Genomic DNA, 121,896 nt, shown 5'->3' with positions numbered 1-121,896 from the left:
ACGGTCTTGCTCCCTGGGCTATGCCACTGGCCTGGGCTTGGCTGGACACAGACCCTGCTCTCAGGAACATGGGGACAGTCAGCTTGCCCCCAAAATCAACTCCTAGTAAGAGATGCAATGGGGCTTTTTCTTTTTTTAGAACAGATTTTCAAATAGGAAGGTAGGCATAGAGAGAGCTAAGTAGCCTTTTAGGGGCCAAATACTTGGAGGAGGGCCAGTGGCAGCCCTTTCCTTATCAGCAGGTGTCAAGTGGGCAGATGGCATGGTGTACATGAAGACCCTGGGGGAGCCTCGGAGTGCTGGCTGACAGGCACCGAGCATGGCAATAGGGGTCCGAGTGGGTGTGACCCCAGCTCGTCCCAAGCTGCATCAGCAGAGTCCATCTTGCACACCCCTCTCCACCTGGGCGTGGCTTCCCTGTAAGCTGGGTGGCTTTTTCTGTGGGCAAGGCTGGTAACGGCTAAGAGTGACCCATGTCCCGTCTGCTGGCAACAGAAAGGCCGCACCTGGCAGCACCACCGGAAACCACAGAGGCTGAGGGGCTCGTGCAAGGCTAGGCTCTGTGAGGCTGGAGCCCTCCTTGCCCCTGGGCTTGGCACGGCTGGTGTCCCCTCTGCCGTTCGTCCCAAACCAGACGGCCCCATGCTCAGCGGGGCGACTGCCTGTGGGCAAGTGGGCGCCCTGGGCCTGGCCTGTCCCCAGCAGTGCCCACTACCCTCAGGGAGGCCTCCTGGACACCCACCTCTCCACTCCACCTGCTTCTTCTTCCAGCTCCAAAGCCCATCCTCAGCCCCAACCCAGTGGCTCCGGGGATGCTCCCAGAGGCTCTGATCACGGTGTTTCTTTCTACTGCAGCCATCACCACTGATACAAGTCGTCTCGGGGAACTTTAATGAAAGTGGCAGCTGTCCTTTCCCCTGTGGTGGTACAGACATGGCCGAGCTCAAACTCAGACATGTGGCTGCGGAGAGACTGCCTGCCACCTGCAGCCCGAGGCTGGGCTGCCCTCTGCTCAGGCTCCAGACCCAGACCTAGGGCCCAGACAGCGAGGCGTCACTTCTCGCTGCCAAGTCCAGCGGCTGAGCCTTGTGGAAGGTCACGTCTGGCCTCCAGGTAATCACCTGCCCACCGGCTTTGCCGACCCTCAGGCCTGAGTGTCAGATGGACGACAGGGGCGCCCAGCGACCCAAAGCGACCACCACCACTGAGGCTCGGCAAAGGAGTGCTTTGACAGCTGAACAAGAAAGAGTGGTCATTCCATCACTAAATGCCACGCATCCTACATAAATAAAAAGCAAATAGAGGAAGGAGATGGGGGGAAGGAACGAAAATTGGCACAGACACTGAGAGATTGCTTTCCAGTTTCAATGCGACAGACGCAAATCATGAGACTCCAGGGAAAAAGAAACTGGGGCCAGGTCTAGCTTTTCTAAGTAAAGTGTGTTCCCCCTGCAGGGCCAGACGGGGATGGGAAGCCAGGCCAGAAGAGGCCAGGGACTGGAGGCCCGGGAAACCTATGGATCCCAGAGACACGCAAAGCACAGAGGACCCTGCTCCTCGCCCTCATCCCCCAGGAGAGCAGCACTGCTTTAAAACGGTGGGTCTGCTCTCCTCACGAGAAAAAAGTACAACTAAATAAATACAGTATGCAGACTTAAGACCTTCGAGTGACTTCTTTTTCCGTCCCTGCCTCCGCAGGTCCACGAGCAGAGGGTAGAGTTGGGGGGGCACGTGGCCCCCTGTGTGCCTTGACCTCGGGCAGGAGCTGCCCGCTGACACACCAGCTGAGCCTTCCCACCCAGCCAGGGACACGGGAAGGGTCCCGGACAGTGCCACCTGTTACTAGTCTAATCGCGTGACAAGCAAACGCCTTTTCCTGAGTCATGCCACCGCATCCCTCCTCCGGTTCAGCTACATCCTCTCTTCCTGCAAGTCCAGCATGGAAGTTTCTTCTCTCCTTGCCCCCATCCCTTTTTTGAAAAAAGTGATGCAATTCTTCACAGACTTGTTTCTTCAAAATACTTAGTGGTTTCCCCAGTTCTCTGTCCTCTAAGTCAGATGGTCAGGAGGGTTACCAGGCGCATCCTGGCTTCCGCACAGGTGTGTGGAGCGTGGGGGGCTCTGTCCCTCCACCTGCTTCGGGATGGGAGCCCCTATCCTCGGCCCAGCCTGTTCCTAATCCCCCCCACCCCAATTCCAGATGCTCAGGAGACTTCAGAAGTGGTTCCTGATGGAAACAGAGCTGGCGCTCAGGGGAAGACGAGATGCCGCTGGGACATAGATTGTCCACAGAGTACATTCTAACATCTTATTAGGAATCTGAATCTGTCAGGAAAAAAATTAGAAACTATGTATAAAACTTAAAAATATTCAAGTATCAAAAGGCTATTCAGATCAAAGTTTAAAACAAGCTGTCGGTAAGCTGCCGCCGCCCAGAGGAAAACTTTACAAAAGTTTGCTGAGTGTGTGTAGCAAAGAGCTAGGAATGAAGTGATCTGGGGCGGGGGGGGACATGATTAGGGGAAGGGAGATTTGGGGGTAGATGGGCCACAGGCCGGAGGAGGCCAGAGATCAAGGCCTTTCTGAGCTGACGAGGAGAGTGCGTGCTTGGTGGGGCAGTCGGGATGGTGAACAGGATCACTCTCCCTAGACAACCAGCCATAAAGTGCGCAGCCTGGGCCTCCCTCCCCTGGTGTCCAGTCCTGGAAGTTACGCAGCTCCGCAGGGAGCTGCCTTCCGAGGGGCACGTGATCAGCAAAAACAAAGCAACAGGATAGAACAGGAAGAAGACCCATTTCTGCGCAAATCCTTCTAGAAAGAAAGAAGAAAGGAACAGTGTAGATTTAGCTTTTCAAACCCTGTTACAAACAGGAGTTGAATTTCTAAGTCTGGGAAATCGAAACGCCCCCACCCACGCTGGACAGGGCCTGGCCCCTGGGCACGAAGCAGCAGCAGTATTTATTCAAGACACGATACCAAGGGAATCTGCTCCTGTTCCCTTCTCCCTGGAGAGGATGCATCTCCACAAGTGATCCAGTAGAAATCTTTAAACTCTCATAAGTTAAATTCGTAAAAACCACTCCCTTTGCCTGGTCCCGCCCAGGCCCGTGACCGGAGACACGAGGGCTGGCTTGGGGCGCCCTCTGGTGGCGGCGTAGAAAACCACAGTCTGAGGCCAGCCCAGAGTTCTCAGGCCCCACCGGAGGTGGCCCTGGAACTGCCCAGGCCACTTGGCCTTTTGCCTTGGGTAGTTGTCTCTTGGCAGCAGCCTGGCCCTGGGGGGTGGCCTAATGACTCCTCTAGAAGGTTCGGTTCCTGCTCTGTGGATAGCCCATTTCCCTAGGGGTTCCCAGGCCGTTCTGCCGCCATCTTGGAGGTGGAGTTGGGCCTTTAGACTTCGGTGGAGAAGAGGATGCTCTGTCTCTTGCTGTCTGGGGCAGGAATGGCCTCCAGTTGCAGGAAGTACAGCAGCACCTGGACCTGCCGGGCAGAGCAGGAGGGGACAGCGGCTCAGAGAAGAGGCCTTTCCAGCAGAGCCACGAGGGCCCTGCTGGTGACACAAGCCCCTCACAGCAAGAGATCTGCTTGCCCCTAAAGGATGGCCAGGTGGGGCGGGCCCTGAGAAACCCCACAAAGGTGCAGAGGAAAAAGCGGTGGCCTGGGTCCTCCCCACTCCTCCCTGCCTTGTGGCCCTGGACAAGTCCCTCTCCAAACCTTGGACACCCACCCTGCACAACTCGGTGGGAACCACCGGCAGGACGCAGGGAGGGGCAGACAGAGGGCACCTGTGTCAGGCCGGGTGGCAAGGGCCATCGTACCTGGGACATGACCTCCAGGGACCAGCTGTCGGTCATGGAGATGGGTTGGCTGGGGTTGGCAGGGAGCTTGCTCTCCTTGTCTGAGGGCCGGAGCAGCGTGGGGCCGAACACGGTGGCGAGGTTGTGCAGGGACATCTTGTTCACTGTCTCCTTTTCTGCCACCCTGCGGAGGGCCGAGGCAGAAGAGCGGGTGCTGCTGTGACACCACCTTGAGGATGGAGGTGGGCGGGGACCCAGGCCACCCAGGGAGGAAGGGCTCAGCCCCAGCTGTGCAGAAAGCAGACCCCACCCTGGCTCTTCTGGGTCAGAGGGGCCCGGGATGAAGAGTGCTCAAGGCCACCAGGTGGAGGGGCCGGTTCTGGGATGGATGGGGGGCGGTGGTGGTGGTGATCCGAGCACACCACTTGCTGTGGCAGAGAGGGATGGGGGTGGCAGTGGCTCTGGTACCCAGAGGGGATAACCACAGACCGGGGCAGGTGCAGAGAGAAGGCCCTGGGTGCCGGGGAGTCTGACACTGGGGAGACAGCGGAGCATGGAGGACCCCCCTCATTGCTGCCCTTGGGGGTCCCGGAGCCCTGAGCCTCCACATAGGAGCTGGGGTTACCTTTTCAGGTGGTCCAGAAGGAAGAGGAACGTCAGCAGGTTGGCCTCCGGGAGTGACAGCAGCAGGTTAAGCATGCAGCTCTCCTTTGCCACGGGGTCTGAGAGCGCTACGGGGGGCGGGGGGGCGGTTACTTCTCAGGGTCACAAGCATGGGCTGGAGGCCTCTCCCAGGGCCCGTGTCGGAGGGCACAGGACAGCCCAGGGCCGTCACCGTCCTGCCTCACAGCACTGGCCCCCACTGAGGACGCTGTGGTGGGAGCTGGGGTGGGGAGCCAGCCACCCTGGACGCCTTTTCTGAATCTCAAAGGGGTCAACGGCACCAAAGGGACCAGCGGCAGGAGGCGCCGGGCACAGCTGCCCTCCTGGCACACTCGGCTGTTCCCGCCCCCTGTCCGGAAGAGCCCAAGGCAGGGGAAGCCGGGCTTGGAATAAAGCAGGAAGAGTGACAAGCAGGAGGGCCACGAGGCCCCAAGGCCCCCTCATCACATCACCCTGTGCACCCAGGGGGCCAGGTCCTCTGCTGAACAGCCCTGGAGGGAGGTGCGGAGGCCGCAGCTGCCCCATGCGCCAGTGCTCCCCACCCTCCAGGTGGACTGGGGGTCAGGTCGGGCTTGAAGCCCTGCTTGACGGGGCCAGGACCTGGGGTAGGTGAGGAGGACAGTGGCCTCCGGGACCCTGCACCCAGGCGTGTCCACAGCAGTGCCAGCTGCTGCTGCCTCTTGGGCGACTTGGAGGGACCGGGACAGCGGGCAGTCCGCTGAGGATGGGCAGAGGCCTCTCAGGACCGGCTTGGTTCTCGGTCCCCCGCCACACGCAGGGTTTGGGCTGAAACTCGGGTTCCCTCACCTCGCCCCTGACCCCCCTCACTCACCGATGCCCTCGGCGAAGTTGGGGTAGAACTCGTCGGTAAAGAGGGGCTCAGGCAGCTCTCGGAAGTAGAGCTTCAGCGTCCCGGCAATGGCGTTTACGTCCATCTCGCTCATCATCACCGATACGTCCTTGTTGTCTGGAGAGAGCGCAGACGTAGAACAAGGCCCACAATGGACCCCGAGTCGCTTCTACCCTCTGAGCCACAGGCCGGGCCCATGCTGGCCACCCAAAGGGAGCTGTAACTGGGGCTGGGCCCACACGTCCAGGGCTCCAGGCCAGGCCGAAGTCCCGGCTCTGTCCCCTTCCACTGCCAGGACCCTCTGAGGTCTCGTGTCCTTATCTGGCAATTGGGGCAGTTCCACCGGCTTCTCTGCAGCCAGACACACTGACCCCTGGGCTTTGGTTGGCACCTCTTTTCCACTCCCGGCTGGGGTCAAGCAGGCGGAGCCCCGGTGCGAGATGGGGCCGCCCCCAGGGAAGCCCCTGGTCCAACTCCGCAAGAGCCACGCCCGTGTGGTCAGGACGGGTTAAGAACTGGCTTGTGCAGAACCTCCTCCCACAGCACCATTTCCTTCTCATTGTAACATAAACGGGCACGCCGGCATCTCAGCTTGGGCACTGTGCCCACACCACCATCCCGCACTGCCCAGCCCGACACTCACTGACGTCAAAAGCCGCCTTCAGTGCTTGGATGTCGGTGGCCACTCCAGACACGCGGTAGATGCCCACTTCCTCCATGCCCCGGCGTTCGATCTCCTCCACGCACTGGCGCACAATGTAGGGCACCTTGGAACGCTCCCTCCTGCAGGGGAGGGGACGCCCTCAGTGCCTGGCAGCCCTGGCTTGGGCTGCAGTGGGGCTGATCCCCGCACCTCTCTGCACACCTGAAGCACCCAGGTTTGGGCACACCCAGAGCCTTCTGTGTGTTCTCCCTCTGTTCTGAGATTTCACGATTATCACTGCTTATATCTTATCGGGGCCTTTCCAACAGCTCCAGATGGCTGGACACCCTACAAGTCACACACAACCTTTGAGGGACAGTCAGGAGGCTTTTCTAAGTGAGGTCAGCCACTGGAAGTCAGTTAAAAGATCCCAGGCCCTGGGTTAACAGGTGACTGCAAGGGTCCTGGAAAGCGGTCTGGTCTCTGAGTCAGGTCAGGGGACATGGTCTCAGCCCTGCCCCCTACCTGCTGTGCGAGAGGAAAATCCTGACCCCTTCAGGCCTGGGGCAGAGGTGAGCCCTAAGCCTAGTAGGCAGCCCGGCCAGCGGACCAGCTCCATGGGGCCGCCTCATGCCAGTGCTCAGACTTCTGTGATCCTACACTTTTCTCTTCCACGTCCTAACAACGGACAATTCCAGTAGCTCCAGGCAGGACGCCGGGGTAAGAGCACTTCACACACAGGAGACTTGCTGTCTGAAGCGTCAGCTTCAGTCTAGTTTAGTGACTGCATTCGGGAGCCCAGCTAAGCTCTGTCCCTAGACACTCTCACAAGCAGCGCTTCTCTGGGGTGCCTGCTGACAGTGCTCTCTGCTCCCACCCTGAGCCACCCGGAGGTGCTGGGGGGACGGCTGGGGTGCAGCAGGGAGCAGTGTTTGGACACAAAAGATGTCCAGGGAGCGTCTGACGCAGGTCCCTGCCTGACGACCAGCGAGGTCAGGGCCCGGCCAGATTCCAAATCGGGGAAGCGAATGGATTCTGGCAGGATGCGGCCTGTGTCCCTGAGAACTGCCCTCAAACCTACACACAAGCTTCTCCTGGCAACTGACCTGTGACAAAGGGGCAGCGTTTCCATCATTGAACAGGAGGCCTGATCGTGACAAATTCCGAGTGAGGGAAGAAAACCCTGCCAAGCACAGCTCCACGGGCAGCACAGGAAGGGGGTGGGACACCCCTGAGCTTATGGGGACACCTTTCATGGTAAACATGGGAGGCAGCTGAGCACAGTGCTCCAAGGGCCTGGGAGGTGTCCCTGTGCAGTGACTGTGCACAGAGCAGGAGACCCACACCTGCTCTTTCCTCCAGAAACACCTGGCGAGGGGGTGTCCTTGGTCCTTAGGGACAAGGGACGCATGAGCCCCAACCCCTCACCACTCACTTGGTGACCACGGCGATCTTGACTCCGAAGACGCCCGTCTGTTTTCGGGAAGGCATCCTCTTCAAGCTGAACTCTCTGCTGGTGAACTTGACTGACAGCTTCACTTCAATCTGCAGGTGGAGGGGGCATGACCCTCTCACCCTCCTGGTCCTCACAGTCTGTGTTCCCAGGGGCCCTGGGATCTCAGCAATTCTATCCACCACCACCCCGCCCCGGGCGAGCAGGGTAAGGTCCAGGTGGGGGGTGGCCCCTAGTCCAACTCAGCAAAAGCCAGGAATGGTCAGGGTGATCTAAGGACCAGCTTCTGCAGAACCTCCCCCAACGACCCCATTGCTTCTCTTTCTTATATAATTCTAATAACAACAACAAAACACTAGAGAAAAAGTATAGAGAATAATATAACAAAAAGATGAATTATCAAATGGTAACATTTTGTCCTACATGCCCAGATCTTTTTTGGCGTGTGGTAGTAGTTTTTCTTTTTAACGTCTAAATCCTTCTGGGGCAGAGTGGCATGGACATACATACACTACCAAAAGTAAAATAGATAGCTAATGGGAAGCAGCCGCATAGCACAGGGAGATCAGCTGGGTGCTTTTTGACCACCTAGAGGGGTGGGATAGGGAGGGTGGGAGGGAGGGAGATGCAAGAGGGAAGAGGTATGGGGACATATGTATATGTATAACTGATTCACTTTGTTATATAGCAGAAACTAACACACCATTGTAAAGCAATTATACTCCAATAAAGATGTAAAAAAAAGAAAATCCTTCTGGGGCATTGAAGGCTAATCAGGGGTCTTAGTTTCTACGGGCAGACCCCAGGGTCAAGGCCCTGTCTGTCCCCATGATGCCACTGGATTGCCATTTGAGGAGGGATGCTCAGTGCCTGGCGGGTGACTGCACTCCAGCCACCAGGCGGACTCCTGCCTGCACACAGCGATTCTGCCCTACGGTGCCTCTGCCTCCTCCAGCCACATTCCCCCTCAGACACCGGCTCAGGCTCAGCCTCCTTCCGACTGTTTTGGTAGAGACCGGGACCAGCCCAGCCTTCGGCGGGAAGCGGGTGCCAACACAGCCCCATGGGTACATACCCCATTCATGGCGATGATGGTCCGCTGCCAGTCTCTGTCCTGCAGGGCCTGGGGGTCCAGCTGAAAGCAAGGGGCCATGATTATCAGATGCCCTGGGGTCTGTGCAGAAGCCTGGCTGGGCAGCAGCCCAAGCCTGCTACTTCTCCATGTCTAAGTCGAATCGGGGCCAGACCTTGGCCAGCACCTCTATCTAGAGACCAAGAGGGGTCCTGAGAGAGGAGAGGACCTGCTAGAAGCCCCTGGCACCTCAGAGCCCTCCTGCTCCCAGACCTTTGCTGCCTGTAGCCCAGGCTTGCCCCGGGGATGAGTCAGCGACAGCTCGGGGACTGTACCTTGCTCCTCCGGTCCCTTCCCAATGGGAGCTAACATCAGTGCTGGCAGCCCTGCCGTCCTGCTCCCTGCCCCCACCCCCGGCATCAGAGGTGCTTCATGCAGCTTGGAGGAGGCTGAACAGTCGATTTAGACAGACTCTGGGAAGCCCGATTTCAAAAGCATCTCCCTGGGGGTGTGTCATCCAAGAGCTGGGGACACTGCCCCGAGCTCTGGCTGTGGGAGCCCGTGCAGGCGGGGTCTCCAGTCCAGGCCCATGGCTCAGAGTCAGGCCCAGAAGGACCCGGAGCCCAGCTCCAAATCACACCACTGGCGCGGGGGCTGGACAAAGGCTCCCTGCAGCCCCTCTCGCTTCTATCCCATAGAGCACTGTCCGAGCGCCGGTCCTCGGGACCCTGCTGTTTAGTGTCACCTGACCGTGCTGCTGTAAGATGCCCTGACCTTCCTGGTCAGGCTGCGTGTCCCCTGTCCACAAGGGCTCCATTTCCCCTGTTCTGGGGAGCACATGTTCTATACCAGCGGGTTGGGCTGGACGAATAAGCACCTGGGAGCTCTTGTTAAAGAAATACCTCCCTAGTCTCTGCAGAATTGACGGCAGCACAACCAAAAACCGCCCAGGTGATTCTGGTATGAAGCGAGGTCAGGGAGCCACCAGCCGACACCACATAGCCTGGCACTCCTTGCACGGTGCCCCGGGATTTCATCGCTTGCTTTGGATGATGGTTCATTTCTGCTACTAGAAAGCTGCTTAAGAGCAGGACCACACTTCATGATTGCTACACACGCGTGCACCCCACCCCAACATATGGCGGTACTGCGCACAGTGTGCTCAGGACAGCCATCACCTGTTTATCCACTGCAAGGGACCCGAGAGGAGACAGCCACCTGGGCCGTGTGCAGGGGAGGCAGCTGGAAAGTGAGGCCCTGAAGCCCTACCTCTCAGGTGTGTGCACCCAGGCCCTCCCCCTGCCCCCACTCGGCACAGAGGTCATCGCAGGTACTCCTGGGGGTGAGCCTTCCTCCCCTCCCCTCTAGATCCTACTGGGTACCATTCGCAAGGCTCTGAAATGCATGGACAGACTGACACAGACAAACAGAGGGAGGCAGAGCATCTCCCTCCTGGGCCGTGTGGTGACAGGTTCTCCTTCTCTTCCAGGAGGGTCTCGGGGGCCACACTCCTGGGCTGTGGGGACCCCACCCTGAGGGGCAGGTCTGTGAGCAGAGAGCAGTCACAGAACACTCCCACATGGTGCTTCCTGACACCCAGCTGGTGTCACACCTCCTCTGGGGGAGGGTGCATGCAGGGGGGTGACACCAGGGCCCTCACAGCTCTGGGGCCAGTGGAGCTCCCAGCTCTCCACCAGACCAGGTGTGGCGGGAGGGAAGGACGCGCACTGCTGGTCCCTCACCCCCAACTCCCGTGTCCCGGCCGCCCAGGAAGGAAGGGGGCAGGCACGGTTCTTCCTGCTCCCAAGGAAAGGGACAGTTTTCCTCCACCTCTGGCAGTTGTAAACAGGGAGACATGGCAGCAGAAAGATACCTTTCCTTTCCCTCCAAAGAACGGTAATCACTAAGCCCCTCTCCCCTCCCCTCTTCCCAGGACAGAGACTGGCACACACAGCCCAGCCCCAGCCGACCAGCAGAGGGACAGGGAGGGAAACAGAGCCCGACACTGGGCGGCAGGGACCCTGCCTGGCACCACCCACCCAGGAATCCCCGGCCCACCCGCAGGCCCACCTTGCTCCTGCACACGAGGTTTCGGATGTGTGTCCACAGGGCGGTGCCGCGAGCACAAAGGTGCTTTTCGACAGAGGCCACCCGTCTCCGGCCTGCCCGGCTGGGGTGGAGGTACCGCAGGAAGCCCTGCAGGGCGGCTGCACATGGCGTCTCTCGCATCCTCAGCCCTGCTGCTCGAGGGGTTGGCAGCAGGGCAGGGGTGTGATGGACAGAAGTGCAATGGACAGGAGCGTGGCAGGGCAGGAGCGCGACGGGCAGCAGTGCGGCGAGCTCCCGGCCTCCTCCGCCTTTTGACCAGGCTTCTTGAGAAGCCCCGCCCCTGCAGTCTAGCCAAGGGAAAAGTTTCCCATCACCCGTGAGTTCTACTTTTTGTTTGTATGGGAAAAACACCCCCACCAGCAGCCTATTGGTTTTGGGAATTCCGATGCGTCACTATTTTCTCCAAAGCCCAGAAAAGCCAAGCTTCCTTCTCAAGTGGCTGGTTTCCTGTCGGTGACTTTGGAGGCGCTGAGTAACCCGTGTCTGCCCGGCCAGTCTGCCTCAGGGCAGACGTGCTCAGGGGACACCCCCCCCCACCTCCCCGCAGCCAGTGACCCCATCACGGTAGGCACTGCCGGGGTTGGACTCGGGTGGGAGAACATCCCACAGCCCCCAGAGCACAGCCAGTTGGCCCAGTAACAAGGGGTTTTGGTGCCACCATCCATCCCCAGCACCGACGTCCAGCCCCACCTCCACCGGGCCCCAGAGGCCGGGGCACGCACTAGCCCCCAGAGTGCAGACCTGGGCCACAGCGCTGCCCGGGTGGCTCCAGTGGGAAGACGGTCCCCAGGCTGGCTCAGCTCCAACAAACAGAGCGTGCTGAGCGGAAGCAGCATGAGAATAACACAACGGTGAGGCCACGGATCGGTTCCGTCCAGCCCCAAACAACACTCAAGGCTGGCACGCTCTCTCCTGGGCTATTGAAAGCACAGGGAAGTAAACAAGTGGGGACCATGGAGGGGAGAGGACTGGAAAATGGCAGTCGAGGGAAAACCCAGGGCCGCTGTCGGGATCTCGGCACGGAATGCGCCAACTGCTCAGAGACAGGGCCTGGGTGGGCACAGGGCCTGCTCACAACTGTCTTCCCAGGAGGAAGGTCCAGGTCCCCGTTTATCTCTCCTAGGGCTGGGCAAGGGGGGCCTCCGAGGAACAAATGTGGGCGCTAAGCCCGGTGGATGGTTGCCCCAAGGTCTGTCTGGAAGATGGTCCTGTGCGACTGGCCAGGGAGGCGGTGAGGATGGGGCAGGCGCTGAGGACCAGGCACTGCCTTGCCTGCTCTGTAGCAGACACGGCCAAACGGGTCACTGACGGACAACCCCGGGGCATCTTCTCACCCACCCCAGCTTGGGCGGTGGCAGGACCGAACTGTCCAAAAAGGAAATGCTGTTCCCTCCTCACTAGCCTCATTGGAGACTGTAGTTTGCTCTGGAAAACTGTCAATATCCAGGACGGTCCAGGGGGGCCTCCCCAGCCCTCCCGACTGAGCCCCACGTGTCTGCACTGTAACCCACTTCCTGGAGTGGTCCCTAAGAGGGGACCAGAGACTCCCCCCAGGAGGGGAATCTGCTCTCCTGCTTCTCCTCTCACTAGTCTATTCTCGGGAACTCTATCCTCTACATCTTTAACTCCTTCCTGCCCTTCCCTGACCCCAACCAGGCCACAGCATCACCCAAAAAGACAAAGGACAGCGCCAATCAAAAAGACAGATGGTAACAAGGGTCAGGGAGGATGTGGAGAAACAGGAGCCCTCGGACACCACCATGGGGACGTGAGCTGCTGTGGCCTTTCTGGAAAAGCAGGGCAGCGCCTCACAAAGTTAACCTTGGCTGCCTGACCTGGCGATTCCCCTCATGGGTCTCCACACAGGAAGGAGGAAAACATCTGTTAACACACAGACCATGCACACATTCATGGAGCATTAACCATCACAAGCCCAAGCTGGAAACAACCCAAGTATCCATCAACTGGTGAACAGATGGATAAACAAAACGTGGTGTGTGGATACACGGATGAGATGTGGTCCAGCCAAAAAAGGAATAAAGTAAATGCTCTATGACGCGGGTGACCCTCAAAAACATTTTGCTAAGTGGAGGAAGCCAGTCACAAAGGCCACGTCATGGAGTATGGTTCTGTTTATAGGAAACATGCAGAATGAGCAAATCTATAGACAAAAAGCGGGTCAGCCCGGGCCTGGGGGTGGGAACAGGGAAAGGGTTTGGGGTGGATGGAAACATTCTCAAACAGGATTGTTGGTGATGGTTGTACAGTGCTGTAAGTTACTGAAGATCATTGTCTTACCTACTTTAAAGGGACGCATTGCATGGTATGTCAGTTAATGAAGAAAAGATACTGGGTCCCAAACTGGACCACAATAGAGCCAAGGGGGGACTGGGTCCCAGCACCACTCTCCCCACGGTGGCAGAGAGATGCTTCTTCAGGACAAATTCCAGGGAATCCGTACAAGGATGTGCTCTTGTGGTTTTACATGTTCACAACTTTTACAGCTGAACATCTAAAATCTTCCTCAAATGTTTGTGAAAAACGATCACCACCCATTTTACAAGTCTCACCCCATTCATCTCTGACCCCCCACCGCACCTCCATCCCCAGGTGCACAAGTGGCCCTGGCATGGTGAACGGCCATGTGGACGGAACGTGGATGGTCCTGAGATGATCCTGATGGCAGGTGACTTGGGGACCTTGTGACAGGATCAGCTGCCCCCTCCCCATCTCCTTCCTGCCCGACGGGTCTCCAGGGCTCTTATCCACACTTTGGCTGGTGTGTATCTCTCCTGCTAGAATGCAAGCACCCCGAGGACAGGGCCTTCTCTGTTTCATTCATTGTGGTATCTCTGTGCCCAGACATACATGCATATAATACGTAATGTAAACATGTACATACACAGTGTTGTGCAACCATCCCCACTGTCCATCTCCAGAACCTGCTCATCTTCCCAAACAGAAACTGCCTCATTAAGCAATAACTCTCTGTCCACCCCCACCCCCACAGTGGCCTCTATTCTACTTTCTGCCTCCATGAACTTGACTACCCTGGGTACCTCATTCAAGAGGAATCAGACAGTATTTGTCCTTTTGTGACTGGCTTATTTCACTGAGCAGAAGGTCCTCAAGGTTCATCCACGTTGTAGTGTGTCAGAACATCCTTCCCTTTTTATGGCTGCATACTATTCCACAGTATGGTCACGCCACATTTTGTTTATCTACTCACCAGCAGCTGGTGGATGCTTGGGTTCTTTCCAGTTTGAGGCTGTCATGGTCTGTGCTGCTGAGAACATGTGTGTACAAGTCTTGGTGGCACTTCCACATCTGGTGATGTTGCCAGGCACTCCCTTGGGCTCCTGGGGCACAATGGCCCAGAACTGGTGGTCGAATGGGGAGACTGACTGAGAGTGGGTATACCTCATAGCTTGGTGATGGCTGGAGTGTGGGTGTCAGGACGCCCCAAAAGGGGCACAGTTGGACCCCCTTGCCCATACCCAGTTTGGGTACAAGCTTCCCGGCTGAAGGAGAAGTCTGGGAAACCGTGTCCCACCCCGAGCCGGCCCCGAGCTGTAGTCTCAAATAAAGCGAGGGTCAAACCAGACACCCGAGGCCCCAGTCTCACCCGTGACGCTCACATAAGACATAAAACATTAAAAAAAAAAATCACTTCTGATGCTCCCATCAGAACCTGAGTTGTGAGCCGAGCAAGACACACACAAGAGCAAGGGAAATGGGAGAAGACAAAATTCTAGGATGTGATATAAAGTTATCCTCTGAGCAGAAGAGACAGGACATTGCACAGGGAAGCGAGAGAAGGAAAACTGAAGGAAGAAATTCACGATAGTGTGAGGCTCCACTTTCCCTGGGCTTTGCTGACCCTGGTGATGCCCACCGCTCCCTACCCAGGACATGCTGGCGCACTGGGGCCCCTGTCCTGGCCCAGCGACTCCTCAGACCACGGCACCCCCTACATCCCCATGAATCTGGCTGCTCCTGGAGCTTAGGATGTGCTCATCTCCACTCAGGGAACCAGCTTCTGAAGCCCCAGACGCAATGACCCTCAGTGAAGGCATCTGTCCTGACTCCTCCCTCCTCTGACATAACTGCACCATCAAGGCCACTGGCTGCCCCAGGCAGGGCCTGCTCCGGCTCGAGGCCAGTCTGCAGCATCCTCCTTTCTGAGCTCTGGACCGTGAAGGCTGGGGGCAGCTGTCTTCTTGTCCTCGGGCTCCCCGGGGCCTGGCGCACAGAGGCCATCGATCACTAGGGTGGCACAGCGGGCTCCTGGGGTCTGAGGACAGACAGCTCGCTGAGCCTCAGATCTGGCTTGAAGAGGGAGCTCACTGGGACCTCTACACCTGCCCTCAACGACCCCGGGGCCACGTCCCCACTGGACAGCCTGTCCCTCTTCCTTCCTGGTCCCTGGCTGGTGCTCTGAGCTAACCAGCTCACCCACCCTGGGTTCTGGAGGGAGAGTCCCCCACCCTCCTCTCGCGGGGGCTCCATCTCTCGGGGAGGGAAGCGGGACCTGGCAACTCACCCAGGACGGTCACCTGAAGAGCAGGGGCCGAAACCTGAGAATCCAGCCAGCGGTTCCTGAACCCGCCACTCACCGACACCAACAGGGGGGTAAAAACACATGGATCCAGAACCCTAACCTGGGGGACTGGGACCTAGCTCCCCAGATGATACTGACACCTCTGGCCCAGGCAGGTGTGTCCGATTTCCATCCCTGGCCCCTTGGGGCCCACTGACCCCTGGCTGGCTCCCACTTCTCCATGGCCCCCGTCGGACACTCTGGGGTGCTGCACCTCCCCCCGCCATGGGAAGGGCTCTCCACTCAGCTTCCGAGTTAAGGTGTGTACACGGGGCAGGGAGCACCTGGGGGATGTAGGCATGCGCCGCCCCCCCCCAACCCCACAGCAGGACATGCAGGGCCACACACCTCTCGTACGTGGGCTGGCTTGGAAGGCACCTGGATTTACTGGGAAAAGCCCCAACTCAGGAAAGCTGGGCCCCGGGAGTCATGGACGCCCTCCCCAAGGTGGACCCTCCACAGAAAACAGGCATCCGTGGGGGAGGGGGAGGGAGAAGGAGGCCTGGCTGGGGCCCCAGGGTGTCGCTGGCATGACCACTCTCCCCTGACTTCCTTCCTTCTTCCTCTTGAGGATCCTGATTCATAAACAAGGTCCCCCCGGCTGCCTACAGCCTGAGTCACAAACGTCCCTCCTGCTCCTTTGGGATCCTCCCCGGGGTGATGATGGCTCAAGGGTGGGGTTTCCCACTGTGTCTCCCAGGGAAGCAGAGATGAGGGGGCGGAGCCAAAACCAGCCTTTTCCACTAACAATAGTGACGACAAATAATAATAATAATAGCAGCAGCTGACACTGAAGGCCCCCACGCACAGCTCCATGACCCCCACCCCTTTACAGGTGAGGAAAGGAGTTTGGGCAGACACAGCTATGACTCACCCCAGGTCCCAGGAGGTGCAGTGGGGGTGGGCGACTTGACAGTCTCTCCTTGACTCAAATCTACAGGCTTCTCAGAGCTGCTTTCCAACTACAAGCATCCCTCATTTTTCTGTGCTCTGCAGATACTGCGTTTTTACAAACTGAAGGTTTGTGGCAACCTGCATTGTTAGATGCTGCTTGGCATATTTCAGCAATAAAGTATTTTTTAATTAAGGTACTTACATTGTTTTTTCAGACATAATGCTATTGCACACTTAGACTTCAGTACAGTGTAAGCATAACCTTTATACACACTGGGAAACCAGAAAATTCACATGACTTGCTATACTGCAGTATATCTGAGCTATGCCTGTAGGTCTTGTCCCTGGGGCATGTCCTCAAGAGGTCAATTTTAGCAAGAATCCTGCTAAGTCAGTTTAGCAAGAATCCCCCATCCTCGCTCGATATCTAACCAACCTCGACATCTGACCAAGCTACTCATTCCCCACCATCCCCTGGTGATGTCTGATCACCTGGGCCTGCCTTTAGCAAGAATCCCATTAGGTCGGCTTAGCCAGAACCCCCCTTGGCCCTGGTGTTATTTTACTACTACCTTTATTGATGTTCTCAGTCATTTTCCATCTGCTCCCTGTCCCCCGGGCAGTAAATTCCCACCTTTCCTTGTTGTTTTCAGAGCTGAGCCCCATCTCTCTCTATTTCGACAGCCCCCTGGAATGAAGTCCACATTGCTGGTTTAACAAGGCCATGAATGTATTTTTTAACAGAGTCCCCCCCCTCCCATCTCATGTCTGGGTCCTACTGGAAGGAGGACTGTCTGAGGAGCTCAAAGCACCGTGGACGGGGAAGCGCAGGCTGCGATCAGACATTGGGAGCAGCAGGGACTCGGGGAGACGCCCCCCACCAGCCCCCTAACCTCACCGCTCACGTCTTCCCCGGATGGGGCAGGCACTCACCTGGTACCCCCTGACTGTCGGAGAACACAAGTGTGAACACAAGGAAATGTTTTGTTTACATCAAGATGTATCAAGGCAGAGGGTTTCCAAAGACGGCTTGACTCAGTAAAGGAGGAAAACGAGTGTCAGTTCTTTCCTCTTTTCCTTTCTGAGACCCTCGGTTACCAGCGGCAGTGCTTCGAGGCCCCAGTTCAAAGTCCACCACCCCTGGGACCCCAGCCGTGGAGGGTGCAGGTGACTGGCGTCAAAGGTTGGAGGAACCGGAGCCAAGAAAAGGAGCCGGGCACCAGCCTGTCAGCTCATCGTAGGCTCTGCAAGATAGGCTCTGCAAGATGCGTGTGGGTGAGGGACGCCGGGGCTGGGGGCAGGTGCAGACACGGAGGGGAGGGGGAGGGAGCAAAGGGAGCCAGCCATCCTCGAGCAGCAGAGGCGACGACTAAGGACCAGAGCGATGACAGGTGCCTAAACACGGCGGCACTCAAAGGCATCCAGCTCAGGACACTCACGGAACAGCACAGTTTGGGGACTGCCCTAGCATCCATCAAGAACAAAACGGCCCAGCAGTGAGGTTGGAATCCATGGGATTCCACATAAAGCCAGGAGGGTGGACAATATCTATGTGGAAACACAAGGCTGGGTCTCAAGATCACTGCGGGGAGTCAATGCACATGAGCCGCAAGGCAGGAAATACCAGGCAGCACCCACAGGAGCCACCCACGCAGCACCCTGTCTGCCAAGCTCACGCAGCGTGTCCCTGGTGGAGGGAGGGACCTGGCTGGCCACAGGTCCCTGGTTGGGACGCCAGAGGTGGGACGACTGATAAATCCTGGCCTGCCTTTCTGCTTTTCCACCCAGAAGCCCAGCTCTAAACCAAGACCCTAAAACTGGCCCAACTGAACCCTGGGCTGACGGGGAGCAAGGAGGGACCATCCCCCTCTCACCCAGGATCGAAGCCACAGGCAGGTCTCAGGTCCAGGACAGCCGCCAAGCGACCCTGGACCAGGAGCCGGCCTTCGTGGACCATCCCCACCCAAGAGGGGCCATGAGTCCTGCCTTCCCTGGGCAGGGCAAGGCTGCCGCCCTGCTCCCCAACACGCACCCCAACCTCAGCGGGCTCACTAGAGTGTCGTCCCGGACTGGTGTCCCCTCCTACCCTGGGCCGTCTCCACCTTAGGAGAGCCCAGCCCCAGGTGTCATTGGCTTCCTCTCCCTGTGTCTTTGTCTTGCCCTGTGGCGCCAGCTGGTGGGTGGGTGAGGGGAGCAGAACAGGGTGATCAGAGGGGCGTTTTTGCTTTCAGACCTGCTCTCAATGTACAGGGGTCCCTGGAGACCCTGAGCCATCAAATTCCCTAATAAGCTTCCAAGGTGGGGAAGCCAGCCAGCTGGAGTGGTGACTCCCAGGCTTGCCAACAGAGATGATGAACTACCCAGGGATGAGTCACCCTTTCTCCTGTCATTCCTGCTGTGAGGATCTTCACTTCCTGCCCCAGGGAAGGGAGGCGGGGCTTCCTGGAGAGCCCTGTCCTCTGACTGGCACCTGGAATGTCCAACCACTCCCCCGCCAGGAGGCCTCATCCAGGGGTCTCGGGGCACCAGGGGGAGTGAGGAACAGTCAGGGCCCACCTCCAGGGCAGAGCAGGGAGGAACCCACTTAGCTGGGTCCAGTAAGATGCCCCGTAAGGAAAGAGGGTACCAGGGCTTTCTCCACGGCGGGCAGAACCGTGCAGGTGAGGCTGCAAGAAGCGCAAGGCAGGTGATGCAGCTCCTGCCTGCCAAGCAGTGCGAGAGCTGGGGGGTGGGGGTGGGGTGCTTCCAGGGCCTGGGTAAACTGAAAGGACTGAGGGCCCAAATGGCTTGGACCTGGGACCCCTCTCTGGTCCTGTACAGACACTCCTGGCCCACCAGGGGCTCCTATGACAACTCCCTGTGGCCCAGGAGGGATGCAGCTGCACCCCCTGGAATCTGAGTCTAGAAGCCAGAGAGGCGAGGTCAGGCAGGTAGACTCAGACTCTCATGCTTTTCCAAGAAGAGGAAGCTCCTAATTGCCAATTGCCAATTGCAACCCAGGGCACCAACTCAGCGGCCTGCCTTGGGGGTCTTCTGGAGGCCATGGAGGCATGGCAGCCCCACTGGAAAAACAGGTGGATCTGAAATTCCTTTGGGGACAAGACGGGGCATGACAGACAGACAGAGGGGAAGAAAAGGACCCACGAAGGTGCCAGCCCAGGTCTCCCACGGCGGATGATTCAGAGCCAGGCCTGCCTCACCCCCGTCTCAGTGTCCCTGAGTGTCAAGTGGGGAAGAACACAGAGCATCTGGAGCTGGGGTGAGTGCGTCCGGGGCTGGGGGACGACTACATGGCGGTGGTGGGGGCAGACAGGACCCTGCAGGGAGCAGACGGCGGCAGCCTCACCTGCACCTGGCCCTTCCCCATGATCCTGTCTGCACTCTCGCCGTCCTCCTTGGTGATCTTGCTTTTGTTGTAACACTTCTCGTAGCACAGTATCCTCAAGGTCTGTGAGCCTTCCAGCTCGATCTCAAACTCCTGTGGCCCCGAGAGAGAAGGAAAGCCCCGAGTTAATTGGGGGGGCCCTGGTGAGTGGGGGTCAGTGCTGCCGGCTGAAGGGGCCTCTGAACTGCGGCTCCTGCACAGATAGCTCCCGAGCTGCCCCGGGAGGCCCCGCGTCGAGACTCTCCTCACTTTCGTCCCACGATGCAGACCCTCGGAAGCCACTTCCCTGTGAGCATCACACCGTGGCCCAGTCTGGATGCTTCTGGAAGCTCTGAGCGCCTCTCAAACCTAATCCAAGCTCCTTAAGCCAGCATCTCACAGCGTGGTCCCCGCACCACATGCACCAGAAGCTCTGGGGTGCTGGTTACAAATGCAGACACTCTGTGGGCTTTGGGGCATGTGTCCTCAGAGGTTCACCAATTACGACAAATGTCCCACTCTGCTGCGTCAATGGTGGGGAGGGGGAACAGGGACAGGGGGACACGGAAAATCTCTGTCCTTTCTACTCACTTTTGCTGTGGACTTAAAGCTGCTCTACAAATAAAGTCTATTCGAAAGGGGAAAAAAAAAGTCGATCCAGGGAGGTGACCTAGGCGAGAGAGCGACCTGGGAGGAAAGAATTCTCCCGTAGGTTTTCAAGGTGTCTACTTTCTCCTCCATCACCCCTATGAAACCTTCAGTAAATGCTGCGTTTCACACCAGTGCTTTTGCAGGCATGGGTTCCTGCTGGGGAAGCAGCGGGGAGGGGAGAGCAAATATTTCTGAGCCTGAATGGGGGTAGGGAGGGTGTGTATGCCCAGAATCTATGAGGCCCTGGATAATCCATACACACACAGCCAGGGTGGCCGCCGGGTGGCCTGATGCTCTGAAGCTCCCCCAACCCCATGCTCAGTCCCTCAAGCCTCCAGGGCTGCCTCACACCAGAACCCTCTGCATAGTATCCAGAGCCCTGCCCTTGTCGCCTCTGCTGGGTCACGGCCCTCTCGCTCTCCTCAAAGCCTTCTTCGATGGATCCACCTGGCTGTGATCCCCCCCTTGTCACAGCAGACACCAGCCCTTTCCGTACGGGCACCCAGAGCTATAGAGCTATAAGGACCAGGTAGTCCGTTGGCTCCCCGTGCCCCAGTCCTATGGAGGCGGCACAACTAATAATCACAGGAGTGATGCTGAGAAAAGAGACTGGGGTTTCTTCCAGCCCAGCAAGGCCCCACACACAGGCAGTGCCCCAGCTTCCAGAAATTGAGAGGGTCACAGAGCTGAACGCTCATTCCAGTTTCTGAGGAAAAACGCCATGGAAACCTCCCAAGGAAACACTGAGCAATAACAAAGGCCTTAGTAACAAGAAGCCCTTCTAAGTTCCTTTTCCAGATGCTTTGCCAGCAAAACAAGTTTCTTTGTAACTGGGGGGACGGGAGTGGAGAATTCTCAGGAACGTGGAGATAAAATCTCTATCTCTTGGCATGCCCGGTCCTCCAGGAGATTCCGGGAATGCTGGCACCGTTGCCTGCGGGGAAGCCCTTGGGGTCACATTCTCTCCCTGGAAGATGTTCCTCCTGATCACCCAGAAGTCGGGCCTCACCTCATTCCAGTTGGGCTCAGCCGTGTCCCTGTAGACACGTGTCTTGGCTTTATTTACAAAGTAGCCAAAGGAATCCACCTCCAGGGTGCAGTACAGACCTGCAGGAGAGGGACACAGAGAGGGTGACCATGCTGTCCCTTATTACCAATGTTCTTTATAAAAGCAGGTGTTATTTTCTAAATCATAAAAAACAGTCTTGGTTTTATTTTTGTCTTGTTTTTTTTTTGGCCGCACAGCGTGGCATGCGGGATCTTAGTTCCCTGACCAGGGATTGAACCTGTGCCCCCTGCAGTGGAAGTGTGGAGTCTCACCCACTGGACTGCCAGGGAAGTCCTTGGTTTTCTTTTTAAAACAAGACACCAAACCAGTGGCCGGCAAGGTTAGCAGCACCTCACAACAGTGCGCAGGGAACCGGCACCTCTCAGAACATTCGCTCCCCTGCTCACTGACAGCAGCTCGGTGCTGGGAGAAAAGTGGGTGCAGGGGCATGGCGTCCATCAGTGTACTAATAAACTTAGTACAGGGTAAAATGAAAAAGTATTTGTATTCAGACTTATTCACCTCTAGTTAGTGAGACAACTTATTCAATAGATATTGTGTTCCATTCTTTTTTATTAAAAAATGTCTTTACTGAGGTATGAATTGTATACCTTAAAGTTTACCCACTTTAAGTGACCAATTCAATGCTTTTTGGTAAGTTTACAGAGTGGTGTAATCACTACCACTATCCAATTGTAGCACATTTCCATCACCCTTAAAAGATCTCTTATGCCCATTTCTCCCATTCAACCACAGATCTGTAAATTTGTTTATGTCTATCTGAATCTCTTGCTCATTTTTTAAAAACTGGGTTGTCTCAAGCATTGCGTTGTAAGAGTTCTCTATATATTCTGGATACAAGGCCCTGATCATATATACACAGTTTGTAAATATCTTCTATCCTGTGGCTCGTCAGGGATTTCTTGTTTGGTTTTGTAGCAACAGTGGGAAGGTCAGCAGAACGGTACCTGCCCTGTGTCCTCCTCCGAGGGACCCTGAGAACTTGGTGTCAGGCTGACAGGTGAGCGTCTGCTGTACCTGGGCTGAAATGCGACCAGCCCTCACCACTCTGACAGCTCAAGTGGCTGGGAGAGGTGCCCCCAGGGGGAAGTATTAAAAGGGTATCCCTCTGGCTCATCAGAGCGGCAGAGTCTCCTTTGCTGACCAGGGTCAGGGTGCCAGCCCTCAGCCTCCTGGCTTCCTGGCAACCTAGGCAGCGTTCTCTGTCTATAGCAAACCCCAGCCCCTGCGATTGCAGGACTCGCTTGCAGGGGGCAGCTTCCCAGCTTGCAGGGTCTGAGCCAGGCGCTGGCAACGGCAGGGTCCACCCCAGAGAAAGCAACCCCACACCCAGTGGGCGTCAGCCAGCACCGCACCTCCCGGCGGTCAGCTGCTTCTCTGGTCCCCACACCCTTCGGCTCAGTGTCCGGCCGCCTTCCTCCCCAACCCAGCCGCTTACTAGAACTCTGCTTAAAGCCAGTGGCAGAGTGGATGATGACATTCAGGAACCCGTAGAGCCCGGGAGATTCATCATCTGTGCGAGAGACCAGAGAGGTGAGCATCCGTCCTCCTGGGAGAAGCAGGCAGGTGACAGGTTCTGCTTCAAGGTGACCCTCATGGGGGCCCCGTGTGACCGTCACTTGCTTAGCAGGGGACAAGGCAATGTCAGGAGCAGAAACACACCCATCGTGGCCTCTGTCTCGGGGACCTTAGGATCTAGTTGGGTTCACAACATGGGCAAACCAGGGACCGAGAAAAGATGTGACAGGTTCTCGGGACAGGAGAGGATCGGGGAGCGTGCCACGTGGATGGGGTGTGTGTGCCTGAGTGTGCAAAGCATACCCCTGTGTGTGGCTGCATGTGCACGAGTGTGTGTAACAGTGAACGCAAGATGCAGCACAACCACAGGTGGGGGCGGGTGGCACCAGGCTGAGGGGTGGGCGGGGGGACGGGGAGCGGGGCCCAGAGCACAGAGGGTCTGAGGAGCGGCTCGGGACTTGGGGCCAAGTCATCGGTCTTCTCAACCACCCGGTGGCCGCCGCCTGGGAGCGACCACCCCTAACCCGTCCCGTCCACACCCCGGAGAGGCCGACAGGCCTTCAGCAGCACATCCAGCCTTGAAATGGACATCTCTGGTCCAGGATGGCAATAACAACAGAAAGGGACGGTGGCCTGGGGGGCACAGCCCACCTTCTTTGTTGATGGTCAGTGGGATGCTGTGGACGGTCTGAAGCTTGACGCATGAGTTGGTCAGCATCTGCAGCTCCACGGATGTCAGGGAGAAACTCTTGAAACCTGAGATGGGGGCACAGGCACACCAACTGGTGAGTCTGCCCAGCTCTCGGACTCCCCAGGACGCCCATGGGGTGTTCTCAGATGTACCCCCACTGGGTCCTCAGCACACCCTGGTTAGGAGGGCAACAGGGGCCACCTGTTCCCAGGGAGGAGCCGGTAAGGGGCAGGTGAGGCATGGCCCCGGGGGGCCCAGGCTGGGCTCAGAGGGTGGGAGGAATCTTTGCACAACGCTCACAAACACAGGGCCACCCACCACCTTGGCATGGCCTCAAGGCGGTTGCGAGGGGGTGATCTGGGGCACCTTCCTGTGGGGCTCTGTCCCCTGCTCCTCCTTCTCTCCACCAGGTGGGGAAAGGAGATTATTTCTGAGCAGACAACACATGCTGTAAAGGGTCTGGGCCCCTGGTTACAACAGGACACCTGGGATAGAAACTCTGGCAGGGCCCCAGGCACTGGCCGTCAGAGTCACCAGGAGTGCCCATCCTGCCGCCGGAGGCAGTGGCACTGGGGTCTCAGCACAGGCACGAATGACAACCCTGGGGGGACAGGCGCTCAGGACAGGGCAGAGGTGTGCGGAGCCCCCAACCTACCTTGGGGGGCACACAGGGCACACGCGGAAACCTTTTAGCAAGGATGGCTCGGGAATCCCAAACCGTATGGCTGGGGGCGGAGGAGGGAACCAGGCAGCTGCAGCCCCAGGACCTGGGGCAGGGTCTGCCGTCCCACCCTGAAGGCTGCCAGGCAGGACGGGGCAGCTCTGAGCAGAAGGAAAGAACTGCTAACGGAGGGAAGCGCCCGAAGAAGGGGCCGTCCAGAGGGGAGTGGGCGCCCTGTCCTGACAGCGGTCAAGCACAGGGGAGCAGGGCCAGCACCGTGTGGCTGCCCAGGTGGGCCCAGTCGAGGGCCGTATGGCATCAGCATCTGCTGGGGTGTGTGGCAGGCCTGAGGGGAGGCAAGGGGGGTGGGCCACGTGCGTGGCAGCCTCGGAAAGGCAGCAGGGGTGCAGGGGGGCCCCCGGGGGCAGGCAGGGAATTCAGAGTAGGGAGGTCCAGAATGCAGGTGGGAATTCAGAGAGGCCAGAGGAGGGGAAGGGGGTTCATGGGAGAAGTCAGAGGGCAGGCAGGGGGGCACAGAGGGCAGGGGGCTCTATCAGGACAGCCCCTCCCCCATTATTTCCTGTATTAGGGCCCCATGGCACACCTCACTTGGGTAAGAGTTCCACTGTCCCTTGGGGAAAACAAGGTTTGAGACCATGGGAGGTGACCCTCCAGCCGTGACGCTCCCGAGCCCACAGCCTGGGCGCGCAGGCCACTCACATTTCTTCTGCTGCTCCCGGATGTTCTCCCTCCACTCGGCCCGCTCGTAGTCGGATGAGATCAGGAACGTGTAACTCTGGGGGGAGGAGAGCACACCCGTTATCTCCACCCCGGCTGAGCGGGCGCCCAGTGGATCCAGGGCTCCGTCCTGGTCACCGCGTGGAGCCTGCAGTACGCCCACAGGAGGCACGAGCATCTCCACGCTGCAGGCTGGCGGAGCTGGGGCGGCTGTGCTCACAGCACTGCTCGTCCCTCCCTGCACCCTCTGCCCCTCCTGCTGCGCCTGGGTCAGGGCGTGACGAATCAGAGTGTAGGGCCACCGGGGTCACCAGGTGGGACCTGCAGAGGGGAGGGCTGATGCCCACAAGCCGGGCCCATGACGCAGAGGCAAGGCTCCCGCAAAGCCCACTGGCTGCCCCCTGACAAGTGCGTGATGCCCATGGAGGGAAAGGCCCCGGCTACAGAGGCAGCAGAAGCCACTCAGGAGAGAAGCTGTCTCTCTGGCCCAAGAGGTCCCAGACAGCATTTCTGCACCAAGGGCTGGGTCTGCACAAACCTGCAAGCCCTCCGCCCTATTGAGACTCCCTGGAGACCCCACCACCTCCCAGCCATGGGGGTTCCGGCCCAAAGCCCCAGAGAGCGGCCTGTGTGCCACGTTGGGCGCCCACCTTGCCGTTGCGGCTGTGCACGCGGAAGGCCATGCTGGGGGACATGAGCAAGAGCAGCGACTCCTGCTCCGAGAGCTTCTTCCTCAGCCTCTCGATGGCCTTGCTGCCCTTGTTCGCTCTCTGTGGGGAGAGGGCACGGTCACGTTTCCAGCTCTGGCCCAGCGCGGCCCGCTTCCACTCTGCCTGCCCCACCACCCCTGATGCTCGGTCCGTGGAGGACGGGAGACCGTCTGGCGGCCCAGCATGGACAGGGTCTCGGCCACAGCGTCCAGGCCTGGCACAGACTGCCGGATGTGCTCAGCCCATCCTTCTTAAGGGATTAAGTTCTTCCTCTCACAAACCTCCCTTTTTTCACTTGCTCCAAACTTAGACAATGTGAAGGGGTCTGTCGTGACCCCAAAGGCCCCTCCCTGCTCCCAGATCTGCCACATTTCAGCATCAGGTCCCCCGGGAGTGACTGCGAGGGTCCTGATGGAGGGTGACATGCACCCCCAGGACCTGGCTGGGAAAACCCTCCCTGCCGCGTGTCGTGTTCCTCCCTCCTGAAGCCCTCTGTCCCCGGGGGAGGCTGTGCCGCCTGCCACTAGGCAGAGGGCATGGCTCGGATGGGTGAGTGGTGGCAGAGAGCTTGACAGCCCCGTGGATGCAGCCCTGGCTCCCCTCTGCCTCAGGACACTGCCATGGGGACCACGGGTCCGTCGGGACGAATAAACAACCCAGAGTTCATGCCGGTCCTGGGGCTCCTGTGCTTTCCTCATCCTGCGGGGTTTGCAGTACAGAAGGTTGGGTAGGGTGAGGGCTGAGAAGGACCCCTGTCCTGCTGCACCCACCTCAGCAGGGTGTCCCTGGACATCAACCTTCTGGGGACCCACCTTGACTTTGGCCACTGTGAGGCACCAGCTCTGGCCTGGGCTGACCCTACAGGCGAGGGGTTCATCCTCACTGTTCCTCTCCGGAAACAACCAGGGGCCTGCTGGGTGCAGTCCAGACCCCCTGGAGGGGCCGTGTTTCCCCCCCAGCCTGGGATTCACTCCGGATCAGGGCAGTTATAAGAGGGACAGAGGGGCACCTCCCCCCACCCCATCCTGCACGGCTCCATGCCTAACGGGAGGCCTGGCGCTGCGAGGGCTCACAGGGGTCCCAGCAGGTCCCAGAGACCAGCAGTGGGGTCAGATGCCCTGCAGAACTCGCCCGCCTGCCAGCGTGAGAGTATACTGCCCACTCGAGCTGCAGAGCCCGGCCTGGCAACCCCCCCCCAGCCCCACCTTCTCTCTCTGGATGTCACTCTTGATCTGGGAGATCTTGATCTTCATGGCATCCAGCTCCTCATCCAGCACCAGGGGGATGTTGGGTGCGGCCTCCGAGTCGTCTACTGTCTGGAAGCTGAGATCCGTGAGCGGGATGTACCATTTGCAGTCGTATTGCTGGGTTTTGCTGGGTGGGGGGAGGGGCAGGTTAACAGGCTGACCACCTTCCTTTGCTTAAGTCACTGCTTTCGACTCTGGGGAACCCTAAGTTCATGGCCACGAAGTTTACCTGACTTTCAAACTCTGCTCATGGTCCCTGAGACAGGCTGGGATAAGGCCACAAGCAGACACTGGCAACCCAGCCTCGGTGACCCCTGGGGAGGGGCATTTTGCACGTGTGACCCAGGCCCCACGGGTCTGACAAGCCCTCATCCACCCTACTCTGTGCTGATGGTGGTGGCTCATAGGCTCCCTGACGCAGGAGACCACCTAGGCCGCCAATGACAGTCAGGAGAGGGCTGCAGACACGTCCAGAGCTGTAGAGTTTGAGGGGCTACAAATCTACCCGGTGTAATCCCCCCCCTCGACAGATGGGGAAACCAAGGCTCTCTTCTGATTAAATCCACTCAGCGTGGCGATGGCAGAATGGGGTGAAGAGCCCAGTTCTGGTTCTTCCCAACGTGACCTTCTTTCCTCCATTCCAGCTACTGCTTCCCCACTCCCACAGCCCCCCACTGCTGCAACCTGTGTGGTCTGATTCCTGGGGGTTTGGGTGGGGTCTGCAGGCCAATGCTGAGAATCACTTAGAAGCCACCATGATCTCAGGAAGACAAAATGTAGGGATCACCTAGTGATGCCCTCCGAGGACAGGAGAGGGGCAGCCAGTGTCCATCCCCCACCTGCACCAGACCCTGCAGCCCCCTGACCTGTCTGGGTCACGACATGACAGCCCCCCACTAGCACCTGAAGTCATAGTCAACAGCCTGGTCACCCACCCAGACCCTGAATGTCTCCAGATTCCTAATGATGAACTTTGACCTTGAGCCTGGCATCACGTCCAGTTGGAAACAGAATGTAGCTTAACGAGAGCAGCCTGGCAACAGGTTACGACCTCTCGAGGCTCACTGGAAAGAACACCAGGTCTCCTACTATAGAAACCACCCCGTACCCCGGGGACCCTCCTCTCGGCCTGGGCCGCATGGTCACTCACCCTCCGCTCTGCTTCTTGAGCTTGGTGCACAGGAGCAGGTCAGTGAAGAGGAAGACGTGCCGCAGCTTGCGGGCCCCCTCCACCAGCTCCACCATGAAGCTGTCCTTCAGCAGCTGCCGGTGCTGCGGGGGTGGGGGGGGGCTGGTCAGGGCAGGGGCAGCCTGGGCCTCCACTCCCCCCACCTCCAACACTTACACCCACTTTCCAGCGCTCCTTCCACCTCATCCGCCCGCAAACACACACGCCAAACGCCTTGCTCTTTGTTCATCAAAGTTCCCAAGCCCCAGACAGAGTCACAGCCACTGGCCTGGAGGCCGGAGGAGACACTGCAGCCAAGGCGACGGGAGAGCCCCTCTGAGCAGGGCGGCCCATACATCCTCAGGACAGGCTTGGAGACCCAGGCAAGACGCTGGTCACGTGGAGAGGGGACGTTCTCGTACGGGGACCGTCAAGGCTCAGGTAACAAGAGCTTGGTGCTCGGCCTAGAGGGGACTGCCTGGTAAGGGGGGAGGAGACAGGCCGGGAGAACTCCGAGAGGGGGCAGTCACGCTAAGGGCTAGGCCTGGATCTGAGGGCATCAGGAGGCCGGGCAGGGGCCCCCCAGCTGGGATCCCACATTCTAGTCCTTCTGAGGTCAGTGACCACTGATGGGCAGGGGCCCACATAGGGGTTTTACACCTCTGATGCCCACCCCTGACCCTGAGGCATCCTCGAAGGAGCAGGGAGACTAGAAGCACCAGTCCCCAGCAAGCCCTGTGCCTCTCTGCCCCTGGGAGCTTCATCTGAAAGACAAGGGATGGTCCCATGGCTCACAAGTTTCCAGGGCACATGGAGGTAAGTCAGTAATTCAGCTGACAAACAGTGCCCGCCACCTCATCCGGGCTGGCGCTGTGCTGTGCCAAGGACACAGAGACAGGATGAGAGGCTGCCCCACGCACGCCCCGGGTGTGCTGTGCCAGCACGTGGCCTGTCATTGGATGTGACCCTCCTGTTGTGGGTGAGCCCTCATGCCCACTTCGAAGATGAGAAGCCTGAGCCTCAGGGAGCTCCACCATCCACCCCAGGCAGCACAGGGAGAGAGCGGGGACACCCAGGGGTCTGTGCCCAGGAGAAGAGACCAGGTGCTCACTGGGGACCCTGCCCTCCTGGCCTCAGGGAAGGCCCCCCAGAAAGGGCGACTCCCCACCCCTCTCTGTGATGGCCTGGGAAGGGTCCGGAGGGTCAGGCACACACACCACAGGGGGCAAAGACCCATAGCGTCTCCCTACCCCTGTCACCCACCCCCCCAACAGGTCTGGGCACCTGGCTCCACTGCCACCTGTCACCTGAGGTTCTTCTCAGGGAACCTGTGCCTCCCTGAACTCCCCCCACACTCTCAGCAGGAGCCCCCCAGAAGCAAATTCAGCTTGGGCCAGGCCCCCCAACACTCCCACATCACCATCATGCGCAGCTCACTCACAGCAGCCGGCCAGGCCCTGGCACGGAGACTGGATGATTTACATGGGAACTGCCAGTGCCAACCAGACCATAAGTGGGAGGGCAGGAGGGCTGCCCACGTGCCCAGGCCGTGACCCATCGTCACTGCCCTCCCCCGCCTGCTGTGGGCATAGGCAAGCCCCACGTCCGCACCCATGGGAAGCACAGAAGCATGTGCACCTGGAAACACGGCCATGCAGCACTGGGGACCTGGGCAGCCTGACTGCGGGGTCTGTGCCGGGGGGCAGGTCCTGGGACACTGAGGTCCTCGAGGAATACCCCCTCGGCAGGGACACGGCAGATGGTCTTCCAGCCCAGGAGGCAGGACCAAGGGACCTTCTGTGAGGGGGGGACTGCAGTCCTTTCTCCACACAAAGGAGCTGAGCTTCTGGCCATTGCCAGCAGAGGGCCCCCGACGTCCAGCTCAGAGGTGGATTCGTCCCCTCTGTCAGCAGGTCAGAATCGTCCAGGGTCCCAGCCCTGATGGAGCCCCCTGCAGGCCCTCCCCTCCTCCCCGCTGGGTCCTGCCGCTCACAGGTTCATCCGAAGTCCCACCCCAGCCACCAACTTCATCCTCCAGAGGCCACCAGCGTCACCCTGGCATTTGTGGCAGCCCGTACAGCCACCCATCCGTGTTAGCAGACACGGGCTCAGAAGGCAGCCCTGGGGGGCTCTGATGGGTGGACTCAGTTGCCAGGCCCCTCCCCATGCACCCCTGTCTGTGCACATCCTTGTCTTTCCAGGAGAAGCCCCCCACCCCATGACGTTCTGATCTAAGCCTTGCTCTGTGCTGCACCCCGTCTCCGAGGGCCACACGAGGTGCACAGCGTGGGGAGTGGACGGTATGGCTGACCTCTGAGCACAGTAGGACTTTCTCACCACGAGCTTCCCCATCGTGGCAGATGTCCTCCCTCCCAAGGAGGTCCCAGGCCTCACTTCTGAACCCCAGCCCACCCTGGGGTCCTGCAGTGGCTCAAACAGAAAATGCGCAGCAGATGGGCAGGAAGGGTCTCCCAGCTCCAGGAAAGCAGGGCCCCCAACCACGATACTGGCAAATCCACGAAGGGAGCCCGGACCCTGGCCCAGGGATCAGGCCTCATTCTGTCTCTATCTGTAGACCCCAGCCCCCAGCTCTCGAGGACGTCCCAGGCAGGGGTGTGGGTGTGGATCTGCCTGTATCCTGGTCTAGCCGCCATCTATCTCCCTTACTGTGCTGCTGACGGAGAACCCTGAATAAAGGCGCGTACGACTCAGACTCCCGACCTTTCAGGGTCACCGGCCTTTCTCCCCCATTCGTGGCTGAGGCACCCAAGTGATTCCCCTCAAGGAGCAGACACCACAGGTCAGCAGGACCAGATGCTGGTGGGGATGGGGTGGGCGCAGGTAGAAGCCCTGCCCCCATGAAGCACCGGCCCCTACACACTTCCCACTCAGGCGCCCCGGGACCCCGACCATGGGTCCACGGGGAAGGAGGCCTGGGATACAGATGCGGGCTCAAGAGCCTGGCTGACAACTGCCAGGCGACATCTGATTTTCCTCAATTCCTGAAGGCAGCTGCTTCCAATGATCCAAAGAGCAAGGAGGCACTTCTCCCCGGGGAACCTAAGTGCAGCGGAGACACAGGCGCAGACTCAGCACCCACAGAAGGACTCGCACAGCTGCTTCCCAGGAGGGCAGTGCTCTTATAAAGGAACTGCCTGCGAGAGAGCATGGTGTCCCAGGAGGGGAGACCAAGCAGCACAAACCCAACAGGGACAGGAGTCTTGGCGGAAGCAGATCCTGAGTCTTGTGAGACCGTGTGAACTGCTGACAAGGGAGGCCGAACACTCAGGTACCACTTCCCACACAGGTGTGGAAGCACAGGGCTGAGAGCAGCCTGCCCGCCAGCCCCGAGTCCTGGCGGGTCAGCCTCGGCGCCGCCGGGCACCTGGCACACTAACGGGAAGAGGAGTGGCTCCGAGCAGCAGCTACAGTAAGGTTTGCTGCCAGCCCACGTGTTGCTGGGCCATACGGCTCCTGTCCCTGCACGAGACCCCAGAGGCCGCAGGTCCGCACCCCCGCCCCGCCCCGCAGTGCCGCTTCCAACGAAAGATGCTCACACTAGATGCCGCCCCTGACTGGCACACCTCTGCCATCTCGCTGCAAGCTGCCTGGCACGGGGCTGGGCCCCCCCGGGAAGGAGCGGAGGTGGCAGGGGTGGCGTCTGAGCCCCTCTGTTCCACACCCTGTCATCTACGACGTGCAGAGAGATGGAGACTGGGAGGAGTTGTCAGGGAGGGAGGGAGAAGGGGAAGGAGAGCCCTCCTGGCCGAAGAGGTCAACCACGTTCGTTCTCCAGCTGCAAACACAAACCACACCCCGCTCCCCTTCATCCCCTTTTAAGTCCTTAAACCCACTGTTAACTGTATGTTAATGAAAGAACACTCAAGAGGAACCGAGTGGTCCCCAGGCTCACAAATGCCATCCTCCTTCTCACCGGTCTCCTTAGCTGGGGACCCTGATCCGGCAGGGTGTGCGGTGCCCGGGACATAACCCCCCAAGTGAGGCCTGCACCCCTGAAACCACACCCCGATGCCCTGCACACCGGCCTGGGTTCACCCTGCCAGGGTCAAGGGCCCCCAAGTCCAGGCGTTTCTGTGTTGGGCTGAGCTGTGCGGATACAGTGGGCCCCATGCCCACCTCTGCTCGGCTGCCATGCTCACCTCTCCCTTTTTCACGGTCATGGACTGCCGGCGGGGCGTGATCTCCTCGTTAATGCTGGACAGGAAGTTCTGCGAGATGCGGAGGGCATCTTGCAGCAGCAGGTGGTCGGGGTGGCCAGAGGGGGTGTGTTTCAGCAAGTCCTGCATCGGACAAAGGATGGAGTCAGAGCAGCCCCGGCATCTCTGCTGTGAGAGCCGCAGGCATGCTGGGTGTGACCTGGGGCCACCTCTCACCATGGCCTGGGCCACGCAGCAGCACTCGTGCGAGCACTGTGCCGGGAGCAGTCCCCTAACGGCATCCCCCAAGCCTATGCTGTTTGCACGTTGCAGAGAGGGGCTCCACGCTACAGGTCTGGGGCAGGTTTCTCTACCCGGGCCCTGGCGACATGCAGGGCTGGTTTTGGTGGGGGCTGTCTGGGCACTGGAGGATGCTGGCACCATCCCTGGCCTCTGCCCACTCAATGGCAGTGGTGCCCCCTTATGTGTGGCTGTGACAAGCAAATATGCCCCTGGACATTGTCACAGGTCCCCTGGGGCAGAACCCATCCTGGTCCGCCGTCCCGTGTGAGGTCAGGAGAAAGCCCCTGACCTTCCCGTCTCCTCCTCTTTTAGATCAGAGCCTGAGAATCCTTCTCTACTGCGAATGCACGTAATTTGTGCTCAAAGTCTACCGCTTCCTGGTTCAGAGAAACAAAACCCTCTTAGCTCCCAAATCCTACAGCAAAGAGAACCTGGGGAGATGAAATAAGCTCAGGGGAGGCTCTGGTGTTGGGGATCCCAGCCCCCCCCGCACCGTTCCTGGTGGCTCTGGTTTCCCCGTGCCAGGCCTGGGCTCATCGTGGTGAGGGGACCAAATAAAGGGTCTCCAGGACTCTAATGGGCCACCGGCCAGAGCCTCCCAAACCGCAAATCTCAGCTTATCTCCCTCCATCCAGGGACTCTTAGTCGGAGGATGGTAAGAAGTTATGAAACGTGCACTGGATGGAAAACCCCGCAGCTTAAAAATGAACGAGGCAGAGCTGTTTGGGCCGAAGTGGGACAACTGCCACAATATGACATGAAGGGGTCAAAAGCCACATGCGAAATGGTATGCACAGCACAACACCGTCTGAGTGATTTAGAAAGATGCCACGTGCGTCAAAATAAAGATCCTTGTGGTGGTGGCTCCTTTGTGGGGAGGAAGCAAGACAGGAAATGGACACTTCAAACACTTCTGTGACTTGGTTGTACATTTTTAAAAAAATGCGCGTGTCGGGCTTCCCTGGTGGCACAGTGGTTAAGAATCCACCTGCCAATGCAGGGGACCCAGCTTCGAGCTATAGTCTGGGAAGATCCCACATGTCGCGGAGCAACTAAGCTCGTGTGCCACAACTACTGAGCCTGCACTCTAGAGCCCACAAGCCACAACTACTGAGCCTGCACTCTAGAGTCCGCAAGCCACAACTACTGAACCCAACTACTGAAGCCCACGCGCCTAGAGCCCGTGCTCCGCAAAAAGAGAAGCCACCGCAATGAGAAGCCAGTGCACCTCAACAAAGAGTAGCCCCCGCTCACCGCAACTAGAGAAAGCCCGCGCAACAACGAAGTCCCAACATAGCCAAAATAAATAAATTTATTTTAAAAAAATGCGCATATAAGACTTGCTCTAAATACAGATGAATAGGGTCACCTGGAAGTAGGATTGGGGCCTTTTTTTCCCTGCTTTTGTTTCTCAGTATTAAGACGACCACTTAATAACGTGCAAGTGACTCCCCACTGCCTTTAGGAGCGGCCCCGCCAGGTGGGACTCCCTGCACACCCTCTCCGCACACGTTCTCCCGGCTGGAGAATGTGGTCTGACCACAGCCCCGGGATGCACCTGCCATTGGTGCCCCAACCTGTGCTATGTGTCCCCGCCGCCTCCCCCGGGAAGCTTCTCCAGCCGCAAGCCTCTGTCCATGTGGGACGGGATGCTCCCTACCTGCACCCGCTCTGATGAGGCATCTGGAACACGTGGAGAGCCTGCTGCGTTTCCCCCTCCCACCCCCAGGAGCCCAGGGATGGCAGAGGTGCCTCACTTCTGCATCCTCAGTACAGGTGTGTGGCAGAAAAGGGGGCAGGCGGGCAAAATTGACAGACATCAGCGTCAGCCCCAGGACAGAAGCCAAGAACCCCAGGGCGAGGAGGCCCCAGGCCCGAGGGACTCACATGCAGGACCAGTGTGCTCCTCGTGACCCGGTCCACAGGCTTGTAGAGCAGGGCTGCGGAGAGACGAAGGGTGAGAGAAGGCGGACCGCCCACCTGCCCACCCACCCTCACTGCAAGGGTGGAGGTGGGGGCAGCCCCAGTCTCCACATTCCCTGGGAACCCCACCTCCCCTCCGCTCAGTGACAAGGTTGAACCCGATGCATTGGAAGGTCGGGAACATGGCTGTGAGCCTTCAGTCTGTGACATCAGTGCCAGGTCCAGGGCTGATCAGAACCCGAGCCTGTGTGGCTGACTCAGCAGCAAGCATTCAAAGGCCTCCGTGTCGACGGCCCTCCGGCGTGGGGTCAGGGAGCTGGCCAGCACTCTGGGGAGGAAGCGCCAGCGCAGATCCCAGGCCGGGAGGTGCGGACCAGCACGCTAGGCTCCATGTGTATCCAAGCCTGATGCTGAGATGCGGCTCTTGGTTTTATAAGCGTTTTTGGACCCCTGGACGCCAGCAGCATGGAGCCCTAACCGGCCAGGGCCATCCCCGCTTCTCCATGGTGGGCACAGCCCATCACGGGCACAGGCGCTTCATGTGTTCTCACATGTAGGGTGCAGCTCCGCCCGTAACGCCCACGACTAGTGCAGGGCACGCACTGTTATCCCCATTTTATAGAAATGGGGGATACCGGCTCAGAGGGTGGTGTAGCTGTGGCCCCGGCCCACGTCTGCTATTCTCTGTGAGCGTAACTCCTCCCAAGACCCTAACAGCCAGAAACGAGAAGTACCTTGTTGTTCCAGAGCTCACTCTGCCCAGAGGGATGAGGGCAAACACAGGCCCGGGAGCCCGACTACTTGGCCCTGACCCCTGCCCAGCCACTCTGAATCTGCGTTCTACACAGTCCTTTCCGCTCTAAACCTGTTTTATCATCTGAAACAAGGGAAGACAAGAGCCTCCTGCAGGGCCGTTGGGACAACAAGATGACATTGTAAATGCCCAGCAGTGCCTGCTTTGTGGGCTTCTGATAACTCCCACCTCTTCCTGGATCCCTGCGCCACCCCCCAACCCCCATTGGTGGCAACAGGTCCTGACCAGTCCCTCCGCACCCACCACGGCCAGCGCTGCTCCCTCCCCATCCCCCCACCCCCCACTACTGGAAATCTGGAGCAGCAGAGGGGCCAGAGTGTGACCCAGCTGGGCGTCCTGGCTGCTCCTGTCTGCTGGCAGCGGCCGCCACCACAGGGGCATGTAGGGGCCTCGGCACGGAGAACTCACTTTCCAGAGAGTTCTTGGTCGTTTGGTCCTTGGCATCCTTGTTGCTTCTGGCTCTCAGGTTCTGCAAAGAGAAAAGCACGTTTTCCACAGGGCAGATTAAGCAGCTCTGATGTGTCAGCGAGTTCACGGTCAGGAACCTTCAGCAGAACTCTCACCCTCCTCTCACCGCTGAGAAGCCCAGATGTGGCAAACCTCAGGGCTGTGTCTGGGCCATAGCCTGCAGAACGGGGCCAACTGAGCACATGCTCGCCCTGGATGACGCTGCTGACGTTAGGATCAGAAATTCTCTATTTTAAGGGGCTGTCCTATGCACCCTGGGATGTTGAATAGCATCCTATGGGTGCAGCAGCACCCTCTCCTCCTGCGGTGACAATCTAAAACATCCCACGGCATTGCTAAGTGTCTCCAGGGGACAAAATCAGCGCTGGTTGAGAACCTCTGACACAGAGGATCCTGCAAACCAAGGCAACTGGCAACGCCCTTCCTGGGTGCACGGATCAGCTTTCTTGGAGCAGTTAAACAACGTGCAGGGGCTGGTGGGTCAGAAAGAAGAGCACTCGGCTTCGGGGAGGCCAGGGCGGGCCGCTGGCATGCATTCTGCCTCCACCCCAGCCTCCCCTCCCCTGACTCTGCAAACGTCCTTGCCCAGGAAGTAAGCAGAGCTTTTTAGTGGGTGGGTCATTTTTCAACACAACTGTGTCAAAGGCACCGCTGATTTGGTCCAAGGTACCAAGAGAAATGTGGATAAAAGGTCCCTGTGTGCCTGATATAGTCTCTGGAAAGAAGCTGTGGTTAATCCCAGTACGAGACTTCTGAGCGAACAGAAAACACAGCACAGGAATGGGAAGGGGCCTGGAGATGACCTTCCCAACCTCTCAGGCTGTGGGAAACCTCTTGGGACTAGAAAACATAGTGTATTTTAAGCTCACGGGGGCCAAACTCACAATGCACCTTGGTGCCTCTCCTGAGAATTTAGCTCCCCTCAATGACTCCACCATCCGTCTGCCTCAGCAGCTCCCAGAGGGTGGGAGGGGGGGGTGAGGGGGCGTGAGAGCTCAAATCTGCAAAAATTAGGTGCCGCTCACATGAGCCAGGGCAGCAGCCCACGTGCCAAGGGCCCCTGGAAGGTGCGATGAACGTGGGCACCTTGAGCATCTTGGGGCTCTCTGCCTTGAGAAAACTTACAAGTTTGGTTTAACCCCACATTTCCCAAACTGACTAGACTCCGGAAGCCCTTTTCACATGATTCCTGTTACCTACTTATTATCTGGGGAGCTCGAGCTCACAGAACCCATCTCAGGCAACTCCAGTCTGACTGGACACTGCAGCACACCCATTTCTCAGGCCAGTCCTGGGAGACATGAAGGACCACTGCTCCACCCTGTCTGTCCTTGGAGATGGACATCCAGTCCCCATGGCCGAGCTCTGACCCCCCCCAGAATGCAACTCCTCACACCTCTAAGCGGCCTGCTTCTTCTGTGTCCTTTTGGTTCATTTCACTGTCTCTGTGGCTCTAATTTCTCTGGGTCTTTTTTGAAACATGGATGGAAAACCAAAGTGGATACCACCTGATGGTAAAAGTTTCACAGAACCGGCATTTGGCCGCCCCGAACACCGTCCTGCTGCCTGTGCCTGGGCCTTGGCTCAGATTCCCACCTGTGCCTGGTTGGTGGGACCACGTGACTCCCGGGTGGTGACCACCATCGCTTCCTCCCTCCTCTGTAGACACCTGTCCTGGTGGACGTGAACTTGGCTCCATTTAACCATAGCCTGCTCTTAAAAGATTATGACTCTAATTTGTCAAAGTCACCTGGGACTTGGCGCCAGCATTCCAGCTGTTAGGTGTATGCGGGCTGCTAGTTTAATGAGCTAAAGAGAGGAACAGACCCAATGCTGCAGGCAAACCAGGGCAGCTTCAGAGGGAAGTGTGGAGCCAGCCTGCAGCCCTGGGTGCATGTAGCCTGTTACCAGCGGCACCAGGTGGGGAGCAGGGCACCCACAGGCTCTGGGGAACGGTGTGGCACGTTATCACCATGGGAGACGCTGGTGCTGGGACCCACACGGCCCAGCCCCCGTGATAAATTATAAAACAGCACAAATCCCCTGGAACAAAGCCCAGGTGTGACAGTCGGGGTACGATCGTATCCCAGCAAGAGACCCTCCCCTGCCGATTTCTAGTTTCCGTTTCTCTTCCTAAAGCTGGGGTTTCACTTGGAGGTCTTCCCACCCAGAATCCTTGTTTGGCGGGGAAGGCAGGTCAGGGCTCTGAGGACTACAGGCCTGGGAAGAAGAAAGTATCACCCAACTGCCATGGGCAGAAGCAGGATGGAGCGGGGCAGGGAGGACCTGGCATGGCCACCAGCCCCCGATGGCTGCCCGTCTTCTGCATCCGGGGGGCTCTTCCGAGGCCCCTCATGCTAACACTCCAGGGCTTGAGGTTTCAGAGCCCCCGGGCCGGTGCGGTGCCCAGCCTGCAGCTTCCTCCCACGTGGGTCGACAGAACGCACACCAGCCCCATCCCCCGGGCCGGCTGCAGACCCCAGAGAGGCAGAGCATGACACCTCCCCACCTGCTCTCCATCCGCAAGGTGCAAAGTCGGCCTCAGGACCCAAGTGTCGAAACCTCTGTTAATGGGGCAGAACTACGGACAGCCCGAACTGCACACAGACAGTGCAAGTCTGTCCGGGGTACCCCAGAGCTGGGCCCTGGCTGCTGGAGAGGCAGGGTGCTCCTCGGGCTGCTCCGTCTGTCTGCTCATGACAACCCACAGGCGTCTGGAAACAGAGCTGAGGTTCACAACCAGACCTTAGTTTGCTGTGCCTTGTTCTCCCGGGTCACGGTGTGCCAACGACCAGCCCACAGCCCACCCTCGGGAGATGGAGGGGCGCACCTGTCTGAACAGCGTCACACCTACCTCAGAGATTTCTGCAAACTGAGCGTTGGCCTGACAGCACTTCTCAGCCGTTTCCATGGCAACTCCGTAGTTGTCCACAAAGGCCCGGTACACCCCCAGCTGGCTGGCCTGCAGGGAGGAAGGAAGAGAGTGGGGGACAGGTGTAGGGCAGGCGTGGGACAGGTGCGGGACAGGCGGTCTCCATCCCTCTGGGTAACGGGCTTCTGTGCACAGCTCTGGAGGAAGCCCAGGTGCAGCAGACAGTGCAGGGCTGCAGGAAACTCAGCTCCTCCACGCTGTCACTGCCTCCCACCTGCTTCCCCTCCCCACGCGCTAAGCACGCTTCCTTCTTCCAAAGCGACACGTTGAGAAGTGACTCACAGCCCTGGGCGGGGAGCAGTTCTCTTCATCCTCCCACCCCACTCAGTTAAATGGGGCCACCAGCAGCAGCTGAAGTTCCAGGTTATCAGTGAACGTGGATGAGCGTCTCCAGCAGGTGAGATGGAGCGGCCCCTTCTCAGCCTGGCAGCGGGAGACCTCAGTGGACCCAGCCCTGGCCTGAGGGGCCACTGCTCTGCTCCTATCCGATCTCTTCAGACACGCAGGAAACACTCAGTTGAGCTGCCCTTGGAGAATAGGGGCTCGCGCTGCCCAGACATGAGCCCAGCCCAGACCTGGTGACGGGGCCCAGGTGTCACGCTACACACCTGGCAGGTGGGAGACCTCTGCTGCCGGGTGCAAGGCGAGAGGTGTTTGCTTGTCCTGTTCTCAACCAAAGGCATTAATAGAGTGTCTCCTCACTCGGCCTCCTGCTCCAACACTCAGTTGAGTAAAGACTTCCATGGTTGGGGGGAGGTGTCCTGTGTGCAGCCACCACCATCACTGGGCCCCAGGTCACCTCCAGAGGCAGCAGGGAAACCCCGGCCTGGGGTGTAAGGGCAGATGCCGTGACCTGCTGGCCGGGCCTCCCACTGCAGCCGACCAGGAGCGGGAGGCCTGAGGCTTTTGATGATCCTGGTGTTTGGTCTGCATCGAACCTAAATTTTATTTCTACACGCATTTGCATTTATATTGAATTTTGTGTTTCTTCAGATGGCAATCCCAGATGCCCTTGGCACTGTCTGGTCTTCTGGACTCGCTCCTTGAGGGGGGCTGCCTGTGGGCCTGGGGGCGCGAGAGAAAAAGCAGCAGCTGGAGGAGGCCCTTCCCGGCCCCGCTGATTACCTGGACGAGTTGCTGCATTCCAGACGCCAGGTTCCCTGCCATCTGGTCGGACCCAGAGCCCTGCCTTCTCCCCCCTCACCCCCACTCACTGAGCGTCTCCCACAAAAACAAAGGCCCTGCTTGAGGCACTGTCACCTCGAATCATTCAGACACAGCGCAGCCGGCTAGCAGGAGACACACGATGAATAAGTAAAGCAACAAGTAATATGGCAGATGGCTGAAGGCAGAGCAGGTGAGAACAGCGGGGCTGCTTTAGATACTGTGGTCAGGGCGGTCTCTCTAAAGAGGCAACGTGAATAGAGCTGCAATGAACATTTTGGTACATGTCTCTTTTTGAATTATGGTTTTCTCAGGGTATATGCCCAGTAGTGGGATTGCTGGGTCGTATGGTAGTTCTATTTTTAGTTTTTTAAGGAACCTCCATACTGTTCTCCATAGTGGCTGTACCAATTCACATTCCCACCAGCAGTGCAAGAGTGTTCCCTTTTCTCCACACCCTCTCCAGCATTTATTGTTTCTAGATTTCTTGATGATGGCCATTCTGACTGGTGTGAGATGATATCTCATTGTAGTTTTGATTTGCATTTCTCTAATGATTAATGTCCATCATCGGATGAATGGATAAAGAAGATGTGGCACATATATACAATGGAATATTACTCAGCCATAAAAAGAAACGAAACTGAGCTATTTGTAATGAGGTGGATAGACCTAGAGTCTGTCATACAGAGGGAAGTAAGTCAGAAAGAGAAAGACAAATACCGTATGCTAACACATATATATGGAATTAAAAAAAAAATGTCATGAAGAACCTAGGGGTAAAACGGGAATAAAGACACAGACCTACTTGTGAATGGACTTGAGGATATGGGGAGGGGGAAGGGTAAGCTGTGACAAAGCGAAAGAGAGGCACGGACATATATACACTACCAAACGTAAGGTAGATAGATAGTGGGAAGCAGCCGCAGAGCACAGGGAGATCAGCTCGGTGCTTTGTGACCGCCTGGAGGGGTGGGATGGGGAGGGTGGGAGGGAGGGAGATGCATGAGGGAAGGGATGTGGGAACAGATGTATATATATGACTGATTCACTTTGTTATAAAGCAGAAACTAATAAAAAAATAAAATTAAAAAAAAAAATAAAGAGGCAACGTCTTAGCCGAGTCCTGAGGGGATATCACTGTTGAACTGTGTCCCCTCAAAATGCATATGTTGAAGCCCTAACCCTGAGCACCTCAGAATGTGACTGTATTTGGAGATGGACCTAAAGAGGTGATTGGGCAAAACTGAAGCCATTCAAATGGGCCCTGATCGAATCTGACTAGGGGCTTTATGAGAAGAAAAGATTAGGACACAGACACAGAGGGACGACCACGTGAGGACACAGAGATGACGGCCTCTACACGCCGAGGAGAGAGGTCTCGGGAGAAGCCAGCCCTGCTCACACCTGGATCTCAGACTTCCAGCCTCCAGAAATGGGAGGAGATAGATCTCTGTTGTTTGAGCCACCCGGACTGTAGCAGCCTTAGTAAACTAACACAGGGTCTTTGGGAGGAGAACCCCTTTCATTACCTCTCCTGCCCCCTCTTCCAGGAGCTCACATCTTCCACGTGGTTTTTGAGAAGTTCCAAGCAATTCATGCACTAATCAGAACCCGAGCTGCACCGATAAACCAATGGAGATCACGTGCCCCCCGATGTGAGGCACCGACAGGACACAGCGTCACTGCAGTGCTTTTTTTTTTTTTTCCTGCCAGAAGCGCAGAACCTGAATCTATTCCTGAAGAAACATCAGACCCAAACTAGAATGCACCCTTTAGAAAAATGTCAAGGTTGTGGAAGACCAGCAGAGGTTGAGAAACTGGTACAGATGGAAAGAAACCAAGGAGACCTGACAACCACGTACATCTTGTGACCTGGACTGCATCCGGACTCAGAAGGAAAATGGCTACAAAGAACATGATGGCTAACTTGGGAGAGATCTGTAGAAGCATCGCATATTAAATAATAGTATCACTCAACTGTGAACCATCCTCCGATGGAGGACCGTCCTGTGGGTTGCAGAAGAGCATGTCCTTAGCAAATACACGATGAAGTATTTAGGGGTAAAAGGGCAGAGGGATCTGCATTTTATTCTCAAACTATTCAGCATGTATGCGTGTGTGTGTGGGGGTGTATACAAAGGAGAGAGAAAGAGATAAAGATTAAAGATTAAGCAAATGTGGCAAAGTGTTACAATCAGTGCAAAATGTTACAATTGGTATATCCGGCGCACACCCAGTTCTTTGTGCTATTCTTGCAACAATTCAGGAAGTTTGAAATGATTAGAAACAAAAAAACTGAGCTGATAAAAATTCAGCCAGAAACGAAGCCCCCAGATGGGCAATAACCCACAGCCCCACAGGAAGGGGAGTCAAGGCGCCGTCAGGACAGGGCTTCCTAGCTACCAGGTGTGGCTCATGAGTTCCCAGGTGGCAGAGGTACCAGGGCTGGGGCATCACAGGCTCCTCGGGTCCTAAGACTCTCCTAGCTGGGGAGCCTAACCCTGTGGTGCTGATCTGAAAGGGACGGGGACGGTGTCTGTCTGTTCTTGGGGAGACGCAGCGCCCGGCCCTGGCGGCACACACGTGAACATGCAGCACGTGGTTCCTAGGGCTCCACTTCCCACGTCGGCCCCACCTCTCTCCCCATGTCTTTGCGCTGCAACATCTGATACGTGAAGGTAGTTCAAGGACACCAGGGAAACCAGAGGAAACTTTCCAAATTCTGGTCTTCATCAGACTATTAAATTTTTTTTTTTCAGTTTCCGAGTGACTTCAGAGTGTTATTTGGGGAAGAGCGTGGTTGCAGTTTCTGCCCACAACACAATTCTTCAAAGATGTGGGCTTCAACGATGGGGAGCACCTGCGTCAAAACACAGCCTTCCGCTCTCTGGCCACGGGAAAGCGGTCCCGGGCGGGAGAGTCTGCAGCCTGGGGCGGTGGCCAACAGGAAAGCCACACCCGGGCGGAACGCCGGGGCCCAGCATGAGCCAAGACAGGCCGGTGGTGGGCCAGCTGGGCGTCTGGGAGGCCCAGGAGGGCTGGGGGCTGGCGTTCTTTTACCGCGTGCTCTGGGCACTTAGAGAGGGCCCGGTGACCTTGGCCACCCCACCCCCAGAGGACCGGCTTCCCTCAGGAGGGAGTACACTCCAGGGAAAGAGCACAGGAGGCCCAGGCAACCCTTTAATCAGGATTAGCGGTCCTCAGAGGTGGAATCCCAGTCACCCAGGCCTACCCAGCACCCACCTTCGAGGGCATCCCAGGATGGGGGCTCACGGTGCAGGGAGGTGGCGTCTTTGCTGCCCCTTATATAGAGACATGCCCCACCAGCCTCCACCTAAAGAGACTGGCTCCCCCTTTAGACCCACAGAGGTGGGGGCCTCCTCACACATGAACCTCACACCTTGGAAGACAAACATCGATCCGGCAGCTCCATCTGAGAGTATTCTCCATCATCCTCAGGTCCCTCAACCACCCCTTCTGTTGGGACAAGTTCTACGTTACCCACGTCTCAGTTCAGTGTTCACCCGAGCCTGGTCCCTTCCGGGGGTGGCCTGGCCAGTGCCAAGGGGTCCACCAACCCGCTTCATCTGATTACTAGATTTTCCCAGTCCCGTTGACTTTTTAAAAGCCGACTCCTTGGCTCCTCGTGGGCCCCGAGGTCAGCAAATGGCCGAGAAGGTCCCTGACCTGCCCCGACGGCCGCCTCTCCCTCCCTGTAACCAGGGACCCAGAGCTACGTCTGCCGAATGGACTCCCAGCCAGTTTGGGCCCACTGAGCCCTTGCAGAAACCCTGTTCTGTCATCCAGCACCACCCGCCCTCCAGTATTATGACCCTGAAGGCAGGGGCAAAGCACTCTTCCTGGAGGCAGACAGACCAGGGGTACCGTCTGGGCAGGTGACCTCCTGCCCCTCGGCCTCCTCACTTGCACGGGGTGGAGACGGGACCTGCCTGGTGGGGCTGCCTCAGCCCAGCTGAGACAGGGCACCCGCAGGCCCCCTTGAACCCCCTGATCAGAGCTGAACCCACCACCCGGGGACCAGACGGCCTCACGGTCCCTCGGTTCACAGCCCGGCATGGCCATCCCCAGGTACAAACCAGCCCTCCTGCCTTCCTCCAACCCGTCCACAGGACACGTCCCGATTCCTGCAAGGACCCAGGAAGCTGCCCTCACAGTCGCTAGCATTAAACGTGCCTCCAGGTCCCCAAAATGGCTGCGGCGGGAGCTGGGGCCACACGGAAGGCCTGTTCTCACCACTTCCTCAGCTAGGGACCCCCTGGGGACCCAAGGGCTCCTCTCGTATGACCCTGACTTTTATTGAACAGCCTTCCCTCCCCAAACTACTTTTTTTTTTAATTCTTTTTTTTACATCTTTATTGGAGTATAATTGCTTTACAATGGTGTGTTAGTTTCTGCTTTATAACGAAGTGAATCAGTTATACGTATACATCTGTTCCCATATCTCTTCCCTCTTGCGTCTCCCTCCCTCCCACCCTCCCTATCCCACCCCTCTAGGTGGTCACAAAGCCCCGAGCTGATCTCCCTGTGCTATGCGGCTGCTTCCCACTAGCTATCTATTTTACGTTTGGTAGTGTATGTATGTCCATGCCTCTCTCTCGCTTTGTCACAGATTACCCTTCCCCCTCCCCATATCCTCAAGTCCATTCTCTAGTAGGTCTGTGTCTTTATTCCTGTCTTACCCCTAGGTTCTTCATGACAATCTTTTTTCCTTAAATTCCATATATATGTGTTAGCATACGGTATTTGTCTTCCTCTTTCTGACTTACTTCACTCTGTACGACAGACTCCAAGTCCATCCACCTCATTACAAATAGCTTAAATTCTTGATTAATTCAAGAGCCTTTAATTCATAGAACCGCAAAAATGAAATAAAGTACAAACCCCCGCTGTCCCCACCTGTGCTTGCCCCTCCAGGCTCTGCCTGCCCCAGTACCCCTGCCCAGAGTCTGAGTCCTGTTCCCAGGGCAGCGGCTTCTTTGTGGTCCAGAGGGGACCAGTCTGGAGACTGGGAACCTTGAGTAAAACTGAGCGGACCCGGAAAGGACCAGAGATATCATTGGGGCCAGCAGAGGGAGGGAAGCCTCGCTTTCACGTGGGGTCCAGCAGTGGTGCTGTGGCGGTGCCCCCTCCCCACAGCCCCCCTTTGGCATCCCAGGCAGTAAGATGTGTCCCGGACTCTCTCTCCCCATCGTGCCCTCAGCAGCCTTGCCCGCAGGTGGCACCAGGCTCAGGGAGAGGCCTGGCCCCCGCCCGTCACCCCGTCACCCTCAGGAGGCTGCCGGGTCCCTGCTCCGGGTCACTCACCAGCTTCTGGAAGAGGTCGCCCACGCGCTGCTGGTGGCTCCACTGCTGCAGGCGGGGGAGGAGCCCGTCGTAGAACTCCTTGTGGATCTCATAGAGCTCAGGCACTTTGAAGAAGATGGTCTCGATCTGCTGGCTCGTCAGCACCGGCTGAGAGGTGGTGGCAGCAGCCTTCAAAGGTTTCATGGGCTGGAAGAGGGCACAGGTGATTGGTGGGGCAGCACAGGTGTCAGGGCTCGCCACTTGTCAAGTACATTGTGGTCACGTGACATACATGCTTTTATTTTTAAAATTCCATTAACAATAAAAATTTAAAGCCAGCTTGGTTTGGTACCCGAGTCTTTCACTGGCATCCACTGCCCCTTGGGGAGGCTCAACCTCCACAGAGGTGGCATGTCCTGCCTGCCCACAGGTGTGTCGAGGATCCTGGGAGGGTGGGCTGCTCCCAGGCTGACCTGGGACCTGGGACGCATGAGCAGAGCTCGCCAGGGCCCACCCTGCCCGCTCAGCCCCTGCACCCTCCTCACCAGCAGCAGCGCCTCCAGGTGGCTCAGGTAAGTCTCCTCGCTAGCCAGGATTCCAGACAGGACCCATTTCCTCATCTCTGAGCCCTTTTCCAAGTCCAGCTCACTCTGCAGGAGAAATGGACAAAAGTCAGACCCGGGGGAGGGTGCTTGAGGCGGCCCCCCTCAGAGAGGAAGCCGGCTTGTCAACCTGAGGACAAGCTTCCCGAGAAGGTTCCAGGTGGGATTAAATTAGGAAGGCACGGGGGTCCCAGCATGTCAGCTCGACTGTGGTCGCTGCAAATTCTGGATGGTCATCCAGATAAGCCAAAGGCCACCCTTGGTCTTGACACCAGGAAACGGGCAGTTTGGAGCTGAGCAGGGCGGGCAAGGCCTCTCTCCACACCTTCTACCCGTGACCGAGGAGCGGCTGTCCTGGAAGAGGCTGAGCCCAGGGGGCGTCGGGCCCCCAACATGGCCATCCCGACTCCTTCTGCAGTTCCCCTCTCCTCTCCCGGTACCTGCCTCGCCGACCTCTGTGCCACTGCCACCTGACCCTTGGACCGACCAGGCCCGGGCAGTACCACCTCCTTCCCAGCCACAGTGGTGGGGTGGGGGGCTGTGGCCACCTGCCCAAGGGAAACCCCATCCCCTGGGTTCAGGGCTTTTGTCCCTTGAACCTGATCTTCTGAGCCTGCTTTCCAGACTCTGGACCTGCATACATGTGGGCTACGGCAAGGTCCCCCTCTCCTTACTACTAAACGCCCCTACTATATGTGGGGTGATGCTCTGCTGCCTTTGCTTCAGAAGCACAGAGCTGACGCACCCCTGGATGCAGATGCAGGGGGTAGGGTCCAAGATGGCTGGAAGACCACATTCCATCCCTAGTTGTGATGGTGTTATGGGGGCGATGTGTCCCTGGTGCCCGAGAATGTGACTGTGTTCAGAGAAAGGGTCTGTAGAGAAGTAATCAAGTTAAAATGAGGTCACTAGGGTGGGCTCTAGTCCAAAATGACTGGTATCCTTCTAAGAAGAGACTAGGTGATCAAAAGGTACAAACTTCCAGTTATAAAATAAATAAGCCCTGGGGATGTAATGAACAGCATGGTGACTATAGTTAATGATACTGTATCGTACACGTGAAAGTTGCTGAAAGAATAGATCTTAAGAGTTCTCATCACAAGAACAAAAATTTGTAATCGTGTGGTGATGGATGTTGACTTATGGTTAGTGATCATTTTACAATATATACATATATCAAATCGTTATGCTGTACACCTACAACGAATATGCTATATGTCAATGCCTCAATATAAAAAAGAACAAGAGAAGGAGATTAGGACACAGACACACAGAGCGGGAAGACACAGGGAGAAGATGGGCATCTCTAAGCCAAGGAGAGAGGCCCCGGGAAAAACCAACCCTGCTGACTTCCAGCCTCCAGAACTGGGATAAATCAACCTCTGTTGTTTAAGCCACATGGTCTGTGGTACTTTATTACAGGTGCCCAGGAAACTAATACAGATGATGATTCCAAAGGCAATGAAACTGCTGTTTTCATCGACTTCTTGGCCACACCCCTCACTTGCTCCTGGACCACCAACAAGGCAATCTGGTGTCAGGTTGGCCATGCCCGTGGCCTGTGCTCCACCAGGCTGAGGCTGCCCTCCCTCTGCCCGGCCTGTGCTGACCGGCCTCACTGTAGTCTGAGGGAGGTGCCAGACGGCTGGGGCCCTGTGTCCAGAGAAGGGGACGTAACAGCCCTGCACTTTCCGTCATGGGTTTCCCAGGCTGTGGGTGAATGGGAGACAGCTGTGTGTGCACACATGGGGGACAGCCATCAGATTTTTGGCTTAGAGCCACTCCGGGGAAAGGACACCCACGCCCCACACCACAGCCCCCGTCCAGACCACGCTGGGCAGCGGCTCCAAGGGTGGGAGCCTCTGGGGCACAGCGCCCGGAACACACAGGTGCTCCACAAAGACTCACAGAATAAACCAACCAATGACAGGATCCAGAACCGCTGGCTGGGCCCTGGCTTGGCCGCATATTTACGAAGCTCCAAGGGCCCCTCCAGGGAACCCCTGTCTGTGAGACAAGCGGGTCCTGGGGTCTAGGACCATCCATGAAGCCTTCTCTGGGCCCCCAGTGCCACCACTATCAGCACAGATGTGCAGGGTGAAGGGATCCCATCATCTCCTCTCACCTCAGACCACAGAGGCCACGTCGCGAGCGGAGGCGCCTCGGGGAAGCAAGCTCCCAGCGGACCCTGCACGTGCCTCCCAGCGGGTCCAGAGTGAAGGCTCGTGCGCCCGGCAACAACCCCACTACTGTGAGCACGGCCAGTGGGGCTGCTCCCACCGCTGCAGCCTGGAGAGCCGGGCGGAAAAGGCACATAGGCAGGACAGCGTCCCGCCCAGCTCTCCGTTCCAGAGGGCACAGCCAGCTCAGGGGAACGTCTGGGTGGGGGTGAGGGCACCTCTCCTCAGACTACAACCTTCTCCTGAGCCTCAAACGGGCCAGTGGCAGCAGACAGGGACGGCTTGGCTTGGCTTGGACACTGGCCCACCCCACCCAGAGGAGAGAGGGTGGAGGGGAAGTGCAGAGAGAGAGCAAAGGCCAGGGCGGGGACCAGCGATGTTTATGACCCCACCTCGGCACGTGCCAGTGCTGTGAAGGGCGCATGAATGCACCCAGTGCCAGCACTGGGAAGGGCGCGTGAATGCACCCAGTCCAGACGGGAGACCGCGGGAGGAAGCTGGAGGAAAAGGGCGAGTGGAAGAAGGAAGGAAGGAGGCTTCCTCTCACTGCTGCCCGGGAGGGGAGAGGGCAAGGCAACACAACCCTGAGGCTAAAAGAACAAATAAAAAATAAAAAATGAACTGGGTGTGGCAAAACAAGTAGGGAAGCTGAGGGAGGGACCCAGGGGAACAGAACTGCCACCCGCCAGCCAGCTGCCAGGCCCACCCCCACCCTGGGGTCTGGGGTGATTGGGGTGCAGAACCTGGGCCGTGAGGGCTGGGCTGCTCCTGGCTGGGATGTGGTGGTCAGCACAGCTGCAGAACAAAGGACACCGCTTCCCCACAGGATGGCAGCTGGGGGTGATGCCCAGACCCTCATCCTTATCCTGACACTCGCTGGCTGGCATTGCATAGTTATGGGTCCAGAGGAAACACTGACAAGACTGGCAGGCACCTCTGAGAAAGACCAGGGATGGAGAATGTCACTGACGCTCAGCTCTGGGACAGCCTCGGTCACCAGGATCTACCCTACATGGCCACCTGCATCCTTTCCACAGTGCCCCAGGCAAGGGGGGGGGCCTGGCCTCTGCTGACCCCTTACCCAACCCTGGGGACGGGTATGCACGGAGCTGACCTGCACCCCAGGAGGCCACCGAGCCCCCAAGTTGCCATGGAGTCCCCAGGAAGGTCCTCCTGACAGCTCACTGCTCAAAGGGCCCAAGCTCGGCAGCCGGGGATGAGCCCCACCCGGGAAGGTAGGGACGGAGAGGGATGAGCAGGGACCCCTCCCCTGGCTGATGGGGATGAGGCAGCTTTGACCTCAAGACCACCATGCTTTCTGTGGGTGCTAGAAAGTGACAGCTGCATCACCTTCAAACCCATAATCAAAGATGAAAGAAGGAAGTCTCACTGCAGAGCTGACGGGGGACCCAGAAAGTCAGGGCTGTGCCTGTCTCCAGGGGAGTGAAGGGTGCCCACCCTGGGGCTCCAAGCACCTAACCACAGGGCTTCTGGAACAAAACAGTGCAGCCCTCCTCTATTCAAGTCCCCATCTCACCCAGGTGCTTCCTGACACCTCTCTGGGCCAGGTGGCCTGCTGGGGACTGGAGCCCCCAGGCCTGGCAAGCAGGTGCAGCCTCTTGCCTTGTGTGTAACGTGAGAAATGCCTGTGGGCTCTACGAGGCAGGAGGGGGTGAGTACCTGGACCTGGACAGGCTCCACAGCAGATAAGCCCCTCAACTGGGGGCTAAAAGGTGGGGGCAGAACCCCAAGTCAGTGTAGCAGGGGTCTGAGGGCAGGAGCCCAGGGAGAGGTAGGTGGGCATCCAGCTGCACAGGGCCTGGGGCACAGGGAGGGCAGAGCAGCCTCCTTAAGGGGCCTGAAGTAGAGCAAGGTCGTGCGGGGGGAAGACAGCCCTCAGGGACCATAGATGGACAGGGAAGACGGTCCAAGTTCAGGGCTCAGCCGTAAGGATGCTTGTCTGTACCAAGTGACACCCACAATGCAGGAAGAAAGGGGATGCATCAAAAAAAGGCAAAGCAGTTGAGGGAAAGACTGTCAGCTGAGGGGTCGGGAAGGCTTCAGATCTGGTAGCTGTATGGTCTCAAGCAAGTCACTTTGCCTCTCTGAACCTCAGTCTCCTCATCTGTAAAATGGTGAAACTGGCTGTTTGGTAAGAAGCTCCATGAGGGAGGTATGCATTACACATGGGCTCCCCTCCCACCCCCGTTTCAGGACGAGAAGACTGCCCAGCATGGTGGTCTTCAGAAATCAAAAACGCAAAAGAAAGAAGTAGTTTTGCAGCTAAGGCACCAGCCCAGCGGAGAGACCACTGCAGTGAAAAGATATGCTTCCAGCCACAGGGAAAAGCAGAGTCCTCTCACTCTTTCTCTTTTTTTTTTTTGCTGCACTATGCGGCATGCAGGATCTTAGTTTCCCGACCAGGGATCAAACCTGTGCCCCCTGCAGTGGAAGCACAGAGTCTTAACCACTGGACCACCAGGGAAGTCCCTCTCTCTCAGTTTTTTTTTTTTTTTTTTGCGGTACGCAGGCCTCTCACTGCTGTGGTCTCTCCCGTTGCGGAGCACAGGCTCCGGAAGCGCAGGCTCAGCGGCCATGGCTCACGGGCTCAGCCGCTCCGCGGCATGTGGGATCTTCCCAGACCGGGGAACGAACCCATGTCCACTGCATCGGCAGGAGGACTCTCAACCACTGCGCCACCAGGGAAGCCCCCTCTCTCTCAGTTTTAAACTCAGAGTGGAGATTACCCAGAAACAAGCTAAGCAGAAGGGGGAAGGTGTCTGTCCTCAGGGACAGTGGGACCAGAAAGACAGAGGTGCCCCAAGGACAGCACCCTCTCAGACCAAAAGGAAAGACCCCGACAGGTCAAAGGGGTGCCCGGCTGGGCCCTAATGCACCTCAGCAGTGCCCGCCTGAGCCGTGGGCCCGCTGAGAGTGTGAGGACACTGAGCCAGGCTGGGCTGGCACACCAGCTCCGCCACCACCCCAGCCGTGTGCCCACGAGAGAGGCACCTGCAGGATGTGCCAGCTTGCACTCGCCATGGACCTCGGAGCCTCAGTTCTCCACCTGTAGAGTGGAGGTGATGGTGGGATCATTAATGACAATGAGACCTCAGGAGAAAGACCCTGGAAAGTGGATGAGTCATCTCAGCATCTCCTCTGGCAAAAGGGGGCCAGTGCTCTGGGTGCAGACACCACCCTGCTCGGCACCCTGCTAGGGCCACCACCCCAGTTTCCACTGCTTTAGACGGCAGCTGAGTTCTGGGCCTCAGCACGGTTGCCTGCTTTGTCCATGCCCTGCCGACAGAGCCCCACGACCCCTGCAGCTCATGCTCCCGGCAGGCGGTCCCCACGCACCAGATGGGGGAATAAGGGCTTTAGTGACTTTAGTGACTGACTTCCGACTGTTGGCTGTCCCATCACCCACTTGCTACTGCTGACACCCGCCCTCCCACCCTGGGACTCACCACTTTGGTGGACTCCGGCGCGTCCCGGCTACCCCTGCCCTTGCTGCCGAGGTGGGGCGAGGAGGAGGGTGAGTCATCCATGTAGGGCAGCCCGTCCTGGTGCTGGCGCTGCTCCTCGGCCCGGTCCGTGGCAGAGCCGTACCCCGGCGGCGTCCCGAATGGTGCATCTACGTTGCAGAGAAGCAGCCTGTGTTAGAGCCAGGAGAGGGGCTCCACGCCCTACCAGTCACCTACAGGCATGGAACAGGGTAGGCTGACCTCACCTTCACAACTGACTGGCCAAAGACGGCAGCGTGAGGAGGGGACGAAGCAGCAGCCCCCTCGTCAGGCGACACGAGGCTGGGCTTTCGACAGCTGTGGGGCAGCGGGAGGGGGCCCTGAAAGGTGGACCCCAAATGCTAGTACCTTGCTGTCAGGGACATCCTTTTACCTTGTCTGTGGGATCTGACCTGATCCTGCTGACCTAGGTGCAGGGCCAGGAAACAGGATGCAGGCCTCTCCCAGCCGAGTGTCCCTGTGAGCACAGAGAGTGGGTTATGCTACAGCAGGCTCCGTATTTGGGGGCACCTAGTTATAGAGCTAACACCTTCCTACAGGCACCTGACGGCAGTCAGCCCCATCCCAGGCCAAACCACAAAGCCCATACGTGCTTCCAAGCCCTTGGCCCTTTGGTAGCTCTGTTCCCAGAACTGTTCTAATTCAGGGGACCCCCTCACTGGGACATCAACTTACAATGGCCCAGCCTGTTCCAAATCTCACATGAGGGCCACTTCTCGACTCCTTCCAAAGGGCACCCGGGATTTCCAAGAGGTCATCCCAACTGGGTTAAGTCACGTCACCGTGACTCACCTGCAAGCAGCCCAAGGCTACAGCACAGGTGGCCTCTGGGGTGGTCAGTCACCAGTTTACAACAACTGCCACCACCAAACACTGCCCAGGCCAGGTGGGCACAGGGCCCAGCACAGGGCCACTCTCGGGCTTCCAGGGTCTGAAACGAGACTGTTCTCACTTCCTTCCATGTGGACAGCCGGGAGGAGCCACGGCTGGACTGGCCAGGTGCTCACTGCAGGCTAAGACCGGCCACCGAGCTGCGGGCGCCCACACGGCCAAAGTCCCAGCTCCCTCCCACGCCTCTGCCTCACCCCATTCCTCCACCTCCGGTCCCAGCTGGTCACATGCCTTCTAACAGGTGTCCTTAGCCCTGGTTACAGGGCAGCGTCACCTGGGGAGCTTTGAAAACAGACTGAGTCAGATGCCCGGGGTGGCCTGGGCCCTGGTGGCTGTAAAGGATTCCCATGGGACTCTAGCAGACAGCCAGGGCAGAGATCCTGCACTACCCCTACCCGGCCTGGCACCGTGCTGGTTGCCATGTCGATCCACCTGTGTCCCTGGTGTCTGCACTCAGGTGCCAGCCGCAAAGGCCAGGCTGGGTTCTGCCTGTGTGTGTGTCCACAGGAGGGTCCCAGCAGAGGCTAGTTCTGGGGTGAGTGTAGCAGGAGGACCCCAAGAACTTCACAGAGGCACCCTGGTACCTCTTAATCCCATGGGCCCTTAATCCACGGACCATCATAGGGGCTTTAGTTACCAAGATCGTTGTGTTGGGTTATCACCCACAGACCCCCTGGACTTTGGGTTTTGTATTGTCCTTGCAGGATAGTCTGAGGTCATGGTCAAGTTCTGCCTCCTCCTCCTGAGATTTTGCAAAGGCACTTAACTAGCTTACACTTAGCATCCCCAAGGACAGCTGGGGAGGGGTCAACTGTATTAAAAAACACAAAACCCTGTTAATGCAGAATCCTAATTCCGTACCCCACCCTCCAAAACAGGTCTGACTCCAGCTTCCACTTCCTTCTGGGAATCACAGGTTTGTTTGCTTGTTTAAATAAAATAAACACAAGGCCTTCTTTTCCTAAATTACAGCAACCCCTACTCGAAACTTGCCGACCACAGGAGCTGCTTCCGACAGCAGCTGGGCACGGGCGGAAGGCTCCAGCTGTCAGGGCCTCACTCCCCGTGAACCTGAATGGTCCCCCTGGGCCACGGGGCTCTCTGCTCTGGCCCTGCAACCTGGGACTCATCCTCCAGGTGGGGCAGGTGGGCAGCTCTAAGCCGTGGTGGGAATGTCTCAGAAGCAAGAGGCTCTGGTCTTGTCCAGGGGGCTGCACACCTGAGATGGTGCGGTTCACTTAAGCGGTCCATGTCTCAGTTTTGCTGACTTAAAATTGGGCCCATGAACTCGACAATGGATAGAGGCCCCCTCAGCTCTAAAACATCACTGTCACTCTTTAGGGTGGCCGGCCGTGCCTTCCCCACCTCCTTCAACAGGTCCCATCCTCTGCCCCCAACTCCTCCTCTGGGCCCGGCTTTTCCATTAGCTCAGAATTACCAGCGTCCACATATCCTAAGAACCTTTGAACTGTTTTTTAAAAAACAACAATCTTAAAAAGTCAACATATTCTTCATCGCCTGGAAGAACACTGAGCACACCACCTGATTTCCAGGCCCGTGACTGCGCTGCGCTCACGACCAAGGTCAAATCAACACTGAGTCTCCAGTAAGAACTTCAGGGTCAGGCTCAAGGCCCCAAGGCTCACCCCAAGAACTGCAAGAATTCATGTTTGTGAAACCACGTGCTGGTTCCACGATATCCGGACTACAACCTGGTGCAAAACCAAGTCATCCCCCCCACCCCGTGAGGGTCTGCTGGCCCGTGTCCAGGGGGATCATCGGCTCCGAGGTGGATGCTCCATCCCCACCAGGTGAGACTGAGGGGCCGGATTTGCAGCCAGATGCCATGGCGTAGTGAGGAGGCTCCCTGGCAACTAAAAACCCAGCCATCTTCCCTCTGCACACACCTCCCCAAATCGACATCTGAGGAACTGATGCTTTTAAGCCTGAGTTCTGGATGGCTGGCACCCCTCCTGCATCCCACCTGAGGGCTCAGTCTACTGTCCAGCTAATCTGGACTCAGCACCCCTCATTTCACTGACCCCCCCCAAGACTGCTCCGATGCAAGTGTGATAGGCAGGAAGAAAGCCCTCAGTTGCCTCTTCCGGCTTCTAACCAGCACACAGGGACCTGCCTTCCTCTCACCCTGCAGGAGGGTTTTCATACCCGAGGTCCCCACACCACAGGGGTCCCCCTCCTCTTGAGCACAAGGTGCATTATTTGGGGATTTGGAAAGCCACTGTCTCCCCAGAACCAGAGCAAAGTGAGAGAGAGGCCTTTCTCTCCCCTCCTCTGCCAGCAACACCCAGCGGGAAAACCTCTCTGGGCCTGGCCACCTGGTGACACGGTGGCCACTGAGGCCAGGCACTTCCTGCAAAGCTCTACCCAAGGCTGAAGCCAAACACAGGAAAGAAGCGGGCATGGGCCTGGGATTCCATGGCTTCTAGAGGCTCAGTGAGATGAAGGAGGCTCAACCCAATGCTCAGAGCCAGAGGGGGAGGGGAGGGGAGGGAAGGGGAGGGGGCAGCGAGGCTGAGTCACAGCTCCCCGTTTAGTGTGGAAAAAGGTTTGCACAGTGAAATCTGAAACCTCCTCTCCAGGCAAGTTGGCTCAGCAGCCTCCAGCCAAGCACTCTGCAAATCTAAAATCCATCCTCCAATGCAAGGAAAAAAGGCAGCCCCCACCCCCCTCCAAAAAAGCAGAAGGAAAAGGGTCAGTTCGGCAGGGGGTGGGGTCCCCAGTCTGTGCCCAGGTCACATCCCCTTCTTACACCTCAAGGACGACACTGGTTTAAAAAAAATCCTTCAAAAAATTAAATATAGAATTCCTATATGATCTAGCAATCCCACTTCTGGGTATATACTCAAAGGAATTGAAAGCAGGGACCCGAACAGATATTTGCACACCCAAGTTCACAGCAGCATTATTCACAAGAGCCAAATGGTGGAAGCAACCCACCTGCCCATCGATGGGTGACAGATAAACAAAATGTGGTCTATCCATATATCCATACAATGGAATATCACTCGTCCTTAGAAAGGAAGGACATTCCAATACCTGCTTGCAACGTGGATGAACCCTGAGGATGCCATGTTAAGTGAAATGGGCCGGTCACAGAAAGACAAATTTACTCTATGACTGCACTTATATGAGGTCCCTAAAAAGTCAAATTCATAGACACAGAACATGGAATGGTGGTTACCGGGGTCTGGGGGTAGAAGAGAATGGAGTTATTTTTTAATGGGGACAGAGTTTGGTTCAGGAAGATGGAAAGAGTCCTGGAGACAGATGGTGGGGATGGCTGCACAACAAAGTGAACGTACTTAATGCCACTGAACGGCACACTTATAATGATTAAAGTGGTCCACTTTATGTTACGTACATGACACATTCCTAAGCCCCTCCCGCCAGTGGCAATGGTGAGGTGGCAGTATGGGGGTGGGGTGGGGAGCGGACAGGGCGGCTTCCCTTAATCTCTAGCAGCCTCTTGGCAATCACATCTAAAATAAGCACAAAATAAGCATAGAATTGAAACTTCCAAGGGTGTGCTACCTGAGAGAGGTCCGGGTGATGGCCACCCAGGCTCCAGGACACCCTCCCAACCTGTGTATTTCTTGAGCAATAAAGACAATAGGGAAGCCTGGGCTTTCTCTGTAAATGCAGCCTCAAGGGCAGCCCCTGCCATTATGCTGTCCACCCGTCAACTTGGCAGAGCCGCACGCCGGGTCCGAGCCGCCCCTCTCCTCTGAGTTTACACACCCCTTCCCGGGCCTCTTCCCTATCCACCTGCACTCTCCCCAGCCAGGCTGGATGAGATCCCTGCCAGCCGGGCTCCTGAGGTCAGAGGAGGACCTGGCCCATCGCAGATCCGTGCCTGCAGCCCCCGGGCACTCTCCTCCCTGCCCTGGCAGAGCCACGCCACACCAGCCCGGAAAGCGCCACCTACCCCCGGACCAGCCTCAGTCCCTCAGCCGCTCACAGGGCCCCCAGGAGCCTCGACACGCCCCTTCTCATTTCTGCTTTTGCACCTCAGGGAGCGAGACCCCATCTGAGGCCTCTGCCGGGCCCTGCGGGACCGCCGCTGCAGGACTCCCATGAAACGTGTGCCCGGACCGCTGGCTGCTCACCTCCTGGGGGCAGCCGAGCAGGGGGGCCCTTCCGGACCCGAGGTGCCTGGAGGGTCCCCAGTTCCCGCCTCGGCTGCCTTGCTGCTGCGAGATCCCAGCCCCGTCCCACCCCTCAGGTCAACGTGCCTTCCCCACCCCGTGAGTCTGGAGCAGGCCCTCGGGAGGAGCAAAGGTTACACTCTCAGCCCTCCCTGCCCAAAACAGACAAGGGACCAAGGAGAGGGGCCTGGGGAGCAGGGAGTGGCTCGCTGATAAATACACATGGGGTCAAGAGGACACAACAGGGGACTTCCCTGTCGGTCTAGTGGTTAAGACTCTGTGCTTCCAATGCAGGGGGCACAGGTTCGATCTGGGAACTAAGATCCTACAAGCTGCGTGGTGCGGCCAAAGAAAAAAAAAGAAGACAGAAGAACAGGAAGAGGGGCACCGGGAACTCGGGTGGGGCAACAGGAAGACCCCAGCAGCGGGTGGTCTCCATCCCCGTTTACACCGCCAGCAGAGGACTGGGCTGTATTTATTTACAAAGTTAAAAGCAGATCAAATACTGGCTTCCGGGTCTCTGTCAGCTGCAGCTTGAGGCAGCCCTGGAACCCTCACCACATCGCATCGTGTCTGCAGAAGTCCCCTTCCCGGCTCCTACCCTCCTCTCCCGGTCCCGCACCACTTCCTGGTCCCAGGGCAGCAGCACAGTGGTGCTGGTGGTGCAGTGCTGGGTACTTTCACAGACGGCAGCTCACATCCTTGGAGGGGGGTCCTGCCAGGTAGGCATCGCCCCTCTGGGAGAGGCTCAGAAAACTGGGCAAGGAGGGAGGTCCAGGTCTCACCAAAGGGCCCACAGGCTCCACGGGACACTGCTGGCTCTGGACCCCACACTCATCCTGAGCTTTGAGCCCTCCTCCTCCTGCTGCCCTGTGTGCTGAGAGCAGATTCCATCTGTGGGACAGGCCACTGGTCCTGGGGCTCCGTGTCCAAGGCTGGCTCCTTTATTTGTAGCAGAACTTGGGTACAGTCAGAGGATGTCTGTGGTGCTATAGGGAAGTAAGTTCCCCAAACAGTGGAAAACCCTCAAATCTTTGATGTAGCAAGTGGGTATTTTTGCCAAATACCTGCTGACCTTCGCCCGGCACAGCCTCTGGAGAGGCTTGAATCCCCCCCCATCCCCTTAGGGGGCAGGAATCTCCTTGAATCTCCCCCCATCCCCTTAGGGGGCAGGAACTTCCAGATGCCCATTTTTCAGACAGGGAAACTGAGTCTCTGAGAGAAAAACTACACCCAGGTCCACCATGTGACCTGCCCAGTTCGATCACCTTCCAAACACATTTCAAAGCAAAGACATTTTTAAAAAGCCGAACTGATAACCGTATGACTCAGCAATTACTCTCCTGAGGTATGTAACTCAAAGAGATGAAAAGAGATATTTAAACTAAAACTTGTACCAGAATGTTCAAAGAGCACTCTCTTTTGCAATATTTCAAAATAGTCAAAAGGTAAAACAACACAACTATCCCTCAACTGATGAATGGATCGGGAGGGATAAATCAGAAGCCTAGGGTGAACACACACACCACTATATATAAGACAGGTAACTGACAAGGACCTACTGTATAACACAGGGAACTCTACTCAATATTCTGTGATAATCTATATGAGAAAATATTTTAAAAAGAATAGGTATAACTGAATCATTTTGCTATACACCTGAAGCTAACACAACATTGTAAGTCAACTATACTCCAATAAAATAAAACAAAAAAAACCTGATGAATGGATAAACACATTGATATACCAAAGTGGTCTATCCATACAAGGGAATATTATTCAACCTTAGAAAGGAAGGAAGTATTTACACAGGCTACAGCATGGATGAATCTCCCAAACATTATGCCAAGAAGGCAGCCCCCAAAGACCACATACTGCCTGATCCCATTTATATGAAATGTCCAGAATAGGCACATCCATAGAGACAGAAAGCAGGTACCTAATGAGTATGGGGCTTCCTTTTGGGGTGATGAAAATGTTTGGGGGGACTTCCCTGGTGGTCCAGTGGGTAAGACTCTGCACTCCCAATGCAGGGGGCCCAGGCTTGATTCCTGGTTGGGGAACTAGATCCTGCATGCCGCAACTAAGAGTCCACATGCCAAAACTAAGACCTGGTGCAGCCAAAAAAAAACTATATATATATATATATATATATATATATATATATATATATAAAAGAAAATGTTTGCGAACTAGATAGAGGCGGTGGTTGCACAACATTGTGAATAAACTAAGTGCCAGTGAGTGGTTCACTTGAAAATGTTTAGTTTTCTGCTGTATAATTTCATCTCAACAATACAAAACAGAACAAAACCTGTTTTTCTCTCTTAAACAGGGACCTCAGAACATCATCCAGCCATTTCCTGAAGACCCGGAGCATCGTTCTGGACAGAGGTCAATATGGCCTGGCACTGTAACCTCAGGCCACCCACGGGCAGTGAGAGGCTGCCGCGCTTTCTGAGATATCTGGGTGGTTCTTCTGTTTTCTCCTCCACCGTCAGGCTGGCAGCTGTCCCTTCCTGCAACTACACCACGTGGATCAAAATCCTTTCTATCGAGACATCCCCCATCCAGTCAGCCGCTGCATTCTGGCGAGAGCCTGCCGTCAGAGCCCGTGGTTCTGTGGGAGAAGGAGGGGCAGAGAGGGCACCCCAGGAACCAGGACCTCTCAGCCTTCATGCTGCCACCCCAACAATGACATCACCAGGCCAGCATGGCAAGTCCCAAATGCCCGGGCAGGGGGAGCTCACAATTCAGACCAGCGTGTGCCACACACAAGGCCCTGAGGCTGGTTAAGTCCACACAACAGGCCGGAAAATGCAGTTGGGAGGGGCCTGAGCCCCACTCTCCAGGCAGCCCCAGGTGCCCAGGCTGAGCTCTTGGGGTGATGGGCCGACAGCTCCCACGGCCCCTCCCACCCAGGGTTTGGGTTCCAGTTGGGTGGAGCTTGAATTGCCTGAAGGTCAACTCTGCTGAGGACTTTCCGCACCAAAGCCCGAGTGCCCCCAGTGTGGGCAGACGAGGACCCTTCCCAAGCAGCATCTAGAACATTATCAAAGGACTCTCTTCTGTCTCCAAGGACCCACCTCTGCCTTCTGCTCCCAGATCTTCAGGAAGGGAAAGATCACTTATGCTCTGGGCCTGGGCCAGAGCCAGCTGGTGCTGGGAGGGGTGGGCGGAGGCTGCAGCCCTCAGGCCAGGATGATGTGACTGTTACTCTGCACAGCCTGACTCTGTGACCACGGCGGCAGTCTGGCCTCAGACAATCAAACTAATGTATGTACTGAGCACCCAATACTCAGCCAAGACGTAGGGCACCCCTGACTCATGCTGGGCATGGTGCCGGGCACGCAGTAGCAGGCACCACAGACTAAGCCCCTGCCCCTGGGGGCTGCAGAACCCCAGGAGTCACGTGACACACACATCATGGCAAGGCCACCGATGAGAGGCAGCTGGACCCTCAGGCGGGCAGCAGAGACCGTCTCCCCGAGGAAGTGACCATGGAGTGAGGGGGCAGACGCTAGTTCCCCCAGAACACAAGGCAGGAAGGACAGAAGAGGAGGCCATGTGAGGATGGGGGCAGAGGCTGGAATGATGCGGCCACAAGCCAAGGAGTCCGCGGGGCCACCAGAGCTGGACACGGCCCAGCCCCAGCTTCACGTTGGACTTACTTCTGCCTCCAGAACCGGAGAGCACACACATCTGTTGTCTAAGCCACAGTTTGTGATAATTTGTTATGGCAGCCACAGGACACTGACACAGACATAGCCCATGGCCTGGAAGTGGTGTCACGGAGTCAGAAAAGAGACGGCCGACCCGAGGGATCCAGAAGGGCTTTACGGAGGCGAGGTCCGTATGAGACAGAACGACTGGGCCTTCAGCCAGCAGAGACGCTGGAGGGGGTGGGGGCCTCCAGGGTCCCGCATGCGGGAGGCTGGGAGGGTGACGTGCAGGAAACTAGAGGAGAAGCGGCAGGAGTCCTTCTGGGGAAGCTGTGAGCTGTGGGCCAAGGACTCGGGCTTCATTTAGGAGGAATCAGGGGCCTCGAAGGTCTGGAGCAAGAGTGGGGCCCAGGGGCCGGCAACACTGGCAGTATGTCTGGGTGTGGCGCTGGAGGTGGGACCAGCCGGAGGCTTCTGTGACGGTCACTCCAGGTGAACCGGTAGAGGGCCCAGCTTCAGTGGGAACAGACAGCAAGACATGGACACACAACAGACAGGGCCAGACCAAGGGGCTTGGACCGAGGGGAGGAACAGTGAAGGGGACGCTGAGTTCCCAGTGCCTGAGGCCACAACCTCAGGGAAGGAGGTGGGAGGAGAGCAGTGGTGACGGCAGCAGTATGGCACCTGCAAGAGGGCAGCGCCAGGCACAGGATCGTGGTCTAGGAGTGGAGGGGAAGCCATCAGCGTGGTCCCTCCTTGCTGGCCCAGGTGCCCGGCCAGGAGCCAGGTCATGGTCAGTGCATGGCTATGCCCCCCTCCCCCAGCCCATTCCCACTCCAAAGAGGAAACACGGAGGGTAGGAAAGAAAAGGTGGCAGGAGGGAAGGGCTCCCTATCTGGTGGACACCACATGGAGCCCAGCCCAGGGCCCAGCCACTGGCAGGAGGACCCACCTTCCCCACTTCCGCCTCGGCACTTCCTGCAGGAAGCCTGGGGAGGGTCCAGAAAGGAGGTACGTGTACACCGTGTTCACAGCAGCAGCATTCGCAATGGCTGAAAGGTGGGGTCAACCCACGTGTCCATTGGCAGAGGAATGGATAAGCCAAATGCGGTCCAGCGACAAAATGGAACATCACTCAGCCTTAAAAAAGAAGGAAGTCCTGCTCTATGTGACGGGCATGGATGAGCCTTGAGGACACTATGTAAGTGAAATAAGCCAGTCACAAAGGACAGATGCTATAGGGTCCACTTGTCTGGAGACATTGGTTTGCTCAGGCTGCCATAATAAGATCCTACAGACAGAGTGGCTTAAACAACAAAAACTTATTTTCTCCCAGTTCTGGAAGCTGAAGTGTGAGATGGGGTGCCAGCTGGGTTGGTTCTAGGGTGAGCTCTCTTCCTGGTGTGCAGATGGATGGGTTCTGGCTGAGTCCTCATCCGGCCTTGTCTGGTTGCATGTTCATGGACACAGTGAGTGTAGCTCACTACTACCATTGGGGGTTAGGGCTTCAACAGATGAGCTTTAGGGGGACATCAGTCCACGACCTGTGAGGTACCCAGGTCAGGTAAATTCACAGAGACATAAAGTAGAATGGTGGTGCCGGCGGGGCTGGGGGAGGGGGGAGTGAGGAGTGACCGTTTAATAAGGACAGAATTTCTGTTTGGGAAAATGAGAAAGTTCTGGAGATGATGGTGGTGATGGTTGTACAACAATGTGAATGTACTTAACCCATTGAACTATACACTAAAAGGTGGTTATGGTGGTACATTTTACGTCGTGTATATTTTAACACACACACACACACACACACACACACACACACACACACACACACACACACACACACACACACACACACACACACACACACACACACACACACACACACACACACACACACACACACACACACACACAATCTGCCAGGTTTGGAGATTTAAGAAACAAACAAAAGAAGGGCAGTGTTACGGGTTGCACTGTGTCCCCCAGATTCATATGCTTAAGTCCTAACCCCATTACAGCAGAGTGTGACCTTCTCTGGAGACAGGGCCTTTACCAAGTTGAAATGAGGTCATTAGGTTGGGTACAATCACAACACGATCGTGTCCTTGCAAAAAGGGGAAATTTGGAGACAGACTGGCACACAGAGAGAACGCCCCGTGAACAGGAGGACGGCTGTCTACAAACCAAGCAGGGCTCGGCACACCTCCACCCTCCCAGCGCACAGCGGGCTGCGGCCCTGGCCTTGAGATTCCGCATTTTGTTTCTAGGCCCTGACTCTGCACCTGTTCCACCCACCTCCCCACACAGAGAGGACCAGGCGCTCTGGCCCTCTCCTCCTGCAGCATGAGCCCTGGGCTCACCCCCTCTTCCTCCCCTGTCCGCCAAGCGAGGCCTGGCCCTGCCTTTCCCACAGGCAGAGGCCCTGGCACCCAGCCCCATGAGCAGCTCAGGGGGAGTGACCGGAGTACCCTTATCTCGGCCACTGGCCCAGAGGGCCCGTTTATCTCTCTTTTCCACACGGTTCAAAGGAAGCTGGTGCTGAAGTGGTGCATGCAGGCACCAACTCCACAACAGGAAGATGGCGTGGGCGCGGGTCCCTCGGCACCAGCCGCCTCACATGGTCACTCTTGCTGCCCAGGGACACACCGGGGGGAGGTGGGGAGGAGCCTGGAGCCGAGTGCTCTCTGGTCCTCTCAGCACCATGGTGTGGGGACAGTCTCGGAGACCTCACTGCAGAGCCACAGTGGGGCAGCTGGCCCAGCTGCTGTGGGGAGGATGTGCCCGGGTGTCTGGAGTGGAACTGAGGTCAGCTCCCCCGAGACATGTGTGAAGCAGTGAAAGAAGCAGTTTGCGGTTGTGCCTTTCCTGTGCCTTGGCCGCCCCCTTCCATGTAGATACAGGGGACTCCGGCCATGGGGGACCTGGACCAAAGGCATCACCAGAGCCCAGAGAAGCTCAGGTGGTGATTATTGGGGGGGCTTCCTCTCTGTGCAGCTCCAGGACCACTCACTCGGTGGACCCCACCCTGCTTCTCTGACCCCACTGACGGCAGGCTGGCCAGGTGCAGGGCGTGGGCTCTGCCAAAGCAAAGACGGCCGGCCGGAGACCAGACTGCGGGGCCCCTGCTTGGGGCTCTCACACCTGGGGACTCGGAGGGTGTGGGCTGAGTGCCCTCCTGCCCAGTCTGTGCTGGAGGCTGATCAGGGTTTTGATTTTGGGGAAATCCCTGTGGGTCTGGAGGCCAGGGTGACCCAGGGCTTGGCCCTCATTTTCAACCTCTGGCATCACCTGCTCCAGCAGATAAGGGGGTGGGGGAGAACCGTAGGCCTAAGGAGTCCACAGTGAGTGACTGCTGGCCCCCAGTCTTCCTGAGCTCCAGCTCCCCCCTCTGAGGGCAGCCATTACCCAAGGCTCATCTACCTTTCTGGCCTCTGCCATCAGGAAGCTTGGGGGCCAGTTGGTACAGTTCATGCACCCCAGGGACCTCAAACACTTTGGACCTTCATTTTTGTTTTCTTCCCATGGTCTTATTTCACGGTTTAATTTCTGAGAGCTGCCTCCGTCCTTTTGAAAACAGGCAAATAAAACCTACAAAAACACACGCTCCACCCAGCCTGGCAAGCTCCCTGGCCCATATCCTGCTCTCCTTCCTTGGGACCTGGAGGCCCTGGTGCAGTGGAAGCCCCTCCTCTGGGAGGGGCAGGGTGGGGCGTCTCCCGAGAAACCCTACAAACCTCCTCCTTAGGCTCCATAAGTGATTCATTTCCTACAAGTGTCCTGTGCTGTTTTCCAGCACAATCTCTGTTCTATATGAATCAAGATTCTGGCTCACACTTTCTACCATGACTGATGTGACTTTTCCCTTTAGAAATATTCTTCCCACAGGGCCCAAAGTCATTCTTCTATAAGAGTGAGTGTGAGTGTGTGTGTGTGTGTTTTACCTCTGCTGCATGTGAAGGGAGCTAACACATTCTTTTTGTCTTATGGTGTGTCACCTGTGCTGAGGGGTTCTTGGCAGAGCTGAAGGAAGAGCCTCCCAAGCTGCACAACAAATTTCTAGGCCTATGGTGATGGCAAGAAACAGCCAGGTTATGAAACTGAGGAGACGAAGGTGGTGGGGACGTCTCCCGGTTACTAGGGCCGGGGTCAGCAAACTATGGCTCAATCCAGCCCACGGCTTGCTTTCGTAAATAAAGTTTTACTGGAACACAGCATGCTCATTGGTCTCTGCAAGACATACAGCTGCGTTCGCGCTGTGATGACAAGGTTGAGTAGTTGTGACAGATACCACATGGCTTGCAAAGCTGAAAATGTTTACTAGCTGGCTCTTTGCAGAAACAAGGTAGCTGACCCCTGGTTTAGGATGAAAAGCAGAGGTGGAGAGGCCCTAGAATAATGGCTCTATGTAAAGAGAGTCTCTTCTCAGCAGTTTTATCTTTTAAAATAGGTTTAATATGAAAATGCCAGCCCCCTCATTTCCACCTGAAAGGGGCCAGAAAAACTGGGTCATGAGATCTAGGTCTGGGTGGAACTGATGTTAAACTTGGCTTGGGGACCAGGCCCAGGATCGGCCGGTGGTGATCTGGAGGCGGCTGTGTATGTGCTTCCGTGACAGGGAGCTGCCTGCTGTGAACACAGCTTCACCTTGAGCTTGAAAAAGTCCCCTCAAAGCCAAAACCACGCAAACCCTGAGCTGCCTGAACACACTGAGAAATTGAAAGAGTATAAAGTGGAGCCTTTTAGAAAGCAGGTGAAGATGTGGCTTTGGATGGCCTGCAGCCTTGGACTAAAGGTGCCACTTGCTGTTGGCATTCTCCACTCTGCACAGTGTGCCCGGTGGCAGTAGGCGCTGTCACTATGCTCAACCTCAGCAAGGCCCAGCCGTGTAGCTCCCCTGACCACAGAGGTGAGGAGGAAGCCGCCGGGGCGTGTTGCCCTGTGGTCCAGCCTCATGGAGAGGAAGGGGAGTTAGCCAGCCTTTGAGCTGCCTGGGGGACAGAAGCAAGAACATCTTGACTGCAAGCATGGTTAAACATGGAAAAGCTGTCAGGGGAGTGTGAGAAATTCCCATCTGGGGAGGGCTCTGGGAAGGATAAACCGTATGCCTGGTGACTGGCATTGGCCTCATTGGCCCCCAGAAGAAAACCTTTCCCCCTCTCTGATTCAGCAGCTCTCTCCCTCCAGGTCCCCCCTCCACAAATCGTTGGCTGATCAGATCCCAGCAGCACAGAGCCCCTGAGAACATCCAAGGCCCTGAGTTACTGGAGGTTTCTTTTCTGGGATGGTTCTTGAACTGAAGAAATCTCCCGGGAGGCGGGACCACCTCACGAGGTCCTGGTGCCTGCTGTGCTGAGCCTCTGTCAGGCCAGCCCCAGGGTGGCCTTGTCAGCCCTGGAGTGGTTATGGGCATGGGCGTGGGGGTGGGGGTCCCAGCAGGTTCCATTGAGAGGAACCCAGACTCTGTTCATCAATGGAACAAATGTCCCACTCTGGTGGGGGGAGGGGGTGTTGATATGGCGGCAACTGTGCCTGCGTGTGGGGGCAGGGGGCATATGGGAAATCTCTGGACCTTCCTTTCAAAGTGCAGTGAACCCAAAACTGCTCTTAAAAGAAATAAAGTTTTTTAAAAAAGCAAACAACAACAACGACAAAGAAGTTACTGCCAGGACGTCCCTCAAGTCCTGAGATTCCTACCCCATCCTCCTGTTCCTATCTGCCTTTCAGAGCCCCTGGACAGCTATTTCATGTGATTTGTCCAGAAATTTTAGCAGGGGCGAGTGGGAAGGTTGGTGCGCTTTCCCCACCTCCCCTGGAACTGGGAGTTCACACTTCTGCCTTTGACTCTCCTCCTTTGTGTGTGGAGGTACTCCCTGGATTGAGCTCCCGGGAGCTCTCCTGCAGCCCCTCCTGAAACCCCTGAGCCTGGTCCAGCTGACACTTGCACTGCAGATTCAGGCCGGCCCTCGGGGGAGCCCCGTGTCTCTAACAACCAGGATGGTGTCCAGCTTGTGATGCTGGGAGCCCCTCTCTGCCTCCCTGGTTTCCTCGGCCGCATGCCCTGGTTGGGCCCGTCCCTGCCCTGCCGCAGGACCCTCTGTGGATTTCTGAGGCCTGACTCAGAGGTCCGCACAGGGTGGCCACAGCTGCACGTTAAAGTTCCTGCCCACATTTCCCGGGGGAGAAAGGCTTCAGGCCACCAGTGCATGGAGACCTTTGCCAGCATGGGGATTCCTGGGGCCGGGGGATGCCAGAAGTTGTCCTACGAGCCAGCCCTGCCTTCCCAGCAGCCCCACGGCCAGCTGTCACCCACCCCTGCAGTTGTCCCAGACGCACAGCGGTCCTCTGTGGCATGTGCCCCCCGTGGTATGGGGTTCCTGCTTCTCTGTGGTGGGGGCCACGGGTGGAGCAGGGAGCACAGTGTCCGGGACCATCTGGAAGGGCAGAGGGTGTCAGGTGGTGATCATTCCTCTCTGTGTCTGTTCTCCCATCGTCAGATGGGAGTGATTTGAGGAATTTGTAGGGCTATGCCGGGATTTGCAGTAAGGTCCGTAACAGGCTGGCACGTGGTAGGTGCCTTGGGAAGGAGGGGCTTTGCATCCGACATGATTTCCCTAGAGGACCGGGCAGTGCACTTGGAGGGAGGCTGAGCTGGCTGTGCTCTCCCCGCCACTGCCCACTGCCATAAAGAGCAAGCCTGGAATCCAGCAGGAACGCGCCATGCGTTCTTCCGCGGATACTCTAGCCACCTGCCCCATCTGGCCGGGCCCGTACAGCACATGGGTCCTTGAGCTATGCCCCCACCCATGCCCATTCCCACATTTTTGCCCTGTTTTTAGAAGGAGGATCGGACACCAGGCTAGAACGGCAGGTGGGGGAGGGAAGTCGCAGAGGAGTAAGTCTTTGGGGTCTTCCACCCTCTTCCTCAGCCCTTTCTGGTTCCCCCTGTGGCCCTGCCTTGCCCGCCTGCTCCCTGGGGCGCCCTCAGCTGGTCCAAAAGCTGTTCATCCCCTGCACACCACTCTGTCCATCTTCTCCAGCCTCCCCTCCCATGGACTTGCTCTCCACCTATTAACTCAGACCTCAGCGTGAGCCCCTAAATTCTATGTTGCTCTCCAGCGGTTGGAAGCCTTGAGACCCAGTGCTCAGCCAAGGACCGTGTGCTGATCTTGAGTCCTGGCCCAGGTGGGCTGAGCACCCAGGCCCCAAAGGCCCCTGGGCAGGCACCTTCCAGGATGCTGCCTTGCCAAGAGCACTGCCCAGCACCTCCCCCTCAGGACGTGAGGCCAGCGGACCAGCTCAATCCTCTTTTTATTGATGAAGCCAGGGGCCCAGAGAGACACAGTAAATTGCCAAGGTCACCCAGCTGGGCAGTAGTGGGGCTGGGCTGGAGCCAAGCTCTGCTCTCCCCTGCATGTTGAGTTCTGCCTGGAGCCAACCAGCATGGAGGTGGCCAACCTGCCACCTGGAAAGGTTGGTGCCTTGGGGCAAACGGGGTCTGACCAGGTTGGAGGTCGCTCATCAGCTGTGTCCCTGTGGCTAGTCAGCGAGCCCACCTGATGTGCCTGTGGGCACATGTGGCCCCTCAGCCTTGAGAGGAGATGGCCAAGGAGGGGGACACAATTGCTGCTATGCTGTAAGGATGTGGGGAGGCTTCCCTAATGAGGTCCCACGTCGGGGGCCAGACCAAGGGACTTCTGTCCTGCGTCAGTTTGGTGACCACAAGTGGGAGCTGCCGGTCTGAGAAGCTGGGTTAGGCTCCCTTTGGTGGGTGCGTGTGCCTCACACATGTGCACACATATGAACGCACAGATGCACATGCACACACTCACGCACACAGACACTTCTTTGCAAGGAAGGGGAGAACGTGGAGGGACAGAGATCCGCTCAGAGGGTTTCAGCCTGGACTTGGTCCAGAGCCTCAGAGAGAAGAATCTTTCTGGACTCTCAGGATCTGGTGGGAGATCTCCCGTGGGGCTCCTCTGCACCTGTCATGGTCTCCCAGGCTCCTGACGTCCTCAAGCAGAGTGTCTGCGTTGGGAGCATCCCGAAGGCCCGCATGCACCCCAGCTCCCGCTTGGATGCTTGATTCTTGAAATGTGCATGGAGCAGCCCGTGCAGGTGTTCCCATGCTGCCCCCACCTGCCCCCTCCTGGCGCTGTTCCCTGCCCGGTGCTGACAGGCTGTTCTTGTTTGGAAACAGAGAAGACACCATCGCTGCTTTTCTTCCCCTTTCCCAACACATGAGGCTGCGCTGGGTGCTGCGTGTCAGGTGCTGGCTCTGCGTGTGCAAGTGGTGGGTGGCGCGCCCCCTCCCCATCAGCGCTTCCCGTCTGGCTCCCCAGGAAGCAAGGTGACCTCGCCTGCTGCGCAAGGTGTGCCAGCCTGGACCATGGACACGTGGGGTCCCCAGGCAGATGCTGGAGGCTCTCCCTTTGTCGCTAACCCAAAAAAATCACTTCCAGTTTTTGTGATTCAGAAGTGAGCCCAGCCCCTCACCCCTCAAATGTCCTGAAACCCAGCCGGGTCCTCCGGTGGCCATCAAATGGGGAGGGGTGGTGGTGGTGGGGATCTGTGCGAGCACATTTGCAGAGACTAGCACACAGCCAGGCTCTTGAAGAAGGTGGATGGCACTTGTACCCCGTTGTCTTATCAGCCTGTTGCCTTGTGGGTCCAGCACCCCCGTGGGCTGGTGGTTATGTGTGGGTGTGGTTTGTTTCTTTTGATCTGGCCCTGGGCTGGTGAGTGAGTGGGGTGGGGGATAGTGCCTCCACAAATAGCCCGTGTCCTGATGGTCAGTGGTCTGAGGGACAGGACTCCGATGAGTGTGTAAGGAGGGTTCTGGCATCTGGACGCAGGTTGTGAAGCAGGTAGAAAGTCGAAGGGGCTCATGCACGGTGGGTGGGAGAAAGAACCTGGGGGAGTGACCCTTGGTGGGTGAGGGGGTCAGATCTTTCAGGGGGGGCATCTCAGAGTGCTTTCCCCCTGAAGGCCAAGGGGCTGCACCCGCGGGGGCTGACTCCCCAGGGCTGAAGGGCGTAGTGGCTACAGGCTGGCTTGTCACCCCCACTCTGAGGCCTCTCATGTGACACTTCGCTGGGCACTGGCCAGCCCAGGTGCCTGCCAGTTTTTAATGCCCCCCAGAGAAAGGCTGGTCCCACCACACAGGTTCCTTGAGCTCCGCTATCCAGTTCCATGTGGCTCGGGGCATGGCCGTCTCCTCCCCAGGAGGCTGAGTAGCTAGGAGGCCAGGGGATGCTTGTCTGCACTGCCACAGCAGTGCTAATGCACGCGGCCTCTCTGGAAGGGGCGGGAGGGGCTGCTGGCTCGAGTCCACCTGTCCAGATAGACCAGCTCCACCGTCTGATTGCCCTGGGTGACATTCCCCAGCCCCCAGCCAAGAGCAGAGCATCTCAGGCTGGAGTAAGGCGAGACCTGGAGACATACACCTACATGGCTGGGACTAATTCTGAGTCTCAGAAATGCTTTAGAAAGCGTGTAATGTGGGGAGGGTCCTTGTGGGCAGAGCCCTGGGAATAAGCAGTTGGGCTCCTTCATGGTGACAGAAAGGGGACTGACACCTGTTGGGTGCCTGCTGTGTGCCATGCGCTGCATGGGTGTGTGACCTGATTGGTCTCTGCTGTTCTCCTGTGCAGGGGCATGGTGGTGCCCGGTCTGGAAGGACAGAGACATCAGGTCAGTGACCTGAGGCAGTGGACTGGGGCCCAGAAGTCGGGCTTGTTTTCTCCAGGCCTGTTCGGGAAGCCCAAGCTCAGATTCTGTGCCTTTAACAGTACCTGCAGGAATTGCTCGCCTGTGGCGTGCGTGCTGGGCGGGGTGATCTGGCTGAGCCAAGCTGGTGTTCTACCACATGGGTATTTCTGGGAGAAGCGCCAGGCTCAGAGCTGGTGTCAGGCACCCCTGGGAGCTTCCGGATGCCTCCCTGGATCACACAATTCTTGAGGGAAGGGCCTCTTCCTAGTGGATCTACACATGATGGGCCCAGGGCCTCCTGCTGCGTGGTGGTCCATGCTGCCCTGTCTGCAGATTGAGTCTCTCTGGAGGACTCATCTTCCCCAGGAGGTGTTCAGAACCAATACCCCAGGCCCCATGGGAACCTGCTCTCCTGGTGGCCTGCGGGTGGCCAGTTGGAGCCGTAAGTGGGGGTCTGGCAGCTGTGCCCACTGGGGGCAGCATGACCAGTCCCATTTCCTCCCATGGGCCAGGGCAGCGGACAGGAGCCTGGCTGACTGCGGAGTGAGCCATGGGGCTTCAGCAGGCTGTCACACCGCAATGACAACTGGGATTATCACTGGAGGTGGTAATTCCCACATGACAGTTTCAAGTTTCAGGTCAAGAGCTGAGGCTAGTCCTCCGTCTCCTCTCATATCTGGACAGAGATCCTCGCCAGCTTACTCCCCTCCTGGTTCCTCAGCTGTTTTCGAGACCCTGAGCCCCAAGGGGTGGGGAAGCACCTCACGTCCAGGACACTGGGGGGCTGCACCTTCCTGGTGGGTGGCCCTGAGATGGTGGCTTTCAGTGAGGACCAGAGGGACAGGATCACCGTGCCAGGGTCACTCCAACCCACGGCAGCCCGACAGGTGCCACGGGCCCTGCTGACAAATGGCTCCCAGCCCCGGGAAGAACCTTCCCAGCAGCCCCATGAGAGTGGGCCCCGTCCCATTTCCCAGAGTGGAGCCCTCAGCCTGGCGTGGACGTAGAGGGCAGCACCGAGGGTGCAGTCGGGCAGGAGAACGTGGTGTAGTTTTCTGGGACATAGTGCCAGCAGCCATCGCAGGCTGGACCACGTGAACAGCCGAGGCTTCCAGTAAGTACAATAAATAATGTTTGTGCTTCTCGACGCGTTCCCCTCTGGCAGGGGAACCCCGGGGCCTGCTTGTCACCCCAGGGGTGCGTGGGTGGGCTGTCATTATCTCCACTTCACTGGTGGGAACATGATGAGATGAAACAAGTCCTCTGGCCTGCAGTAAGCCCGGCTTGTCTGTTGTCTCTCTTTTCCGAAGGGATGATTAGAGGTCAGGTGGGAAGAGGCTGGGAACAGATGGCATTATGTTCCCTTTTCCGAATGTGTGAGTCCAGGATGCGCGAGTTCCTGGCACTCTCAGGATTCCTGGGCAGAGAAGGTTTACCAGAGGGAAAATGAGACTTTGAGACCCTGCACCTCCGGGTCTGTTCCTTAGCCTGTGACATCTGCTCACGTCCGATACATCTCAAATTCTGGTGTAAAATGCCAGATTAGCACTGCCTTGTCCCAGCCCACTCTGGGTTCAGTCCCAGGGTGTCTGAAATTGGGGATCCAGCTCAGGGTGTGGCTGGACCCATGAGGCTCCAGGAGGTAGCCTTGGCCGAGGAGACCTGCCTGCGTGGACCCCGCTTTGCAACTCAACTTGCCAGCTCTGGAACTCAGGACACATGGCTTCCACTTGTAAACCTTCAGCTTTTCTCTGAAAACAAGGTGCCAATGGCTCTCTTGAGAAGATGCTCACTGGTTTGAGGCAATGCACCTGGCCAGTACCTGTTGCCACCGCTGTGTGTTGCCTTCCACGGGTCTCAGAGCCCTTGCGGAAGAACCGCCACGTGCAGGATTGTGCACATGCTCTCAGAGACATGTGAGGGAGTGGGCGTCCTCACCTATGAGATGAGGCTCAGAGACACCTGTGTGGACGGGCCAGAGCCCAGCCCCGAGCCGCTGCTCCTCTCCCCCATGGGCTGCATGGGCACAGATACATGCATGCACACACACTCTTACGCACATGCGCTCACAGACGTGTACACACCCACACCCTCGTGCACACATTCAGACTCCCTTGGTTGATTCCTCGTCCCACTGCTAGATGATGCCCCTTCCCCTGCTCTATTCAGAGGTGCCGTCCAGAGACTCAGAGGGACTAAGGTGAGGGCAGGAGTTCCGCCCAGGTACCCACCCCACCTCTGCCCGAGAGGGAGGCTCAGGCTCTTGAAACCAGCATCCCAGGCCCCGATGACCCAGCTTCGGCCTCTCTGTTCTGCCCGAGAGGGAGGCTCAGGCTCTTGAAACCAGTGTCCCAGGCACTGATGACCCGGCTTCGGTCTCTCAGTTCTGCTCGGGGCCTTTAGCTGCCCCCTTCCACCAGGCATGCCTCCCTGTACCCTTTGCCCTTTGCCAAATCCCACCCACCCTCACCCTGCTCCACGAGGCCTCCACCCTTCAGCCCACGCTGGAACAATCCCCTTGCTCTGAACTTTCACAGCACTTAGCATCTGTGCAATTTACTGACGGTCACAGAACCTTTCCCACCAGCTGCTGTGAACTATCACTTTACTTCTCACTTTAATTCTCAAATATTTGTGTTCCACCTCCCACTTAGGCTGGAAACTGCCCATGTCAGACTTGTCTGTGCCTCACTGTGCCTTGGAGGGGGCCCAAGATGAGACAGGCAGGTCTCCCTTCCCTCTGCAAACGTTAACTGAGCCCCTACTACGTGCTCTGCCTTGCTCTGGGCAATGGGGATGCGGGAGTGAACACAGCAGGTTGTGACCGCAGGCCTCACGGAGCTTGCTCTGGAGGGAGACTGACAGGAGGGACGGGTGTGGGAACCCTGGACAAGTGTCACTTTTCATAATAAAGATGACTCCCCCATCCCCAAAGCTGCCTGTCGAAGGCAGAGAAACCAGTGAACCCAACTGGGAAGACAAAAGCTACATTTGCCAATGGTGGGGGATCTGTCCTGAGTCTCAAGAAATAAAGTTTCCTTCACCCTGGAAGTGAGATCCCTAAAGACCTGAGGGAGCTGGGACCTTCCTTAAGAGGCACTGAGCAACGTGGGTGCCCTTATCTGGCCTCTGCCTTTGGCAGGCACGTGAGTAAAAGGGGGCTACCTGTTCCCCTCCCACCAGGTCCTACAGGATCCCCCAGCCCTTGCTCTGAACCCATCATCTGGGACCCCTTCTGTGAAGACATCTCCCATCCACCCTGGGGTGAGGTATGTGTGCAGAAGCAGGAGACCCACCATCTACACCACTGACAGAAGAAACTGGGGTGAAGATGAGAAGGTGGGAAGCAGCATGAGGACCGAGCAGGGGGAGCTGGAAATGGCCCACCCAGGGCTCCTCTGTGAAGCAAAGGTAACTCCACGCTCCCTGGGGAGGGTCAGCCTTAGGGAAGAGCATCAGAAACCTGCCATCTCCACCTGGGGTGTGAGCAGGTCATTTTACATCCACGTCTTGATTCTCCAATTTGTAAGAAAGGGAGTAAATTATTGATATGAAATCCTCGTACACTGGGAAGAATGAAGTATTGCAGCCAAAGCAATTCTGGTTCACTGTCAAGGCAGCCGGAACCAGGAGACAATAAGGTGACGTGAGCCCATTAGAGTGAGACGCTCAACCCAAGGAGGCCTGGTCTGTGCAGACCCTGCCCCACCGCCAAAGGATGGGCCCCATCATCAATGGGCAGTGACGGTGGTAACAGGAGGCCTCCATGCTCCAGGTGGCAAGGCGGTGCACATATAAGCACTGGAGGGCCTAGACAGGCATGAGGAGGCATGAATGAGGGGCTGGGACAGGGCAGAGGAGGGAGTGGGGTCCAGGGGCAGAGAGGAACATGGGGTGGGACAAAAGAGCCTTGTGAAGAAAGTAGCATCAGAGCTGGGCCCCGGAGGACAGATGGATCTGGGCAGGTGGAGACATGGCGGAGCATGGAATTCCAGGCGAAGAGATGGGGTTTGGGAGGCATGCAAGGGAGTAGGATCTCAGCGCTGGTGGGGAGGAGGGAGTTCTGCTCCGAGGGCAGCTCCCCTGAGGCTGGGGAAGCGGAGTGCAGGTGTCCTGCAGGCCTGCCTGCCTGGGAAGTGCAGAGGCTGGGGCTCTGGGAAGACAATCTGGTGTGTACACAGGCTGGAAGGACAGGTCACAGTCACGGTGGGGGTCAGGCCTGCCCGCTGGGCTCTGTGTGGGGCTGGTTTGGAGCACAGTGGGGAGCAGCCGGGTAGGAGCCTTGCTGCTAAGATAGCATCTAATGTCACGGACAGACTTGGAAGACGCCCTCCGCCCACTGAGCATCTTCGACTTTTTGCTGACTCGCTGGATCTCCAGCCTTGAGAAACCCTGGCCGCTGGAAGATGCTCCCCTCCGCCCCGCCTGCTGCTGGTTTACACTCTCTGCTCCTCCACTTTCTCCCCTCCCCCCAGATTATTTTTAAAAGATTAGATTTCCTGTTTTCACTGTGGAGCTGGCCTGGCCCTCTGTCCATCCATGGCCGTCACTACCGGCGGGGCAGGGCAGGAGCGGGCATGCTGCAGGCTCTTCCCAAGAGCCATCTCCTCGCCCTGCACCCGCTGGGCCCTGTAAACACCACGTCCTCCCAAGCAGGGCCGGCGGCGATCTCTCCCATGGGCCAGGGGCCTCTTAATGGAACAAGTAAATAGGTGATTCATCCTAGCTGCTGACAGCCACTCACCCTCGGAGCTGGCTCACTCCAGCGTGGATAAAACAGCCCTCTCCACCTCTTCTCCCTTCCCCTCCCCTCCCCCAGCGCTGGGGCCTGGGCCACCACCTGGATGTCCTGGGCTGAAAGCAAAGGATCCCCACTATGAGAACCAGGGTCCACCACGCCTGTCCAGTCCCTTGTGGCTTGAATTGCCGTCAGGCTGGTCCTCAGCCACCACTGCCCCAGACAAGTTTCAGGGCTCACAACCAGGTCCACTGTGCTGCAGAGAGGACCAGACCCCTCCCTGTGGTCATCCCTGAGACCAGGAGGGCCTGAGGCAGTGCCTTCCCAGCTGTCCGGACCCTATGGCGGCCCCCAAGGTGGGAGCCAAGCTGGGACAATGTAGGGGAGGGGGGAGTGTCAACCAGGTTCATCTGCCTTATATCCTGGGGGTCTCACAAATTCTGGCTAAGGATTCTGCAGCTGTTAAAGAAAAAGTTGAAAAACAGTGGGTCAGGGAAAAGAACTCAGTTTCTGGGTGACTCCTCCCAGCTGGGTACCAGGCAGTGTTCTGGGTCACCTCCCGGAATCCTTACAGGGTTCCTGGGGGATGGGGTGGGGGTGGTGAGGAGACAGAAGCTCCAAGGCTGGCCACCTGCAGCAGCAGGCGCAGACCTGAAAGCTCACCCAGCTCTGAGGGCTCCCCCCTGCCCCCGACCCGCCTGGGGAGCCAGGGCACGGCAGGGCCTGAAGATCAGGCCAGAGCGGGTGGCCAATGGGGTCCTGAGGGCCTGGGTGCCCAGGAGGAAGAGAACAGTGAGCATAGGAATGCCAAGAAGGGGGCAGGTCCCCATGCAACAGGGGGGAATTCCTCTGATCAGAGGAGGGTTAATCCACAGCCTGAGTTTCCCCTGGAGCGAAGCCCATGAGCTCCGGGCAGGTCCAGACCGATTCCCTGCTCCCGGGGCACAGTTGTGCAAGATCCAACTTTTTTCCAGGAGGCGGAGATTCAGGAACCTGGGCCACGGCTCTCTCTCCAGCAGGATCTCCCACCCACTGACCGGCCATGGCCCAGAGCCCAGGCTGCATGGGAACGCCCTTCCTCCCTCCAGTCCTCACGACCATCCCATGTGTAGGCGGAGTGCGGTTTCCCGTGTATTTATTTAACTTATTATTTTGAAACACTTTCAAACTCACACAAAACTTGAAAGCAAAGTACAAAGAATCATTTGTTTAGGACAGCAATGACCTAAAAAGGGAAGCCGGGAGGACAGACAAATACACCTCCTGCCCGCACTGTCCTCAGACAACAGGGGCCTCACGATGCCCCCTCATCCTATGAGGATGCACAGCTGGTGCTGGCTGGGGCCACGCCTGCCTCTCAGAGGTGGTCAACCAACACCTCCAATGGCCTGGGTCCCTTCGTGCTGCCCAAGGCCCATCCACCCTCTGTCCAGGTGACAAGGCACAATGGAGCTGGAAGGCGCCCACTTACTATCTTCTTCCCAGAGTCCAGGCCACAATGCCCTGCACCAGCCAAGACTGCACGTCTAGGGGACCTAACAGTTGGGCCCCCCATGCCATCATTCTCAAGCTAGGCACCCAATGTTTGGCATGCAGAGAATTTTATTTTAAGCCTATTACATAAACATGGCAGTAGCAAGACTCTAAAGGGAGAACTCACCCACATCCTCATCTCCTTGACCAATCATCTAGGTTCATTTCCCCACAATCCCAGAAGTCCCTCTCCTGTGACCACATAACTAAAACCCCAGAGAAGGCAGCATAACCAGGGCACCAGGAATCACACCCACCAGTGTCCACGCACTGTGGCCATGGGAAGCTGCTAGCCCTCCTGTCAAGAGGCAGAGTCGAGTCCTAGTTCTCCACCGCCCTGGACCAGGGCTGGCCCTGGGACCCGCTTTGACCAATATGACAGATGTGATGGGGTTTGAGTTCCACAGCCCAGACCTCAAGAGGCCTTGCAGCTTCTGCCTTTGTCTTTGGAACCCAGGCTCCGTGTGAAGGCACTCAGGCTGGAATGAGGGCTGATCACAGGGAGAGAGAGGTCCCAGCCTTCCACTGTCCCCACCAGGTGACCACCCACCAATACACACACAGAGTCACAAGAGATTAAATCATGCTCTTTTAAGCCACTCAGTGTGGGGATGGTTTGTTACACAGCAAGAGATGACAGATACAAATCCTAACACATACAGCTCTGTGTGTCACTCTTTCTACTTAGGAGCTTGAACCACGTGGCTACATAATCTACATTGTTACCATGTGCTGATTACATCATAGTCTACCAGCTAATGTAACCCCTTTCCTATTGCGGGACTAGTTTTAGTTTATTTCCAGCTTTCCACTGTTATGAATACAATGAATCAGCTCGTATAATAATACCAAAAGGAAAAGGGAAAAAAAGTCCTATTTCCTTAGGAAAATCTAGGGTGGGATTCCTGGGTCTCTGCTTATAAACATGTTAATGACTCCTAAACAATGTAGACACTGAGAATTCAGAGAAAGGGGCTGGGAATAAACTCGGCTTTGCAGAAACCAGGCATCTGTATTCTGAAGCTAGGCCAGCTCAGCCAGATTTCCTGAACCTGGCAAAACTCAAGGGAATCTGGTTATTCTAGAAAATGACCCAGGTTTCCAGGAAAGGGCCAATGCCTGGAGTCTCAGTCACTGCCTGATTCCTTGACTCCCTGGTCCCATAGCTTCCTTACACATCCCCATCACCTGAAGGCAGGCTCCCCCCTGCCAATTCCTGAACTGCTGACTGCAGGGCAGGACCACAGTCCACCTCAGGGCTGAGCCCACACTGTTGGTGCTGCTGGGAGAAAGGCACCTGCCCACCCCATTCCACTCAGAAAGCAAAGTGTCAAAACCAAACAGGGACAGGTGTCCCTGTCCCACCACTATACTGGCTTTGTCACTGACTGGCTCGGGGGAGCTGGATCACCCAGAAAACCACTCCACCATCTCCCCGGAACCTGATCGGAGGTTTGTCACATCCCAGGAGCGGCTGGCTCAAGTTTCCTTGGCAGAGAAAGTGGCTGGAAACGGTGGTGGCACTCGCCACCAGAAACACCCCTTTCCAAGAACTCCTGCCCTGTCCATCAGCCACCTGCTACATCCCAGAGGGCTGTGCTCAGGAAAATGGTGTCCTCTCCCATCCCCCATCAACAGCAGCTGAGTGGTGCCCTGGGTGCTCCTGCAGGTGGGTCCTGGTTGCAAGGAATCAAGAGTAAAAGCATTACAGCCACGTTCAGAGCAGCCAAAGGTAGACACAACCCAAGGGTCCACCGATGGATGAATAGATAAGCAAAACGTGGTCCCTCCACACAAAGGAACATTATTCAGCCTTAAAAAGGAAGGACATTCTGACACCTGCTACAATGTGGACGAACGTTGAAGACCTTATGCTGAGTGAAATAAGCCAGACACAAAAGGACAAGTACTGTAGGATTCTACTTCTGTGAGGTGCATGGAGCAGTCAAATCCATAGAGACAGAAAGTAGAAGGGGGGTGCCAGGGGTGGGAGGGGAGGGGGGAGTTAGTGTTTAATGGGGACAGAGTTTCAGGAGGAAGGTGATGGACAGTGGTGATGGCTGCACGACAATGCAAACGTACTTCATGCCACTAAGGTGTCGCTTAAATTTTTTTTTTTTTTTGGCGGTACGCGGGCCTCTCACTGTTGTGGCCTCTCCCGTTGCAGAGCACAGGCTCTGGACGCGCAGGCTCAGCAGCCATGGCTCCCAGGCCCAGCCGCTCTGTGGAATGTGGGATCCTCCCGGACCGGGGCACGAACCCGCGTCCCCTGCATTAGCAGGCAGACTCTCAACCACTGCGCCACCAGGGAAGCCCCATCGCTTAAATTTTTTATCACAATTTTAAATGAAGAAGAACAAAAGCAAAGTTCTGTGACAGACAGAAGTCTTGTCTTTAACCCCTTCCAAATGCAGGTTTGTACAACACAGGCTCACACCGAGGCTCTGAGCCAGAGTGCCCCCTCACCTCACCCCGCATCTGCTGATGAAACGAGCTGGTCATTCCAGGGACCGAGTCTGTGTCTCTGCTCCAAGAAGGAAGTTGTGCCAGGCTCCCTGCCCGGCCGCCTCCACCTTGGAGGAGACACAGGACACCGACCTCCAGGAAGAACCTGCCCCCAGACCCTTGGCCGCCACCCCCGGGACAGCACACACTTGGGTCCTCGGAGCCATGTGGAGACCACCAGGCCAGGAGGGGTGGGAGGCCAAGCGGGGCTGGGCTCAGCTAGCGGGGACCCTTTTCATCTGTTTCATGTACTGAGGTGTCATCTAAAATGTCATTTGAAAAGAAGGGCTGTGCTCCTAGAACGAAAGTGAAGCATTTGAAAAATCACTGCTTGGAAATGGACTCTGGGCGTTTCCAACTCTGATGGAAAAAGGCAGCTTCTCATCTTCCATGGCGGTCTCTTAAAAAAAAAAAAAAACCCACACGTCCAGCCAGATGATGAAGCAGCCAACATCCTCCCCACTCTCTGTCATAACAACAATAAAACAAGAATAACAAGTGTTATGAAGCACCGAGGCGCGCCGGCAGCAGGGCTAAGTGCTTTTCTCACATGCACCATCTCACTGGACCTTCACACAAGCCCCCGAGCGCATGACTGCTCTGACTTCTAGTTTACAGATGAGGAAACATAACCATCCTTCTTGGATTCTCAGACACGGATTTTCCGAAAAGAAATATTTTTTTTGGCCACACCACACGGCCAGGGATCAAACCCGTGCCCCCTGCAGTGGAAGCCTGGAGCCCTAACCACTGGACCGCCAGGGAAGTCCCCCGAAGATTTTTTTTTTTTTTTTTTTTTGCGGTATGCGGGCCTCTCACTGTTGTGGCCTCTCCCGCTGCGGAGCACAGGCTCCGGACGCGCAGGCCCAGCGGCCCAGCCGCTCCGCGGCATATGGGATCCTCCCGGACCGGGGCACGAACCCGTATCCCCTGCATCGGCAGGCGGACTCTCAACCACTGCGCCACCAGGGAGGCCCCCCCGAAGATTTTGACATGACAAAGTAGGATCTCTTGCTCCTCCCTGCCTCTCATGATGCTAACTGGCAGCGTGGCCTTCCTTCTCAGTGGCCACTGACGGAGTGTCAGGTGAATGCAATGACCAGTGATGTCCCCAGCTCTGCGTCCCTTGAGGGAGGGGCTCTCCACACCCTTCAGCCCAGCCCCTGCCTCACCCAGAGCCCAGGGCTTGGGAGCTGGGTCAGCAGTGCTGCCACCTACGGCCTGGCCAGTGCCCACCTGGGCCTGGGACCTTCCCACTGAGCCCAGGGCCGTGAGGGTCCTGAGGGCTGCAGGGGTCAGTGCATCTCCTCCGGGATGGCTGCCCTGCTACAGCCAGGCCCCACTCAGACTAGCAAGGGGACCGCGGGCAGATGAGCCCACATGTGGGAGGCTCTCACAGGGCCTCCCCAGGATGCTGCTCTGGGGGTGGGGGAGCCTGGAAGTCTCCAGAGAGAGCACTGTCCTTTCTCGTGCCTTCTGTAGCCCCCACCCTGCCAGCGATGGAGAGAAAGCCTGCCGGCCCTCACATCTCTGAGTCCTCTGTAGATGAGACACGGATTTATGAGCAAATATTCATCCCTCGGTCTGAGTAAGACAGCGCTAGGCGTGCAGCTTGCAGCTGCCACCGCTCTTGGCCCGAGAGCAGGTGCATCCAGCTTGCTCTTCAAACAAGGGGATAAACCAAAGCACAGTCATAAACGCCCGTGTCGGTCAGAATCAGAGCCCCTGGAGGTCGTGGTTTGGGGGAGGGATGCTCATAGGAGGGCCCGGTCCACGGACACATGTCTATGCCGCCACCCAGTGCCAGAAGCCGCTGCGTTCCCGGAGTAAAAACTGTGCTCCTGTGGGAGAGCCCAGCCCCCAGGGGCTTATTCTAGGCTGGTGCACCTGCGGCAACAGCTCTGAGAAGTTTCCAGAAGCCCGTGTGCTCCCCACTGAGGCCCGGGGCCCTGGACAATGGGCGTCGCTGTAGGTACCAAATACCACAGCGGTTCCCAGGGACACGTGTCAGCAGTCACAGGCCGAGGACAATGGGCAGCAAAGGGATCCAACTGTGATCACAGCCCACCCTGCGGGTCTTTCTCCTGCAGAGCTGGCGTGTCTGCCAAACCCAGCAGCGGTCCTCCAGCCACTGCCGGGCAGCTTTCCTCCTGCCTCAGCCCCCTCCCAGGGGCTGGGACAATCCAGCAGCAAAAACAACAAAGGGGACTCAGCAGCTGGATTCACGGGGAAGAGAGAGGCACCCAGGAAGCTGCAGGCCCCTCTCAGAGGTTGAAGGGTCAGACCTCCCATCCACCTGCGCATTCTGGGATCCAAACCCTTGGGGGAGACCGAGGATGGGACAGCAGGGACCCAAGTTATGGGGAAGGGGAGCCAGGAGAAAAAGGGGTTTGTTCCCTGGTGCCCTGCGGGGAGCAGCCCCAAACCCAGAGAGAAAGGCCTGGGCTTGGGGAGGAGCTGGGGACATATTCTGAGGAGCAGGTCCTCACTCTCCATCTGCCCTCCAAGGATGCGGGGTGGCCTGGAAGACAGGTCTTCCAAAAGAAACCATAAAAAAGGGCGGTGCCCACCAAAAGCCACATATCGTAGAGCTTATTTGTATGAAACGTCCAGAAAAGGCAAATCCACAGAGAGAAAGCAGTGTGAGGGCTAAGGGGAGGAGTGGGGAGAGACCACTGATGGGTGTGGGGTTACTTTGGGGGTGATGACAAGGTCCTGGGACTAGAGAGTGATGGTGGCTGCATCACTCAATCTGTGGATCTATAAAGGCCACTGAACGGTACATGTGCAGCAGGGGAACTAGATGGGATATAAGTTACCTCTCAGTAAAGCTGTTAGAACAGAACAGAAAGGAAAAGGAACAGTCCACACATCAGTTGATGAAAAAACATCTCAGTAACAAGAGGAAACAAGGTATCATACACAACCACCTGGATGAGTCACAAGTGCCCTCCCTAAGTGAAAGGAGCTGGATCCAAAAGGCTCCGCACTGTAGGATTCCATTTATTCCACATTCAGGAAATGGCAAAACCAGAGGGAGAGAAAGCGCATCAGTGGTTGCCAGGGGCTGCAGGTGGGGTGGGAGAGGTGTATACAGGAGACACAGTGATGGAAGTTTCTGGGGTGATAGAGCTTTTGGGGGTAACAGCAATTTCTGGGGTGACGGACCTCTTATGTATCCTGATTGTGGTTACACCACTCTGCCATCACTCACAGAACAGTACACCTAAAAGAGTGACTTTTACTGTCTGTGAATTACATTTCAATGCACATATACCTCTACCGACATCATAGCATCTTTTGAATCTTTGGCATTTTTTAAAAAGAACAGGTAACTTATATGTATTTTTTTTTAACCCTCAGCTCAAAATTTCATTTTCCTAACATGGACAAAATTTTCTGTAACTGGAAATCTGTCAAAAGAGAAAAGGGAATTGATTGAAAAACAAATAGGTGAAAAGAAAAATTTGTAACTATGTGTGGTGACAGGTGTTAACTAAACTTACTGCAATAATCATTTTGCAACATATACATATGTTCAAGTCGTTACATTGTACAGCTAAAACAAATACAATGTTAAATTCCAAATATATCTCAATAAAAATGAATAAACAAACCAAACAGCTGAAGAGGGAGGCAAACACATGTAAAATTCTGATGCTAAAAAAAAAAAAAAAAAAAAAAAAAAAAAGACCACTGAATTTGGAGACTCATGTTCACGGCAGCATGATTTCACAACAGCCAAAAGTGGAGGCAACCCAAGTATCCATCCACAGATGAATGGATAAACAAAATGTGCTCCATCCATACAATGGAATATATAAAATTCAGCCTTCAAAAGGAAGGAATTCTGACACATGCTACAACATGGATGAGCCTCAAGGACATTATGCTCAGGACAAAAGGACAAATACTGTAGGATTCCACTCACATGAGGTCCCTAGAGGAGTCAGATGCATGGAAACTGAAAGGGGCCGGGGGAGGGAGTTTGGGGGGCAGGGGGCATTAGTGTTAATGGGGACAGAGCTTCAGTTCGGGAAGATGAAAAGTTCTGGAGGGGCTTCCCTGGTGGCGCAGTGGTTGAGAGTCCGCCTGCCGATGCAGGGGACACGGGTTTGTGCCCCGGTCTGGGAAGATCCCACATGCCGCGGAGCAGCTGGGCCCGTGAGCCATGGCCGCTGGGCCTGTGCGTCCGGAGCCTGTGCTCCGCAACGGGAGAGGCCACAACAGTGAGAGGCCCACATACCGCAAAAAAAAAAAAAAAAGTTCTGGAGGCGGATGGTGGAGACGGTTGCACAATAGCATGAATATACTTAATGCTACTGAGCTGTGCACTTAGAAATGGTTAACACGGTCAATTTTATGTTATGTGTATTTTACCACAATTAAACAAACAAACCCCAACGACTCCTTCCCACTGTCCTAAGTGACCGTGAGGCCCTGGTATTGCAGCCCCAGCTATGGCCTTCATGCAGCCACAGACCCGCCACGCCACACAGACACACGCCAGGCGGGGAGGGGGGCCCTGGAGGAGAAAGGGTTGCTTGTCTCTGCCCTTCCAGCCGCAGGTGTGCAGTGCAGACAGCTGCCCCACCCCAGCCCGGAGGAGCCAAGTGAAGCGCAAAGGTCCACCAACACTGAGGCTCCAGCGCGTCTGCTCTGCAGGCAGACACAAAACTCCACACTGTCTGGACCGCTGCTCCCCAACAGGAGTCCGTGAGCCAGGAAGTCAAAGCAAAGGTGAGTGCAGGTAAGCCACACCTGCTCGGCCCAAGCGAGGCTGGCAGCTGCCCAGCTGAGGAGGAGTTCGTTCTGTCCAGAAGGGGCCCCGGAACCCACAGTGGCCCAGGCAGGGCACCGAGCAAGGCCCGTGGCTTCAGGGTGGCTCTCCCACCCCATACTCACCCCATCCTCCATGCAGGCGTCACTGGGGGGGGTTCTCTGGCCCAGGGTGGGAGGCACACCAGATCTCCCCACCTCATCGCCAGCCAGTCCCTCATCCCAAAGCCATGCTCCAGCTGCCCCAAGCCTTGCAGAACCCTGCTGTCCCACTCCTCCAGGCCTCTGTGCACAGGCTGCCTCTGCCTGAAATGACCCCTCTCCCCATCCCCCAAAATGGCCTAACACTCTCCTTTTCAGTGGGGTCCATTCAAGACCCAACCAACTGGCCGCTCCCTCCCTGATGCCCTCTGTGAGCTAACCCAGCAGAGTTACCCCTTCTTGGTGCCCACCTGGTACTGACCTCCATCGCAGCCCCCATTTATCAGTGTCTATGAGCTCCCTGGGGTCATGGACTGTGTCGAGGCCTAAGCATGGAGTCTGGACCCCAGCAGGTGCTACACAAACTTCAGATGAACAAATAGGCGGATGGTTGGAGGACAGATGGATGGATGATGAGTAAATGGATGGATGGATATTTGGGTGGTAGAAGGATGATGGATGGATGATGGATGGAGATATGGAATAAATGTTTGTGTCCCCCTAAAATCTGTACGTCAGAACCTAATCCCCCGTGCGATGGTGTTAGGAGAGGGTGCCGTTGGAGGTGATTCAGTCATGAGGGTGGAACCTTCATGAATGGGATTAGTGTCCTTATAAAAGAGACCCCAGAGAAATCCACCACTCTTTCTGCCATGTGAGGACACAGTGAGAAGACAGCCGTCTATGAACTGGGAAGTAGTGGACCTTCACCAGATGCTGAATCTCCTGGCACCCTCGTCTTGGACTTTCAGCCTCCAAGAAATAAATTTCTGTTGTTTATAAACCACCCAGTCTATGGTACTCTGGTATAGCAGCCCAACTGGACTAAGGCAGATGGTTGGATGGATGGAGAGATGGATGATGGATGGAGGGACGGATGATGGATGGAGGGATGGATGGATGATGGATGGAGGGATGGATGATGGATGGATGGAGGGATGGATGATAGATGGAGTGGCTCAAGTACAGCTTGGCTTTCCCGGAACATCTGCTACTAGGGAGCAGATGAGTTAGATTCGACTCACACAGATTTGGAGCTTGAGAAAGATTCAGGAATCCAACACCCTGTTCTCTCAAGGTGGAGGGTTCTCTTTTATAACTTTGATCAATAAATGACTATTTTCTTAACTTTTTATTACAGGAAATTTCCAGCACATACAAAATCGAGAGCACAGTATCACGAATACCATTCCCGTCACCCAGCTTCAACCATCATGAACCCACGGGCAGCCTGGTTTCAGGGGATAAACATTCGGAAGCAGTAGGATGAAGGGGAGAGACAGGGCACTGTTGGTGACCGCTCCCCACCCCTGCTTCCCACCCCTGCAACTTCCTGCAGGAAGGAGGCCTCACAGGGACAGGAGGACCGACCCTACCTGCCTCACAAGGGCTCCCGAGCACAGAGGAGAGACACCCGCTCGCGGCTCCGTCACCTCATTTCACAATCACCAGGAATCAGGAGGCAGTGCACTGCAGGACAGCGGTCACAGCAAGCTGTGGCCCACGGGCCAAACCCAGCCTGTCACTACCCGTTTGTGTGACCCAGGATCTGAGAATGGATCTTATAACGATTTTCAAGCGATTACATTTTAAGTGGTTATATAAGTACCTACCTAATAGTCCCAATTTTGCCTCTCAGCCACAAAGCCTAAATTAGCTATTATCTGGCCCTTTAAGGAAGGGTTGGCCACCCCAATACCGCAGAGTGAAGAGCAGAGGCTCACATAACCACGCTTGGTTCACATCCAGGCTCTGCCATGGAACCTTCTGACCGGTCTAAGCTTCTGCCAATGGCGGGTACCACCCAGCTCTCTGCAGGGTGGAGTGGGGCTCAGATCCCAGAAGGCACACGGGATTCTATTACGAAGTGCAAAGCCAAACCCAAGTGCAGAGTTCCAGTAAAAGGAGGGGTCCTCTCTCCTGCAAGACCGCCAGAGAGGGAATGCCAGCCACTCTGGGGGTCCCTGGGAGTCCCAGTCAAGCTCACCAAACAAGAAGTCCTGAAGGAAAGCACGGACTTCTGCTGAGGCATCTGAGCCCCACGGCAGTGCAGACGGTCAGCACGGTCTCCTTCTCCTCCTCGTGTCCTCCAGACTGACCAACCCATCCCCGGGGCTGGCCAGCCTGGGCACAAGACAGTCCTTGCTCTGGCAGACACTGAGGATGCCCAGAAAGTAACAGGGACTAGACAGAGAGCTTCCCCTCAGACTCTGATCCCAGGTCGGGCCTGGGAAGCAGCAGGCTGCTTGAGGACTGGCCGGCTGTGATGCAGGAAAACAACGGCCCCAAGGTACCAAAAGTCCCCCAACCCCGCGGCACAGAGATGTTGCAGGTAGAGCCTTGCTGGTATGCCCCTCTGTCTCAGGGCTGGCCTCAGCACAAGCGTTCCTGACCACACAGGATTGTGCTCTGGCTGGCAAGACACCAGTTGGCACCTCCAGGCTTCCCGCTGCCAACCACCTGCCTGGATACTACCACCTCTGCCCCGGCAGACGCCCTCCACGCTGCCCTCACCCTCTCTCACGTTGAGGCTGGGCCCCACCCCAGCTGTCCACGCTATGCCTTTCAGCACGTTACGCAGGTGACACCTGCACAGCCTGAGCATCTGTGCCTGCCCTGGGGGCCGACCCTAGGGCTGGCCAGTGGGCAGTAAGGGAGATAAATCAACCAGCAAAGAAGCATCCTGGTTCCCATTAAATGTACACGCAGAGCCAAATCCACCCCCTGGCCCACCGCGGGCTCCCAGGACCCGTCACTGCAGGCAGCCAGACCCAATTGGGGTCTTACAGGAAGACTGCTTTGGGACACCTGACAGTAAGGTTTTCCAAGTGACTTGCTGGCAACTCAGAGCAACATGACTTAATTTTATTTGGAATCACAAAACTAAAGAGATCTTAAAGATGCTACCGTGCAGCTTCCTCATTTATGGGGTGGGGGGTGGGGGGAAGTCAGGGGCCCACAGGGTTTAAGTGATTTACTCAGAATCAGAACAGCAGCTGATGGCACAGCCAAGACAGGCAACAGAGAGAAGAGGGAGCAAGTGAGGGCCCCAGCTCTACAGCTTACAAGCTGTGATGGTTAAAACTCCAGAAGTGCTGGCTCTCAGCTGCGGCGAGCACTTAAATATAAGACAGATCATCCGCAGTGTAAGACAACTCACCAGCGTGGAAAAGAGTCCATCCCTCTCCTTTCCTCCCCAAGGCCATTATACCACGTTGCCCACCCTCCAGATATGACCTTCCTGTATGTACCTGCCCTGCCTACAGCCTACACAACCTACACAACTACACAACCTACACAAGTACACAGCCTACACAACTACACAGCCTACACAACCACACAGCCTACACAACTACACAGCCTACAGGCTCCAAGTCCTCAGGCACAGGGAGGTGTTTGACCTGACAAGCCCAACAGCGTCCTGCTGCCCTGGCCCAGCTTCTGCCAGTTTCTGCAGCCTGAGTGCAACCACGTACTACCTTCTGTAAAAATCCCTTTTCATCACAGTGTTTGGCTTCCTTGGAGCTGCCCTTAAGGCAGGTAGGGACTCCAGGGGCCAGAACTAACTGGACAATGCTGTCTAGCTGACTCAATCCACGGCCAGGATGCATGCAAGGGAGGCTGAAGTGCTTTTCGGTTTCGATTACAAGCAGCCCAGAGCAGCAATAAGATAGCAGCTTCTATGCTAAACAAGGAGACAGTGAGTTCCTTCCCTGCCAAGGACCACGGAGCTGACAAAGGGCTGTCACATAGCTGGTAGCCTCAGAGATCTTCCCAAATGAGAGACGGGACTGGCGTGGCCCCAGCTCTGAGCCTCTCTTGATCCAGAGTGCTTAGGGAGCACCAAGGAATCAGGAGTTATGGTGAGACCCAGCTTGGCAAGAAAGAAGTCAGAGGACAGCAGAGGATTCATTGCAAAGCCACAGGTAAACTGGAACAGCGTTTCTGGAAGGTAATTTGGTGGCAGATATCAAGTGTCTTAAAACCACCCACACCCCGACTAAATCCACTGACAGATGCTCACCCGCAAGGAGGGAGCGGAAATGCAAATGGAAACACATGTAAAAAGACGAGATGCTCACTGACTAATGAATGTCACTGAATTGTACTTAAAACAAAATGTGGTTTAAGTACAAAACAACGGGATAAGTATTTAGCCTTAAAAAAGGAGGAAACTCTGACACATGCTACAACGTGGATGAACCTCGAAGACATTATGCTCAATGAAATAAGACGTTTATAGCAATACTGTATGAGTCCACTTCTGTGAGGTCCCTGTAGCAGTCAAATTCAGAGACAGAAAGTGGATGGTGGTGCCAAGGGCTGGGGGAGGGAGGGGGCATTATTGCTTAAAGGACACAGATTTCAGCTTTGCAAGATGAAAAGAATTCTGGAGATGATGGTGGTGATGGCTACACAACAATGTAATGTACTTACTATCACTGATCTATGGACTAAAAAATGCTTAAAATGGTAAGTTTTATTCTTATATATACATACACACACAAAAACATCATTTAAAAAAGTTAATAATGCAATATACCAAAACCCATCAAATTGTACATTCTAAATGGGCAAATTGTATGGTACGTGAATTATATCTCAATAAAGCTTCATTAAAAAAAAGATGCTCGCTGAAACATTATAATAACGAGCTACATTTAATAAACGTTAAATGTCCAACAAAATTCATTAAAATTAGATCAATTAAGCTATAACTCTATTACAAAGTAATAAGGTAGACTTTTAAAATGTTTACAAAATATTGAGTAAAACAAGAAAATGCTCACGCTAATTGACAAAAGCAGGACCCCCAGTGCAGCTAGATCTCAGCTACATAAAATAATCAGAGATATGATTTTATGTAAAGTCGGGAAGAAAAGAAAACCTCCCTCAACACTGAGCAGAAATGTGTTTCCCTGAAGCTTCTAACCATTAGTAACAGACCAGCCTCCCAGGTATGACCCTAAAGAAATCTACTCCCTCTTCCACATGACAACTGTTCAAGACACATAGCTAGTGCTCATGGACTCCGGAGGTAGACAATTCTCAAGCCTGGCTGCAGAGGTGATCACCCAGGGAGATTTCCAGAAATCCAGGTTGGCTCGGAAGAGGAAATCAGATATCCGTGTAGAAAGTGCTTATGAAGAGTGGAGGCCTCTGGGAGCTGGGAGCCACCGACAGGCAGCAAGAAAACAGGGACCTCAGTCCTACAACCACCAGGAACTGATTCTGCCAACAACCTGTGCTGGTGAGGGGATGTGGAGCCCCAGATGGGAATGCGGCCACTGCCAACACTTTGCAGACTTTGGAGACCCTGAGCAGAAGACCCAGGTAAGCCATGCTGGACTGTTGACCCAGGGAAACTGATATTGATAAACAAAAACAAGAAGAACCTCACAAATCAGACTTGCCAGGAGTGACCAGCTGTGGGGATGTGTGTGATTTTTCTAAATACAGCAGAGGCGGTCCATGTATGTGGGCAACCAGGACAGAGACACTGCCTTCAATCTCCACCAGGTCAAATGTCCCCCAGTTCCTGCTGAGTCTTTGGGCTCAGTGGCACCGAGCAGAGTAAAGCTACAGCCTGGACACGTCCAAGGACACTGGGAAGGACCTGGTCCCCTAGATGTCACGTGCTGTCCTGCTGACCCATAGGAGGCCCCAGTCAAATGAACCCCCCGGACCCTTCCCAAGTGAACCACAGCCCAGCCCAGCCTTTAAAAAGCCCCCTGAAAACAGCTGTGAAAGGGAAAAGCCAAGGGACAGTACAAGGGTCCTGACCCCCTGCTCCTGCCTGGTCTGCACACCCCCGGCCCTATGGGGCCGGCGTGGGTGTCCCCGATGACAGAGGGAGCTCCCCCAAGAAAGCCTTGCCTTGGCCTTTGATGTCCAAGGTCTTATTTACTGTCATGCCCCATCATGCCTGCCTTGGAATTCAATAAACATAAAGTGACTCTCCTCCCTTAGGACCGGCTCTGATCCACTCACATACTTGAGGGGGCCCAGTGCTTTGGGGCCAGAGAGAAACGGGGGAGAGGGAAAGAGAGAGAGGAGGGAGAGACAGACAGAGACAGACAGACACGTTCTGTTCTCCTCCCAGACGTCCCCCCTACTCTTGGGGCGCCCAGCAGGGCACTCAGGCTCTGGCAGCCATGCCCCTGCCTGCCGCACCACATCAGCCGACTGAAATGGTTTCCTACCTGCCACCTGTGGAATCAGTGTCCCAGCCCAGCGGTTAGAATAAAGGGCCTCTCCCAGGCAGCCAGCAGCCGGGTCTCAGCCCTCTGACTTTCCCTGCTACACTGCCGGGGCTTCTGCACCCCAAGACTGCAGACACAGCAGGGATTAACAGCACAGGGCCCACGGGGCAGGGGAAGCTGGGAGGTGACAAGCAGTGTGGGGACCGGGTCTCCAATACTTCCCTACCCCGCCTTCTGGAGTCTCGCTGCCCCTCCGCAGAGAAAAGTCTGCTCTAGAGCGACTTGCACCATCTGGGTGCTGACAAAATACCACAGGAGGGGTAGCCAGACTGATGTTCATCATTACACCTTGGAGTTTTAGAACCGAATTCTGACAGCAGCTGCCCAGGTGCCTGGCGGGGGAGGGGAAAGGAGCCCATCCGACTGCCCCCAGCAAGATGCTATCCCACAGGGCCTCCCAGCGGGCGCCCACAGGCATGGCGGTCTCAGATCCAGACCATCCCCACCACCCCACGGGGCCCCAAAGCAGACACTTCCACCCATGTTCCTAGGGGAGGAAGTGGAAAGCTTTCAGAAGTCAACATTCATAAGTGAGTTACATTTTTTGGTCTAAGATTTGAGCAGATACAAATCCTGCTTTTGCACATGCTGGCTTGCACACACACCCAGAGGCTGAGCCACCATGCCGAGCATCACCTAAGAGTTCACAGGTCACGTCGCAGGGCCTTCCAGTCAATTGGACAACGGCTCTGAGTCCAGCACGGGGACCCCCGAGCCTTGGAGAGGACAGGAGAGGAGGTCACCGGCGTGGCTGGCCCAGCCTGCACATCCCTGCTCACAGCACAGCCACTCCATGAGACTGGGGAGGGCCAGGGATGAAGACTGCCCCATCTATTCAACCACGAGCCTGCAGGTGCCCCCAGCTCCTCACTTAAAGCCTCAGACAGCTCAGTTATGGGGATCCCTGCTGCTCCTCCTCAGGGACCCCTGTGAGGGATGGTGCTGTGCAAGACGCAGCCCGCTCCCCAAGCACCATGTGCCTCCCCATTGAGCAGAGGCCTCGGTCAGCTTGGCCTGGTCGTGGTCCTGCTGTCCGACCACCACCGAGGCCTGAGGGAGAAACGGTGAAGACATCACGCTGAGTGAGACAAGCCAGACGCAAGAGGACAAGGGCCGTGTGAGTCCACTTCCGAGAGGCCCCACAGCAGATCCACAGACGGTGGGCCACTGGGGGTGCCAGGGGCTAGGGAGGGGGAGGGGCGAGTTACAGCTTGATGGGGACAGAGTCTCATTTTGGGAAAAGGTTCTGGAGATGGTGGTGGTGATGGTGGCACAACAATGTGAATGTATTGGGTTGGCCAAAAAGTTCGTTTGGGTTTCTCCTTACGATGGTATGGAAAACCCAAATGAACTTTTTGGCCAACCCAATACTTGATGCAGCTGAGCTGGACACTGAAAATAGTTCAGATGCTACATGGGGCCCAGCTGTCCTGTGTCCCCTCCACACGACCCAGGGCAGCACCCTCTGCTTGGCGGAGCCCTGGGCAGCCCGCACAGCAGCCTGAGTGCACCGAGCATGAGCCACTCTCGTGGCTTCCTGTCTTCCTCCTCTGTTTCTCACTGAAGTAAGAGTCTGTGGTTCTTACTTTGTCTCTTACGGCCTCACAATCACTAAAAACGAGAATCAAGTGGTTCTAAGCTTTCCCTCTACAAACTTGGGGGTGGGGGGGCCTTTGAGAAAAATCAAGCCGTCTCTCTCTCCCTGTAGCTCCTAGCTTCCCAGGACGCCAGGAACACTGCAAGAAGACCCCATTCCACCCCACAGGGGCGTGCGCGGCCCCAGGTGCCCTGGGACGACAGAACAGCCCACTAGGTGAAGCAGCTGGCTCTCCTTTGGGGCCACAATGCAGAAAAATACACACATACTGTACCTTTAAGACCACTCAGCACAGGAGGACACATTAGGAGAGGGAACAGAGGGGGATGAAGGACGCAGCAGACCCCGGGGTCCTCCTGGAGCTGAGCCCAGTGGGTGAAAAGGCCTGCACCTACTGAATTATCCATTTCTCTTTTAAAATCGCTTGCTAAGTGGTGTTCAATCAACTGACATTAGATGCCTGACGGGGTGACTCTGTGAGACCAGAGAGGGGGCCAGATCCCAGGGGCCACCATCCTGGGCACTCAGGCTGCCACCAAGCCCCCAAGGAGGGAGCATCCTCTCCAGCTGACAGAACCAAGTCCCTGCACAAAGCCACATGCTGGATCTCAGGCATGCCCAGGTCTCCTACCTTCAAGGTCTGCATTCTTTCCCCAGACTATGTGGACATATGTTCCAGAAGGCTACCCTTGATATGTGTACCTGTGTTACCTGTATAAAATCTCTTCCTGCCCCCCTGGCAGACCAACTAACCCCGGCAGCATTTTTTTTTTTTTTTGGCTGAGTTGGGTCTTTATTGCTGCACGCGGGCTTTCTCTAGTTGCAGCGAGTGAGGGCTGCTCTTCGTTGCGGTGCATGGGCTTCTCATTGCGGTGGCTTCTCTTGTTGCGGAGCACGGGCGTGCGGGCTTCAGTAGTTGTGGCACGCAGGCTCTAGGCGTGTGGGCTTCAGTAGTTGTGGCACGCGGGCTCTAGAGCGCAGGCTCAGTAGTTGTGGCACACGGGCTTAGCTGCTCCGCGGCATGTGGGATCTTCCCGGACCAGGGATCGAACCCGTGTCCCCTGCATTGGCAGGCGGATTCTTAACCACTGCGCTACCAGGGAAGCCCGCCGGCAGCATTTTTTTAAAGGGAGCAGGTCAGGCCTATAAAAGGAAGCAAACCTTCAAAGCCCTTCTTACACCGACAGAGGCACTTGGGAGGATGCCCTGGGACTGCTCACCCCTGGCTCTGATGGCCGGGCTCCCCCGGCAGCTGGGGCAGCAGGGCCCTCCCGCTCCCTCCAGTGTCTCCACACGGTCTCCCAGTCACTGACAGCTCCTTCCTAGTGCTCCCTGGGCCATGCGCTGACCCCTCTGTGCACACGGTCGGCCACCTCTGTCACCTTTTCCCAGACAGCCCCTGCCCCTCTGCACCTCCCAGGACTGCCCACAGCAGAGCCTGTCAGCACCATGACCCTGCCCCAGTGCCCTGACTGCTGAAGGTAAAAGGCAGATGGACAGGCAGCATCCTTCCAACACGTCTGTCCTCTTGGGCGCTTTGCCACCTGACCTGCTGGAGGAATCTGAGCCAGGTGCCCCAGGAGGATGTACAGGGTTACAACATTTTCCGGGAGGTTTTTTTTTGTTTGCCAAACAACTGATCAGGTCCCCTCCACCTCTGGTGAGGTCACTCGGTGCCCACTCTCATGCGACAGGCATCACCCCCCAGCCTAGGAGAGAGGACAGCACCGGCCCCTCCATCGACGGCCTGACCTTGGGCGGGTGTGTGTGTCTCACACCCCCTCAGACCCAACCTGACGATAGCGTAAAATCTCACTCCAGCCACTTCACAAGAACGTTCCGAGGGCACGAGAAACAGCATCCACCAAAGTTGTGTTTACTTCCCAAGTCAGGCATTGCAGTCCGTTCCCCACCCGCCCCACCTTGGCAGGCGCGTCTCCCTGCGGCACCGCCACGCCCATGTCCCCGTTTTGCAAGGTGGCAGTGGCCAGGGGGCACCAGAATCCAAGACAGCTGATTAGCAGGCCCCAGGCCAGGGATTCAGGAAGCTCTTGGGATTGATTGAGAGGAGTCCAAACCTCAGCAAAGAAGGAAAAATAACCTCCAGGACATCTCCAAAGCTAACAAGCTTCCTTTCTGGGGCACCTGTGTCGTCAGGCCCCCCAAAATCAATGCCGATTATTAGATGGGGGAAAGTGGAGTGGGGCTCGAACAAGGAGGGGCCGGACCAAACAGAAACCTCAGAGATGGGGGTCTCATTCCATCCGTGACCCACAAACACCACGGCACCCAAGACACAGACACCAAGGTAGGTCTTTGTCTAGAGGATCTCACCACCCTGAAGAAGGAAGCCGGACAGACACAGGATTCACAGGAAATAGCTGCAAACATACAGCTAAAGAAAGATACACAGTCAGGGAAGATTCAAGGATATTACAAAGGTTTTGTTTGTCTGCACTGGTTTTTTAAAGACAAGGAGCATGGAAAGAAGCCTTTCCACAAACCCATGAATAAAGGCGAGAGAGAATTTCCAGGAGACAGTGCCTGGCACTTAGTAGATGCTCAATAAATACCTCTGAGTGCCTGAACGGGGGACAGGTGGTTGCCTTAGTAAAGGAAACGTAGGTACAAACCAGAGTAAAGACGAAAGATGTGGAAAAATTGTGTTCATAAATTTTAAAGAAAAAAAGTTAAAGGGACTTCCTTGGCAGTCCAGTGGTTAGGACTCAGCACTTTCACTACCGTGGCCCCGGGTTCAATCCCTGGTCCAGGAATTAAGGTCCCACAAGCCGCGAGGCCAAAAAAAAAAAAGAAAGAAAGAAAAGAAAAGAAAAAATAAAGAATGGAAGGCAAGGATCTTAGCAACGACAGGGTCCAACCCCTAATGTTTTAGGTGAGGAGAGAGATGTGGCCACGTGAAGCGTTGGGACGCAGCTCTCCTGACACCCGGCCGGGTGGTCTTGGCCCACCAGGCTGCCCAGAGCCGCATGATGCTCCACCTGAACTCCTCCTAAAACCCGGCTGATGAGCACAACACACACACCATCTCTCTGCTGCCCAATCAGGGACTCACTGAATGCCGGGGGCCAAACTGTGTCCCCCGAAATTCACCCGTCGAGGTCCTAGCCTCCAGCACCTCAGAACGTGACTGTATTTGGAGATGAGTTTCTCAAGAGGTGATTAAGTTACAATGGGGTCATCAGGGTGGGGCCTATCCAATCTGAATCATGTCCTTATAAGAAGAGGAGATTTTAGACACACACAGAGCCACGAGGGGTCCACGGGCACACAGGGAACACCATGTGAAGGGGAGGACCATCTACAAGCCAAGGAGAGGCCTTCGAGGAAACCAATCCTGCCAGCAGCTTGATCTTGGACTCCCAGCCTCCAGAATTGCAGGGAAAATAGATTTCTGTTGTTGAAGCCCCTAGTCTGTGGCATTCTGCCCCAGAACACTAACATACTGGGCTGCTTCAAACATGTGTGTGTGAAAGCCAAGGAAACATCGCCATGGCTAACAGGTGTTTTCCTGAAGAGAAGACAACTATGAAGGACCAGAGATGGGGTGTCAAGGATGAATGTTACCCGGCAACTTCAAAACCCTAACTGAGTGAAACAGGCCAGACGCAGAAGGACAAATATTACATGATTCCACTCACATGAGGTACGTGAAACAAGTAAATTCACAGAAAATAGACTGAAAGTAGAGCAGTGGTTGCCAGGGGCTGGGGGTGGAGGAAAGGTGAGTTATTGCGTAATGGACACAGAGTTTCTGGTAGGAATGTTGGAAAGTTCTAGAGATAGTTATGGTTACACAACAGCTTGAATATAAAGAATGCCACTGAACACGGAAAAAAGGTGAAAATGCCACGTTTTGCTACATATATTTTAGCACAATAAAGAAAAACCTATCACATGTTACATAAATAAGTTATTTTAATTAAAGTTATTACATTTTTTCAAAAATAAGGAAAAAATCCTACATGAGCCATAGGGATGATAATTCTAGTCTGGGTCAAGACCCCTGTGGGGTTCAGAGTTAATTAAATCCGCCACCACCTCCTCCTGAGCCTTGATCTGAAAAGCAGCCTCAGTCAAAATTCAGGCCTGTTGTCTGGCAACTGGAGAAGATGCCCATCCGTTCACTGTGAATGTGGAACCCTCTGAAACCACAGGGCAGGCTGGACCACGGGATTCCCATCCAGGGAGGGGAGGCGGCTACTGAAGCCAGAACCAACAGGGAGGAATGGGGGGGGGCACCTACCCCTGGACCCACACGAATCTACACTCCCAGCTCCTTCTTCAGTGAAAGGTCCAGAATGCTTCCTTCTGTTCCCAAACATGAAAGTCATCCTTCCCAAGCTGGAGAATCCTTGTAAAATTGGATCTACATTCCGTTTCCACGCTGGTGATGATTTAAATGGTCTCGGACTCTGCCTCTGTCCCCCGGGAGGAGCCTGCACTCAACTTGGAGGTGGAGGCAGGCTCTGGTCTAGAGATGCCGGTGGAGCCCAGGCCAGGCCTGGGTGACCTTTTTCTGCCCCACAGTTACTCACGCTCGTCGCCAGTCCATTCAACCACCCAAGGGAAAAACAAAGCTGCGATCATTCTGATAACATGTCACCAGAATCCAAAGGGCAAATTAAGCTGCTTAACAGAAATGTGAAACAACAGGGCAGCCACTTGCAGGAGCGCCCAGGAAGAAACACAATATCTAGGGTCCCATCTCACAAGGAACACATGAGGCTGGGGGTGCCTCAGACCTAAAAGAGGAAAGGTCCTTGGTTGTGTAGCCTCTCTGAGGAAAGGGTGGCCAAAGTCCTCGAAAGGAGTTTAAGGGACAGGGGTGGACACAGCTAAGACGCTTCCCAATGACCAGCCACCTTCCCACCTTCCCGACCCAGCCCCCCGGCTGTGGAAAGGAGGACAGGATCTTGGGGATGTGCTGCGTGTACGGCTCTGAGCTGGGCTCCACGGGAGGCCCAGGAATGAACCAGGGATCCCTGCCTTCAAGACGCACACGTGGATGTGACACCACATGGATGACATTTGAGGACATGACACAAAGTGAAATTAGCCAGACACGGAGGGACATGTAATGTGTGTGATTCCACTCCTGCAACGAGGTGCCAAGAGTCATGGAATCAGAGATGGAAAGTAGAGGAGAGGGTCCCAGGGGCTGGAGGAGGGGGCGCTGCTGTTTGATGGGGACAGAGTCGCAGCTCGGGAAGATGAAAAGTCCCGGAGACAGACAGTGGTGATGGTTGCACAACTATGTGAACGTATTTGACGCCACTGATCTGTACACTTAAAAACGGCTAATGTGGGTGAAGGTAGTAAATTTTATGTCATATAGTACCACAAAATAAACAAACAAACAAACAAATAAAGGACAAAGCACAGTCCAGTCACAGAAGCCCCTGCTCCACTGCTCCTCAGGGGCAGACGGCAGCCCCCACCCTCTGCCCTAGACAAGGCCCCTCTCCAATGCGGCTATTTCCGGAAGCTTCCCTGATGGCACGCCCTCTGAACACATAAGTGATGCGTGTGTTCCTGTCTCCCATTAACTTTTAAGCTCCCAGAGGGCAAGAACCACACTCTCTCCTTCTACGCAGCCCATACTGTAGGACGGACAGGCTTGCACACAGCAGAGCTCGCAGCCGGTGGGCCCCGGGTGTGCGGAGCTCGAAGGACCACTGGACACCCCCCCCGCCACTCGCATTTTTCAGGCATGTGTGGGGCAGTGGGAAGAACACGGGCTCTGCATTCCCACGGGGCCTGGAGGCCCAGCTCTGCCACTTCCTCGTTGCATCCTTACCTGTAGATGTGGAGCAGGTGGGGTGATGGAGAGCTCACAGGGGGCCCTGCCTGAAGCATGCTGTCACCATGCCTGGCGCACAGCAGCTGGTGGTCATTTCAGCTCCTTCCCTCAACTCGGAAATACGAGAGTAAAGAGGCTCTGAAGCTACTAGGGCCGGGCCCCCATGTTGGCGGCTGCTGTTGCGTCAGAGAATTAGGTGACTTCCACTCCCTCCCCACAGCGATTTTCCTCATTGTCACATTTCAGAGGCACAGCCCTGGCCAGCAGGCGTCTAAAGAACATGGGTAAACAGTCAGGACAGAAACAGATGGCCGGGCCAATGGGTCTCTCCTTCCCCTCCAGCCACAACGCTCAGAGGAGCGTGCTGGGTACTGAGTTTACAGGCTCCCGGAGCTAAAACCACCAAGAGTTTCAAAACCTAACAGGAGAGAGAACGTGGGACCTTGAGGACTTTCAGAGAAGGACCCAGAGAGTGCTAAGAGTGGGGTCCAAGCTGTCAAATTAACTCCTCGGCTGGGAACCTACCCAGCGTCACCCACGGAGCCGGGTTCTCCTGCATGCAGGGGCTGAGAGGCAGGCGAGGAGCTGTGAGCTCGGGGAGATGGCCCGCAGGGAGGGCCCCAAAACACACCCCCTCCAACAGGGCCCCGGTCCCTGGAGACTCTGAATTCCCCCAGCAAGACATCATGGTTTCAGGTTGTAGGTCTCCACGAAAACGTCTCATTTTCTGCTTTATCAACGACGTTCTCCCACACCCTGGCGGGCGCCGAGGACCAGTTCAAGCTGGCTCGCTCGGCCGACAGCTGGCCAGACAGGGCTGGTGCCCAGCGACCACAAGGCAATCCTCCAGACCCTGGAGGAGCTGACGTGCCTGCAAAGCAGGCTTCTAAATACTACGGCCTCCCCCCGACTCGTCCCACGAGGGACTCAGGGGATGCAGCTGGGCCAGGCCGCAGATCCCGGCGACACACCACAGCCCACCCCAGCAGCAGATGAAGTCAGCAACTAGATGTGCCTAAAACAAACAGGACGGGGCACTGATCGCAAAGAGGCCACTCCACAGAGCCAAAAATAGCCTCACTTGTTTCAAGAGGATGCTGACCAACGAAGCACATACAAGTCCATCAGCAGAGAAAGAAAAATCAATGGAGCAGAAAACCGGATCAGCCCAACAGGGACCAGGACTCTGAGAGACTCCCGACTGCCTCACCCGCCACCCCCCCCCCCCCCGCCGCCAAATCCCTCTCCTTACTCCAATCACGAACTGTGCCTGGATCTCAAAAGCCAGTCCCATCACCCCTGCGCCTCACGGTATTTGTACTCAGACGTGCACGCGTATTATATACACAAATCCCATAGGTTTAATCTCAGGGCCAGGAGTCAGACCGTGGACTAGGAGCCCAAAATGAGCACCAGTGGGCAGGGAAGACGAGGAGGCAAGAGCACACTGATGGATCAGAAAATGGGGCTACGGTAAGATGCACAGAGGTGAGTAATGCTGGGTGATGGCTCTCATCAAAACTGGGCAGATCAGAACGGGCGTGGCCCTGCTTCAGCCCTGGATAAAATCTTCACCCTGTGGATCTTCAGTGGCCCACTGAGTCAGAACTGTCCGTCATCTCACTTCCTCTTCATTCGTATTTTCACCTGCTCTGGCTAGCAAGCGAACCTGACACTCCTATGGCCTGGGAGCAGCTGGCACCTCTTGGGTTCCCCAAACGTGTCATATAACTCTTGAGGACAGGTGGCGGGGATTGCCCAAGACACGGATCAATCCCGGCCAAAAGCATCCATCCAAGCAGCAGAGATGACCCACTCTTTATACCATCCCTACTGCTCGGGTTGGGGGGATCAGAAGGCAAGGAGATGACTGCCCAGGGCATCCTGGTCCCAACCCACAGAGAGTACTCTCACGAGAAGCACAGGGCTCTAGACCCAAAGGAAGGAGCCACCGACCATCCCACACACCACCCCTCCCACCCCAATCCCATTCCAATCATTGGGAATCTGCCTTCAGGAGGAAGGTGGGATGTAGTTTGTTCAGGCTCAGAATCAGTAAGAATCCTTCCAGTCCACAACAGTATTTGAAAATCACTCCAAAAACGATCTACCTTTTCCTCCCCTCATTCCCTACTGCTCAGTGGTTTCCAGCCAGGGGCAGGTGTGCCCACCAGGGTGGTAGATGTACCCACCTGCGTCTCCATGGAAGGCGCCGTCTTGAAGCAGCCTGCTGGACAAGCTGTCCCCATCGCTGGGCCAAATCTGCCCCGTCTTGCGGACGCCCACGATGGTGGCCTCGGACACGACCACCGGGCCCTGCCGGTGCCGCTTCTGGCACTGGGGCGTGGGGGGGCTGCTGCTGTCGAAGGATTGCTGGGAGTTCTGCGAGGGTGAGCGGCTCTTGTCCCGGAACGTGCGGTAGGTGGTGGGGCTCGGGGACACGCGGCTGGACTGGCCAGAGGAGAAGTCCTCCTCGCTGGACGTGAGGTTCTCATTGGAGCTGCAGTCCGGGGTGTAGCCGCCTCCGCTGTCCTCAAAGCTCCGAGGGGAGTAGGACCTCCGGGGCCAGGTAAGGCGCTTCTCCTGCTCCGAGGTGCTCTGGCTGCGCTGGAGCGAGCCCTTGCCCTCCCCTTCCACCATCATGCCCCCAACATAGATGCTCTGGTAGGGCTGGTACTCCAGGGGCGGCCAGGGGGGCCTGCCGCCGCCATTGGTGTTGATCAGGTTGTCCTTCAGGAAGCGCGGGTTCAGCTCCGCGTCCTCAAAGTCGCCGTCGAGGCCGCAGCTGCTCTCGGAGAGGCGCCCGCGGTAGGAGGGCCTGGGTGGGTCCCCAGGGCCGGGCCCCGCGCCCTGCTGGGACTTCTTGCGCTCCATCTGCATGGCCTGGCTGCCCAGGGAGCTTATGCGGTCCGACACGTCTTTGTCGTTGACCTTCACCAGGCCGCGCTCGTGGTGGAACTCGACGTTCACGTAGAAGGGCTTCTCGGCGTCCGTCGCCGCCGGCTGGACGGGGCCCTTGTGGATCCTCTCGAAATTGGAACGCAGGGCCGCCACACTGGTGGGGGGCCCGCGGTCGTCGTGGTCCGCGGGAGCGGCGGCCCCGGGCCTGCGCGTGGCCGCGGGCCTGGCCTTGCCCGGGGAGCCCTCCCCGTTGAGCCGGGCCTCGGGCTCATCGGCGGGCGGCGGGTCGGCGCAGTCGGCTGGCGCGGGCTGGGGGCGCGGCGCGCGGGGCTCGGCGGCGCCGTCGGGGGGCTGCGCCGCGCGCCGGAAGCCCCAGCGCTGTCGGTCGTAGCTCTTCTTCTCCTTGGCCAGCAGCGTCTGCAGGTAGATCATGCGGAAGCGCTCCTGGTTCACCTCCTGCTCCAGGCGCCGGATGGAGGCCTTGCAGCGCTCCAGCTCCTGCTCGATGTCGCCCACCGAGCGCAGCTCCATGCGCGGCGGCTCCGAGTCCGGGAACTGCGCCTTCCACGCCTCGGCGAAGCCCACCGGGTCCACCATGGCGCGGCCGGCCTCACCTGCGCCACCCGGCTGCCGCGGGGCCCGGCTCAGCGGCGGCGCGGCGGCCTCGCCAGGCCCGGCCCGGGGCGCCGGGCAGCCCCCATGCCCCCGGCGGGGCAGCGGTGGCGGCAGCTGGCGAACAATACCCGCCCCCTCCCGGGCTGCAGGTGAGGCTGCGGCCAGGCTCCCCGCGCGCGGGGCAGGGCGGGGCGAGGGGCGGGCGCGCGCGCGCGCGGGAAGGGCGCGGGGCTGCGCGCGCCGCTATTGTGTGCGGGGCTCCCGGCGCGCGCGGGGCGGGCGCTACCTCCGCTTGGCCGGGCCCGCTAGCCCATGGCCGCCGCCGGCGCGCTGCTCTCCTCGGGCGCCCGCGCCCAGCCGCCGCCGCCTCCCCGCGCTTGGCCCGCCCGCTCCCGCCGCACTCGCGCCCGGCCCGCACTCGGCGCCGCAGGAAGGGGAGGGCCGGGGGGCGGTGGCCGCGGCGCGGCGGAGCGAGCGTGAGGGCCTCTTAAAGGGGCCGCTCCCCCGCCCAGCCGTGGCCCTGCCAGCGTCCCCGCGCGTGGGAAAACCGAGGCCCGACGGCGAGTTCTGCACTCCTGGGACAGGAATCCCTGGGTCCACATTGCCCCCCAGCCCGGCCGCCCCTCACCGGCTTCACGGCTGAGCGCGCCCCTAGCGGGCAGGTCACCCAGCGGTGCCAACGGGCCTCCAGCGCTGGGGTCCCGGGGTGGGTGATGAAGCAACATCTGCCACACGGGACTGTCACAGAGATAATCAATAGGAATTTCTCCCCAGGTCACTCAACACCCACGTCTCCCTTCCTGCGGTCCTGGGCCAGGTGTTTGCCTGACACAGAACTTATCTCTGTAATCTGCCTCTGAAGTGGTCGCCAGCCTCCACTGGGACGTGCAGGGCTGGGCGGAAGACAGCATAGCCCAGGCGGGCAGCGAAACAAAATCTGTTCTCGTCCCCCAGGGAAGCCCAGAGATCTTAGACACACAGCACCCTGGAGGGAGTCCAAGGGGCGCCAAGTGAAAATACCCGAACCAGCCTGCTGGGTGAGGGGATACGAAAACAGGATTTGTCGACCAGAGAACCCGGCTTGAGTCCTGACCCCCTCTGCCCCTCTGTGCCTGCTTCCTGGGCGTTGAAATGAGAACCAGGATACCTCCGCACCCCCCTCCCCCGCCCCCACGGCTGTTGTCCCTGCACGGATGTGAGGGGTTGTCTTGCCTTCCCCGCAGTTCCAGAGCCACCCAGAGCGGATGCCCTGACATCTAATCTAGAGGAACAGAGCCCAGGGCCGGCCTGGCTGGGATTCAGTTCTCTCCCACTCTGGGCTTTGTGACCTTGGCAATTCCCTTCCCCTCTCTGTGCCCAAGTTTTGTCCTCATATGTAAGATGTTGTGAGCACCATGTGTAAGGCAACCAGATGGGGCAAACATAAAGCATGTGCTGTTCCTTCCATGATTGCCTTTAATGTTGGTGCCCTGGGAGACTGGCAGGAAAACCCTGGGGAGCCGGACTGGCAGACACTTCCAGGCACAGCTCACTGCTGCCTCCTGCAGGCTTTCCACCCTCCTGCTGTCACCCCTCCCAGGCCCCATGTCCCCTCCCACTCCTCTGCAAGGCCAACAGGGCCCTTGTAAAGCCTGTTTTGCAGGTGAGGAAACAGAGGTTGATGCCCTGACTTTGTGGCCAGCAATGCGAGGCGGGAATCCCAGCAGTGCTCACATCCTGAGGACCTCTCCTTCAAAACGGGTATAATAAATCCTGACCTCCCAGGGCATGGCACACAGCAGCTCAGCATCGGTATTAGTTGCCTTCCTTGGATGACCTGCCTCCGTCACCCAGCAAGTGGGTCCGACAGGACTAGAACCCAGGCCTCCAGAACCCCATTCCCTGGCTGTCAGCAAGGAGAATCCCAAAAGCACAAACATTTTTTCCCCCTTGCTGACAGGGTCTCTCAGTTTCTAGGGGGACTTGTGGGCTCATCAGGGACATTATCATTAAACACCTGGGAAAGAAAAGGATACTTTGGGGGGGTGGCTTCATCCATCAGTGAGGTGTCCCTTTCTCTGGTTTGCAGGCCCCAACTCAGCCCCACCTTAAATATTGTACACATAAGCAAGCTCATATCAGAAACTCTGATGCTGTTTGGTTTGGGTTTGCAAGCTCCATTCTCTTGGTAGAGCAAGTGGCTTGTTGGGCACAAGGACACTGCAAGATAGTGGCTATCTCCCCATGGGACAGCTTGTTCTGGCCCCAAGGACACTCCTCCCATCCTCTGAGCCTTCCTTGAAAGCACTCCCACCCTGGGTCTCTGGTCCTTCCCCGAAGAGCTTTCTTATCATTCCTCCCTCCTGAGGAAGGGAAGAATGAGGAGGAAAGTGGGGTCCATATATATAACACTCTGTAGTCCCCCATTTGGTGTCTGTCCCCAGCTAGATCTAAACTTCTAAGAACAGAGATCTGTCTATCTTGTTCCCCAGTGAACCCCCAGTGCTTACGACATAGTAGGTGCTCAGCCAGTGCTGGCCTGGGTGGGAGCGCAGAGCCCAGGGAGGAAAGGGTGAGGCGGGCAGAGCCAGGCCACAGCAGAGGTGTGTGGGCCTTGAGGGCGGGCATCCAGGAGGAGGCAGAGGTCAGGGAAAGGCTGGCCGGCGAGTTGGTCCTAAAGATGGGGACAGACAGGCAAAGATGGGGAGAGTTCAGAGTTCTGGGTGTGTCTGAGGAACAGTTGGGTTAGGGGGTGAGGCTGGTGTGGGCTGCAGGAGGTCACATCAGGGGTTTCGCACCCGTGAAAACCATCACTACAATCACCACCACTCCCAATAGATGTTTTTTTTTTTTCATCTAAAAACTAAAATGGAACAGGAAAGTGGGATTGTTGGTGATGTCCCCTCCTCAACTTCCTTCATTTTCTGGGATATAGTTTTGTGGCTCTATAATTCATTTCACAATCTCTCTCTCTCTCTCTCTCTCTCTCTCACACACACACACACACACACACACACACACTCGTACCCTCAGCAGCAGCCCTAGTGGTCCTTGAACCCAGACCAATGTTCTGGCAACCCCTCCCCGAGGCCATTCCCTCCCTTTGCTGGAAGGAGAGGCTGGGACTCAATGGCCCCCTCTGCTGGACAGAACGGAGAACTTCTGATGCCTCAGAACCCTGGGGATGGAAACAACCCCAACGTCTGTCATGGGAATATCACAGTGGAGTATTATATGACCATGAAAGAAAATGCAGCACCAATACATGCTAAACATTGATGAACCTTGAAAAAATTTATGCCAAGTGAAAGAAAACAGTCATAAAGGGCCACATATTGTATGACTCCATTTACATGAAATGTCCAGAATAGACAAATCTATAGAAAGAGAAGGTAGGTTGGTGGTCACCTGGGGATAGGGGATGGGAGAAATGGGGAGTGACTGCTAATGGTCTCACACAACAATAAGTGGGGACCATATTTTGCTCCTTCCCTGCCTTGTCTGTACCCTCCTCCCCACCCGCTTTGGGGGCAGAGGCTAGAGGAGGGCTCCCTCCAAACAGGATGTGGCCACATGACTCCCATCTGTCATCTGCCATCCGTCAGCCCCAGGGAGCTTCGGGCAAGATCAGAAAATGGGGGCGATCGATACAGCTGTCCTCTAGCCCTGCTCGTTGCTCTGTGCTGGATGGTGCCTGGTGGGGTGCCTCTTCCAGGTTACCAGCCCCGGCCCAGAGTAGGTAGCCGGGGTCTCTGAGGGACTTCCCTGGCCAAGGGCTCTGAACAAGTGAGCTGTGGGCCTTTCCTCCCAGGCCCCCTTGTTTGTAACTCCACCACCTTCTGCAGAATCAATTCTGGATGAAGCCCTGCAGTGGGGGGCATCCCGGCCGAGTGCCCAGGCTGCCATTTCCAGCTTCACAGAGAAGAAGGGGCTGGGACAAGATGAGCTGGTTCCTGAAGGCATGGCCAGTGACATGGTGCAGGCTGTGGCTTCCAGTGGCCAGAGGCCCAGAGCACCCTCAGGCCAGGGGTGCCATCCACCTGTTGGGGATCAGGGAGCAGAAGGAAGGGTCTGCAAACAGCAGCCTGGGGACAGGCCGCACTACCCTGCTCCCTCCTGGGGCACAGGCTCAGACAGGTGGCTGGTGGCCCTGAATTCTGGGAGGCGTCTGGATGAGGGGGTGGAGCCTGGAAGGAGGCCGTGGGACAGCCACGCTCCCTGTCTGCCCGACATATGGGAGGTGACAGGGGAGGCCACAGCAGATGGCAGAGGAGCCCGGGGGCTGCTGGGAGGGTGTCTCGTCTCAGGGCCTCCTTGGGTGACGTGCGCCCAGGGCCCCCTGCCCCCGTCTCTGGGAGCCCCGAAGGCTCAGAAGATGAGGGCCCTCTCTGAGCTCTTGCTGCTTCTGAAAGCTCCCCCACCCCACACCCCACCTCTCGTCCCCACCCTGGGCCTCCTGGGTCCCCGAGTCCCCTCTGTAGTCCCCGGCCAGGAACGCCTGTCACCCTGGCCTCTCCCAGGTTCTTATCTGTGTGAGGGTGTGAGTGGAGCAGTTCCCCTACCCATCACCATGCTCCATTACCTACACCTCAGGCAACCTCAGGTGTCCAGCTTAGGCTGCCCGGGTCCCTCAGGAGATTGCAGTCCCTCTGGGAGTGGCTCCCATCCCATCATCAGGCCGAAGTGGGCATTGGGTGGATCCGAGGCCCCCTGTTCCCTCCAGAGGCCACAGCAGGGTTGGGGAAGGGGGAGGCTCCTGCTTGCCAGGAGGCCGAGACCCCCACCCTGCTCTGGGTCACTGCAGAGACTGGTCCTGGGGAAGGACTGAGTAAAATCACGGGGCTCAGGGAGCAGGGTGTGATGGGGAGCGACTGATTAGCTCATTAGCTCTGCTGTGGACCCTGAGGAGGACCAGGTGTGGGACCTGGAGTGGGATTCCCGCTGGGATCAGACTGCAAGCTGGTGTGGGAGGCGGAGACAGAGGAGGGACCAGGAATGCAGAGGAGAAGTGCTCAGCTGCATCCTGTCACCTGGGCTCTGTGCTCAGGCTCCTCTCCAGTTAGGTGGAGACAGGAGGTCCTGATACCCAGCCCCCAGGGTCGCTGGGATGAAAGGGACTTCTTCCCCGTCCACTGAGTGCTCAGTAAATGGGGGTTCTGGCTACTCCCCCAAGAGGCTGGATGGCCCCATTCCTGGGTGGCCCCTGCTTTGGGCCAGAATTCCCACCTCCAATGGGCTGGAGGCAGTGGTGGTGCCTGCATGCGACTCCTTCCCCAGGCCTGCACAGCTTTCCCTGGAATCTTCTGTGTCTGGCTCTCACCAAGCTCCTCCCAGGAACAGACCTTACGCTTGAGCCCCTACAGCCCTCACTGGCTGCTGCCTGACTTCAGGAGCCTCTGAGTGAGCAGTGGGCACATCCGCCTCTGGCCACGGAGGAGGGCCAAGCACAGGACTGTCTCTAGGAGGTTCAAGAAGAGGCATCTTGGTGAGAGTGAAAGTGTCTGCCGGGAGACTCAGCGGGATTCCTGTCTCCCTGCTACATCTAGGTGAGCACCTGCCGGGGGCCTTTTGTCTAGGAGATGCTGGGGAGATGAGGTCACAGGGTTGCTGCCCTGGCTCTTAGGGTCCCACAAGGCGGTGGGGGGGGGACGGGGGAGAAGCCCAAACATGGACACCACACCCAGAAGTAACAAGTGCTGTGGGAGCCGTGGGGGCTTCAGGAAGTCCTCCCAGAGAAGGGGCGCCCGAGCCGCCGGGCACAGAAGAGGCCTGGCACCTGCAAAGGCTAGTGACCACGGGTGAAGGCTGGAGCACAGGGGCCTGCAGGGTGGGCTGGGGCGGCCACTGAGGGGCCTCGAGTGCCAGGGTGAGAAAAGCGAAGGAGGGGAAGGGGCCCGGGATGGCTCTGAAGCTCTCGCATGCGGCCCTGGGTCTCCGCCCCAGAAATTTAAGTGCTTGTAGAGGATGCCTTTGTGGACTCGTGGTATCAGCGGAACCACAGCGAAGTGGTGTGGTTTCTTCTGAAGAAGAAACATCGAACAGTTGGGCACACATGGGGCAACAGTAGGACCTAGAGTTTCACAAAGGGCCGTTTGGAGGGATGGGCGCACATGAGACAGGGGTCCTGGCTCGGGGGCTAGGGACAGCAGGGTGCATTACCGCCCCCCAGTCCTGGGGCCTAGAGGGGTGGGGGATGGAGCCAGGACGTTGCCAGCCCACCTGACCAGGGTCTGCCATCCTGACGCTGTCTGTGGTGTGCCCCAAACCCGGTCATGGTGCACCCTGAGACAGCCTGCCCCTCAAAACTGGGTCTGGTGGGCCAGCCCACCGAAGGCCCAGCAAGGCCTCTGTGGGGAATCCCAAGTGTGCAAAGCTATAACTATGAGGATGGTCACTTCAGTTAAAAAAAAGCTAAAAGCTGGACACAAGCCAACTGTCCCACGGCCGGGCAGGGTGAATGGATTCTGGCCCATCTGCATGAAGGCAAACCTGCAGCTGCTAAAGGGACACGCAGGCTCGCTCTGGCAGTTCCTCGGAATGCGGCCTGCCCTGTGGGCGTGGGGAGAAGTCACTCTGGTTTAACAGCAAACAAGGCGCCGAGGTCGTGGCCGTGCTGTGTAGGAACAGGAGTCCTACCCGCTGCAGACGAGGCTTACGTCCGGGACCGCAGGGACTGTCACTCTGCGTGCAGAGCTCTGTGCTGCCTCGTTTCACAATAAGCACATATGCCATTCCTTTAGGAGTGATTTATATAAAGAAGTATCTCCTATCTATAAAAAAGGAGAACTAAAAATGTGGTGAAGGGGGAATGAACAGAAGCTGCCGAGTCTCCCAGCGGCTAACCACCTGGCTGCCCGAGAAATGCTCACCATCTACGAGAAACAGGCGGGAGCCAGACGTGCCACCTGCCTATGGCCATGGAGGGCAGGATTGGGGGGCACACACCCACGGCTGGGGAGAGTGGGGTGGGTGGGGGCTCAGTAGCCCCTGAGGAGGAGCAACACGAGGGCATGGAGAGGGTTGGGCGCTCTGGGCGGGAGCTGGGGAGGGGAGACCTGGGTGTTCTTGCCCAATCCGGGTTGCAGCAGACAGGGAGCCTTGACTTCAGCAAGTGCCGCTTGCCTGGACCACCGAGATGAGGAGGATTCCGAGGCCGACCCAGGAAAGTGGGGAAGAGGCCCAGGGGGATGCTGACTGTGCCCAGGGCGAGCGCCATGGGCCTGGGGGCACGTGTCCGTGCCCGTGGTCCTGAGCCTCCCAGGGCCGGGGGGCTGTCGGGTGACTCTGTAAGTGCAACTGGCCTTCCAGATGACAGCCTCAGTGCCCCCACCAGCTGGGCAGCATGGGGCCGGGGGAAGCCACTGGGGGCCTTCCCTGGCTCCCGACCTGCTAAAGAGAAGAGGCGGAGCCCTGGGGCTCAGCACGGTGGGTGTTCCATGTCACCCTCCAGGTCACGGGAGGCACTGCCCACACACATGCAGGCAGTGGAGGCCTCTGACGCAGGCTCAGCTAACAGCAACCTGGGCTGGAGGGCCTCTTGCTGTCCTGGGTCTCGGGTGGATGTCCCTCCATCCCTGTAATGAGGGGAGAAGTCACCTGGCATCAACCAGGCACCTGCAGCTGATGGGGGTGGGCGTCTGAGCTGGCAGGTGGGCAGGGAGGCTACAGGCTGGAGGTGAGAGGGATGGGGGAAGGGGCAGCCAGGAGCCAAGAGCAGAGGGCGATGAGCCAAGGGAATGGTTGAGTCTTGGGTGGACGCGGATTTCAGGCTGCAAGCCTCTCCCCAGCCCGGCCCATCGCCTGCACGTACGGATGATGTCCCCGTCGCCGACCTGCGGCTGGGCGCTGCTCCTCCGCTCCAGGTCCTGCAGCACTGAGTGCTCGAAGGCCAGGGCGGCCACGCGGCTGAAAAACGCCTTCACGTTCTCCCCTGTGGGCACGGGACAGCCATGACCCCGGGCACCTCTGCCCCTGCCCATGGATGCACTGGGGGGTGGGGGAGCCAGGGGTGCGGGAGCCAGGACAGCCCCCCCCCCCGCTGTGCAGGGGATAGGCTCCCCACCCTGGCCACCTGCCCTGGCCGCTCCTGAAAATCTCTAAACCTTGGTTTCCCAGCATCTACTCTTCCAATCAATTGCTACTGTGCACCCGTGGGCCAGGCACCGAGCAGTGTGGGCCTGCTTTCCTGTAACCTTTGAGCACCTCTCCAGTGGGCAGCCATGAGGATTAGAGCCACTGGCCCCCATGTGGGGCCTTTGTGCCTCCTCCGCCAGGAGGACAAGACCACCCATCTGCGCACAGGGCCCAGCCCCCGACACACATGCTGCCCTTGTGCAGTTAACAACCTATACCACCGCACAGGGCAGTCCTTCTTGGCCCATAGGGAGCTCTCAGGGAACATGCTGTTACTCCAATAAGAGGGTGGGTTCTCACAGCCTCAGGGACACCGTCAGGAAGGAGCAGGGGGAACTGGACATGGGGGCTGCCACCTTTCTGTGTTGGGCTGGAGGTGGTACTTCCACTCACACTCCTGCTGCCTCACCCAACCCCTGGGCAGGTGTCCACGGTGGCCCCTCGCCCAGGGTAAGGACTCCCAGGTGTAATTCCCGAGTCCCCACAGCCTTGGGGCCTACTGTGCCCCAGGCACTGAAAGTTATTTCATTTCATCCCTCCAACAACCTATTTTCAAAATCTGTTCCTTGCTTCTCTGCATTTTCTCATTTTTCCTCAGTGAATCATATGGCTTTTATCATTTAAAACATGTTTTTCCATTAAAAATAAAATGAGATTGACAGCAACACCCCACTTCCCAGATGAGGATGATGAGGCTCAGAGGCGTTGGGGGCCAGGGTAAGCAGTGCCCGTGGGCGCGGGCAGCTCAGGGGCCGGGGACCCAGCGAGGCTGGGGCAGACTGGGTGGGGTGTTGGGGAGGGCTGGGGGGCCGTGAGGGATGTTTGAGTGCCTTCTATGATGACACCTGGGGAAGGGAGGGACAGCTGGTCACTGGCCCCTCCCACCTGTACCAGGTCAGGGGCAGGAGGATGGTGTGGTTACAGGTGAGGCTGCGTTCCAACCCCAGCCCCACCACTGCCTCCCCGAGACTCTGGACGTGACCTCACAGGGACGGGATGGATGTGCCCCACAGCGGCCGCGGGGGTCTCACTAGAGAACACAGGTGTGCCCCTCCTCCCATCCAGGGCAAGGCCCCCACCCCTGATCACCACGGCGGCAGCCCTGTGCCCACTCACCGGTCTTGGCCGACACGGACCAGTACTCGGCCTGCATCTCGTTGGCCAGGCGCACGGCCTCCGCCTCCGCCTGCTCGCACGCGGCCCCTGACTGGGAGAAGCGGCCCTGCTGACCCAGCTCCCCGGACCTCGGCACCTGCCCACAGGTGAGCCCGGTGGTCCCAGGCGAGTCTGAGCGCCAACGTCCCTCCCTGATGGGACGAGCCCCGAGCACTGGGAACTGAGTGCCCCTGCTTTCAGACCCCCGCCTGCAAGTTCCCACCTAGGCACATCCGAGTCACCCTCTGCTCCGCAAGCCCAGGCTGAAGGGGTCGCGTTTCCCGAGGCCGCCCGTGGCCCTGACCCGCTCCGCTCACCAGAAGGTCCTTCTTGGTCCCCACGAGGAACAGGAAGCAGGCACCTGGTTCATTCTCCCTCAGCGCGTCCTCCAGCCACTGCCTGGAACATGGGGGACAGGCAGAGACGGCACCCACCCCCCCAGGGGCCAAGGAAGCTGGGATGGGGTGCAGCCCGGGTCCTCCCAGGGCTGGGGGTTGCAAGGAAGGGAGCTTGACCCGAGCTGGCCTCGGGGGCCTCGGATGGGTGGGGACGCAGGGGCGCTGTAGGGGGAGCTGAAGGCCCCGTCCCGGCCACGGCTCTACCCTCACCCTGGGTGAGTCCTGCACTGTCACCAACTGGAGTGACCAGCCTGGCCCCCCTCACAGGGCTGGAGATGCGGCTGTGAACACCCCAAACAAAAGCAAGGTGAAGGGGCTCTGGTCGTCAGTTGATGAACCCTGGCTCTTTTTTTTTTTTAATTAAAAAAAGTTTTGGGTTTTTTTCGGGCCGTGCTGTGCAGCTTTCAGGATCTTAGTTCCCTGACCAGGGATCGAACCTGCACCATGGCACTGAAAGCATGGAGTCCTAACCATTAGGCAACCAGGGAATTCCCAACCTCCGGCTCTTGCCCAGATCTCTGCCTGAGAGAGCAAGTGCCCAGTTGTGTCCCCAGATACAGGGCCCAGGTGAGGTGAATATGCCAGGCCCCTCGCCACAAATTAGTAAGGCTTTCAAGATGACAACAGCAGAGCACTGAAGCCAGCATGCGCCATCCTGCCCTGCCTTCTGCTGTAGCTGCAGATCTTGAAGGATAAAAAGGTAGCCAACAGTCATCGGCCCGTCGGTGGCAGGTGCTGACCAGCAAGCTTGGTCACCTGTACCCACTGTCAGGGGCCCAGCTCATGGCCCAGGTTTAGGGAGCCCTCCAGGCAGCTTTCTGGGCCCAAGGGTCCCATGGGGGCTGCAGAGCCCCAGACTTGCCTGGTGTGCTCCAGGGTCTGCATGTCATTGAGGTCAAAGGCCGTGATGATCACTGCATGGGGTGGAGGGGGGAGCCAGGAGCCGGTCAGTGACGGGGGAGGCAAATACGGCATGACAAGGGGGCTCCCGCGGAACTGATGGGGACGACGGAGGCTGGGAGGGAGACACCCATGGCCGCCCTGGGGACCCAGCCCCCCACTCTGATCCACACCCAGCGGCCCAGCCACAGGGGGCTCCAGGGAGGCAAGGTGAGCCCCTGTGTTCAAATCTCCCCTCTGCCTCTTACGGCTGAGGGAGTGCGGGTGAGGCCTTGATGCTGAGAGCCTCAGCCTTCGACTGTGACATGGTGAGGACCACAGCTACCTCTAGCTCTCAGGGTAGCTCTGAAGACTAAGCTGGAGCAGCTGTTTTAAAGCTCTTGGCCTAGGGCCTGACATGGGGCAGACTTTCCCCCAGTGGCAGCTATGGTCGTGCGGGCGATTAGCAATGACCAGCTTCAGGGGAACAATTTCTGAGGAGCAGGGTGGGCAGGAAATTGGGAGATGCAGCCCCCTTCCCCCAGCTCCTCTCATCACTGCCGTGTCTGGTCCCCTGTGCCCTGGGTGGCCCCATGTGGAGAGCATTCCAGAGGGCCTGCTCTCTTCTGGCCCCAGGGATGTGAGCAGGGCTGGATGTGGGCCTCCCTCTGCACCGTGGCTGAAGGCTTCAGGAGGCCCACCCACGCGCCCCGCCCTGGCAGAGGGGCTGAGAAGTGAAGGAGGAAGCTGGTGGTGGTGATGACTGTGGCCGGGCTGCTGTCTGCAGGGCTGTGCCAGGCGCCTCACACCTTACTCCCAGGGGGTGTCATCCCCCCGAGAAGAGAGGCCACAGCAGATGTGGCAGAGCTGTTATTCCAATCCACAGCCGAGGCGCTCGTGGTTTCCTGATTTTGCTTTTTTCAAACCTTAGTGAAAATGTGACTTTTAACACCAGTACTGAGTGGACCTAACTGTACCTCATCATCTGAGTCTGGTTTGGATGCCTCGGACCGCTTGCTCTTACCTCTCACTGAAACCCTTTCTCTCTTCTTCCTGGTCAGAGGAGGGGGCTTATGCTGCCACTGCCTGCTGACCGGGAGGCCTGCCCAGGGCTGGGGCGCCCTCAACAAGGATGTGGTGGGTGAGGAGCCCCGCTGGCCCCCACCTGGGGGCCCACCTCCACTCCTCCCCTCCAGCCAAGCCCCGCCCCCCTGCTCCTGAGTTGACTCTGCTCTTCTTTCTGGGGTCTCTGCACAAGTACTCCCCACTCTGAGCATCTTTCTGAGCTGAAACTGGGGCTGAGACTTTCAGGTAGCACCCACTACCATGGGCCCCTAAAGCGCGTGGCTGCCGAGGCTGGCCTGGGCCCGGCTGGAAGACGAGGACCAGCCCCCATGTTTCCTCAGTGGCTCTCAGAGGACAGATTTGGTGCCTGCACGGAAGACCTGGGCATCTCGCTGTGCGCCCGGCAGGGAATTCACGGGGGGCCCCTGCTGCACATGAGGCCCCACTGTTGCCGTCACCCGGCTGCTCACCCTGGGCACCCCGGTAGTAGGCAGACGCGATGCACTTGAACTTCTCCTGTCCTGCTGTGTCCCAGCTGTGCCGTGACCGAGAGGGAGGGGGAGAGAGAGAGAGGGAGAGAGAGAAAAAAAGGGAAATGGAGAGGTGGTGGCAGGTTAAGCCATTGATCACAGTGTCCACAGCCAGCAGGCTTGTGGGGCCCTGGGCCGGAGACCCACGTGCCCGCACCAGCTGCATGCATGGGTGTCACAAAGTGCCTGCTGCCAGCCAGCCAGCCCCACCCCCAACTCCTTATGATTCCTTCCTTGGGCGCCCATGGGGAACCCCCTCTCTGGATGCACTGTGCTCACAGGGAAGGGCACAGCCTTAGCAGTTCCACTGCCCAGATGAATGGAGCTGTAGCTCAGTCCCTTCCAACTGTGCCATAAAAAAGAGAATGTGCTCCCTGATGTGGCTGCTCTCAAGATGTGAAAGTCCACCTGTAGAGGCGACCCCGGGAACGGGACTGGGGCTCTGCCACTTGCTCATGTGTGACTGGGGTGTGGCTCCACCTTCCCCATGGCAGTGGAGGGTACGCTCAGCTCCCTGGGTGGGGTGCGTTGTCTAACAAGGACATGGTTTGCTTCTCTGATCAGTTAGCTCTGGCTCTCTGGAGGAGCTGAGCCCTGGCTCCATGGGAAAAAATGCAACCATTGATTAATGATGTCTGCCATGGGCACAGTAAAGATAGGGGATGTTACCTGCTGAGATCTACTTGCCCTGGTTTAGAACAAGGCTGTAGGTCAAAATGCAGGGCTGAGTCTGAAAATCCACCCTTTTTAAAAATCAACACATCAAAATTTAAGTTTTCTCAGTAAACTAACAAGTAGACAAGCCATGAACAAGACACCAATAATCTGAAATTTTTCCAAGTGATCCAGCATGATGCAGAACTGTTTGGCTCTTTCATTAATTCATTCACATTTCCACTTCTGAAGAATACTCTGGGTGGGAGCTGGGAGGGTGGCCTGGCAGTGGGGCCAGTTGGCTGGCAATGGCCTCTGTGTAGGACAAGGAGAGGCTGAGCTGGGAGAGCCCCCTGCTTCCTCCTGGGCCCTCTAATTAGACACAGCTGCCCTCCGCAGCTCCAGCTAGGCTGCCCCCAGCAGCTCGTGCTGCTTCAGTCTCCTGCCTCCTTATCCCCTCGGTCCTGTAGCCCTGCGTCTTCACAGCCTCTTCTGCTCTGGTCTGACCCTGTACACCCCCTTGGGTGAGGTTTGGTGGTACCATCTGCTCTAGGACTGCACTGGGGCTGGTCTCAGAGGAGCGGGCCCTGTCTCGACACATTAGGAGCTGAAGTCCACAAGGGGGCGAGCTCCACCGTGATCACCGCGATCCGAGGCCCAGCCCGGGGCATGGAGGCCCGAGGAGCGAATCCAGGGAGCAGGGGTGAGCACCAGGGAGAGTGCAGGAGGAGGGGACCAGACAGAGGCCCAGGGAATGCCAGCAGGGGCGGCCACGCAGGAGAGGGCCAGGCTGGAGACCAGCAGGTGCCGGAGGAGAGGGGCTCTGGTGGGAAAGCGTGAGGCTGGGGGGAGACCCTGGGCTATTCTGAGGGAAACTAGAGGGGAGGGGCCGAAGCCGGGGGTGGGGGTGGGGGTGTGTCCCTGAGAGGCCAAGGCGTGGGGTCTGGCAGGGAGGAGACAGACACACAGACAGAGGGAGAGAGACGGGGGAGCGTTCAGGCCCCAGTAAGGCCTGTGGACCGTGTGGCCTCTGCTAGAGCCCAGCACGCAGGGAACGGTTTTGGCCCCGTTTTCCAGGTGGGAACAGAGGCTGGAGGGCTGAAGTGACTTGCCGGAGGCTGCGCTGCTGGCCTGGCAAATGGGATCACAGAGGGCCTGTGGGGAGCACCAGGGGAGGCTGGGGGCGGGGGCGGGCACATCAGGCTGCAGGGACTGGGGCAGCAGAGAGCCCAGCTTCACAAAACTGCCCAGGGCTTCCTGCCCGCTCGCCGAGGCCTTCCCCGGGGCCTCCCCGGCATCTCTGTGAAGCCCTCCACAACCATATGATGGGAAACAAGCGAGGCACGGAGACTTACATCTGGAGGCTGAAGGGGATCCCGGCGACCTCAAAGCGCTCCATCTCAAAGTCCACCCCGATGGTGGCCTTGTAGTCACGGTCGAAAACATTCTTGCAGAACCTGTGGGGGCCGAGGAAGCCATCAGAGGCCGTGTGTGGAGGCTTCACTCCTGACAGTGAAAGCCCGCCCTCAGGGAAGACCAGGTGGTGACGGCCATGGAGACGGACCACAGAGACAGGCCATGGGCGACAGAGCTGCCAGCGGGAACTCCGTGCGGAGAGAGGCTGCGGCAGCAGGAGACCAACAAGTGGGTCAAGGCAGTGAAAAGTACCACGTCTGCCGGCAGGGAGGGCAGGGAGGGGAGCCTGTGGCCCCGGGGATGGTGTGACCAATGCCAGGCTCCTAGGACACCACGCTCCCCACGGACCCACCATCTCCCGGATTTCTTGCACCCCCTCCCAGCAGCCACATGGTCTCCACTACGACATGTGACGGAGCCTCCCGGGCCGGTGGCGCACCTGTGGATGAGGCTGGTCTTGCCCACATAGAGGTCGCCGACCACAACCACCTTGGAGAGTTTGAGCCTGTGAGGAGTACGGCATGGTGCTCTCAGGCGCGGTCACGGGAGCATCTTCACGTGCACGGGCCCCTCCTTCCCTGCGTTCCCCACTCGTGATGCGGACAGGTCACCTGTGACACACTCTGGGATGTCTGTCCCCCTCGCTGGCCCTCAGAGGGGAGGGCAGGAGGACCTGCATTTGTTCTGGGGACTCTGTACCCCTGACCCCACTGGGTCCACGTCCCTCCGTGAGAATCACAAATGGGCACCATGGGAGGCTGAGTTTGGGCTGAGGGAGCAGCGGGAAGAGCCCCAGGTGGGGCTGTGTCCAAGTTGGGTCACCTGCTCCAGAACTAGCTGCTGCCTGGGAGCAGAGTAGACACAGCCCCTCCCTCGAAGACGTGGCCAGGTGAGCTGCACCAAGTCACCAGGTGACACAGAGGTGCCCTGTTGCTGTCTGCAGGTGGAGGAGGCTGGTGGTTTGGGCGTGACCCACAGTCCCAGGAATGCTGCTGTGCAAGTGCAGGACACATACAGAGGGAGGGGTAGCTGCTCTAGGTGAGCAGGGTCCCCCCTCCCCAGGGAGCCTGAGAACCTTAGATCCATGGCCCAGGCGTGCAGACCTGAGTCCACGACACGCCCCCAGCCTGCCTGGCCCTGGAACGCACTCCAGGGTGATGGTGGTGTCCTGGCAGGCACACAGCCCCAGGCCCTGTACCCCTGCCTGCATCCCTTACCTTGGTGCTGCATCTGCACTGCTAGTTCTATACGTGTGTGTGTGTGTGTGTGTGTGTGTGTGTGTGTATGTCTGGTGTTTTGTTTTGTTTTGTATTTGGCCGCACCCATGAGGCTTGCAGGATCTTAGTTCCCTGACCAGGGATCGAACCCAGGCCCCGGCAGTGAAAGCACCGAGTCCTAACCACTGGACTGCCAGGGAATTCCCTGCGCTGCTAGTTCTGGAGCAGGTGGCCCTGACTCTGCTTCTCAGGGGGAGTAAAGGTGCTGCCGCAGGGCCACTGGGTTCCCCTGTGCCCCAGTTTACTGGCCTCCCAGCACTGGGGAAGGGTTGGGAGCTCCTTGGTGGGAAGCCCCTCGTGTGGAACCAGCACTCCCCCAGCAGCCGCCGCCATGCTCAGCCCGTGACCATGGCCACCTCGGCCATCCTGGCCTCACTGTCCCCATGTGACTTGTGAGCTCAGTCTTCTCCCTGAACAGACCATGAGCCCCTCAGGATGCAGGGCGGAAGCAGGACACCGCACCTGTTTGCTAAGAAGATGTGACCATGGCAGGACACCTGTGCTGCAGTGCCAGGCGCCCTGAGGCAGGGACGGGGCGCACACGTGCCTCTCCTTCCTGCATGTGGCCTGGTGAGGAACCCAGCGCGGAGTTCAGGAGCACGGTGCGGGGGGGCACCCGCTCCGCCTGGGTGAGGGGGCAGGTGTGGTGGGGACTCAGAGGAAACCCCAGGGACCCAACACTAAGTCTGAGGCCTGAAGGGCAGGAAATGCTTCTGGAGGGAACACTCATGCTCAGACCTCAGTGCCGGCCTCACCGAGGTGGGGGAGCTGTTCCTACAGCAGGTGCGGCAGGTAAAGCCTGATAAACGGCTGATGCTCCTCTGGCCTGTATGGGGTGGCGGCGCCCGCATGGTCTGTGTACGAGGCTCACGTGTGCATCCACACACCCACACGTGCGCTCGGCCCTCCCCACCCTCCCCTGGCCAAGCCGGCACTCACCCGATGGTCCCCGTATTCCCGTGCTGGCAGGCAGCGCTGACCTGCCCGTGAAAGTGCTCCCGGAGCTGCAGGCAGGCGGCGGGGGTGTACCACTGGAAACAAGACAGAGAGACAGACAGGTGGGCACATCACCCTGCAAAGCTTGCCAAGCGGGCAGCAGGTGTGACTTACTACCCAGAGCTCCCTCCTTCCTGAGCCTCTGTCACACCCGTCCTCTACCTTGTCAGCGACTCCCAAGGCTCCAGGGTCTTGTGAGCCCCGAGGATGAGCAGTGGGACCAGGACACACCAGGGAGCCCAGGCGGGGATCCAGAGAGCTGTGTCCCGCTGGGGGCAGCTGTGCCCTTGCTGCGGGCGTATCAACCCCGTGTCCCCTCTGGGCCTCTTCCAGTGAGAGGAGGGGTGGGCTGTAAGGGCACTTATAGCGCCAAAATCCTCCTACACCTTCTACGGATCTCTGATGCCATTTTTGTTTTAAAAATATGCATATCTGTGCATGGAAAATGTCCTGGAAGGCACTTTCATCTTCCATATTTTTCAGAAGGCAGAACTGGATAGTGGTCTAAGAGCAGGGCCCCTGTGTCCACCCTCAGCCGCTGTGTGACCCTGGGTAGTTGCCTCATGTCTCTGAACTTCAATTTCTGCATCTGGAAAATCTCAGGGACTTGGGGGCATAAAACGAGGTTAGGGCTTCCCTGGTGGCGCAGTGGTTGAGAGTCCGCCTGCCGATGCAGGGGACACGGGTTCGTGCCCCTATCCCGGAAGATCCCACATGCCGCGCAGCGGCTGGGCCCGCGAGCCGTGGCCGCGGAGCCTGTGTGTCCGGAGCCTGTGCTCCGCAACGGGAGAGGCCACAGCAGTGAGAGGCCCGCGTACAGCAAAAAAAAAAAAAAAAAAAAAAAAAAAAAAAAAAAAACGAGGTTATATTTGTGAAGCCACCAGCGCAGAGCTGGTCTGGCACATACATACTAAGTGCTCAGCAAACACGCCATGACACTTATCGAATGCAGGTTTGTTCTATAATTAGAAAAAATGATATTAAACAAATGAAAGGTGACCATCACGTTTTGCAGTCAGATTGGCCAAGGCTAAGTGTGGGGCATGGCCAGGATGTGGGAGCAGGCCATGCTGGAGACGGCTGCTGTGCTCTGCTGTGGTCCCTGGGCCACCCCTCTGTCCTTCAGGGTCCCTGCGGCTCTGCCCTGGTCCACCTGCCCTCTCGGCTCTGTGTGACCAAGGCAGCAGGGACAGTGAAGGAGCTCGGCCAAGGGTGAGGGCGGGACCTCACAGAGCCCATGTCCTCATCTGTAAGGTGGGGACACCCCTCACGGCACCTCTTGGTCTGCTCACTAGAGGAGCAAGTGGGCAGTGCAGACGAGCGCTCAGCCCAGGGCCCCTGGCCACGCGAAGGTGTGTGGCCACCTCTCGGGAAAGCTGGCTGCTTTTCCGTCCACTTCCGTGTCAGTGTCAAGCTGGCGGCCAGCCAAGACATGGTGGTCAGTAGAGGGGTCCCAGGACTTGGGACAGATTGGAGAAGTGTGCTAGGGAAGGCTGGCAGGAAGTGCACAGAGGGAAACCGAGGCACATGGGGTGAAAGAAGGACTGGCCCCATCTGACCACAAATTGCTCGGGTCTGAAGTGCTGTGGCCCTGGAGTGTGGGATGAACTTGGCCACAGGCAGCTGGGGGAGAATCTCACCTTCTGTGGAAGCAGGGATGCCCTAGCCTGCCTCCCAAGGTGGGGAAACGGCAGAGCTCTGGAGTCGGCCACGGCTGGGTCAAGTCTGGGCTCCCCCACGCCCAGCTGTGTGACCTCAGGCAGTCCTCCCTACCTCTCTGAGCCTCATCCCACTTTGTAATTGGGGTCCTTCATCCCATGAGATCTGGACTGTTTTGTGCCGATCACACTTCCCTTCCTTTGGCTTTTTAACCCCAGTCCCCGCCATCCCCAGTCACCACTGTCAAGTTCAGTAGAGAAGCAGCTGCCTGGGCCTCTGATGAAATGGAAAGTCCTGGGGGCACTGTCCACGGGTCTAAGACACCGAGGCTTTCTCTGTGCATGTTGGAGACAGAACTCGGGGTTGGGGGGAAGGCAGGAGAGGGGGAGGAGGAATGACTGCGGACCCCAAATAACCAGAGCCTACCCTCCTTCCCCCACCAGCCTGGACACAGATTTCAAGACTCAAAAGAGAGGATTTCTCCCACCCCCCCACAGCACCAAGCACTGATGGCAGGATCTTAAGCATCCTTCCCGATACCCTGCATGTAGAAGCAAACACGTGCATTTCTTTTCTCCTGCTCCTTCTCTCACACGTAGTGCTCAACAACTTACTTTGGCTCTCATTGTGCATCAGCCCCTGAGAGGTGCTCATGCCTCCCCGAGTCTGTGTCAAGAAGCAGCATTTTGCTGTCTAAGTGGCCCCCTCTCGAGGACATTATGTTGTGTCTGAACTTCTACTTTACAAATTGCTGCAGTGCCTGGCCCTGAGCATCTGAAGCACTGGGAGACATTATCCCGCTGCCCCCTTGGGAGGCTGTGCAGATTTGCATCCCCTGCTGTGATTAATAATGGATTTTAATACAGATGGAAGAGAGCTGTGAGTTTCCAGCAAGGACAGAAGGCAGAATGGTAAGGGGTGAGAACTTTGGATTTGGTGTCAGGAAACTGGAGTGCTGTTTGATAATGTCATAATTAAAATGAGAAAAACAGTGACCACACTTGGGCAAGGGAGCTCCCTTTTACCATGAGCCAGACACCCAATGTGAGAGGAATTATCCTTCTGTACCAGTGGCTCTGAGAGGTTGAGTAACTTGCCCGCGGTCACACAGCTTAATGGCATGCAGGATTCACACCCAGGACAGTCTGACTGCAAAGTCTGTGCCCTTAACATCCATGCCACACCTTCTCCTGGTGTCACTTTTCACTTGCTGGCCCACCTTGGGCAAGTCAACGCCACGCTTCTCAAGAAGTCTGCTGAGTCCCTGGGGTCTGTCAGTGAGGGACTGACCTCCCCGATTCACCTGCTTTGTTTCCAGTGGTGAGTGAGGTGGGGAAAGCCGGATGAGGGCATGGTGTCCGGAGAGCAGTGCACATATCAAGGGCTGGCCTAACGCCTCCCTACCTTAGGGAAGCTGGTGATGACGCGGTTCCGGCTCACCGTGGGCCCCAAAGGCATCACAGAGGACCTCATCCTTCCTGGGAGTCCTGTGGCCCCAACAGGGGGAAGAGAGTTAGGGAGCTGTGCAAATCCCTGGGGACTCCCCCAAAGCTGATGCCTAACGTTGCAGTAGCTTTGAAAACAGGTCCAAGCCTCCTTCTCTGTCAGGAATGTCAGGATGCCAGGGGTCATCTCTCCAATCTGCAGGCAGTGTGTGTTGGGGCACGGAGGCGGGTACCAGGCCTGCCACCCGGCCTGGGAGTCGAGGAGACCTGAGTCTCCTGCCCGATGTCCACCAGGAGTGGCCCCTCCCTGAACTCAGCTCTGGGCTGAGTGAGGGAGCACAGTCACCAGGCTGTGCACACAGCCCTGGCAGAGGAAGTAGAGTGGGGAGGGGTCCCCCGCTCCTGCCCCGTAAGGGATAAAGGCTCTGGGTATGCAGGGCCCTCAGGGTTCAGCCCACAGGCCTTTCCCAGAACCACCCCAGCCAGCACCGGGCCCCTCCTGCCTATTCCACAGCCCCGGCTCCTTCTCCCTCCCGCCCCCTCCCCACTGGGTGTCCTTGACCGAGAGAGGCCTGTGGTCCTCCGCATCGGACCGTCTCTCCCCAGACCAGCACTGGGGGCCCGGGGTGTGCGGTCAGGAAACGAGGAGGCCCGGGGCCCAGGCCGCTTTCAGGTTATGCAGTGGGAGGTGGGCGGAGGATCACGCGGGCGGGAGAGGGTGAGTCCGAAGGGGCGGCTGACTCACCTGCGGCGGCTGCAGAGGCTCCTGACGCTGCCTAGTCCGGAGGGTCCAGTGGCCGCGATCACCATGGCAACGAGCACCACGCGGGACAGGCGGGCGTCTGACGAATCCGGGACGTCGGAGAATGGGCTCACAGCCAAAAGTGTTCCGCCAGCGCCTTGCGCCGCGATCACCATAGCAACCAGAGCCTCAAGGGAGACTCCGGGACGCGGCCCCAGCGCCAGTGATCACCATGGCAACAAGGGCGGGGCCTGGGGGCGGGCCAGGGCGGGGCTGACCGTGGAGAGACTTGCGCACCTGGCCTCCCTGATGTCACCGTGGCTGGGGAGGGGTGGTGGTTCAAACGTGGAGGGAATTATGTGAAGTGTTTAAGTACTTATTTTCATAATATAGCAAATGTGATCTTTTTCTTGTTATGTAAATATTTCGTGTTTTTCTTGTTATCTGGTAGTGAGGGAGCTCCAAGATCCCTTGACTTCCTTCCGTCACATCCAGTGTCTGATCTATCAGTAAATCCTGTAGCTTCTATCCTGAAAATTTGTCCAGTATCTTCTCTCTCCCTCCTACTTCCTCTGATCACACCATGGTCCCAACCATCATCATCTTCTCTCCCCTTAACTGGTCTCCCTGCTTCCACCCTTGCTTCTATCCTATTCCCAGTTCAGCAGCCCCCAGGGATCCCTTGTTAAAACACAGATCAGATCATGTCAGTCCTCAGCTCCAAACCCTCCAATGCCTCCTCATCGCTCTTAGATGAATAAAGTCTTTACAATAGCCCAAGAGGCCCCATGTGATTTGCCCCATTTATTCTCTTAGCTCATCTCCTACTGCTTCCCCCTCCCCCACCCCACCCCCATCCCACACATGCTCCACTGGCCTCCTTGATATTCCTCCAACATGCCAGGCACTG

At 57.3% G+C, this 121,896-nt stretch overlaps 2 protein-coding genes across 4 annotated transcripts; both read right to left on the bottom strand.

The window, feature by feature from the left end:
• Positions 1 to 1,654: 1,654 nt before the first annotated feature.
• On the bottom strand, positions 1,655 to 100,740 carry BCR (BCR activator of RhoGEF and GTPase). Of its 2 annotated transcripts, none has more exons than XM_081252519.1 (23): positions 99,335 to 100,740; positions 51,216 to 51,382; positions 45,512 to 45,616; positions 44,988 to 45,173; positions 38,418 to 38,525; positions 35,504 to 35,564; positions 34,246 to 34,298; positions 32,059 to 32,199; positions 27,881 to 28,002; positions 26,689 to 26,857; positions 25,424 to 25,543; positions 24,756 to 24,831; positions 23,335 to 23,439; positions 22,604 to 22,714; positions 21,106 to 21,203; positions 19,428 to 19,559; positions 8,482 to 8,541; positions 7,389 to 7,498; positions 5,954 to 6,093; positions 5,293 to 5,427; positions 4,423 to 4,528; positions 3,819 to 3,981; positions 1,655 to 3,480 (listed from the first exon to the last, which is right to left on the bottom strand). In XM_081252519.1, the coding sequence occupies exons 1-23, from the start codon at positions 100,638 to 100,640 to the stop codon at positions 3,391 to 3,393; spliced, it is 3,864 nt and encodes a 1,287-aa protein (XP_081108645.1). In that variant the 5' UTR covers positions 100,641 to 100,740; the 3' UTR covers positions 1,655 to 3,390. The 2 variants fall into 2 exon arrangements, with proteins under 2 accessions (XP_081108645.1, XP_081108646.1); XM_081252520.1 differs by having other exon boundaries at positions 22,604 to 22,678; positions 99,335 to 100,739.
• A 6,632-nt stretch (positions 100,741 to 107,372) lies between these two features.
• RAB36 (RAB36, member RAS oncogene family) lies at positions 107,373 to 121,174 on the bottom strand. 2 transcript variants are annotated; one of them, XM_081253424.1, is made up of 11 exons: positions 120,990 to 121,174; positions 120,204 to 120,286; positions 117,084 to 117,175; positions 115,307 to 115,372; positions 114,807 to 114,908; positions 112,738 to 112,802; positions 111,182 to 111,237; positions 110,243 to 110,320; positions 109,887 to 109,977; positions 108,448 to 108,567; positions 107,373 to 108,211 (listed from the first exon to the last, which is right to left on the bottom strand). In XM_081253424.1, the coding sequence occupies exons 2-11, from the start codon at positions 120,270 to 120,272 to the stop codon at positions 108,147 to 108,149; spliced, it is 804 nt and encodes a 267-aa protein (XP_081109550.1). In that variant the 5' UTR covers positions 120,273 to 120,286; positions 120,990 to 121,174; the 3' UTR covers positions 107,373 to 108,146. The 2 variants fall into 2 exon arrangements, with proteins under 2 accessions (XP_081109550.1, XP_081109551.1); XM_081253425.1 differs by having other exon boundaries at positions 108,448 to 108,542.
• Positions 121,175 to 121,896: the final 722 nt, after the last annotated feature.

Source organism: Mesoplodon bidens (genome assembly GCF_964165515.1).
Source record: "Mesoplodon bidens genome assembly, chromosome: 13".
NCBI classification, from domain to species: Eukaryota; Metazoa; Chordata; class Mammalia; order Artiodactyla; family Ziphiidae; genus Mesoplodon; species Mesoplodon bidens.
Note: the sequence above shows the minus strand (reverse complement) of the source record. Positions and strands in the feature narration are given on the sequence as shown.

Coding starts and splice junctions, on each gene's coding strand:
- BCR (XM_081252519.1), bottom strand. CDS start 100,640: ATGGTGGACCCGGTGGGCTTCGCCGAGGCGTGGAAGGCGCAGTTCCCG. Junction 32,200..34,245: donor GGAGCACACTGGTCCTGCAT/GTGAGTCCCTCG, acceptor TGTCCGATGCAG/GACTTGCTGAAACACACCCC. Junction 7,499..8,481: donor CCATCATCGCCATGAATGGG/GTATGTACCCAT, acceptor CTCCACCTGCAG/ATTGAAGTGAAGCTGTCAGT.
- RAB36 (XM_081253424.1), bottom strand. CDS start 120,272: ATGAGGTCCTCTGTGATGCCTTTGGGGCCCACGGTGAGCCGGAACCGC. Junction 114,909..115,306: donor AAGACCAGCCTCATCCACAG/GTGCGCCACCGG, acceptor CGGCCCCCACAG/GTTCTGCAAGAATGTTTTCG. Junction 109,978..110,242: donor GGACCAAGAAGGACCTTCTG/GTGAGCGGAGCG, acceptor CGCTTCTCCCAG/TCAGGGGCCGCGTGCGAGCA.